General features: G+C 42.5%; 6 protein-coding genes and 1 pseudogene across 8 annotated transcripts in view; 1 reads left to right on the top strand and 6 right to left on the bottom strand.

Moving 5' to 3' along the window:
* Positions 1-9,021: 9,021 nt before the first annotated feature.
* On the bottom strand, positions 9,022-15,710 carry LOC110499816 (aurora kinase B). 2 transcript variants are annotated; one of them, XM_021576886.2, is made up of 9 exons: positions 15,403-15,710; positions 15,118-15,156; positions 12,107-12,158; positions 11,920-11,968; positions 11,575-11,763; positions 11,180-11,318; positions 10,772-10,920; positions 10,273-10,447; positions 9,022-10,074 (listed from the first exon to the last, which is right to left on the bottom strand). In XM_021576886.2, the coding sequence occupies exons 1-9, from the start codon at positions 15,409-15,411 to the stop codon at positions 9,901-9,903; spliced, it is 975 nt and encodes a 324-aa protein (XP_021432561.1). In that variant the 5' UTR covers positions 15,412-15,710; the 3' UTR covers positions 9,022-9,900. The 2 variants fall into 2 exon arrangements, with proteins under 2 accessions (XP_021432561.1, XP_021432555.1); XM_021576880.2 differs by having other exon boundaries at positions 12,107-12,191; positions 15,403-15,689.
* A 6,648-nt stretch (positions 15,711-22,358) lies between these two features.
* On the bottom strand, positions 22,359-52,456 carry LOC110499798 (alpha-1,3-mannosyl-glycoprotein 4-beta-N-acetylglucosaminyltransferase C). Of its 2 annotated transcripts, XM_021576866.2 has the most exons (5): positions 52,247-52,456; positions 42,515-42,587; positions 24,057-24,199; positions 23,826-23,973; positions 22,359-23,710 (listed from the first exon to the last, which is right to left on the bottom strand). In XM_021576866.2, coding segments are annotated over exons 2-5 (1,479 nt in total). In that variant the 5' UTR covers positions 42,516-42,587; positions 52,247-52,456; the 3' UTR covers positions 22,359-22,523. The 2 variants fall into 2 exon arrangements, with proteins under 2 accessions (XP_021432541.2, XP_021432548.2); XM_021576873.2 differs by lacking the exons at positions 42,515-42,587; positions 52,247-52,456 and adding an exon at positions 27,860-28,270.
* Positions 52,457-66,452: 13,996 nt separating this feature from the next.
* On the bottom strand, positions 66,453-73,172 carry borcs5 (BLOC-1 related complex subunit 5). The gene is made up of 5 exons (XM_021576854.2): positions 72,779-73,172; positions 72,557-72,657; positions 67,877-68,020; positions 67,537-67,694; positions 66,453-67,320 (listed from the first exon to the last, which is right to left on the bottom strand). The coding sequence occupies exons 2-5, from the start codon at positions 72,612-72,614 to the stop codon at positions 67,087-67,089; spliced, it is 594 nt and encodes a 197-aa protein (XP_021432529.1). The 5' UTR covers positions 72,615-72,657; positions 72,779-73,172; the 3' UTR covers positions 66,453-67,086.
* A 1,889-nt stretch (positions 73,173-75,061) lies between these two features.
* Positions 75,062-81,208, bottom strand: LOC110502379 (annotated as a pseudogene).
* Positions 81,209-89,539: 8,331 nt separating this feature from the next.
* Positions 89,540-110,336, bottom strand: smc1b (structural maintenance of chromosomes 1B). Its single transcript, XM_021576837.2, has 25 exons — positions 110,162-110,336; positions 109,764-109,952; positions 108,073-108,185; positions 107,726-107,929; positions 107,009-107,247; positions 106,668-106,926; positions 105,637-105,777; positions 105,477-105,559; positions 99,724-99,931; positions 99,228-99,413; positions 98,825-99,010; positions 98,477-98,623; positions 98,138-98,275; positions 97,746-97,862; positions 96,873-96,979; positions 95,332-95,473; positions 95,006-95,151; positions 94,634-94,787; positions 94,104-94,208; positions 93,784-93,937; positions 93,105-93,259; positions 90,843-90,994; positions 90,337-90,406; positions 90,139-90,249; positions 89,540-89,948 (listed from the first exon to the last, which is right to left on the bottom strand). Exons 1-25 carry the CDS (start codon positions 110,268-110,270, stop codon positions 89,853-89,855), a joined length of 3,711 nt encoding a protein of 1,236 aa, XP_021432512.2. The 5' UTR covers positions 110,271-110,336; the 3' UTR covers positions 89,540-89,852.
* A 660-nt stretch (positions 110,337-110,996) lies between these two features.
* On the top strand, positions 110,997-117,015 carry LOC110499762 (carboxypeptidase A2). Its single transcript, XM_021576828.2, has 11 exons — positions 110,997-111,133; positions 111,473-111,554; positions 111,683-111,817; positions 113,181-113,279; positions 113,666-113,767; positions 114,029-114,130; positions 114,269-114,379; positions 115,831-115,921; positions 116,203-116,402; positions 116,513-116,597; positions 116,749-117,015. Exons 1-11 carry the CDS (start codon positions 111,003-111,005, stop codon positions 116,934-116,936), a joined length of 1,326 nt encoding a protein of 441 aa, XP_021432503.2. The 5' UTR covers positions 110,997-111,002; the 3' UTR covers positions 116,937-117,015.
* A 13,687-nt stretch (positions 117,016-130,702) lies between these two features.
* Positions 130,703-132,883, bottom strand: part of LOC110502371 (copine-8-like) — a 70,916-nt gene continuing 68,735 nt past the window's right edge. Inside the window, exon 20 of the mRNA XM_036959047.1 lies at positions 130,703-132,242. Coding sequence (XP_036814942.1) covers positions 132,036-132,242 — 207 coding nt within the window. The 3' untranslated portion in view covers positions 130,703-132,035. The remainder of the gene's footprint in view (positions 132,243-132,883) is intronic.

Genomic DNA, 132,883 nt, shown 5'->3' with positions numbered 1-132,883 from the left:
CCTTTACACCATACTTTGTTTCTCAGACCAAGACCATTCTGAGAAGAAATACATTGTTGTAAAAAATAATTATCACATTTTTATTGAGTGGATTGGAAATATTTTCTATTGGATATGTGCTCATCATATTTGCTAAAAACAAACAGGAAAACATGTTCAGTGAAAAATAACTACTATTTATTGCATTTAATTAATCAATATAGGCCTATTTAAAACAAATCTGACTTAAGGAAAGATAAACAAATTATGGCTGAAATAAAATCAACACCATAATAACCTCATACTCATTACTAATAATTTATTATTTCACCAAATATATTTGAATGTGTATCTGGAGGTGAGAGTTTCTGTGTGTTATTTCCTAACAGCTTCTGTTGATTTATGTGTTGAGTGTGCTTGTAGGGGCCAATGATGCAGAACTAATAGCTTTTAGTCCTGAAACAGCTCCCTGCTTCCAACAGCAGAGAAAAACCCAAAGCTCTGGGTCCAGTTCGTTGTGTGTGTGTGTGTGTGTGTGTGTGCACGTGCGTGCGTGCGTGTGTCAGGGGATAGTCCTTTAATGAACACTGGCATCCCACTAAAGGACTCCTCAAGATGCCATCTCCTAAACAAACTGTTTGCAGCCAAGAGGCAGAAGAGCTCCCGAGTGGCGCAGTGGTCTAAGGCACTACATCTCAGTGCTAGAGGCGTAACTACTTCCGTAGGTATTCCTCTTGTCCAGATGGGTTAGGGCAGTGTGCAGTGTGGTTGAGATTGCATCGTCTGTGGACCTATTTGGGCGGTAAGCAAATTGGAGTGGGTCTAGGGTGTCAGGTAGGGTGGAGGTGATATGGTCCTTGACTAGTCTCTCAAAGCACTTCATGATGACGGATGTGAGTGCTACGGGGCGGTAGTCGTTTAGCTCAGTTACCTTAGCTTTCTTGGGAACAGGAACAATGGTGGCCCTCTTGAAGCATGTGGGAACAGCAGACTGGTATAGGGATTGATTGAATATGTCCGTAAACACACCGGCCAGCTGGTCTGCGCATGCTCTGAGGGCGCGGCTGGGGATGCCGTCTGGGCCTGCAGCCTTGCGAGGGTTAACATGTTTAAATGTCTTACTCACCTCGGCTGCAGTGAAGGAGAGACCGCATGTTTTCGTAGCAGGCCGTGTCAGTGGCACTGTATTGTCCTCAAAGCGGGCAAAAAAGTAATTTAGTCTGCCTGGGAGCAAGACATCCTGGTCCGTGACTGGGCTGGATTTCTTCCTGTAGTCCGTGATTGACTGTAGACCCTGCCACATGCCTCTTGTGTCTGAGCCGTTGAATTGAGATTCTACTTTGTCTCTGTACTGGCGCTTAGCTTGTTTGATAGCCTTGCGGAGGGAATAGCTGCACTGTTTGTATTCGGTCATGTTACCAGACACCTTGCCCTGATTAAAAGCAGTGGTTCGCGCTTTCAGTTTCACACGAATGCTGCCATCAATCCACGGTTTCTGGTTAGGGAATGTTTTAATCGTTGCTATGGGAACGACATCTTCAACGTACGTTCTAATGAACTCGCACACCGAATCAGCGTATTCGTCAATGTTATCTGACGCAATACGAAACATATCCCAGTCCACGTGATGGAAGCAGTCTTGGAGTGTGGAGTCAGCTTGGTCGGACCAGCGTTGGACAGACCTCAGCGTGGGAGCCTCTTGTTTTAGTTTCTGTCTGTAGGCAGGGATCAACAAAATGGAGTCGTGGTCAGCTTTTCCGAAAGGGGGGCGGGGCAGGGCCTTATATGCGTCGCGGAAGTTAGAGTAACAATGATCCAAGGTCTTTCCACCCCTGGTTGCGCAATCGATATGCTGATAAAATTTAGGGAGTCTTGTTTTCAGATTAGCCTTGTTAAAATCCCCAGCTATAATGAATGCAGCCTCCGGATAAATCGTTTCCAGTTTGCAGAGAGTTAAATAAAGTTCGTTCAGAGCCATCGATGTGTCTGCTTGGGTGGGAATATGTACGGCTCTGATTATAATCGAAGAGAATTCTCTTGGTAGATAATGCGGTCTACATTTGATTGTGAGGAATTCTAAATCAGGTGAACAGAAGGATTTGAGTTCCTGTATGTTTCTTTCATCACACCATGTCACGTTGGCCATGAGGCATACGCCCCCGCCCCTCTTCTTACCAGAAAGATGTTTGTTTCTGTCAGCGCGATGCGTGGAGAAACCCGTTGGCTGCACCGCTTCGGATAGAGTCTCTCCAGTGAGCCATGTTTCAGTGAAGCAAAGGACGTTACAGTCTCTGATGTCCCTCTGGAATGCTACCCTTGCTCGGATTTCATCAACCTTGTTGTCAAGAGACTGGACATTGGCAAGAAGAATGCTAGGGAGTGGTGCACGATGTGCCCGTCTCCGGAGTCTGACCAGAAGACCGCCTCGTTTCCCTCTCTTTCGGAGTCGTTTTTTTGGGTCGCTGCATAGGGTCCACTCCGTTGTCCTGTTTGTAAGGCAGAACACAGGATCCGCGTCGCGAAAAACATATTCTTGGTCGTACTGATGGTGAGTTGACGCTGATCTTATATTCAGTAGTTCTTCTCGACTGTATGTAATGAAACCTAAGGCCATCTCTGTCGGCGCCGGAAGTAACATATGCATACGTATATACTGTACTCTATATCATCGACTGTATCCTTATGTAATACATGTATCACTAGCCACTTTAAACTATGCCACTTTGTTTACATACTCATCTCATTTGTACATACTGTACTCGATACCATCTACTGTATCTTGCCTATGCTGCTCTGTACCATCACTCATTCATATATCCTTATGTACATATTCTTTATCCCCTTACACTGTGTACAAGACAGTAGTTTTGGAATTGTTAGTTAGATTACTTGTTATTACTGCATTGTCGGAACTAGAAGCACAAGCATTTCGCTACACTCGCATTAACATCTGCTAACCATGTGTATGTGTGACAAATAAAATTTGATTTGATTTGAACTACAGACCCTGGTTAGATGCCAGGCTGTATCACAACTGGTCGTGTTTGAGAGTCCCAATTGGCCCAGCGCCGTCTGGGTTTAGCCAGAGTAGGCTGTCATTGTAAATAAGAATTTGTTTCTTAACTGACTTGCCTGTTAAAATAAAGAAGAGGGGGAGGGAGAGAGACAGAACACTGTTATCTCTCCCTAGGCAGGGTGAAATAGATACTTATCAGGATCAACCTCAAAAGGTACAGAGAGTAATTCATCATTTTTCCTTTAGTGGTATCATGTGGGAACAGCGTGTGTCTGATGCACGTCAGTAGCATGTCTTAGGAATAGCCAGATAATGGGGTTGTATGGGGTTCAGTGAAGCGTGAGCTCCTCACACTCACCAGAATAAGGCACAGGGATGGTTGGCTTACTAAACTTCTCTAGAATGGCGGCGCATGCATAAGGCCCTAACCGTAACCCTAGCTTTATGTCCACACCCTGGCTCAACCATAACGCTAACCGTAACCCTAGCCATGTCCACACCCCGGCTCAACCATAACGCTAACCGTAACCCTAGCCATGTCCACACCCCGGCTCAACCATAACGCTAACCGTAACCCTAGCCATGTCCACAGCCCGGCTCAACCATAACGCTAACCGTAACCCTAGCCATGTCCACACCCCGGCGCAACCATAACGCTAACCGTAGCCCTAGCCATGTCCACACCCCGGCTCAATCATAACGCTAACCGTAACCCTAGATTTATGTCCACACCCCGGCTCAACCATAACGCTACCCGTAACCCTAGCCATGTCCACACCCCGGCTCAACCATAACGCTAACCGTAACCCTAGCCATGTCCACACCCCGGCTCAACCATAACGCTAACCGTAACCCTAGATTTATGTCCACACCCCGGCTCAACCATAACGCTAACCGTAACCCTAGACTTATGTCCACACCCCGGCTCAACCATAACGCTAACCATAACCCTAGATTTATGTCCACACCCCGGCTCAACCATAACCCTAACCGTAACCCTAGCTTTATGTCCACACCCCGGCTCAACCATAACCCTAACCGTAACCCTAGATTTATGTCCACACCCCGGCTCAACCATAACGCTAACCATAACGCTAACCGTAACCCTAGATTTATGTCCACACCCCGGCTCAACCATAACGCTACCCGTAACCCTAGCCATGTCCACACCCCGGCTCAACCATAACGCTAACCGTAACCCTAGCCATGTCCACATCCCGGCTCAACCATAACGCTAACCGTAACCCTAGATTTATGTCCACACCCCGGCTCAACCATAACGCTAACCGTAACCCTAGACTTATGTCCACACCCCGGCTCAACCATAACGCTAACCATAACCCTAGATTTATGTCCACACCCCGGCTCAACCATAACCCTAACCGTAACCCTAGCTTTATGTCCACACCCCGGCTCAACCATAACCCTAACCGTAACCCTAGATTTATGTCCACACCCCGGCTCAACCATAACGCTAACCATAACGCTAACCGTAACCCTAGATTTATGTCCACACCCCGGCTCAACCATAACCCTAGCCATAACGCTAACCGTAACCCTAGCTTTATGTCCACACCCCGGCGCAACCATAACGCTAACCGTAACCCTAGCCATGTCCACACCCCGGCTCAACCATAACGCTAACCGTAACCCTAGCCATGTCCACAGCCCGGCTCAACCATAACGCTAACCGTAACCCTAGCCATGTCCACACCCCGGCGCAACCATAACGCTAACCGTAGCCCTAGCCATGTCCACACCCCGGCTCAATCATAACGCTAACCGTAACCCTAGATTTATGTCCACACCCCGGCTCAACCATAACGCTACCCGTAACCCTAGCCATGTCCACACCCCGGCTCAACCATAACGCTAACCGTAACCCTAGCCATGTCCACACCCCGGCTCAACCATAACGCTAACCGTAACCCTAGATTTATGTCCACACCCCGGCTCAACCATAACGCTAACCGTAACCCTAGACTTATGTCCACACCCCGGCTCAACCATAACGCTAACCATAACCCTAGATTTATGTCCACACCCCGGCTCAACCATAACGCTAACCATAACCCTAGCCATAACGCTAACTGTAACCCTAGATTTATGTCCACACCCCGGCTCAACCATAGCCGTAGCCATAACGCTAACCGTGCAGAGGGAGCACCCCCCTATCCACATCGATGGGACAGTAGTGGAGAGGGTAGTACGTTTTAAGTTCCTCGGCGTACACATCACAGACAAACTGAATTGGTCCACCCACACAGACAGCATCGTGAAGAAGGGCTAGCAGCGCCTCTTCAACCTCAGGAGGCTGAAGAAATTCGGCTTGTCACCAAAAGCACTCACAAACTTCTACAGATGCACAATCGAGAGCATCCTGTTGGGCTGTATCACCGCCTGGTACGGCAACTGCTCTGCCCACAACCGTAAGGCTCTCCAGAGGGTAGTGAGGTCTGCACAACGCCTCACCGGGTGCAAACTACCTGCCCTCCAGGACACCTACACCACCCGATGTCACAGGAAGGCCATAAAGATAATCAAGGACAACACCCACCCGAGCCACTGCCTGTTCACAGGTGCATCAAAGCTGGGACCGAGAGACTGAAAAACAGCTTCTATCTCAATGCCATCAGACTGTTAAAGAGCCACCACTAACATAGAGTGGCTGCTGCCAACACACTGACTCAACTCCAGCCACTTTAATAATGGGAATTGATGGAAATTGATGGAAAATATATCACTAGCCACTTTAAACAATGCTACTTAATATAATGTTTACATACCCTACATTATTAATCTCATATGTATATATATATATATATATATATATATATATATATATATATATATATATACTGTACTCTATCATCTACTGCATCTTTATGTAATACATGTATCACTAGCCACTTTAAACTATGCCACTTTGTTTACATACTCATCTCATATGTATATACTGTACTCAATACCATCTACTGTATCTTGCCTATGCCGTTCTGTACCATCACTCATTCATATATCTTTATCTACATATTCTTTATCCCTTTACACTTGTGTGTATAAGGTAGTAGTTTTGGAATTGTTAGGTTAGATTACTCGTTGGTTATTACTGCATTGTCGGAACTAGAAGCACAAGCATTTCGCTACACTCGCATTAACATCTGCTAACCATGTGTATGTGACAAATACATTTGATTAGATTTTTTTTATTTGATTTGAACCCTAGCTTTATGTCCGCACCCTTTGTTTTTCATAAACATTTATGTTTTTCAAGGCAATTAAATACAACATATTTGACAAATAGGAACATGAATATTCCAGATCCCTTCATCTCTCTGAGCCATTTTCAAATGTTTGTCCCCCCACGATGTGGCTCAGTTGCTGTATTAGGCAGGACATCAAGTCCCCCATCACTTCCACTCATTCATCAACAGACTAAAAGGCCCATCTCAGCCTGTCTTCTATGCATCTGTCATCTATCTGTCTATGTCTAGGCACCTGTAATGAATTTTCTCCCCTGACAGTCCTGATTAGGTGAACCAGCTTGTTTAATGTCTGTGGACTGGGTGCTGACTGTCTATCAGTGCCATTTAATACGCATTCTGCCACACACTCAAACCCTGCAGATGCTAACCAGAAGAAGAAGTGAACACAAATACAGACAGGCCAATTGATATTCTGGGGTTTGTCAGTTATTAATGTGTGGCATCAACAAAGAACACGTAGCAATTCAGTCATCTGTAAGAAGTGAACCCAACTACAGAGCCAATGGATATTACAGGCTGTGTCAATTCACTTTTAATGTGTGGTATCAACAAAAAACAACATTATTTTCCTCTTTCAGTGATTAACACCTACTGGTCAGTATTCAGTAGAGATGACGCAACAAATAACTCTCTCATACACCTAGAGACATTTAAGACTGAAGGGAGGTTCATGATGTGAGAGGACACTGTCATGATTTCCACAGCAGTCAGGCATACGTTCGTAATGGACAGGAGGTGGTTGGTGTGGTGTTTCCAGTCTATAGGGCACCTCCACAACATCATGGAGTTCTCCTCAGAATGCTATTGACCCCTGTGTGACCACATGTTCTGCTTCAGTGGGCGCCATATTAATCCTGATAGCATTCCATCACTGCCAGTAGCAGATGTAAGGTTTTGTCAACCTTATAGGACAAGCTCTAGACAACACGCTTTATTACTGAGAGCTCAGATTGTGGTGTCCAATTCACAAAACTAGAATAAGATTATATTTCTATGGTCCAACCCCCCCCCCCCCCCCCCCCCCCTCACTCAGAAACACATTTAGTTGCAATCTTCTCCAAATCTCTCCTTTCCCTTCACCAATGGCTGACCTCCACTGTGGAATCTCCTGTATCCACTCAGCCACAGCGAATACACCCATAAACATACATGTTTATATACATCATTGGAATACACCCTGGAGGTCTATCTGCCCTTGGGCCAGGCAATGGTTTCCTTTATTACCCCCATCAGAGCAATATGGCCTCTGTGCATTGACTGCACGGCCCAGCAGAGTACAGCCCTCATCTGTAATTTAAAATGTAATTTCACAGTCCGCTGCTGCCTCACTTCACCTGTAGCAGAGACATCTGTAGGGAGAATTACATCTGACATCATCTCCCACCATGTAGTCTCCTCGCTACAATGCTGCAGCCACAGCTCAGCTCAAGGACCATTTCCTCCTGTTTTGTTACAGTTCTTTTTACTCGATGGTTGAACGACTGAAGGTGTAGCTGTGTGGCTGTGATAGTGATGGTGTAGCCGTGTGACTGTGAGAGTGACGGTGTATGTGACTGTGAAGGTCTAGCTGTGTGACTGTGATAGTGATGGTGTGTGACTGTGAGCTTCAGACCCACTGACAGGATGAGTGATTACTGTGTATGTCCTCAGAGTCTCTAAAGCTCCCAGAAGAGATAATGAGACTTCATTTATCTTCTATTTCCCCCTCTCCTCACACACAAACCAACCAAATGGTCTTGCTGAAAACTGGGAGACAGACACACACACACGACTAGACTTATTGAGGTCAGTAATCATTGGATAAAAGGCAGCAGATTTGACTTTGTCAAATTAATTTGGGCCACTCCCATTGTAGTAAAAGAGAGCAAATACATTAGGGTACTCCTAAAGCAAGAAGTATAAATAAATGGTCAATGTATACGTTAACTTCATATTCAAGCATGTAATACAAACGGGAGTTCTTATAACACGTTTTTTTTTAAAACAGATCTGCATACATTTCTATTGAGCTTATAAAACCGGTAATTTCCTCTCGATCAAATTCTGGCTTCGAGGTGCCGCCCATTTGTCATTTTTTTTAGTTTCACACTGTATCACGGCTCATTTACAGATGCCTGTATGATGCATTGCCACACTTTCAGCTAGTCAAAGACTGAGGCTGTGGTCATTCAACCAACGTGGTACTATTCATTTCATTGAAATTTAGGCAGAAATACTGTACCTGAGATGGAAATTGTAAAGTAATATCAAGTTTTATGAAAGCTTTGGATTTAAAGTCAAGTGCCTCGTTAGAGAGCTGCGAGTCCTCCAGACCAGCAGTATGGATGGGAAAAGACACCAGAAGAGCCTTACCTCCAGCTATAGAAAAATAACTTGCACACCTGTTAGATTACTAGGTTCATGGAGAGAACTGATATTTTCCTAGACATACAATAACAGAATGGGGTTATAGGTCAAGCTAAAAGAGGGCTTAAACATGGGTCCATTCACACGGTATAGAACGTGCCAGTGGCGCCCTGGGGTTGCTTTTAACTGAATCTCCCAAATGGCCTTTAACATATGACCTCTCACTGGATACTGGCTGGGGGATGAAGTGTGTGCTTTGGTTGGGCTCGGGGTCTGAATAAAATAAAATCTCTTTCAATGAGCATCGCATTCACTTCATAGCCTCCATTATTCTGTTATCGCGACAGCCAGACCGGTGTTACCAGACAGTAGAATTACTCAGTGTATTTATTACAGTCCCAGCCATGCTTTACAATGTATTAAGAGTTATCCTTATCTTCCTGTCGGTGTCCCGGTCTGTGTAACAAATCCATTCACTATAGACAGCACTCCTTTTGACCAGGGCTATGGCCATCTCAGATACACCCCCGGCAGTCATGCAGTTCCCAGACAAAAACAGTCACCCCATGACAGGAATCATTTGCAGGACTGAGGATAATGATAGTCCCAGTGGACCACAGAACAACACTGACATCAGCTGGAACAAGGGTGGTAAGACATGGAATTTCACCCACTACTTCATTCATAACCTTAATTGATACTTGCCACTCTTTTCCATAAATCAATTTGGCATCATCCTGTGAAGCACCCAATGCCATATTTATTTCAAAACAGTTGCAAAAGGAACACAAAGAATAAGCGTTGTAGAGGATGTTTCATGCAGGCTGTATAAAAAGGTATGTTGAAAAGAGAAAAAAAAGGAGAAAGGAAACCAAAGACAAAGTACATTTATAAAATCTATTTAAAGAAACGCAAGAAATAATCTCACACAGTAGAGGGCGCCCTTGAATTGTTCTGGGGCTGAATGTAAATTAAAATGAGAGTAGTCTATTGTCCTTTGGTTGTCCCAGCTTAACAGATCCATCTATATCTGCGAGTGAAACTAAAATTGTGGATGAAGGTTGTCCGGGTAAGTAAAAAAGAAAGAAAGTGAAACCCCTGAAAGTTGGAAACTCCCAATCAGCAGGGTAAGAGTCAGTCCTCCACCCAGGTAGAAGGCAGGCTGGAACGTACTGGGTGGTGTTCAATTATTTATAGACATGAATATTCAATTACCTATAAACATATGAATATGTAGGTCTATGGTGGTTTAGGGGTTTCGTGTCAGTGTAGACAGGCTGGAACATTGGACAGTTAGGGTTTCTTGGGAGCAAAGACGACAGGTAGGACCCGTCGGGAGTTGCTTTTCACCCAGGGGTGGTTGATGACGCTCTGCAGGGGGAGCCGCATAGAGGGACTGTGGCGGAGCAGCTTAGAGACCAGGTCCCGAGCACCATCAGACACCACCTTGGGGAACTGCAGGTCAACCTGAGAGATGGGAGGTCATTTATCACCGTTTAAAAGCTGTGCCTTGGGTGAATATCTAACTACTACATGTATGCCTATTCTATTTAAACAGATGTTAGTCAGAAATCACAATGGATCTACTCGAGCGATTACACTTGAATTAGGGATAATATTACTATTGGATATACAAGTAATTTACGATAAAAAAAAAATGCAAACCTTTGTGATGCGTTTGTACGTGTCGGAGTGGCTGGCAGTTTCAAATGGGGGGTTTCCAACAAGGCACTCGTAGCAGAGCACCCCGATGGACCAGAGGTCCACCTTCTCATCGTGGATCTTCCCCTCAATCATCTCTGGGGGCAGGTAGTCCAGCGTTCCACACATTGTGCGGCGCCTAGAGGGGGTAAGACAGCAGCTAGATAAGTGACAAGGTTTTCCTAATGGCAACATGTCTACAAATAGACAGTCAAGATGAAGAAAAACCCAGTGAATTCATGACATTCAGTGTATTTGAGGAGATCAGTTTGAGCTAGGCAGGGTACAGAATCTCCAAATAACTACATAAACAAGTAGTTATTTGGGATGCAGCAAGGTGATTTGTAGATCAGTGATTCTGTACAATCTGATGGTAATGTAGTCTCAAACATACAAATGGACAGTATTTAGTTGTGAAGCAAACATATGAGGCTATAGAGGGTTCAGTTCAGGGTTCGCTCACCTTAAGGATGGGGCATGGACAGACCAGCCGAAGTCTGCTATCTTCAGCTCCCCACGGAGACCCAGTAACAGGTTCTCAGGCTTGATGTCACGGTGTATCACCTTCCTCTCATGGCAGTACTGCAGCGCATCAGCCAACTCCTCCATGTACTAAAAAAGGACACAGATATTGGACATGACTTACTTCCACGTTGCAATTCAAATGCAAATAAAGTAATGCCAACTTAAATCAATGCCAAAACGTAGCTACCATTATCAGACCAAATGATTACTTTATTATTACAAATATACTATCTAACAACCAAATGCTATGATTGGAGGTCTTGGGTGAAAGAAGCAACAGATACTGATTATTCAGAATAGATTAATTAGCTTGTCTATGCAACAATAAAATGCCAACTTCTCTTACCGTAGCAGTGCGCTGGTCATCGAAGCGACCACATTTCTGCAGCTCTTTGTACATCTCACCCCGTGGGGCGTATTCCAGGATCAGAAAGACCCTTGAGTGGTCATGGAAGTAGTTGTAGAAGCGCAGGATGTTGGGGTGTCTAAAGGAACAGGAGGAAGGAATGATTTAAATCTACCTTCCCCAACCTGAGAAAATAATACACCCTGAATTATAAAGGGACTACTGGTCAGTTTCTAAACGCCAGCTGAAATCCGCTTACTGAAGTATATTTCATGAGGTTGGTGTTAACCAACAAGTCAAAACATTTCCCGCAGAGAAATCACTATATTAAACCTATACCCCCACTAGGCTAGATCCAAAAAGTTGAGAAATTACAAAATCAGGGTACTAGTGACCTAAGATGGGACTGAATCTCAATCTCTCTTCGGAGCTGGTGCTCCACGCCTTCCTTCTCCATCTGAGACTTGAAGAGCACTTTCAGTGCCACAATGAAATTCAGCTTCTTATCCCGCGCAACGTACACGTTCCCAAACTTGCCCTTGCCCAGGGGCCGCCCGATGTCAAAGTCATGGATGGTGAATTTCCTGATGAGGAGAGACGTAGCAGTTGTAAAACCACACCTTCATGACACATCTAGTTTATAAAACCTAAAAATGCTAAGGCGAATTGACCCTTCTAAAACAAATTCCAAATGCACAACATCAGGGTGAGGTGACGATATTACTGGACAGAATACTTACTTTGCCGGAGCGGCACCGGAGGAAGAGGTGACAGGTTCTCTCCTAGGACCTGTTGTGACATCATGGGGATTCAGAATAGAGCAAAAAACATATTTGGTACATTGTTAGCACCATTAAAAGTGGTGTGATGTGTTTCTATACAGTTTCAGATGGCACATCAGACAGAATGGTAGCTATAGAAATGTACCTGTAATTGCGTTTTTGTCTGTAGTCTCTGGGGCAGAGGGTATTTGAACTCTCTGTGGACCCACAGAAACCATTGAAGTTGCCATCTATCAGGTAGAAAAACATCCTGGATTAAACCTAATTTCCTCCAGCTCACCATTACTGGTTCAAAGTTATGAATTCAAAATGGTAGCCAGCCAAATGGGCAACTTTATTTTATGGCAACTAGCTAGCCAGGAATGGAGTAGATGGGGTTCCCAGCTCCACGATGTACATCACGGTGGAGTTGGGTTGCGACGACTGTTGGCAGAGTACCTCCGACTAGATCAAGTCGCTCACAGTCGATACGAGGAAACAGTTGGTGGTTGTATTTGATTAACGTTTTAATAAAAAGGATGGATTTAAAAAGAATTAAACAACAAAAAAAGCTACATAGGACAAACATTATGTACACAGTAAGGGTTTCCGAATGTACATTTTATAAGTATCGACCGACAGCGACACGATGTAGTCAGAGCTACAGGGTTGTCACTAGTTACCACAAAGTCATAATTATGGATAAACCTCAGCCTTCTTCTACAATGTTTCTTCTTAAAGGGAAATGGAAATGTTTGAACTCCATATTCATCATCTCCAGCACCACCCCAACACACACACAAACTAGGTGGACACCACTTCAAAATTAGCGGATTTGGCTATTTCAACCACACACGTGGCTGACCGGTGCATAAAAACGAACACACCGCCATGCAATCTCCATAGACAAACATTGAAAATAGGAGGGCCTGTACTGAAGAGCTCACTGGCGTTCAACGTGGCACCGTCATAGGATGCCACCTTTCCAACAAGTCAGTTCAAATTTTTTGCTAGAGCTGCCCTGGTCAACTGTAAGTGCTGTTATTGTAAGTCGAAACGTCTAGGAGCAACAACGGCTCAGCAGTGAAGTGGTAGGCCACACAAGCAAACGGAACAGGACCGCCGAGTACTGAAGCGTGTAAAACTCGTCAGTCCTTGGTTGCAACATTCAATATAGAGATCCAAATTGCCTCCAGGAAATAACGTCAGCACAAGAACTGTTCGTCGGGAAATGGGTTTCCATGGCCGAGATACGGCACACACGTCTAGGATCACCATGCGCAATGCCAAGCGCCGGCTGGAGTGGTGTAAAGCTTGGACTCTGGAGGAGTGGAAACTGATTCTCTAGAGTGATGAATGAAGTTTCGCAATCAGGCAGTCCATCAGACAAATTTCTGTTTAGCGTTCTCCTGAGATCCGCCACTTGCCACAATGCGTAGTGCAAACTTGTTAAGTTTGGTGGAGGAGGAAGAGTTGTCTGGGGCCGTTTTCATGGTTCGGACTAGGCCCTTTAGTTCCAGTGAAGGGAAATCTTAATGCTACAGAGCACAATGACATTCTAGACAATTCTATGCTTCCAACTTCATGGCAACAGTTTGGGGAAGGCCCTTTCCTGTTTCAGCATGTGCACAAAGCGAGGTCCATACAGAAATGGATGGTTGAGATCGGTGTGGAAGAACTTGACTCGCCTGCACAGAGCCCTGACCTCGACCCCATCTAACATCTTTGGGATGAATTGGAATGCCGACTGCGAGCCAGGCCCAATCGCCCAACCTCACTAATGCTCTTGTAGCTGAATGGGAGCAAGTCCCTGCAGCAATGTTCCAACATCTAGTGGTAACCCTTCCCAGAAGAGTAGAGGCAGTTAAAGCAGCAGGGGGGGCAACTCCAGATTACCCATGATTTTGTTCTACACGCTACATGACCAAAAGTATGTTGATGTTGGGGTGGTGTTAGAGATTATGAATATTACGCAAAAACATTTGGAATTTAAACCTAACCACACTGCTAGCCTTATGCCTAACCCTGCCCTAGCTTGTGGGTTAGAGATCTAACGCCAAGGAAGCTCCGATTCCAACATACAGCTCTGCAAGCGTATTAATGTCAAAATACATTTGTTACTCACAAAAATAATAAGTCTGTGGTAAGCAGAGGCTTAGGAAATCTTATACATTTTGTTCTATGAAAATCTTTAACAGAAGAATTTATATAAAACATTTTTTAAATAAGCACATAAATGCTTTAAAATTCAGAGGTTACCTGACTGAAATCTCAGAACAAAACATATATCTCATAAACCTGTGTTAATCTCAGACTTGATTCTCTGCATTTAGTCATCCGTCGCCATCATCTCATGTTTCAGCATGATAATACACAGCCATGTCGTAAGGATCTGTACACAATTCCTGGAAGCTAAAAATGTCCCAGTTCTTCCATGGCCTGCATACTCAGATATGTCACCCACTGAGCATGTTTGGGATGCACTGGATCAACATGTACAACATGGTGCTCCAGTTCCTGCCAAAATCCAGCAACTTCATACAGCCATTTGAAGAGTGGGATAACATTCTACTGGCCATAATCAGTGTGATCAACTGTTATGCTACATGAGGCAAATGGTCATCAGACCAGATACTGACTGGTTTTCTGAACTATGCCCCTACTTTAAAAAATTAAATAAAAATTATGGTATGTTAACAACAGAGGCATATCTGTATTCCCAGTCATGTGAAATCCATAGATTAGGTCTAATGAATGTATTTTTATATGAACACTAACTCGGTAAAATCTTTGAAATTCTTACATTTATATTTTTGTTCAGTATACATATCGGCCATAACGGGAGTAAATGAATATAGTTGCTCAGCAAAACTCCATATTTGGTGAGTAACGTAAGTATTTTGACATAACGATTGCTGCGCTGTCTAATGGGATTTTGGTTTGTTGCTTCCAGCGCGTTAGTTAGGAGAACCGTAATACCCATCATATCTAACACACAGATACTGGGGCAGTATATTAAGACCAACAAGTTAGTTCACACGATATTGCCATTTTAACTGATTGTGGTAACTAGTGACACTCAATTCCATTGATGTAGCTACATCGTGGAGTTGGGAAAACTCGGCTAGGAAAGGAGGAAATCATAAAGGTAAACAGGACCAGTGTGGCGAAACTTACCGGTCTTTGTAGGCCTTTAGGATCACAATTCTCCTTATTCTGCAAAGATATTGAATAGTTTAACAAGCTAAGTTGGCTAACGTCATCATTGACACTGCCCAGAAGTTGACGTTGGCCATAGATAAATGTTTTAGCTAACTAGCTAGTACCCTGGCAAATGTTAGCTAGCCAAAGCCATTTTTCAAACAAAGCTAACGCAAGCTATTAGCTACAGTGTTCGTTAGCTAGAGACAACAGTAATATAGGAAGAAACTTTAGTAATTTAATAAATAATTAAACTCTTACCTGCATCATACTGACGCATTTAGCTATATGTGAAGTACAATAACTTTAAAACCAAACGGCACCCTATTCTTTGCGCTTCGACCGCCAATCTTTCAAAGCCACTGCCGTTGTGTGTGATTGGTTAGATCAAATGTACAACTCCTCGTCGATTGGTCAGCCCAGCAGTGACGCGCTTCCGTTTTACTTCCTGTGTTTTTCTGTTGTTGATGTTTGTGGTGTCGTGGTAGCTAGCTAGTTGTGGTGAGTTCCACACAAAAAAAGGCGAGTATGATGACCGGCCAAATGGACCACAGATAATGCTGAAACTGACCTAGAAGAGAGGAAAGGGGAGAAAGGAGAAAAAATACAATCAATTGTGTGTATGAAAGTGTCTCCCCCTGCACAGTTGTGAACTATAATTTTAATGAAGTTTTTTATTTTAATTGTATTATTTTCTATTTTATTTTTTAAAGTAAACACCACAAACTCATGTTGGGAAAAGAAAAAGGCAAAACTAATCTACGCCCGTTCTGATAAAAACCTTAGAGCATCTAGCCTCGGGGGATGCCTTGCTTGACCACACCCTTCCTTGTTCCTGGCCTGCCCTGTCTCTTCCACCAATCCATTTGTTTCTTATGGACAGAAAAGAGCAGAAGCTCTGAGCTGTCCGATCAGGTCCATTGCTTACTGAGTGGTATTGAGGTGACTCCATGCAGACACACTGTTAGATTTTGGTTGTGGCCGTTTGTTTGCTTTGGCACCTTAACACCCCTCATTATCACATTTATGCATGCAACCACTCACTTACACTACTGATTACACACACCATTGTTAATTGTATTTAGTTTACTTCAGTTAATAAATATATTTAGTTATTCCTTATCTCCAAGTTGTCTGCCTTTTTGTTATGAACTTTGAGACGTTTTGTGAGAAGTTGCAAAACCCCCTACAGAGTTTCAAACTTCCTCTGGAAGCAATGTCAGCACAATAACTGTTTGTCGGGAGCGACATGAAATTGGTTTCCATGGCTGAGCTGCTGTACACAAGCCTAATATCACCATGTGCAATGCAAAGCACCGGCTGGAGTGGTGTAAAGCTCGCCGCCATTGGACTCTCACGTTCTCTGGCGTGATGAATCACGCTTCACCATCTGGCAGTCTGACGGATTAATCTGGGTTTGTTGGATTCCCGAGAACGCTACCTGCCCCAATGCATTGTGCCAACTATAAAGTTTGGTGGGGGAGGAATAATGGTCTGGAGCTGTTTTTCATGGCTCTGTCTAGGCCTCTTAGTTCCAGTGAAGGGACATCTTAAAGCTACAGCATACAATGACATTCTCTGGACGATTCTGTGCTTCCAACATTGTGGCAACAGTTTGGGGAAGGCCCGTTCCTGTTTCAGCATTTCAATGCTCCCGTGCACAAAGCGAGGTCCATACAGAAATGGTTTGTTGAGATCGGCCTGGAAGAACTTGACTGGCTTGCACAGAGCCCTGACCTCAACTCCATCGAACACCTTTGGGATGAATTGGAACACCGACTGAGAGCCAGGCGCAATCGCCCAACATCAGTGCCCGACCTCACTAATGCTCTTTTGGCTGAATGGAAGCAAGTACCCGCAGCAATGTTCCAACATCTACAAATTAGTGGAGTCAGCTATTTCAGCAACTCCATATTAATGCCCATGATTTTGGAAATGATGTTCGACGAGCAGGTGTCCACATACTTTTGGTGTGGCTGAAATAGCCGAATCCACTAATTTGTAGTATCCACATACTTTTGTGTATATATGGTGTAATTTAAAAGTATGCATCAAGGTGTCTGTAATATAATTAATTTGTCAAAAACAAATGTAGGCATAAAAAAATGAATCACTATTGCTTCCAAAATATTTTTTTTACAACTGAGGAGAAGTGCCAAGATGACTGTGAGGTGGTTTCAATACAGTGCCCCCTATCAGTCGTCCAGGGTTTATGCACATCATTGGTACAACTCCACTGTTCGTTTTCACACTTCCTGTGGATGAAGTCAGGAAAATATGTCTCGTAAAAATAAAAGTTAATTAAACACCATAAAGTATGCAGCACTCATTGTTGAGAGCAACTTTGCAGAGGTGACCGCAGTAGGAGGATGCAGACGCCTCAAGAAAGGCTTCCTACCTTGTTCCATTGGAATGATATCATCCCGGCCAAACAGAGACCTGTGTGAGAAAGGGTAGACCTACTTCCCCTCCCCTTGCAGTCGATGTGAAGCAGGAGGATACTCACATTCAGCACCACGACTAATGCGCAGTCACTGAGCCTGCAGCACTGGATATGGTCCCGATGAAGATCGAGGACCAATTTCTTAGAGATAGAGGAACTGCAGTAGAAGTTGAAGAATCTGGCAGCACAACACTGCTTTGGTCTGTAGAGATTTGCTGGGTCCGTTGAGAACATACGGTTGGGCTCCCAACTGGCGCAGCGGTCTAAGGCACTGCATCTCAGTGCAAGAGACATCACTACAGAGCCTGGTTTGAGTCCAGGCTGTATCACAACCGGCCGTGATTGGGAGTCCCTTACGGCGGTGCACAATTGGCCAGTGTTAGCCGGGTAAGAGTTTGGCCGGGGTAGGCCGTCATTGTATATAATAATTTGTTCTTAACTGACTTGCCTAGTTAAATTATTATTTTTTTGTTTAAAAAATTGCAAGGTATCGGAAAACCTCTCTCGTCATTGTGGTTGAATCGGTGTTTGAAATTAACTATTTGACTGAGGGACCCTAATTGTATGTGTTGCGTACAGAGGTGAGGTAGTCATTCAAAAATCATGTTTAACACTATTATTGAACACAGAGTGACCCCATGCAACTTATTATGTGACTTGTTAAGCACATTTTTACTCCTGAACTTATTTAGGCTTGCCATAACAAAGGGGTGGAATTCTTATTGACTCAAGACATTTCAGCTTTTCATTTTTTTATAACTTTGTAAACATTTATAAAAACATAATTATTATTCCACTTTGACAATTTAATCAATTTTAAATTCAGGCTGTAACACAACAAAATGTTTTTTTTTAATGTTTTTGTCTAGAAGACATGATTTTCATCCAAGGACCCTTGGGGCATTCCAAAGAGTTTTCAGTGTCCCTGAACATGCTGGGATAAAACTGACATTGAAAAGCACTTTTTAGTATATCTTAACTACCGTATCCAACTATGTTTAACTAGACAGACACAATTGTACATATCTGCCTTTATATCAGTCATAATCTGAAGATTTGCAAGCCACAAGCACCTGATTACCTTCTGGCATTTGACTGAACCGGCGGCAGCAACAACAAAGATGGTCCGAGTCAACAAAGCTAAAACAGCTACGGCTAGCCTTCTTGGAAGAAAATCTGTAAGTGACTACTTACTTAAGTATAGTACAGTATTGTAAGATGATCCAGTCTGGTTCCTGATCTGTTTGGGCTCTTGCCAACTCCATTGCTGTCATTGTCAAGCCAAACATTCTTTGTCACGATAATGAGTGACAAGGAGTTGGCATGATAGTACACACACACAATGGTACTACTAATGAGGCAAGTGCTTTCAGGCTTTTAATGATCCAGGAGATCATAGAGCCTAATCAGGAAGTCTTGAGGAAGTAATGCTGCCATTTAACCTATTTTCCCAACAATGAAGCAATATTTCTGCTTATGATAAACATAATGTTTATTACTATTGATTTCAAGAGTTATGTAAATGAAGGACAATCTATTTGACGACCAATATGTTTTGCTTTGTGTTCAATAGGCCCTGCCACAGATGGATGAGTGTTTCCTGTTCATGACTCGTCTTGCACTGGGCCTGAAGCAGAGGGACCTGGCCAATCGCTACAGCGTCTGCCAGTCCACCGTGAGCCGCATCATCACTTCTTGGGCCAACATCTTGTACTGCCTGCTTGGCTCCGCCTCCATCTGGATGTCACCAGGGAGCGTCAGGGCCCACCTGCCCCTGGAGTTCAAGGACTATGCAGACATAACGGTTCTGGTAGACTTTACAGAGCTCTGCTGCCACTCACCATCCTCCTATCAGCTGTCGTGTCTTTACTATCATTAAATTGAAGACTGATAGTTTTTATCAAAGATTCTCTGTAATTAGTATTACTGATTAATAATGTAAATGTAATTAACTAGGAAGTCGGGGCATCAAGTAAAAATATTCAGATTACATAGTTATCATTTCCTAAAATAACTTTTCAGATATTTTATCTGATCAATTAGTCTTCGAATTAATGAATTATTTACTTTACCTCACGTTAGTCTCATTCCAAACGTCGTAAATTGTTGGTTATCTGCACGAACCCAGTCTTCACTATGAGTCATCCATACATCAATTGTCTTAAATCATTTATTTATTACTAACTAAGTAATTCACAGAAATGCATAAACAAACAGTAAATATGGTTACAAGAAATGATAGGAGAATGTGCCCTAGTGGGCTAAACCGGCATGGCGGCTTGCTAGACAAAAGGGAAGTGGGGGTCGACTAAGAAGTCACTACAGAGTTAATAATTATAACAAATGAAATGCTAATCCTTTGCACATGAACGCTCACTCATTCGGGAACAATTGCAATCACTATATAGTTACGCTCAGTGTGTCGTCTTGATCGCTAGTGAAAAGTTTGTTTCTGTTGGAGAGTTTCATCCTCTCTCTCTCTCTCTCTCTCTCTCTCTCTGTCTTGGTTAGAGGGGATAGTTCAGAGACATTCACTCATTTGTTATAGAATGAATGTTTCGGCGGTTGTCGTTCTTCATGTTCAATGATACCGAATTCCTAGCTGCAGACTAGTAATTAATATCCAAGACTTGTTCTTATTCTGTCGGTATCGATAGTCTAAGAGTTTAACCACGTGGTATGGTTAAAAGATTCAGCAATGGTCTACAGCCTTTGTCCCCTCCTAATGGAGAAAAACATGGTCTGGTGCTAATTTCTCAAAGTTGGGTTTTATTCGGAATTATTCAGCAGAAAGGGGCTGTCCCAGGACACCTGACCCTAACTGGGCTCAGGGGCGGTCCTCTGATTTAGTTAACTCCAATTCCCTTTTTGAGTTTTCCTTCATTAAACAGTCCAAAATCACATTGTAAAATTGTGTAAACAGTATCATACTCACTCATTCATCTTATACAACAATTAGATGTAAACCTCATATCTGAGGCTATTATATAAACAGCGTTATGGTAATGTGGCCACACCGTCTCCCATGAGCTTCCCCAAGTTGTAACAACCGGACCAGTTTGTAGCTGGAATCTTCACCGATCTTTTATACTTTCTCCGGAACATGACATTTGTTCCTACATCAAGTTCTGTGAGGTGGAAGGAATTCCTTTGTTCTCTATGAAAATGTACTCTCTATACTGTGTGTCCATGAGGAGATCCTCAGGAATTTACAATGTCTCTCTGGCCACAGCAGCCTAGTTGAAGGAGGAAAGGGGGAGGTAGGGAGAGGGGAATGGGGCTCGCCACACCCAAAGAGGCAACGTCATGACACAGCTGTACAGTCTGTCTCCACCTTCAAGGTAATGGTGGGGATGGCACTACATGGCGCAGTCACGTCTGTATCTGCATTCTATCCTGGAGCTGTAAGTGTTTAGGAGATATTCCTGCAGCGTGGCATCGTTCCCCTACTCACTACAGACACAGCCATTATGGTGGATAAGGGCCCCAGTGTGGACGACCTTGTAAGGTCCACCGGCCAACTTCCTGGTCAAAGGGCACACAGATGCCAGCAGGGCGCAATGTGATGGATGATGAAAGGTTAAGGGGATACCTAGTCAGTTGTCCAACTGAATGTATTCAACTGAAATGTGTCTTCCGCATTTAACCCAACCCCTCTGAATCAGGGAGGCTGCCTTAATCGACATCCATGTCTTCGGAGCCCGGGAACTGCCTTGCTCAGGGGCAGAACTACAGATTTTTACCTTGTCAGCTCAGGGACTCGGTCTAGCAACCTTCCGGTTACTGGCTACCTGCCGGATGAGACACAGATCATTGCAAAACTGAGGGGACCGGTAGAGAGGACAATGCGTAGAGTCAAAGACCACAAGCTCTTTGAGACAGTGATGTACCTGTCAGATATAATCATTCAACTGTTCACAGTGGCATGCCTGCTGGTCAACTACCAACATGAACAACTACCAGCAATTAAAGTACCAAGGCACAGGCGGAAAGGAAGTGAGGGGGGAATTGGGCCTCTTGCTCCATCTACTCCTCTCTGGCCAAATACGGTACTGGTAGAAGGGGTTTTGAAGAACCAGTAGGGGGCACTACTCTCCTCTCTTGGTCTAAGTAGAACACAATACCCCACAAATGATGCAGTTCTTCAAAGAGATGTTCAACCAGTGGAGGCTGGTGGGAGGAGCTATAGGAGGACAGGCTCATTGTAATGGCTGGAATGGAATAAATTAAATGGTATCAAATACATCAAATATATGGAAACCACACATTTGACTCTGTTCCGTTTATTCCATTCCAGCCATTCCACTGTTGTCAACCAATGCTCAAGAGCTTCACTAAGTTGCTGTTGCTGGTTGTTGTTTTTTTAGAGAAAATGTTTATTGTAATTCCAGGAAAAGAGGGCCACACATCACCCAATTCACCGAAGTCAATACTGTATGTGTAGAAAGCTCTACCTCATTCCTCAGAGTGATTTGGACTGTATCACAGCTCCTCTGAAGATGGGAAAAAACAAGTGTTTTGTTCTCCACTTGACAATGAAATAACACAGGAATCTTAAAACACACTTGTGTCAGTATAATTGCTGCAACATTAAATACATGGCTGCTATACATCTGCTATTGAGAAAACATATGAAGAAAAGGCAATCACAGGTCATTTCTCTGCAAATTAGATATTGACTGGTTTATGAACGGTTTGTTATGATAGAGATGATATTTTCTGTAAAACTGTGAAAATCACTAACTTTGTTAAGTGCTCTTTTAGAAACGGAAACACATTTGTCTGCATTTTATTTTATAACAAAAATACAACGTTGAACCCAATTAATGTCCAAATCCTCAAATATTTACTGTATGTCAAATATAATGGATAAGAAAAGAAACCATAGAGCCTCCAACATATAATCAATATAAATGAATAGGCCCGTGAATATAAAACTTTAGTCTAAACGGTATGGTCCCTCCGTGTACCATTGACTGGGAGGTTGTGTCGTCCACAGACTTATAGTCCTAATGATCAGCCATTCTTTCTGACTGGCAGTCACCACAATACGAACACACTCAATGTCAAAGGCAATCTTGTGGTCCACGTCTTGAACCTCAATGTTACCATATTTAAACTCCCCTAACGTGATGTAGGAAGAACACTGCCTTCCTCTCTTTGTCCCCACCAGCTTCTCTCCTACTTCCAGAGCTCCATGGTGCAGGATATCGTTCTGACGATCGTCCGTTCCTGTCACGATTTTTATCTTGCTGATTTGAGTTGGTTCGTGTAAGATAATGACAAAGAAGTCTCCGGTAGAGGGGTGTTTCCCCCAAAAGTATTCGTCCACACTGCTATAAGCCTTGGTGGCGTCATAGTTTTCAAATACATGAATGTTTGTGTACAGGCTAGCAGGAGGGTTGTCAGGGATATCAATGGAGTCTTCTTCAAAGTCATCATCCTTCAACTTGTTCTCTGCCCCTTTATATGAGGAGTAGTAGCCCATGTGCTGGAACAAGGAGGGCTTGAAGCGGATCACGTCTTTCTGGGCAAGCAGGTCCCGGAAGTGAATGAGGAGCCAGTCACAGGGCATCTCCTGGTAGAACATGAGCAAGAAGTGGGCCAGGCGTGGCAGGTCTCTTGAGTGGTAGAGCTTCCCTATGTAGCCAAGCTTGGAGAACTCCAGCATCACCCAGTAGGAGCCTTCCCTGGAGGTGACCACCTTCTTCAGGGATGTCAGAAAGTTCCGTGAGCAGCGCACATCATCCTCCAGCATCATGTAGAAATCAGAGAGGTTGGTGCAGAAGTTGAGGAGAAAGGCATAATCCACGTTCTGCTTGGAGCGGAATCGTACCCTGTCCTCTGGGTCATTGTAGTTCCTTTTTAGCCCATCCAGTGATGGATAGTACTCCTCAGGGGCATGGATCACCAGGAGATGCCCAGCGATGATGTGGTGGGCAAACTTCCTGGAGATGTCCTGCACCAGGTTTTCACACCAGGCCAGGTCAAAGTCTGCCAGGTGGACCACCACCACAATCTCTTTCAGCTCCTCATAACTGGACTGGTCAAAAATAGATTTGATCGTCTCCATGAGGTAATTTCCTCTTTTTCTTTTCACGGATGACAATCCAATGGTTAGATATTCTGTAAACACAAACATTGATATGACTATATAAATAATAATAATAAAAAAGACAAATCAATGACTTTCAGGATGAAATACCTGTGTCTCTACAGGTATATTAATAGGTATACTTACTCTTTCGGGGCAGTGGGGTCCCAGCGAGGTAACGATATGTGACGTTTATGGTTCCAGAGAAATTAGTGAGGTCTCTGAAGGTGTGAACATATCTCTCAGTGTTTGAAGGATGCATTGATGTCTCTCTCAGAGGTCTTTTACCCGCCTCCTAAAAAACGACGACAGCATTGTTACTCAAAATGTAAAATACAAATATGACATCATAGGAAGGAAGATCCAGAGACAGACTACCATCATGTATCCATCCTCCATGTAGAGATTGAAGAAGAGGAGACAGGTGATCAGGACCCCCAGAAAGGGGATGGTGGAGCGTTTACGGAAACACCTCATCTTGTCCAGGGACTTCCACACCAGCCTCATGATGGTGACAGTCACTGGTGGAAGAGAAATAACAGCATTAAAACAGAGCCTAATCAGTTAAAGGATATCATTGATGCGCACAGATTTTCTGTAGAGCTCACTGGAAGATTTTTATTTAATCCCCTAAAGCAAGTTGTTTGAACAAATTGGTAGTTTTCATTCGCAAAAGATTGTCTATAGACTGTCTGGTAGGTGATATTGATCTACACCCCCCAAAGTCAATACAGTTTTGTTGAATGTACAGTATGTCTATGTGAGTGCGTACACAGAACTGCCTGTACAGTGTGTTTTTTGTGCTTGTTTGAATTCAGCAGTGCATGTATGCATATGTAAAGTATGTACAGCTCTGGAAAAAATTAAGAGACCACTGCAAAATGATCAGTTTCTCTGGTTTTACTGTTTATGTGTTTACTGTGTTTGGGTAAAATGAACAGATTTATTTGTTATCTTACCAGGTAAGTTGACTGAGAACACATTCTCATTTGCAGCAACGACCTGGGGAATAGTTACCGGGGAGAGGAGGGGGATGAATGAGCTAATTGTAAACTGGGGATTATTAGGTGACCGTGATGGTTTGAGGACCAGATTGGGAATTTAGCCAGGACACCAGGGTTAACACCCCTACTCTTACGATAAGTGCCATAGGATCTATAATGACCTCAGGCCCTCCAACACCACTTCCAGCAGCATCTGGTCTCCCATACAGGAACTGACCAGGACCAACTCTGCTTAGCTTCAGAAGCAAGCCAGCAGTGGTATGCAGGGTGGTATGCTGCTGGCATTGTTTTATTCTATAAACTACTGACAACATTTCTTCCAAATTCCAAATAAAAATATTGTCATTTAGAGCATTTATTTGCAGAAAATGACAACTGGTCAAAATAATAAAACAAATATGCAGTGATGTCAGAACTCGAATAATGCAAAGAAAATAAGTTCATATTTATTTTTAAACAACAAAATACTAATGTTTTAACTTAAGAAGAGTTCAGAAATCAACATTTGGTGGAATAACCCTGATTGTCAGTCACAGCTTTCATGCGTCTTGGCATGCTCTCCACCAGTCTTTCACATTGATGTTGGGGGACTTTATGCCACTCCTGGTGCAAAAATTCAAGCAGCTCGGCTTTGTTTGACGGCTTGTGACGATACATCTTCCTCTTGGTCACATTCCAGAGGTTTTCAATGGGGTTCAGGTCTGGAGAGATTGGGCTGGCCATGACAGGGTCTTGATCTGGTGGTCCTCCATCCACACCTTGATTGACCTGGTTATGTGGCATGGAGCATTGTCCTGCTGGAAAACCCAATCCTCAGAGTTGGGGAACATTGTCAGAGCAGAAGGAAGCAAGTTTTCTTCCAGGACAACCTTGTACGTGGCTTGATTCATGCGTCCTTCACAAAGACAAATCTGACCGATTCCAGCCTTTCTGAAGCACCCCCAGATCATCACCGATCCTCCACCAAATGTCACAGTGGTTACGAGACACTGTGGCTTGTAGGCCTCTCCAGGTCTCGCACGCTCTGTGAAACTTGGCAGAGGATCGGTGATATGCATATGTATACATGTAATGTACTGTGTGTGTGTGCGAGTGTGTGTATGTATGTGTGGTGTGCATGTGTGCATGTGTGTACGCGGAGACATACACACACTTGTACAGTATGTTGTACGGCCCTCCATCTCCAGCCATTCCCAGTGGGCTTCTGGCAGAGAGCTAATCTGGGTCAAAGTGCAAACTTCTGAGAAGGGCCTGGGAGAGGCTCGTTTACACATGAATCATTCCTCCCGTCCTCGTTACGCTCGCCACTGATGGAACCACAAAGCCTTTCATGTTTCCTTCTGATCTTAAAGGTAAATACTCAGAGAGCTTTCACTCTGGAAGCAGCTTGGATCAAAAGCCTTATTCAATAGGAGCATATTGTTCCCCAATATAGGACAGAAGTGGGAGAGAGTTTGGTGTACCTGGAAGTGTTGCTGACAGACCTGCAGTATATTGGTAGAAATATGAGCTGTGCTATTGCAGGGTTGTCTGATTTACAAATGAACATTTTCTGTAATGTACAGTATAAACAGCCTCTGAGATGAATGTATGCTGACAGGAACAAATTGATCGTACTCTTCCCATAAAGAAAAACATATTATTGAAGAGGTGAATATGGTCTTTACAGACAACTAACTGCCAGCACACCAGCCGAGGTCCACCTTTGGCTCATTTCCTAACAATTTCCAAACTTCCTGTAAAATTAATATGAATATACATCGCTGTTCGAGTCAATCCATTTGCAAGACAGAATGATAATGAAGAAAAAGTGCATTAAAAAAAGCCAATTAATCTTTTGTAAAACGGCTGCTCAACGCGGCTAATGAGATGCCATTTTAATAAGCGGGTGTGTTGTACAACAAAGCCATTTTGGTAAACACTATTGTTCATTTGTTTGCTGTCAACATTCAGGTAACATGCAGCCTAGGCGCCAGTCTATTTCTGCATCAGCCAACTTGTTGTTGCCTTGTCAAACATGGGGACCAGTGAGTCGAGTTTAAAGTTCTCCAAGCTTTGCACCGGCCTCTTCAAATATTCTTGCCCAACACTGTGTGTTCAGTCTTCAGCACAGTAATGTGATGTTACAGTGTGGGCTGAAGAACTGCAACCAGCCAGCCACAGAAGAGCTTCATTGGTCTTAAACCTACAATTTAATCAAATTCACCACTAAAAATACTAAATTATACTACAAATTACAGTCACATTTATCCTGTAAAAATGACAAGTGGCCACCATGTGACACCAATCTCTTCAACCAACCCAGTCAGCTACTTGATCTATGAGGCCCTTATTGAATGGATGATGACTGTTATTATCCATAGCCTTAAAATATGATATTCAACATATGATCATGGTGTACATAAAGCTATGCCATTTATTCACTCAGCTATAGCAGTCCATAAACAATGGCCGTCTCTCTCCTTCCAAATAGCAGTGACGCTGAATATGGTTATGGTGTCATTGAGTGTCCTCTCACCCCCCACCCCACCCTGCACAGTGCTGCTGGGCTGTGACGGACTGTGGAGTCCATTTTGTCACCTTGTTTCATTCTGTCTCAGATTGGAAATGCATGGAGGATTATTGCCTGGTGTTCAGGATGAGTGATGATGGGCACTGAGCCTGGCCTGGCCTGCTCTTTCTCTCCTCTTGTTTGTGTGGGGATGTCAGAGCTCAGCTGGAGGAAAGAGAAATCGATTATCTTGGTCATGGGTGTTAGTGGACATTTCAGTTTGTTTTATTGTGTCTCGGGGAAAACATTCATAACGTCACTAATAACAATAGCAATGACGATTGAAACAACAAGGAAGAGGAAATAGGAAGATGGGGTACTTCTTCCAAATGATATGGATATATCCATCAGACATGCACACAGCTATGAGGAGCTGGAAATGCAGCTGAGATTTGCTGGCCAATATGTATGTAGCCACAGGATTCCTTTAATTAAAACCTCTTAAATATAAGGTGTCCTTTCTGGTACCGGTTCCGACCATCATTTTTGCTTAACAATCGACATGTAGATCGAAATGGCTTGCATTGAGCAAAAGCCCTTGTTCCCACGGACAGTCATTTTTTCTGTATCTGTGTGAAATAGTGTAGGAAATCTGAAACCACTTGAAGCTGGGATGTCCCACCTACCATTTCATTCGCTCTTCCGACTGTCCATCAACTCTTGGCTCCTACAGCTCAGCCACTGACAAAGAATACCATCGTTACATTGTAGCACATTCAGAGATTTATAGCCATTCATCTAAAATAATTCATAGATTTTAAACAAAAAAACACTTTCTGTTTGTCATAGACTGATGTGGGAGGCGAGTTCCTAACGAGTTCAGGAAGCCAAGCTAGAGCTCTGTGAAACATTTTGACCTAAAGAGATTTAAATAATATCCACATTTTCTCTAACACTAAACATTCCAGTGGAGGCTCCTCTGAGGAGGAATGGGAGGACCATCCTCCTCAGTGAATTTCATAAAAATAAAAATTGTAAACAATAAAAAAGTTTTGGATAAAACTATAAAAATATATTGACATTTCGCCAAATAATTTACTAAAACACATTGTTTTGCAATGAAGGTCTACAGTAGCCTCAACAGCACTCTGTAGGGTAGAACCATGGTGTAGCCGGAAGACAGCTAGCTTCCATCCTCCTCTTGGTACATTGACTTCAATACAAAACCTAGGAGGCTCTTGGTTCTAACCCCCTTCCATAGACTTACACAGTAATTATGACAAATTACGGAGGACGTCCTTCAACCTATCGAAGCTGTTGCAGCTTGAACTGACATGTTGTCCACCCAATCAAAGGACCAGAGAATGAATCTAGTACTGAAAGCATAGACTACAGCTAGATAGCATTGCAGTGCAAAAAATGTGGTGAGTAGTTGACTCATAGAGAGAGAAAGACAATAGTTGAACAGTTTTAAGCAAATTGATTTAGTCAAGAATGAAGTAGAAGCAAGAGAAAGAGAGAGAGGGAGAGATTATTATGTTTTTTTCACTTTCAGTTTAACTTAACTTACAAACACCCGGCTCAAACCGAGGTAGGCCATGTTAGCTAGTTGGCTATGACTATCCAATACAACACTGGAACTCTTCCAAGTCAAGGTAAGCTTTTGGTTTTATTAACGTATTGCCACCGGGGCCCGCCAGTGTAACTGCTAAACTGCTTATTGACTTTACACTAACGTTACTGCACGATTGTAGCGGGTTTACTAACGCATCAGTTCTATTAGCTATGTTGACTAGGACATTACTTGAGCTAATATGGGGACAACGATGTACCCTGTGTGTAACGGTTAGGACATGGTTTGGCTTGGAAAGGTTATTTGCCTGGTTACGTACAGCTGATGTGTTGTGCATTGAAGTCCACAAAAGAAGGAAAAAGGTGAGAGGAGGAGAGTACATTGAGGCGAGAAGGAATACAACGTGGCTGCTATGAAAATGATCTGTGTTTACGTGTGATCAGGGGTGTATTCATTCCACCAATTCTGTTGAAAAACCCTTCTTAAACATGGGGCAAACAAAACAGGGATAAAAATACCTGACTTTGTCCAATAGAAACTCTTGTTTGCAACAGCTGTCTGTCACCTCCAATGTGTCCTCAGCAGTTTATATATTTTTTTATAATTTCTTTGAGTATGCAGCATTACTAGTTATTGTTTATGGCCACCTCATAATAAATGATGACTCTTTATTTATTTATTTTATCTTTATTTTAACTAGGGAAGTCAGTTAAGAACAAATTCTTATTTACAATGACGGTCTACCGGGGAACAATGGGTTAACTGCCTTGTTCAGGGGCAGAACGACATCTTTTTTTTTTTTTTACCTTGTCAGCTCGGGGATTTGATCCAGTAACCTTCTGGTTACTGGCCCATCGCTTTAACCACTAGGCGTAGATTACATTTTAGTTTATATTTAGTTACACTTAACTGGTTAATTACATCATCTCTGTTTTTATCTCATGCTGTTCCACCTGAATGTTTCCAGTGCAACTGTTGATATTTGATGTCAGATGAATTGTCAGTTCCCAGGACTGATCACTTGGTTACTCTACATTATTTTACAGATTGTAAAATCTAGAATCTACAACTAGTGGACCACTGGATCCATCCAGACCCCTGTGTTTCTACACAGGGAGAGAGTCAGTGAACAGTGCAAGTTATACTGGGCACAAACTGGTTGAATCAATGTTGTTTCAATGTAATTTGTCAAGTATTGTGATGTGGAATCTATGTAGAAAATACATTGGATTTGCAAAAAGTGAAATTTCAACCACTTAATTATGTCATCACGGGAACCAATTTTCAACATAGACAGACCCTGTATGAAATATGTTGAATTTGATCATACATACATCATAAATCGATTATTTCTGTCATTTGAAAGTTACACATCTTGAAAATGTCATTGCTGTCAAGCAAAACATGTTAGAACTATGGCAACAATGGACAAATGAAAAGAATCCCAAAAGATAGTTTTGGGAGGAATTTTCCTTTAACAATGAATATGTTGGATTCATGTCTCCATTTCAACCAAAATCTAAGTTAAATCAAGCTAAATCAAATAAAACTTTATTAAACGTGCATTTAAAGTTTGATTTGATGTCCTTTTCTTTAACTTAGATTTTTTGGTTGAGATGGAGACGTGAATGCAACATATCAATTAAACATTTGTAGACAAACTGGAATTAAAATCACACTAGATCACTGGCACAAAATATTCATCTCCTTCAAATGTTGATATTTTGTTGTGTTGACAACCAAACACAACTCAATGTCACTTTTGCAAATACAATAAATAACTTGTTGACAAGTTAATAGACTATCAAATGATATGTTGGATTCACATCTCCAACTAAACCAAAAATACAAGTAAAACAATAGGATTAAGCCAGTGGCTCAGATGAAACTATCCAAGCATTAGATACAGTGCATTCGGAAAGTATTCAGACCCCTTGACTTTTTCCACATTTTCTTACATTACAACCTTTTTCTAAAATTGATAAAAATGTTTTTTTTCTCCTCATCAATCTACACACAATACTCCATCATTACAAAGCAAAAACAAGTTCTTCACATTTTTTGAAAATGTATATAAAAAAAACCCTGGAAATATCACATTTAGATAAGTATTCAGACCCTTTACTCAGTACTTTGTTGAAGCAACTTTGGCATAGATTACAGCCTCGAGTCTTCTTGGATATGACACTACAAGCTTGGCACACCTGTATTTGTTGAGTTTCTCCCATTCTTATCTGCAGATCCTCTCAAGCTCTGTCAGGTTGCATGGGGAGTGTTGCTGCAGAGCTATTATTAGGTCTCTCCAGAGATGTTTGATCGGGTTCAAGTCCGGGCTCTGGCTGGGCCATTCGAGGACCTTCAGAGACTAGTCCCGAAGACACTCCTGCGTTATCTTGGCTGTGTGCTTAGGGTTGTTGTCCTGTTGGAAGGTGAAACTTTGTCCTAGTCTGAGGTCCTGAACGCTCTGGAGCGGGTTTTCATCAAGGATCTCTCTGTACTTTGCTCCGTTCAGCTTTCCCCCGATCCTAACTAGTCTCCCAATCCCTGCTGCTGAAAAACATCCCCACAGCATGACGCTGCCACCACCATGCTTCACCGTAGGGATGGTACCAGGTTTCCTCCAGGCGTTATGCTTGGCATTAAGGCTAAATAGTTCAATATTGGTTTCATCAGACCAGAGAATCTTGTTTCTCATGGTCTGAGTCCTTTAGTTGCCTTTTGGCAAACTCCAAGCGGGCTGTCATGTACCTTTTACTGAGGAGTGGCTCCCCTCTGGCCAGTCTACCATAAAGGCCCGATTGGTCGAGTGCTGCAGAGATGGTTGTCCTTTTGGAAGGTTCTCACATCTCCACAGAGAAACTCTGGAGCTCTGTCTTGGTCACCTTCTTAACCAAGGCCCTTCTCCCCCGATTGCTCAGTTTGGCTAGGTGGCCAAGCTCTAGGAAAAATCTAGGTGGTTCCAAACTTCTTCCATTTAAGAATGATGGAGGTCACTGTGTTCTTGGGGACCTTCATTGCTGCAGAAATGTTTTGGTACCCTTCCCCAGATCTGTGCCTCGACACAATCCTGTGTCGGAGCTCTATGGACAATTCTTTCGACCTCATGGCTTGGTTTTTGCTCTGACATGCACTGTAAACTGTGGATACTTATATAAACGGGTATGTGCCTTTCCAAATCATGTCCAATCAATTGAATTTACCACAGGTGGACACCAATCAAGTTTTTGAAACACCTCAAGGATGATCAATGGAAACAGGATGCACCTGAGCTCAATTTTGAGACTCATAGCAAAGGGTCTGAATAATTACGTAAATAAGGTATTTCTGGTTTTTATTTGTAATAAATTTGCAAACATTTAAAAAAACCTGTTCTCACTTTTTCATTATGGGGTGGAGTGAGTGGCGCAGAACTCTAAAGCACTGCATCTCAGTGCAAGAGGCGTCACTATAGTGCCTGGTTCAAATTCAGGCTGTATCACATCCGGCTGTGATTGGGAGTCCCATGTGATATGGGAGTCCCACATCCGGCTGTGATTGGGAGTCCCATGATTGGGAGTCCCCGGACGACGCTTGGCGCACAATTGGCCAAGCGTCGTCCGGATTTGGCCGGAGTAGGCCATCATTGTAAATAAGAATTTGTTCTTAACTGACTTGCCTAGTTACATTTTTTAAAATAAAGATGATGGGGGATGGAGAGAGAAAACACTGCTCTCTCTTCCCCCTCAGGGTGAAATAGATACTTATCAGGACCAACCTCAAAAGGTAAAGGGAGTAATTCATCAGCTTTCCTGTAGTGGTATCATGTCAGTAGCATGCCTTAGGAACAGCCAGACAATGGGGTTTAGTGAAGCGTAAGCTCCTCACACTTTGGAATAAAGCTGTAACGTAACAAAATGTGGAAAAAGTCAAGAGGTCTGAATACTTTCAGAATGACCTGTACATCTCCTTTAAATGTTGATATTTGGTTGCATAGTCAATGTATCACAATTCAATACGACTTTTGTAAGTACAGTAGATAGCCTTAACTTTAGACTATCTTACAAACTAATGTAACAACCTTAAAATGAGTGACTTATCCATGGCCATATCTTGAGGTTACTGTAACTGTAAAAGTCTTATTATGTAATCATAGAACGCATGCATGGTCAAGATAGCATGCAAAGGTCGCAGGTCTGTGGAGATCTTCACAATATAAATATGTCAGAATCTCCAACAGCATTGATCACTTGCACTATGTACTTGTAATGTAATCTCAACTGCCATCCAGGTCATTTGATTCTGCTGGATGAAGCACAGTGAAAACACATTAAGTTGCTGTATAAATACAAAACATCTGATATTGTATTCCCATGTGAATTTGGTTGTGCTTTTAGATGGTTGAAAAGATAGTGATAATACATAGGGAATTGAACAAACTTCTGGCGGTCTTTTTGACTGGGTGAATAACGGTAGACATCTGACTGTGTCAACCAAAAATGACCCACATTTCTACAGTACGTTCAAATGACGTTTAAAAAAAAAAAGTTTACTCAATCGTTAATCTCGGCACCCAGAACAAAATTGCTCAATTGTTGATGCATGTGTCTCATGAATCATCCATTGGCCCAATAAGCATCAATGGGAGGTGATTTGTATCTTGGCATGTGGGTGGGTACACTACTCACAACACATTTGACTGAGGTCATTGCTCAGTCTGGTCTCCAGCGTAGATATAATCAATTCCCTATTATTACATTATTCCAGTTGCTTGAGGCCCTGGGCCATCAGGCTGTGGAATATGATATTGTTGGAGACTTTCCCAGCGTGATGACTGTCTGTCAGCGTTGCACCAGGAGGAGGATTGGGAACTATCCAGCTAGTCTGAGTCCCATTTCCAATGACGAATAGCCCTCTTGTCAATAATGCCCTGAGGGACCATAATTGCCATGGATCATTCAGGAGACATGTCAGTGTGTGTTGTTGCACAAATGCCAAGAAGAGAATAGGGGTGATATGTGGGGAAAATCTGTTATTTAGATTTTTCATTTGATTTCAAATGATTTTACATGTGAGAGAATAGCTGTAGATACAATAGGGAATAACATTATTAGGTAAGATATTATTACAGATGAAAATGACAACTTTTGCTAAGTCCATCACATTTACATTGATGTGAACACTGAAACGTTGTGTAATGTGCCCTGCTCATGTCAAATAAAACCTGTATTCACAAGCCTATTGTCTTGTAAACACGTCACTTCCCTCCCTTATACTACCTTGTAGTAAAATTCACTGGGCATGTTTTGTTAGTGTTTACAACCCCAAAAATACCAATAAAAATCACTACAGTCTTGAAGTTAACATTTCAGGAGATAGTAGGAGAAGATTCAAGGGTGCTGTTTCCAGGTCTTGATTAGATGTTGGTCTCCATAGTGAACACCAGAGTAATTGTAAGGTAGCATAAATAAGTGGGTCCTGCAGGGTTGATCTCAGTGGTACAGGTAAAGGGGAAAAAACTATGTAATAACTGATGAACATCGTTATATACAATTGTTTCCAACAGGCAGTGTTGATTAATCACACAGGGGGTTGGTGACACCAGACCCAACCCCCTCTATTGGAGCTGGGTAGTGAGGCTGCAGGGAGGCGCTGCTCTAGAACACAGTGACATAGTGACTCAGCTGACAGGAGGGGGGAACATGTAGTATCAGAAGTATCTGAGTTGGGTTCAGGATCAGGGACAGGATCAGGTTCAGTTTCAGGATCAGGTTCAGGATCAGGTTCAGTTTCAGGATCAGGTTCAGGATCAGGGACAGGATCAGGATCAGGTTCAGAATCAGGGACAGGATCAGTGACAGGATCAGGTTCAGGGATAGGATCAGGACCAGGATCAGGGACAGGGATAGGATTGTGTTCAGGGACAGGATTAGGATCAGGGACAGGATCAGGTTCAGGGATAGGATCAGGACCAGGATCAGGGACAGGATCAGGTTCAGGATCAGGATCAGGTTCAGGATTAGAGACAGGATCAGGATCAGGGACAGGATCAGCATCAGGGACAGGATCAGGATCAGGTTCAGGGACAGGATCAGGATGTGTCAGGCAGCAGCAGTTATTGGTAGAATACTGATGAAGGGGTGTTATTCCTCATACTACCCGTCCTGTATCCACAGAACTCGCACTGTCTGCTTTGCCATCAAGTGTGGAAAACCCAATCACCTTTTATCCTACTAGGATTACTTGCAGGAAAGGCTGCCAAATAGTTCTGTAGAGAATGATAAGGCAACCTAACGGCCAACTCTGCCAAAACGATACCAACAACTAATTGGCACTGAACAGCCAGACTCAATTAACCTGAGGCATTCTATCATGCCTAGCCTGTCTGTCTAGTTACCAATCTGCTCCTCTGTAGGCCTGTCTGTTTAGTTCCCAATCTGCTCCTCTGTAGGCCTGTCTGTCTAGTTCCCAATCTGCTCCTCTGTCGGCCTGTCTGTCTAGTTCCCAATCTGCTCCTCTGTAGGCCTGTCTGTCTAGTTCCCAATCTGCTCCTCTGTCGGCCTGTCTGTCTAGTTACCAATCTGCTCCTCTGTAGGCCTGTCTGTCTAGTTCCCAATCTGCTCCTCTGTCGGCCTGTCTGTCTAGTTACCAATCTGCTCCTCTGTCAGCCTGTCTGTCTAGTTCCCAATCTGCTCCTCTGTAGGCCTGTCTGTCTAGTTCCCAATCTGCTCCTCTGTAGGCCTGTCTGTCTAGTTCTCAATCTGCTCCTCTGTCGGCCTGTCTGTCTAGTTCCCAATCTTCACCCACAAGTTCACCACCGGGTTCCACCACCGGTTCACCCACAGGTTCATCCATTGGTTCACCACTGGGTTCCACCACAGGTTCACCACCGGGTTTCACCACAGGTTCACCACCGGGTTTCACCACAGGTTCACCACCGGGTTCCACCCACTGGTTCATCCATTGGTTCACCTAAAGGTTCACCTAAAGGTTCACCCACAGGTTCACGCACAGGTTCACGCAAAGACTGTTAAACAGCCACCACTAACATGTATGTATATGTATGTATGTATATACTGTACTCGATACCATCTATTGCATCTTGCCTATGCCGTTCTGTACCATCACTCATTCATATATCTTTATGTACATATTCTTTATCCCTTTACACTTGTGTGTATAAGGTAGTAGTTTTGGAATTGTTAGGTTAGATTACTCGTTGGTTATTACTGCATTGTCGGAACTAGAAGCACAAGCATTTCGCTACATTCGCATTAACATCTGCTAACCATGTGTATGTGACAAATACATTTGATTTGATTTGAGGTTCACACACAGGTTCACCACCGGGTAAAAACAGCATCACTCAAATTAATAAGAGCAACACTGAAGATTCAGCTCTGGTACACCTGAGGCCAGATGGGAGTCCACAGAGAGACAACAGGTAGACTGTCTTGGACATATATTTTTTTCTCATTTAGACATCAATTCGGTACTGTGTGGTTCCCCAGACCTGGCATATACAGTACGTATGAGATGCAGCCTGTCTTGCACTCAAAAAGTTCAGTCAGTGATGATTTCAAAGAATGTGTGAATGAATGCTACGAGTCAGATGTATATACCTCCAGCTAATACAAAGGTGTGATGTAGGAGATTGTCCACATAAGCAGAAAAGAGAAAGGTGCCATGCATGTACTCGATCCCAGTGATGTTGTGACAAGGGAATGTGTCATTTATGTGATAACGACTGTTTATGAGAGTGCTAAGCCAAGGCATTGATGGGCTTTGCGATGCTGGAGAGAGGCCAGACAATAAAGAGCAGTCAGGATCAGTAGAGCTGGTCTCCACTGACTCTCTGCAGTCAGGATCAGTAGAGCTGGTCTCCACTGACTCTCTGCATTGTCGGATGCTTCGCTCCCTGGGAGTCTCGCTACATTATCAGTGATCATCAAAGGCACTGTCAAGAAAATTTGAAACTGGGGTTTCCAGAGGCTGAAACTGGGGCTTCCAGACGCTGCCTGCAACGCTAGACACATCTAAATGAGACAGGCTTATTAATTCTTCAAAAGCCACCAAGCTTCCTTTTCCCCAAGACTCATTTTGGTACACTTAAAAAGTGTAGAAACTCAGTTTGTGTACATTTTACTTGAGGTAAACCTGCGAGACTGTTTTATGCTTATGGGGTCAAAAAAAGAACCTTGCACAATGCACATTTATGTACAGTGTGAAATGTGAAATCTAAAGTGTGAAATCTACATCCCAACTGTCTGAAACATCAAAGCTTTAGTTATCTTTATGATTGCAAAGTAGATAGACTCTTTAAACAAGAGAGAAGAAGCCAGTACTTCAAAATGCACATAATTTAATACCACCCAATATATAATTGGTGAATTAATTTGAACACGAGAGGCTTTAATAATCGTCATGTTTGTACTTAGAGTAGTTCTCCCTCTCTATTCCTCTCGCTCTCTCTCTCTCTCTCTCGCTCTCTCTCTCTCTCTCACTCTCTCGCTCTCTCTCGCTCTCTCTCGCTCTCTCTCGCTCTCTCTCGCTCTCTCTCGCTCTCTCAGCAAAAATCAAATAATCTTGAGAAAATCTTGTTGACCATTTCATTAGTTCTGCGGTGTGCTTCTCTTCCCAGTAGTAGCATTTCAGCACAAGCTCAGGCCCAGTTTCAGCAGTGTCACTTTCAGAAATGAGTCCATCAAGACTGTAGGCATAAACTATTCTCTAATTCAGCTAGAAGAGCACTTTGGAAGGGATGATGAAGATGCAGATAAGCTCTGGACCTCCCTCTCCACAGGAAGATATAATGGTCTTCTCCTTACCTGGAGAGATGAGTGTATTTCTACCAGGGGCTGTCCCCTCTTACAAAGCCCATTAAGTCAGAGTGGTTTTTGAAAATGTCACAAAAAAAAAGGGAACTGTTAATCTCAATAACTTGAAAATAATAATAATTTAATTTGGTGGGTGGGTGCTGGTATTTGTCCAATTTCACACATGCACAAGTGTGTATTAATTAACACGTGTGAATTGGAGAATTGGAATGACTCAACCTGACAAAGGAACTGAAACAGAGCTCATTCCAAACCGACAGGTCATTTATTCTACACTCCAATTCCCGACGCATGCAGTAACTCAATTTTCCCATTTTTGGTAAGTTAGTCTAGTCAGCTATCTAAACTTGCTGACCAGACACACCAGGCACGTGCCCATTTGCCCTGACCTCCAGGGGGCCCCCATTGATTTAGTTAGTCTCACACAGATATCATATTAACATGGCAGAAGTCTTGGAAAAATGTGTAGAATTGCGGGAAATTATCTTAAAAACTGCAAAAATATTTCTCCACCTTATGGCAAAATGTGTAGAATTGCAGCAAACTTGCTGTGAAATTAGTTATAAAATTACAAACTCTCTAAAAATCTGCCTAGGGCCTCAAAAATGCTAGGACACACACTCCCTCCCTCCCTCCTGACCTTCTCACACCTCCTCTCTACTCCATGCCTGGAGCCAGACTCTTGTGTTGTTTACCTCAGAGAAGCTGGTACTTGGCATAAAGAAGAGGCTCCAGTGGATTCTGTGCTCCGCCTGCCAATGGACTCTTTTGATCAGCCGCCAGGTGATGACAGACAGGTGATAATCTCTCTGTCCCTTTCTATCTTATTCCCTTTCTATTTGTTTTTGTATTCTGTATTCTCTCTCTTTTATACTCTCTCTCCTATTCAATTAAATTCAAAGGGCTTTATTGGCATGGGAAACATATGTTTAAAGGAATAGACATCTCAAATGTCATTTTATGGCTATATACAGTGTTATAATGATGTGCAAACATCCCCCCACTTCCTCTCTCCTTCTCCCTGATCTGGAATGTGAGCACACAGGCTTTGGTTCCTGTTGTCTGTCCTGTAGGAAGAACAGCTGTTTGCATGAATCTTTAATGCACATTGTTCATTCGCCCACATCAGTGTATCTCCATTCTAGCAGATGTATATCTGTATCCCCTCATTCTCACTTTAAACAACTTCAAGAGCTGGTTATTCATAGTGCTGAAATCTGTATTCACTCATCGTTTTTCTATTCTATGGGGATTGCTCAAATTGAACTTGACTTGATCATTAAAATGTTTTAAAAGCTTTTCAACAACTTGCAAGTGGTAGTGAGACAAAGTAAGATTAAGAATAACAATTTCTTCAAAATATAACAATCACATCTGCATTTACCTAAAGTGTGAGAGTATTAGTTGCTTTTGTTTGTCCATAAATATAATAGGGAAAAGGGGATACCTAGTCAGTTGTATAGGGAAGGGGGATACCTAGTCAGTTGTATAGGGAAAGGGGGATACCTAGTCAGTTGTATAGGGAAATGGGATACCTAGTCAGTTGTATAGGGAAAGGGGATACCTAGTCAGTTGTATAGGGAAAGGGGATACCTAGTCAGTTGTATAGGGAAAGGGGATACCTAGTCAGTTGTATAGGGAAAGGGGGACACCTAGTCAGTTGTATAGGGAAAGGGGGGATACCTAGTCAGTTGTATAGGGAAAGGGGATACCTAGTCAGTTGTATAGGGAAAGGTGATACCTAGTCAGTTGTATAGGGAAAGGGGGACACCTAGTCAGTTGTATAGGGAAAGGGGGGATACCTAGTCAGTTGTATAGGGAAAGGGGATACCTAGTCAGTTGTATAGGGAAAGGTGATACCTAGTCAGTTGTATAGGGAAATGGGATACCTAGTCAGTTGTTCAACTGAATGCATTCAACTGAAATGTGTCTTCCACATTTAACCAAACGCCTCTGAATTAAAGAGTTGCGGTGGGCTGCCTTAATCCACATCCGCGTGGGTTAACTGCAGTGGGTTAACTGCCTTGCTCAGGGGCAGAACGACAGATTTTTCCCCTTGTCAGCTCGCCCAACGCTCTAACCACTAGGCTACCAGTCAAACATATTTATTTTGCCGCATGATGGGGCTGTGTGCTTAACCCTGTGTTGTTGCCCGCAGCAAGTCAACATACAAGCCTGATGGTATAGGGATGCCTCACTGCACTGAGATGCTCTCGTACAAAGAGCAAATTAGTTGACTTTCCTTTGGGATGTAGTTCAGTGGATTTTTCAAAGACTACTTGGTATAGTCTTATTACTACTGTATACGTGTGTGTCTGGTGTTGAAAGGACTTTTCTGCTAACCGGCCAGTTATCCTTCCAGGTAAAAGGACTTAAGCCGTCCCAGGCTCATCATGGCAAATATCCAAAAGCATAGATGGAAATAAAAATGTTCTTATTATTGTAGAAGAGGCTTATTACTGAAGAAATCAATCCAAAATGCATTCATGGCAGTTAGGCATATATCAGAAGACATACCTGCTTACTAAAGTCAATTTACTTTGTGGGTTGTAGGAGAGCCTAGGCTGGCGTCATAGATGGATACATTAATGGCTCTGTCATTAGTTGTGGCGGACTGTGAAAACAAGAGCAATGATCAACAACATAACCTCATTACCTTGGTGTTTTCAAAAATCACAAGTTTCGCATGCCTCTTTTCAGAGATTCTGGGATCTTCACAGGGAAGTGAAGGGGCTGAGGGTAAAGGAGAAAGAGGGTGGTCCACAAGGCCCATCTCATTATTCAGAGAGACACTCGAGGCCACCGGAAAAGCGCACTTCATTGTTTTTGTCGAACTCGGTCCGGCTTTATGGCGTGTTCAGTTCTTAGGGCCTCAGCTAGTGGAGAGATAATGGTAGTGGTGTGGCTGGGCCAGACGTAAAGAGAGAGAGACAATCTGATCACCTCACCCTGTTTCATACACAGTGCTGCCTGACCTCAACACAGTATTCTGATATTAACTCACAGCCATAGACATACCATTGATATATTGTCTTTCCTCACAGTATAAATGTTACTGCAGGACTTCATTAAAAAGCCATTACCAGGGACTTTATGTCATGGATTTTGGCCAAAACAAAAAGAGAAATGTAGACTAAAGTAGATATATACTGGTAATGACATTAGAAAGACACTCTTTAACCTGTTGAGTGTAGGGGGCAGTATTTTGATGTTTGAATGAAAAACATACCCAAATGAAACTGCCTATTTATCAGGCCCAGAATCTAGAATATGCATATAATTAAAAAACACTCTAAAATTTCCAAAACTGTCAAAATATTGTCTGTGAGTATAACAGAACTGATATTGCAGGCGAAAACCTGAGGAAAATCCAACCCGGGAGTGCTGTTTTTCCTGAAAGCTCTCTGTACCATTGCTTGCCTTCGCTCCATTTAAAGGGATATTAACCAGATTCCTTTTCCTATAGCTTCCACATGTTGTGAACAGTCTTTAGACATAGTTTCAGGCTTTTATTTTGAAAAAATGAGCGAGAAAGAGCACACAGCGTCATTGTATGGCTGGTTGCCAGCAGCGTTTTGCATGCGCAACAGTTTGGAGCAGACATTTTCTCTCTCTCTCCTATTGAAGAAGGTACAGTCCGGTTGAAATATTATTGATTATATATTGTATATTGTAAAAACAACCTGAGGATTGATTATAAAAAAACGTTTGACATGTTTCTACGAACTTTACGGATACTATTTGGAATTTTTGTCTGCCCGATCGTGACCGCTCGAGCCTGTGAACATAACGCGCCAAACAAATGGAGGTATTTTGGATATAAAAATAATCTTTATGGAACAAAAGGAACATTTATTGTGCAACTGGGAGTCTCGTGAGTGCAAACATCCGAAGATCATCAAAGGTAAGCGATTCATTTTATTGCTTTTCTGACTTTCATGACCAATCTGTTTGTAATGTTTTGTCTGCTGAGAGAGATGTCCTTACATAAACGCTTGGTATGCTTTCGCCAAAAGGCTTTTTTGAAATCTGACACGCCAGGTGGATTAACAACAAGCTAAACTGTGTTTTGCTATATTGTACTTGTGATTTCATGAAAATGTTATATTTTTAATAATTTAATTTTAATTTTGCGCTGTGCAATTCAGCGGATGTTGACGAAAATGATCCCGCTAACGGGATGGGTGTATCAAGAAGTTAACCACACGTCTGATACATACAGTAGAACATTTCAAACCCACACATATTACGGTAATATCACACACTTAAAAATGCAGTGATGCTCAGGCTAATCCTTAAGCTGTTGTTTGTTTCCACAAAGTGAAAGGCCACTACAGATTTCTTGAACACACTACTGTCTCTGCCACCCCTTAGTGAAATAGATTCGCTTGTAACTCTGGATGCTACTTCTCTCATCACACTTCTAGAGCTCACAAAGGATTTTTTTGTATTTTACCCCCAATTTCGTGATATCCAATTAGGATCTTGTCTCATCGCTGCAACTCCCCAACGGGCTCAGGAGAGGTGAAGGTCGAGTCATTCGTCCTCCGAAACATGACCTGCCAAACCGCACTTGTTAACACCTGCCCGCTTAACCCGGAAGCCAGCCGCCCCAATGTGTCGGAGGACCTGACGACCAAAATCAGCCGCAGGCGACAAGGAGACGCTAGAGCACCATGTGCCAAGTAAAGCCCCCACCCCCCCCCACCCCCCCGGCCAAATCCTCCCCTAACCCGGACAACACTGGGCCAATTGTGCGCCGCCCTGTAGAACTCCCGGTCACGGCCGGTTGTGACACAGCCTGGGATTGAACCGCGTCTGTAGTGACACCTCAAGCTGCGCCACTCGGAAGGCCCCCGTTAATAGGATCTGTGTCTTCAGAGCTTACAGAGTGAAGCACAAAGTCAGATCCTATTTAAATAGAATGAGTGAAGAATCCACCAAGAGGCTCTTACTTTGTCAGCTTCTCCTTTGTACCAATATGTGTGACCCGCTGGCCGTTTTTTCACAGATCAAACAGTCACGCATCTGAAAAAACAAAAAAAAACAAACTTAGACGTTAGCCTTAAAGCCATAGACACATACCAGACACATTTTCAGCTGGTATCTATCAAATCAGATTGGTTAGCAGATGTTAATGTGAAGGTAGCGAAATGCTTGTGCTTCTAAGTTCCAACAGTGCAGTAATATTTAACAAGTAATCTAACAATTCCTCAACAACTACCGAATACACACAAATCTTAAGGGATGGAATAAGAATATGTACATATATGTACATATAAATATATATATATATAAATATATATATATATAAATATATATATATATGAGCATTATCTATATACTGTATATTGGTGGGGAAGGAGGAATGTGTTATTTTTCCATTAGACTAACTGGGTGATACACAGATACTGGGCACCTGTTCAACTTGTTCAACCTGAGGCCTTCCAGCCCTTCTCCCCAGTTGAAGGTTTTTAGAATGTCATTTGTGCCTAATGGCCACACTCATTAGTGGCATCTCAAAAACATTGTGGTCATTACCGAAACACATTTACAGTGTGACTTCAACCATCAATCACCCTTCATTCCATGGCAGTTGGTTGGCAAAATCTAATTAATGCAATGCCGGAATGTTCTAATAAATCTGTAAAGCGCTATCCTTACACGATCCTTGCTATCATTACACAATCCTTGCTATCATTACACGATCCTTGCTATCCTTACACGATCCTTGCTATCCTTACACGATCCTTGCTATCCTTACACGATCCTTGCTATCCTTACACGATCCTTGCTATCCTTGTTCGGGAGTTGAACGTGCAGGAATAACCAAAATGGACCAAATAAGAAGGTAACAGGTGAGTGAGTCACATAAGGCACCTTTCATAACACCTTTCTGACACTATTTATGACATCTTTTTGAGTGTTGCAGTATCATTCACAACAACCTTCATAACAACTATCTCCATCAGTATTCCATTTTCCAGTGAGCTTGTTTTGACTAGGTATAATTGTAGTCAATGTAGCAAGAAACCTGGTTTGAAGGAAACATCCATCATTGACTCCTACACGCTGACCACAACACCCGCATCGCATGCGCGAGCATTGCAAAATACATTTACACATATGTTATTCAACCATTGCACCCACACTACTCGCACACAGCAATGAGCGTCTGCGTAGCCACACGCTAAAATAGAACTTAGTTTTATTTGTGATGCTTGACGTGCTGCAAGTCCCGCCTCTCCCATCTCCTCATTGGTTTTTAGTATCATATACCCATGTGGGTGATTGAAAGATGAACTGAGGTCCACACTCCAGTCCGGTCATTGGTGGGTAATGCACCTTAAAGTTGGTTGTCAACCACCATATAAAGTCCAAAGAAGAACAAGAATCCTGAAGGAGGAGAGATTACTAGAAACAAACTCGGTTTACCCTTTAATCTGTGGATTATTTTTATAAATGTATTTTATTTCACCGTTATTTAATCAGGTAGGCTAGTTGAGACAAGTTCTCATTTACAACTGCAACCTGGCCAAGATAAAGCAAAGCAGTGCGACACAAACAACAACACAGAGTTACACATGGAATAAAGAAACATAACAGTCAATAACACAATATACTTTTTTTTTGTTGGAGTAGAGGACCTTGTGCATTTCAGGTAAATATGTTGTTATACCAGGACAAATTAGATAGCAACAGCAAGCTAGCTAACTAAATTACCATAAATGTTTAATGCTTTTTTAGACTGCGTGTCCTGATCACGTCTGGTGTGGGTGGACAAAATCAACATGCGTGCGAGCGGTGTGGTCAGCATGTTAGAAAATAGGGATGCAAAGGGGTTCTTCGGCTGTCCCCATAGGAGAACCCTTTTGGTTCGAGGTACAACCCTTTTTGGTTCAAGGTAGACAGCCGAAGAACCCTTTAATTCATAAAGGCCTAAGCTGTTAGGGGGGGTGCTCTCAAACGGCTAGATGTTCTTTACCATTTGGCCATTAAGATTTGCCACCAATGCTCCTCATAGAACACGTCACTGCACTCTATACTCCTCTGTAAACTGGTCATCTCTGTATACCCGTCGCAAGACCCACTGGTTGATGCTTATTTATAAAACCCTCTATCTGAGATATCTACTGCAGTCCTCATCCCCCACATACAATGCCCGTTCAGCCAGTCACATTCTGTTAAAGGTCCCCAAAGCACACACATCCCTGGGTTGCTCCACTTATCAATTCACTTTAGCTAGCGACTGGAACGAGCTGCAAAAACACTCAAACTGGACAGTCTCTTCATTCAATGACTCATTCATGGACACTTACTGACAGTTGTGTATGCTTTGCGCAATGTATTGTTGTCTTTACTTTCTTGACCTTTGTGCTGTTGACTGTGCCCAATAATGTTTGTACCAGGTTTTGTGCTGCTACCATGTTGTGTTGCTACCATGTTGTTGTTATGTTGTGTTGCTGCCTTGCTATGTTGTTGTCTTTAGGTCTCTCTTTGTGTAGTGTTGTGTTGTCTCTCTTGTCATGATGTGTGTTTTTGTCCTAATATATTTATTTAATTTTTCTTATTTTTAATTCCTTTCGCCGTCGCCGCAGGAGGCCTTTTGCCTTTTGGTAGGCCGTCATTGTAAATAAGAATTTGTTCTTAACTGACTTGCCTAGTTAAATAAATGTTAAATATAAATAAATAAATAGACACACAATGAATAACACATTCATGAATGTCAAAAAAAGTGTCCAAAAAATAAATCATAAGGTTTGGAAGTGTCTGTCTTAAATCTAGGAGATATAAGAAAGCTAGGGAAATATATATCTTTACACATCTTTACCGCTACGGCACAAGTCGGCCATGGACCATAGCTGCTAAGAGATTGAACCCACCAGGCAAGAAGAGAAGAAAGGTGTTCATTGAGCCCATAGCTTATGAGGAGGACTGGTCTGTTTTCAAAGGGGACACAGTTGAGATTCTCTCTGGGAAAGACAAAGGAAAGCCCTTATTTTTGTTAGCACAAAACAACCTCCATACTTCCACTAATTTGCATGGTTTACCTTCAGATGAAGGTTTATATACTGTATATACAGTGCCTTGCGAAAGTATTCGGCCACCTTGAACTTTGCGACCTTTTGCCACATTTCAGGCTTCAAACATAAAGATATAAAACTGTATTTTTTTGTGAAGAATCAACAACAAGTGGGACACAATCATGAAGTGGAACGACATTTATTGGATATTTCAAACTTTTTTAACAAATCAAAAACTGAAAAATTGGGCGTGCAAAATTATTCAGCCCCTTTACTTTCAGTGCAGCAAACTCTCTCCAGAAGTTCAGTGAGGATCTCTGAATGATCCAATGTTGACCTAAATGACTAATGATGATAAATACAATCCACCTGTGTGTAATCAAGTCTCCGTATAAATGCACCTGCACTGTGATAGTCTCAGAGGTCCGTTAAAAGCGCAGAGAGCATCATGAAGAACAAGGAACACACCAGGCAGATCCGAGATACTGCTGTGAAGAAGTTTAAAGCCGGATTTGGATACAAACATTTCCCAAGCTTTAAACATCCCAAGGAGGACTGTGCAGGCGATAATATTGAAATGGAAGGAGTATCAGACCACTGCAAATCTACCAAGACCTGGCCGTCCCTCTAAACTTTCAGCTCATACAAGGAGAAGACTGATCAGAGATGCAGCCAAGAGGCCCATGATCACTCTGGATGAACTGCAGAGATCTACAGCTGAGGTGGGAGACTCTGTCCATAGGACAACAATCAGTCGTATATTGCACAAATCTGGCCTTTATGGAAGAGTGGCAAGAAGAAAGCCATTTCTTAAAGATATCCATAAAAAGTGTTGTTTAAAGTTTGCCACAAGCCACCTGGGAGACACACCAAACATGTGGAAGAAGGTGCTCTGGTCAGATGAAACCAAAATTGAACTTTTTGGCAACAATGCAAAACGTTATGTTTGGCGTAAAAGCAACACAGCTGAACACACCATCCCCACTCTCAAACATGGTGGTGGCAGCATCATGGTTTGGGCCTGCTTTTCTTCAGCAGGGACAGGGAAGATGGTTAAAATTGATGGGAAGATGGATGGAGCCAAATACAGGACCATTCTGGAAGAAAACCTGATGGAGTCTGCAAAAGACCTGAGACTGGGATGGAGATTTGTCTTCCAACAAGACAATAATCCAAAACATAAAGCAAAATCTACAATGGAATGGTTCAAAAATAAACATATCCAGGTGTTAGAATGGCCAAGTCAAAGTCCAGACCTGAATCCAATCGAGAATCTGTGGAAAGAACTGAAAACTGCTGTTCACAAATGCTCTCCATCCAACCTCACTGAGCTCGAGCTGTTTTGCAAGGAGGAATGGGAAAAAATGTCAGTCTCTCGATGTGCAAAACTGATAGAGACATACCCCAAGTGACTTACAGCTGTAATCGCAGCAAAAGGTGGCGCTACAAAGTATTAACTTAAGGGGGCTGAATAATTTTGCACGCCCAATTTTTCAGTTTTTGATTTGTTAAAAAAGTTTTAAATATCCAATAAATGTCGTTCCACTTCATGATTGTGTCCCACTTGTTGTTGATTCTTCACAAAAAAATACAGTTTTATATCTTTATGTTTGAAGCCTGAAATGTGGCAAAAGGTCGCAAAGTTCAAGGGGGCCGAATACTTTCGCAAGGCACTGTATATAAATATCTCCATACTTCCATTCATTTGTATGGGCTTTGGGTGATGAATTTGATGGGGATTTTTTCATTATGTTACTTCGATCGATGCACCGGTGCGTCAATAGACTCTAGGGGGTTCTGGATTTGGTTGGCACTTTTAAAACATCACGCAAAACCAAAATCGCTCAAGTATAGAATAAAGTTCTGTTATACTATATTCCATTTCACTCTATTCTACAGCTTTTCCACGTCACCTAGCATTAATTTGTCTCTGTACCGGTACGCCCTGTTTACAGCCTCCCTATTGTTATTTTACTGCTGCTCTTTAATTAATTTGTTACTTTTATTATTTATACTTTTAAAGGTATTTTCTTAAAACTGCATTGCTGGTTGAGGGCTTGTAAGTAAGCTTTTCACTGTAAGGTGAAACCTGTTGTATTCCGCGCATTTGACAAATAAACTTTGATTTGATGTCTTTAAGGAAGAAGCATGGAACACTATGGGGTCCACAGTTACCGCTGATAATGAATATATCTGTGAAAGATAACATCAGCAATGGCAGCTTTGATATAGATACAGTTTGACCATGGGAAGTCACACATCTTCTGGTGTGTTTGGGAGAGTTTAACGTGTGAACCAATTAGGACCCAATCCTAACTTGACATCTGCAATCACAGCAAATTTGCGGATTTAAAAAAATCTTGATGTTGAGGCACTTACACACTCACTTGGTGAAGGCTACAGGACGACAAGCCATCTGTCACTAGCAAAAACAGTCATGGGTGGTACTGCTTCCTCTAAAATTAACTCTATGTGGGGAGCTCTTCTAGCACTGAGGTGGACCTGTCAGATCCTCTGAGAAAGTGACGCTGAAAGGCACCCTCGCAAGGCAGCAAACTCGAAAGGCACCCTCGCAAGGCAGCAAACTCGAAAGGCACCCTCGCAAGGCAGCAAACTCGAAAGGCACCCTCGCAAGGCAGCAAACTCGAAAGGCACCCTCGGAAATAAATGTGCATATTAGGCTTTACACCCTACAGTGTTAAAACAACCACTAAAAATGAGTTACTGTAAAATCACAGGTGTTTATTCCTTAACACTGAGAAAGTACAACATCCTCAGCTCTAATAAAGTGTTCATTTAAGTTGGAATTTGCAACACCCATGGTGTAGGGACCCAACACACTTGAGGTGTTAGTTTATCAACACTGAATAGTGTTATTTTAACGTTATTCTGGTGATTCACAGACACACACTAAGAAAGTGTTAAATGTAACACTGTGGGTCTTAAAATTCTGATCTCAAATTTGTTGTGCACCCAACTATAACTTTTGCGAAATCTTCAATTGACATCAAAGCATGACAGAATCTTTTTCCATCTCCTCTACAGATAACTGCCTCTCAGGTATGATATTTGTCAGCGTCACTTTCTCAGATGATCTGACAGGTCCACCTCAGTGCTAGAAGAGCTCCCCACATAGCGCCCTTCCAGCCTGGTCACCGTCTCATTACACCCCACACAGATCAGCAAAGAAAAGGTGGCATAACTATTGATTTTTAAAGTCAATATTTCAGTCAATACACTCCTGTTACGATGCAACTCCAGCCCAGCTTTCGTGGTGAGACTGATAGAAGGGGAACAATAAACAATAAGTTACTTTTGCAATAAGAGCCACAGTTGATAAGTATCCAGTGGCCAGGCCAAACGACATGAAAATAGCCCCAGGTACATCCTTTACCCAAACAAGTTTGCGTCTCAAATGGCACCATATTTCCTACTTAGTGTGCTACTGTTTATTGTTTATTTAACCAGGCAAGTCAGTTAAGAACAAATTCTTATTTACAATGACGGCCAAACCTTAACACGGACGACACTGTGCCAATTGTGCACTGCCCTATGGGACTCCCATAGGCCGGATGTGATACAGCCTGGAATCGAACCAGGGTCTGTAGTGATGCCTCTAGCACTGAGATGCAGTGTCTTAGACCTCTGTGCCACTCAGGAGCCCCCAGGACTGATAGGCCTCTGTTCAAAAGTAATGCACTACAGTGCCTTGCGAAAGTATTCGGCCCCCTTGAACTTTGCGACCTTTTGCCACATTTCAGGCTTCAAACATAAAGACATAAAACTGTATTTTTTTGTGAAGAATCAACAACAAGTGGGACACAATCATGAAGTGGAACGACATTTATTGGATATTTTAAACTTTTTTAACAAATCAAAAACTGAAAAATTGGGCGTGCAAAATTATTCAGCCCCTTTACTTTCAGTGCAGCAAACTCTTTCCAGAAGTTCAGTGAGGATCTCTGAATGATCCAATGTTGACCTAAATGACTAATGATGATAAATACAATCCACCTGTGTGTAATCAAGTCTCCGTATAAATGCACCTGCACTGTGATAGTCTCAGAGGTCCGTTAAAAGCGCAGAGAGCATCATGAAGAACAAGGAACACACCAGGCAGGTCCGAGATACTGTTGTGAAGAAGTTTAAAGCCGGATTTGGATACAAAAAGATTTCCCAAGCTTTAAACATCCCAAGGAGCACTGCGCAAGCGATAATATTGAAATGGAAGGAGTAGCAGACCACTGCAAATCTACCAAGACCTGGCCGTCCCTCTAAACTTTCAGCTCATACAAGGAGAAGAGAGGCCCATGATCACTCTGGATGAACTGCAGAGATCTACAGCTGAGGTGGGAGACTCTGTCCATGGGACAACAATCAGTCGTATATTGCACAAATCTGGCCTTTATGGAAGAGTGGCAAGAAGAAAGCCATTTCTTAAAGATATCCATAAAAAGTGTCGTTTAAAGTTTGCCACAAGCCACCTGGGAGACACACCAAACATGTGGAAGAAGGTGATCTGGTCAGATGAAACCAAAATTGAACTTTTTGGCAACAATGCAAAACGTTATGTTTGGCGTAAAAGGAACACAGTTCATCACCCTGAACACACCATCCCCACTGTCAAACATGGTGGTGGCAGCATCATGGTTTGGGCCTGCTTTTCTTCAGCAGAGATAGGGAAGATGGTTAAAATTGATGGGAAGATGGATGGAGCCAAATACAGGACCATTCTGGAAGAAAACCTGATGGAGTCTGCAAAAGACCTGAGACTGGGACGGAGATTTGTCTTCCAACAAGACAATGATCCAAAACATAAAGCAAAATCTACAATGGAATGGTTCAAAAATAAACTTATCCAGGTGTTAGAATGGCCAAGTCAAAGTCCAGACCTGAATCCAATCGAGAATCTGTGGAAAGAACTGAAAACTGCTGTTCACAAATGCTCTCCATCCAACCTCACTGAGCTTGAGCTGTTTTGCAAGGAGGAATGGGAAAACATTTCAGTCTCTCGATGTGCAAAACTGATAGACATACCCCAAGCAACTTATAGCTGTAATCGCAGCAAATACAAAGTATTAATTTAAGGGGGCTGAATAATTTTGCACGCCCAATTTTTCAGTTTTTGATTTGTTAAAAAAGTTTGAAATATCCAATAAATGTCGTTCCACTTCATGATTGTGTCCCACTTGTTGTTGATTCTTCTCAAAAAAATACAGTTTTATATCTTTATGTTTGAAGCCTGAAATGTGGCAAAAGGTCGCAAAGTTCAAGGGGGCCGAATACTTTCGCAAGGCACTGTATATAGGGAATAGTTTGGCATTTGGGGACACACACCAAAAATTTATGGACAGCGGTCTGACTGACTGTATATCCAATCTGTGATTAAGGTACTTTTTAATTTAAAAAGTGATGCTACAGAACTTTTGTATAATTTCAGCCAGTAGTTTTGAAAGTAACGCTTACGAGACAAAATGTATCCCCAAAAATAGTGCACAATTGTGTACAACGTCATCCATTTCGTTTGATACATCCTGCCAAATGTTGTATTTATTTTGTATCCTGAAACGTGGATGTGGATGTTATGAATTTCAATTTGCACAATATGTTATGAATTTGTAAGTGCTTACGATCCTGTTCAATCTCTTAAGGGATCCCTAAATTATTGTCGAGCACCAGAAAGAGAATATATACTGTGTTCTACTCTACTGTATCTTAGTCTATGCCGCTTTGACGTTGCTCGTCCAAATATTTATATATTCTTAATTCCATTCCCTTACTTTAGATTTGTGTGTATTGTTGTGAAATTGTTAGATATTACTTCTTAGATATTACTGCACTGTTGGAGCTAGAAACACAAGCATTTCGCTACACCTGCAATAACATCTGCTAAACATGTGTATGTGACCAATACAATTTGATTTGATATAGATTTGGCTGTAAGTGAAGCCCAAATTCCCCCTATTTCCTACATAATGCACTACTTTAGACCAGAGCCAATTCTTCCCTTTTGGTCAAAAGTAGTGCACTACATAAAGAATAGGGTGCCATTTGTCTAACACCTCGGTTAGTCCCGGGAGGTGTAGGGGGTCACCAACATATAAGTATCTGGTTTGGCACGTTCTAACACGATATGCTTAGTGGAAGCCGCTCAAATCTGTGCAGTCTGACAGAGAGGAGAACACACCATCTAGGACACAACATAGGATACCATTAGATGATGCTATTATAGGTCGAGCCAGCCACAAACACCCTGGCTGACAGAGGTGAGAGCAGTAGTGCATCATCTCAGTGTAATCTGGCGGGGAGATGAGAGCAGGTTATTCCCACATCGCTGAGAGGAAGGGGATTTGTGTCACCAGCAAAGCCATGATAAAACCCGGGACACAGCATCATCACTCAGGATAAAGCTGTCTCAGTTAGAGGAAAGTGGGTTTTACAATGGAACAGTAGTTCAATGGGACCAACACATACCCATGTTAGCATTTTTACATTACAGCACAAAATGAAGAGGTAATAACATGGTAATAGTAGGGTAAAAGTTATAGTTACCCACAAAGAAAGAGCGAGAGAGCGAGAGCGAGAGAGAAAGAGCAGCATTACAGCACAGAATAGAAGAGCAGAATCTGCTTCAATAGCCCATGCAGCTACATGCATACTCACCTGCCTGCTGTACGTCTCCTGTTGTCAGTGTGAGGAGCGTGAGGGAGTTCTGCCGATGTTCTGTGCTGCACGCTGTCACCAGTTTAAATAATCTCCATGACTCACACAAGAGCAGATCATTGGCTCTCAGAACAGTGCAGTAAACACTCATCATAACGCCGGCTACTAGCCTCTCTCTCTGTCTCTCTGTGTCCATTCCTCTCTCTCTGATCTCCACCTCTCTTTTTCAGCCCTCTCCCTCTCTCTCCACCTCCCTGCCCCTCTCCCTGACTCCCCTCACCAAGGTGTCACTGACTGTGTCTGCACACCCTACTTCTCATTGGTTGTCCATTTTTCCTTCTCCTAACCCTCCTCCCCTTTCCAATTTTCTGTCTTAAAGTCGCAACATATTGAAATGCACCCCTCAGCCTCAACTCCCAGTGGCTTGAGATAAGCCTCTCACTCTCAGTCAGACAGAGATTTAAATCAATCAAAATTCAGCCAAAGAGCATATTTTAAGGTTGTTAAGGGACAGATTTCAGTGATTGTAAAGAGAGTACTGGTGCATGATTGAAAGTAAAGAGCCAAGAGTTACACAGTCCCCGTACTTATTTAGAATTAAAATGTGTCTTTCTACACCTTAAAATGTATATATATACACTACATATTCTACTGTGCCATCCATGGTGTGCTCTCTCTCATGCAATATTTATAATGCCTAGATATGAATCCTAGATTAATGTGTGAATATTGAATAATAACAATGGCAGTGGTGAGGCTTTGTGGTGTAAAGTGCTCCGCTCTGCGTACTCATGGTGTTACTAAGGCATTTCAAATGAGCTGCTGCAGTTTAAATGGAACAGTCTCGTCTAAATCATTCAACACACACCATGTAACAGGCACAGCTAGAACACAACGCCTAGGATATTACATTGCTCGTCTTGAACACAATGACACAAGTGAAGTTCACTGCTGTGCTTTATTTGAAGTGAGGAAACCATGTTATCCTACATACAACAGGAACATCCCCTAAGATGTTGTAATAATATAATATAATGCAATGTTCAAAAGAAGCATGAGGTAAAACGGTAACTCTGATTTTAACAGTCTAGGTTGAAACTTCAGGTTGAGCCCAGGGGTAAATCACCCTGGGGTGAAATTGCCAGCAGTGTGAAAACGCCTCAAGTATACTTTGTCTGCACTCTACGGCAATGTCACCCTCAGCGAGAATAGACAACAAGCTCCGAACAATTACCATGCCTGATTATGAGCGACAGACAGTCTGCTCCGTAGTCTGTTGGTTAAACTGGGGCTCTTTGTGTACTTAGGATATTCTTCATGTGTACTTTGGAAATGAGCTTGACTAAGTTAATGAATAGATGAATAAATACATAAAAAATTAATGTTGTGATATCATGTTCTCTCAAGGGCATCCGTGGATGACTAACTCACCTTGCAACTTAAATCCAGCACTCGGTAAAAACTGGTTGAATCAACTTAGTTTCCACATAATTTCTACCCACCAAAGATCTATTGTGATGATGTAGAATCAATGTGGAAAACTGATTGGATTTGGATAAGTCTTCAACTTAAGGGCATTTTTTTTTTTACCTAAATCCAATGACATGGTGACATTTGTTGTTGATTTCACGTTGAATGCACTTTAGTTGAAAACTCAACCAAATGTAAATCGAAACTAGACGTTGAACTGACGTCTGTGCCCAGTGGGAGGGAGTTTAAAGCAATGGCTGCCTCCCCCTCAAATTTCACCAATAAAATCAAATGGTAAAATGAGGACAGAGGATGGGAGGAAAGCTTTGACAAAAAATGATGGCTTGGTCAACAAACATACGACTATTAACAAACCTGTACTTTACTGACATGCAAAGTGCCATATTATAAAGGAGGTCATGTATGATTTTGACCGTTCTTACAACGCATTTATAGCTGCATCACAATGCATTACACCTGCAGGCTAATCAAAGCCTAACCGACACATTGTATTGATTGCTTTACAACACTCAGTGAGCCATAGCCTTCTTGACAGACAGGTATGTGATTACTAGTCTAGAGGGTCAGGCATTAAAATGTTGGAGGTAAAAGGAGAGGTTAGGAACATCTCTTCTTCTCCAATACACCTTCCTCTGTTGTTCCTGCAATGCATTAGTAATTCCATAGTCAGACTCAAGCCGTCTGACAACCTACAGTCCGTCCAATCACTCTCACAGTAACCTCCAGTCAGTCCAATTACTCTCACAGTTATCTCCAGTCAGTCCAATCACTCTCACAGTAACCTGCAGTCAGTCTAATCACTCTCACAGTATCCTACAGTCAGTCTAATCACTCTCACAGTTATCTCCAGTCAGTCTAATCACTCTCACAGTAACCTCCAGTCCGTCCAATCACTCTCACAGTAACCTCCAGTCCGTCCAATCACTCTCACAGTAACCTCCAGTCCGTCCAATCACTCTCACAGTGTGGAACTAATTTACATGCCATTCTGTCTGCCTGAAAGTCTTCTATATCAGCCTGTCAAGTGATAAAATAGACACTTGTTGGTTAAGAGTCACTCCAAAAATAAATTGTAAATGTAGAGAATCAGAGAAAAGCTTAATTCAGGTTGACAGGACATGTATGTCAATTTTATATTGGCACAACCATGCAGCATTGTAGGGCCATTCAGATTTTCAGAAAAGCCATTTTTGACAGAACATTTTCAAAATGTTGAAAAAATGTTTTTATCCTTTATCCACAGAACAAGTGAATTGTCACTACTGCCATTGTTGGCCGTGGTTATGCCAATGAGCCACCATGACGACCACGTGTATTGGCAGGAATAATAGTGGTCAGATCTGTGTCTGGGTCCCTCTACAAAATGAACAAAACTACTACTTCATTTACTATTCTGATCATGAAAGAGGAATGTTTCCATTGGGTCTTTGAGGCCAAGATGAGAGCAATACATTTTTTTTTCAATCACTTTGGTTACATTTTCAGATGTAAGTGGTATATTTTCAAAACTCTAAGTGCGTGGGTGTGTTGTGAGTGTGGGAAATGTGAGTGTTATTGAGGGTTCATTCAGGTGAAAGATTGTTCGCTATCACATCCATCACAACCCCATGCTAGGCATGCAGGACAATTCAATTTTACAGCCCGCCCATTTCCTCAGGCTTTCAGAGGCCTGGGAATATTCAGGGTTGATAGGATGTTCCCATGGCTTCTTCACATACTAATGCGAGACAACCAGGGTGAAAGTGAATATGTCCTTTCCACAGACCTTGGAGCAAGTGAATATGATATCTTATGATGCTTACCTATCCATTGAATAGCATAATGGAGGAGTGCCCTCAAATTGTGTCAAACTCTACTGTCATGGTTTTAACAGAATTGATTATATACTTTATCTATAGGAATGTAGGACAGGGTGCTGTGCATAATAGGTCCTTGTGTTTTATAAACATGTTATGCAACAAGGAATCGTTGTAACACAGACTGGAGATGGCAGGGGGTAAAGCGCAGAGGTGCGCTTTTTGGTACCTATGCCATCACACAATCCTGAGTCAGACGATGAAGGACATTATGAGTGAACAAAAAGAAATAGCTCGTTAATGTGGGGGGCCTTTATGAATCTATGTCAAGCAGAGCGTGCGCTGAAATGGGTTGTACTAGGCCCCTGGAGTTCACACCTCAATTGAGCCAATCACAACTATCCTGAAAACCACTCATTAATTTCAAAATGTTTTATCCAGTGATATTTTCTTAAAGTGTAAGGGGGATTGGGTTTGGGCGTGGTCATAAAGAAATGGACTGGTAGGCCTCCCGGGTGGCGCAGTGGTTAAGGGCGCTGTACTGCAGCGCCAGCTGTGCCATCAGAGCCCTGGGTTCGCGCCCAGGCTCTGTCGTAACCGGCCGCGACCGGGAGGTCCGTGGGGCGATGCACAATTGGCCTAGCGTCACCCGGGTTAAGGGAGGGTTATGCAGCAGGTGGCTTTCACTTATGATAATGTATCATTAAATCAGCTATAGGTGTTTGATTATTACACAGTGTCTTTGGTTTTATAATAATAAATGTAATAATCCTAATGTTGTTTGTATTTATTTATTCAGTAGTTGACTGTGTCGAAGCAGAATGTGTAGTGTTCATGCCGGGGTTAAGCTCAACACATAGATCCAGATCCATAGATCCATAGATCCACATAGATCCCCTAGGAAGGTTGGGAAAAGGAGACATTTCACTGAGTATGTAGACCTGTTGAACTACAGGTATTATAATAATATACTGATGATAGGTGTTTTAAAATCTATTCTGGTAAAACATGTATAAGATCTTGTTTTGGACATCTCAACCATTTTTACATTTCTTACATTTTAGTAATTTAGCAGACGCTCGATCCAGAGCGACTTACAGTAGTGAGTGCATACATTTTCATAGTTGTTCGTACTGGTCCCCCATGGCGTTGCAAATGCCATGCTCTAGCAGCTGAGCCAGACAGGACCAGTGCAACCTATAAGACCGGTCGCGGTAGTGTGGCCAGTGAGTGCAGGACCATTCAGTGCATCAGATGGATTCCTTGGAAGAGGCTTCAGTGAACTGTATCGTCGGCGAACAGGACATTGGCAAGGCTCACATTCCCCTAGTACCACAACACAACAGCAAACCAACAGGTTCTCATTGACTCGTAAGCAGAGATCTAAAATACCTGTTAAGCCTAGTGAGAACTCTGACAAACTTGGAGGAATTCAACACCAACCTCAACCATAACACCAACTCCGTCACGGCTAATCTGATCACAACAAACCCCTTGCCATTCATTACAGCCACACCTGTTGGCACACACAGTCACTCTACGGACCCTCTGTCTTCAGGTTTAATACTACCCCATTATGAGGCATCGCTTTCTCAAACTAGACACTCTAATGCACTTGACCTCTTGCTCAGTGCATCAGGGCCTACCACTCCTCTTTCTATTCTGGTTAGAGACAGTTTGCTCTGTTCTGTGAAGGGAGTACTACCAAGCGTTTTACGAGATCTTCAGTTTCTTGGAAATTTCTTGCATGGAATAGCCTTCATTTTTCAGAAAAAGAATAGACTGACGGGTTTCAGAAGAAAGTGCTTTGTTTCTGGCCATTTTGAGCCTGTAATTGAACCCACAAATGTTGATGCTCCAGATACTCAACTACTCTAAAGAAGGCCAGTTTTATTGCTTCTTTAATCAGGACAACAGTTTTCAGCTGTGCTAACATATTTGCAAAAAGGTTTTCCAATGATAAATTAGCCTTTTAAAATGATAAACTTGGATTAGCTAACACAACGTGTCATTGGTACACAGGAGTGATGGTTGCTGATAATGGGCCTCTGTATACCTATGAAGATATTTCATTAAAAAAATTAAGAAATCTGCCGTTTCCTGCTACAACAGTCATTTACAACATTAACAATGTCTACGCTGTATTTCTGATCAATTTGATGTTATTTTAAATGGACCAAAAAATTGCTTTTCTTTCAAAAACAAGGACATTTCTATGTGACCCCAAACCTTTGAACGGTAGTGTGTGTGTTTATATATATACACATATATATATATATATATATATATATATATATATATGGGGGATTGGAAGTGATTACATTCATAGAAGCTACAATCAATATTAAAGCTGATCTGCCCCTAAAAATAAATAAATAAATAAAATACAAATTGTCATCATATTAGCACATTCGAGTAAACCATATTTCATACTTTCTGTTTCTACAGAAATACATTTTCATTATATAGTTCTCAAAATCTGCAGTAGACAGACCAGTTGACATGTAAAGTATATAGGTTTACCAAAGTGATCATCAATAAAGAGTAGTTGGGTTAAGAAATAGTCAAATGTATTTTAACAAAAAAAGAAGAGTAATGTGAGCATTGCATTGTGGAAGGCAATTACTATATATGAACATGCATTGTGGAAGGCAATTACTATATATGAACATGCATTGCAATGTCAAACATGTATTTCTAGATGAAACACTGATTAAAGTTTGTTGTACTCAGTCAATTGAAAATGTGCTTAGAGTCGTTTTGAAACATTTTGATGATCTGTTTTGTTTTTTGGGCTTAGAGTTGTGAAAATTGCACACAAGTGATTGAAAAAAAAACTGTAAATAGATAACTTATGTATTTTATAAACATAACTGCATTTGGGTTTCCCTTAAATTGTTTTTATTTTGAAACATTAAAATAGGGAAATCACTACATAAAAACTGGATTGACATTATGCTGCTCTTATTGTAGGAAGTTTTAACCAGGGCAAAGTCAATGTTACGCTTCCCTGATGCTAATTACTGTCTCTTTACATACTCTGATTACACGCTTGGATTGACAAGCATCAAGGTTATCCTTTAGTGTCAGGTTAGTGTTACTCAAAGGTGAATGCATAGTTGAATGCGTGTGCAATGCTTTGAGAGCAAAGGACTTCTTACAAAGGTCGTCACTCTAATCAGCCTGCCAACCTGCCATGTAGGTTCGGGCTGGCTATCCCTGTGGAGTTGGAAGAGTCAGAATTTTTCATATCCTCTATTTTGAGGTGTTGTGGGAAATCCTAATTTCACTGAATATGTAATGAAGTAGAGTGGCACCCAGATTCAGATTCCACGTAAGTGGAACAGGAAAATAACCTCTTTCTACTGTACTAATATTTTCCTTCTGTTTTTTTTTCTTTCAGCAGTGGTGGCAGAGACTTCCAGTATTATAAGATAGCTAGCTAGTTACCCTGGAGGCTTCTCAGAGGATCTGATGAGAAGAGAGAGATACAGAGGCTGTTCTGGGGGCAAAAGGGGGTGCAACTCAATATTAGGAAGATGTTCTTAATGTTTTGTACACTCAGTGTATATATTTTCTGTTTTTTGGGAGTAGAGGCAACAATTTAACAGCGGTGGTACGCCACTAATAAATGAATATAGGAGAAACACTGACTGCACAGATCAGATGCCGCCAGTGTGTATCTCTGGTTGTGAGATTCACAGAAATATTTAATACAATTATTTATATGTGTTATAAGTACATTAGCACTGATGACCTGAAAAACAGGGGGAGTGAATGGGGCACCATCAGCATGCTCAAAATTACCTACTGCCAAAATCACCTTAAAGTAACTGGCAGCAAACCACATCATTAAGAGACAGACACAAAGCACCCTGGGAACTGATTTGTAATTGAAGAGAATAAAGTTTGCTTTGCTTCAGGTTGAAATGATTTGGGTAGAGAGTCGGAGGGTGAACTATCTTGTCGAAGACAGCTCAAGTTCAGCTCACAAAGGTTATTTAGGGTCTATTCAATCAAACCCACAAATTCGGTTTTCTGACATTTTGATTCAAAGAAGTGTATTTCTTCAATTATGCAAATATACAGTACCAGTCAAAAGTTTGGACACAACTACTGATTCAAGGGTTTTTCATTATTTTTTACTATTTTCTACAATGTAGAATAATAGTGAAGACATCAAATCTATGAAATAACACATATGGAACCACCAAAAAACTGGTTAAAAAAAATACAAATATATTTAAAATTCTTCAAAGTAGCCAACCTTTGCCTTGACAGCTTTGCACTCTTGGCATTCTCTCAACTAGTTTGACCTGGAACGCTTTTCCAACAGTCTTGAAGGAGTTCCCACATATGCTGAGGACTTCTTGGTGGCTTTTCCTTCACTCTGCGGTCCAACTCATCCCAAACCATCTCAATTTGGTTGAGGTCAGGTGGTTTTAAAGGCCAGGTCATCTGATGCAGCACTCCATCACTCTCCGTCTTGGTCAAATAGCCCTTACACAGCCTGGAGGTGTGTTGGGTCATTGTCCTGTTGACAAATTAAATGATAGTCCCACTAAGCCTAAACCATATGGGATGGCGTATCGCTGCAGAATGCTGTGGTAGCCATGCTGGTTAGCTGTGCCTTGAATTCTAAATAAATCACAGACAGTGTTACCAGCAAAGCAACCCCACACAATCACACCTCCTCCTCCATGTTTCACAGTGGGAACCACACATGCAGAGATCATCCGTTCACCTACTCTGCGTCTCACAAAGACACGTCGGTTGGAAACAAAAATCTCAAATTTGGACTCATCAGACCAAAGGACAGATATCCACTGGTCTAATGTTCATTGCTCGTGTTTCTTTGCCCAAGCAAGTCTTCTTATTGGTGTCCTTTATTTGTGGTTTCTTTGCAGCAATTCGACCATGAAGGCCTGATTCACGCAGTCTCTTAACAGTTGATGTTGAGATGTGTCTGTTACTTTTACAGTTAACTCTAATGAACTTATCCTCTGCAGCAGAGGTAACTCTTAGTCTTCCTTTCCTGTGGCGGTCCTCATGAGAGCCAGTTTCATCATAGCGCTTTATGGTTTTTGCGGCTGCACTTGAAGATTCTTAAAAAATTATTTTTATGTTCCGCATTTACTGACCTTCAGGTCTTAAAGTAATGATGGACTGTGGTTTCTCTTTGCTTATTTGAGCTGTTCTTGCCATAATATGGACTTGGTCTTTTACCAAATAGGCCTATCTTCTGTATACCACCCCTACCTTGTCACAACACAACTGATTGGCTCAAATGCATTCCACAGATTGTTTTACAAGGCACACCTGTTAATTGAAATGCATTCCATTCCTCATGAAGCTGGTTGAGAGAATGCAGAGTGTGCAAAGCTTAACACTTTAGTTACTACTTGATTCTATATGTGCTATTTCATAGTTTTGATGTCTTAACTATTATTCTACAATGTAAAAAAATAGTAAAAATAAAGAAAAACCCTTGAATGAGTAGGTGTGTCCAAACTTGACTGGTACTGCATGTCTATTGATCTCTCATTTCCACCCAATTATAGCAATTTAGTAATTTGATTTGAACACTTAATAAAAATAATTATCACGGATATACTCTGCATAATTAATGATATGCATTGTGATGGGAAAAACCCTGCCTTTTGTTTTCCTTTCAATGTGAACTTCAAAAGGAAAAAGCATCAACCACAAGTGCCTGTTTAAGAGAAGAGATCTCCTAAAACAAAGTAATAATCTGCATTTGAAGGGAATAAATAATGGTTTTCCAATCAGGCATTGTTCAATAGAGCACGCTCCAACAGTAAGTGCTCCAACGTAATTATGATTGCATTACATTAGGTGGTTCCTCCTACCCAATATTGGGGGGTTGTTGTCACTGATGTATTCAAGTCCATCTAAATCCAAATATTGTGTTAACGATGAATATTAAAGGCAGAGCCCAGTGACAGGTTAATGTGGAAGCGGGGGTCAATGACTGTTTAAGGTTAGAATACATAACAGGGAGACCACAATTCATACGTTTATGACAGGATAGCACATTATTAACAACAATGGATTTATAGAACATGTCTTGATAGTAAGTAACAGCTCCTAACAAAGTCATTAACAAGAAGTAGATTCAAGTGCCATTTTATCAAGAGCAAATGGAACAACTGATCTGTCTCATTGTATTTTCAATCTGATTAAATATTGCACTGCATAAGAACATAGATAAACTTTCATCAGGAATGTACATTTTAAATGTGGTTTCTGATCACAGGGAGTGACATGGACTCCTTCACTGCAGGCTACCAGACTAGGGCCTTGACTGGTTCAGTTGTCTCTGTGAATAACACACAGAGACTTTGACAGACATGAGTCCTGTCATGTGGGTTTTCATCAACTCTCCTCCAACAGCATAATCATGGGTGACGTGGGCAACAAAATACTGTTTCCTTTAACAGAAGAAGCAAAGAAAAGAAAAAAACGGACTAACTACAAAACCAGACTGCAGTGCAGTAATATATTCCAGGATGAATCATCTAATGTAGGCCTGCTACGTGGAGGGTTGTCTTGACCTGCTGTCCACTTGAAATGTATTTCAAGGAATTTTAGCTGAATTCTGGTGAGCGGTAATAAATGAAACGTAAGATGACAAAGTAATTATTTTCCATGCGTTTCATTAATGTGACCCAATGTCACCTTGTTCTCGGACAGAAAAAAAAAACACACAGAAAGCAGAGCAGAGCCATAATGAGATGTTTGGCCACAGGCCTTTTAAAAGGAGAAATGATGCTGTCACTCTGCCGTCATGACAACTGCCCCTGTGGCACTGAATCACTGACACCCTCAATGTCCTGTATGTTTCGTAGAGGGCAAGGAGGAACTAGTTGATCTGAGCATTTACCTTACCAAGTCTATTCTCTACACCAGTGGATTGAGTTCTGATGGATTTTTGGAATAGCCAGTACTTTATGTAGTATATCATATTGTCGTCTCTACCTTCTGGCCCTTTGTGCTGTTGTCTGTGCCCAATAACATTTGTACCATTTTTTGCGCTGCTACCATGTTGTGTTGCTACCATGTTGTGTTGCTACCATGCTGTGTTGTCATGTGTTGCTGCCTTGCTATGTTGTTGTCTTAGGTCTACCTTTATGTAATGTTGTCTCTCGTCGTGATGTGTTTTGTCCTATATTTATATATTTTTAATCCCAGCCCCGCAGGAGGCCTTTTGGTAGGTCGTCATTGTACATAATAATTTGTTCTTAACTGACTTGCCTAGTTAAATAAAGGTAAAAAACGACAAATAAACAAACCAACTTATAAATGTGGTGGCATTTCAATAAAAAGGGAAATGTAATGTGTTGTCTGGCTGTGAATTTTGTTGTTGATATCTATGAGCAGAACGTTCCCTGCTGTGTGTGATTGTAACGTAGGAGCCAGGAAGCAGGTGCAGAAGGTGTTTAATAATAAGAAATATAAGTTAATACAAACCAGGAGAAGCGTACTGGGGGCCCCTCAGGGGTAGTGTGCTCAGTCCCCTCCTGTACTCCCTGTTCACTCATGACTGCACAGCCAGGCACGACTCCAACACCATCATTAAGTTTGCTGATGACACAAGTAGTAGGCCTGATCACCGACAACGACGAGATGGCCAGGTCTTTGACCTCCCCATATAGGCTGTGTGGTGCCAGGACAACAACCTCCCCCTCAACGTGATCAAGACAATGGAGATGATTGTGGACTACAGGAAAAGGAGGACCGAGCACGCACCCATTTGCTGGGGCTGTAGTGGGGCAGGTTGAGAGCTTCAAGTTCCTTAGTGTCCACTTCACCAACAAACTAACATGGTCCAAGTACACCAAGACAGTCATGAAGAGGGCGCGACAAAACCTATTCCCCCTCAGGAGACTGAAAAGATTTGGCATGGGTCCTCAGATCCTCAATAGGTTCTACAGCTGCACCATCGAGATCATCCTGACTGGTTGCATCACTGCCTGGTATGGAAAATTCTCAGCCTCCGACCACAAGGCACTACAGAGGGTAGTGCGTACATCTCAGTACATCACTGGGGCCAAGCTTCCTGCTATACAGGAACTCTATATCAGGCAGTGTCAGAGGAAGGCCCTAAAAACTCTTAAAGACTCCAGCCAGCCAAGTCATAGACGGTTCTCTCTGCTACCGTATGGCAAGTGGTACCGGCGCGCCATGTCTAGGTCCAAAAGGCTTTGCATTGCCCCCTCTTTTATGCCGCTGCTACTGTTTGCAGTCACTTTAATAACTCTTACCTACATGTACATATTACCTCGACTAACCGGTGCCCCCGCACATTGACTCTGTACCGGTACCCGCTTTATATAGTCTTTTTTTTTTTTTACCCCTTTTTCTCCCCAATTTCGTAGTATCCAATTGTTTAGTAGCTACTATCTTGTCTCATCGCTACAACTCCCGTATGGGCTCGGGAGAGACGAAGGTTGAAAGTCATGCGTCCTCCGATACACAACCCAACCAAGCCGCACTGCTTCTTAACACAGCGCGCATCCAACCCGGAAGCCAGCCGCACCAATGTGTCAGAGGAAACACCGTGCACGTGGCAACCTTGGTTAGCGCGCACTGCGCCCGGCCCGCCACAGGAGTCGCTGGTGCGCGATGAGACAAGGATATCCCTAACCCAGACGACGCTAGACCAATTGTGCGTCACTCCACGGACCTCCCGGTCGTGGCCGGTTACGACAGAGCCTGGGCGCGAACCCAGAGTCTCTGGTGGCCACTGCGCCACCCAGGAGGCCCTCCTTTTATTTCTTACTCGCATCTTTTAAACTGCATTGTTGGTTAAGTAAGCATTTAACTGTTGTATTCTGCGCATGTGACTAATACAATTTGAAGACTCAATCAAGGTCAATTATGAACTCCAGGAGTGCATAATGATGGGGAGCAGGTGTGCGAAATGATGGTTGCCTGGTGTGTGTAATGTGGGTTGCCAGGACCGGTGGTTAGTAGGCCGGCGAAGTTGAGCGCCTGAGAGAGGGAACGGGAGTAGGCGTGACAGTGATGATGTCATATTCCTGAGTCTCTTGGCTGCTTCCTAGTGGGTTGTGTCGCAGCTGTATCAAACACTCCAGGATGAAGTTTCCCCTCGGTACAGAGCTAGAATCAGCTTCCTCTCCCCCAATCCTAACTCTAACCATTTGTCCCAAAATATACTAAACTGACGCAAGATCAGCATGTAGGGGCAACTTTACCTTATAACATATCAAACAATTGAGGTGACTATGTCAAATAGCAGAAAGTGCTGAATCATATTCCAACTGAAACCCTGACCGTCAATACATGCAATTCGGCTGATCTCCATTCCTCTTCTGGCAATATATTAAAAGTTACAACCCAATAAATAATTCAAACAAAGGTATAATAGCCTGTTCAGAGAAACATTGAATATTTATCCAATTTGAAATTATAATCATATAACTACAAGGTACTTGACGTAAAAGGGTTCTCTACAACAGCAGAGTATTCAGGCAGCTAATAGCGCTGCTCATTAGTATGCACCCAGTCCAGCCTCAGACAAAGAGAGAACCATGGTTCTGTACACTTTACAGAAGGCCATTTCAATCTTCTCTCACTCATATTCCTAGCTGTGGATCGATTCGGAATACAGAAACAAAAAAGTAGAAAAACTGTCCCTTTTATATTCAAATGAGAAGTAAGCCTATATGGGGAAATTGGATTTCTCAGAAATGAAGTTCCTGATGGCAAATTGTTTTGGATTATCTTGGTGTATTAATATTCAGGCTATGAAGATCAGTTGGCTAGGCCCATTCTTCACTTCACAGCACAAAGGCAGGTAGAGTAGAACACTCAGTCCACAAAGGAACTGCACTAAAATGATGTTCTCTGTTCAGACTGACTCGCATTTCCATTCCAGTTTCAATGTTCAAACAATTCCCCTTTAAGCACGTTAAGGGATATCCTCCTTGTTAATTTACATATGAAAAGGCGCTGACGGATCACTAGAATTAGATGGTGATTTTGGACATTAGAAAAGGTCCCAAGAACATTGATATGCCTTCCTCTGCCAGACAGACAGAGGCAATCATAATTCAAATGAGGATACATTGAACATTACAGAGAAGAGAGAGAGAACTTTGCTTGACAATTTTAAGTATTTCAGCTCCTACCAAAATTCAATGGCCACATTCTCACAGAACAAGGGGAACACAGAACAAGGGGAACCTACACAAAGTGTACAAAACGTTAGGAACACCTTAATATTGATCTGCACCCACTTTGCCCCCAGAACAGCCACACTTTTTTGGGCATGGTATCTATAAAGGTGTCAAAAGCGTTCCACAGGGATGCTGGCCCATGTTGACTCCAATGCTTCCCATAGTTGTGTCAAGTTGGCTGGATGTCCATTGGGTGGTTGACCATTACTGATACATACTGGAAACTATTGAGTGAAAAACCCAGCAGCGTTGCAGTTATTGACTCAAACCGGTGCGCCTGGCACCTATTACAATACCCCATCAAAGGCACTTTTTGTCTTGCCCATTCACCCTCTGAATGACAAATACACAATCCATGTCTCAATTGTCTCAACGCTTAAAAATCCTTCTTTAACCTGTCTCCTCTCCTTCATCTATACTGATTGAAGTGGATTTAACAAGTGACATCAATAAGGGATCATAGCTTTAACCTCGATTCACCTGGTCAGTCTAGGTCACGGAAAAAGCAGGTGTTCATTATGTTTTGTGCACTAAATGTATATACTATGTTATAACACCAAATGGCAATATCCTATAACCAATCATCATATCCAAGGTGAGAGGGTCAGTATCTGATTATTTAACTGATTCTTTAAACGGAACATTATAAAGAACCTTTATACAGTTCGCAAGAAATTGAAATGATTCAAACATTTCTCAAGTATTAATTTATTTCCCAAATAAACATTTGCATTTGTTGTTATGTAAGCCATTTAAAATACTCAGAGAATCCAACATATTCAGTCACTTAACACTCAAAATAATTTAGCGTAATAAAAATGTCGTCCCCCCCCCCCCCCCCCCCAAAACAAAAAAATAGTGCCAGTTGAAGCTCCAGGGGTTTATCTTCAGAGCTCATCTTTGACTAATATTACTTCTGGAGATTCAGTCATTTTGTCACCACACTCCTTGTGGTGTCTACAAAGTACCAGTAATCAAAGATCCAAGCAGGTTCCCTTCAGTGACTCATCAGGTAAACTTCCTGTTTTACAGTCTTCCAATTCACTCAGCGACATGCAAACCCCTGATGTAGCTGTCCCAGAAACCCACTACATCTGGTGCATGGGGACGGGACTACTTATGTGGCTGAGCTAAATGTCCAGGGCCGGTAAGTTGTGGATGTGGGTTTAGGATGGATTGGGGAGCAAGCTGGGCAGAGTCTTCCCCCCCCCCCCCTCTTCTGTTCAACATGAATGGTTCAATAAAGAGCTTTTAAAATGGCGGAGGCAGTGAAGGCTAAACTAGAGGGCCATGACAGTGAGTGAAGCAGCATACCCAGGCAGAGATATTTCTACTTGGCTGCAACGTCCCCGTCCGGCCTCATGCTGAAGGGCTCCAGGCGTTCGCACTCCGGCAGCAGGTTGTTGAGCCTCTCCATCAGGGGGACGGTCTGGTCAATGCCCATCTGGATACGTCTCAGGATCATGGACATCTCGTTCACCTTCTGGATCTGCTCAGCGTACTTAGCATAGCGCTTCTGACGCTGCTGCATGATGCTGAACAACGTCTCCACAGACAGGTCCATCTGGGAGGGAGGGAGAGAAAGTGTGAGATCATTCTAACAACTTCACATTGTCTTTATTTCAATAGATGTAGCGTGGCTTCTTCCCCTCCCTTATCTATGCGCATATGAAACCCAAAGACAAATGAAAGAAGATGGAGGCCTATTGGGGAAGCTGTTTTCACCAGACTCCGGTCTGTCAGACTAGTGCAGATGAAGGAAAGGAGAGGTGACTTTAACCTCTTTGATCCTCTTGACCAGGGCGTTCTGGTCGAAGGCCACGGCCTCGGCACACTGGTGCAGGTGGTCCTGGTAGCGGATGCAGAGCTGCAGCACCTGGGCAGAGTCCAGCCTCTCTAGACACAAACTGCTGGGGGACATCTGTCCGCTCAGCACACCTAGAGACATGGACAGACTGACCCTCAAAGCATAATCTATGATCACTCTTTCTGTCAACTTCATGGTCATAAAGGAATGTCTAGGCCTATCCATAATTGTACACATTCTCATATGGAACATTATTACAATACGGTAGAGACAGAGGACAGGTCTAGATCTTGATTAGAGGCCCTTAGCTTACCTTTCAACAAGGGCTGAAAAGTGGGGATTTCCTGAAGCTTGATGACATCAGGGTCATTTTGGATGTTGCGCAATGACTGTGTCCCCTGAGCCACCACCACAATGTCATCCATTTTAGCCTTCTGCTTCGCTGGAGAGGGCACCACTGCGACGACAAAGCATTTCAATAAATTTTTCCATCAATTAGTAATTGTTTTTGTGTTGAAAGATAGCTAACCGCTAGAGAGGCTCCTAAAAAAATGACATGAGACTATGGGCCCTGGTCAGCAATAATGAACTAAATAGGGAATAGGGTATCATTTGAAACATCCTGCAAATATGAAACAATGCACTTTTAACCAATGTTCCCTCAAAAAATGTTCAGCACTGAGCACATTTCAGGTCTGCTGAGCGCAAATTGAACGTTGTGAAAATTCTGTGCAACTTTCAACGCATGTTTACTGTGAACACTGAGGCTGTAAACTTTTTCAATTATAAAAAGTGGCCAAGAAGGCTACTGTGCCTATTTGATCATAATGTAGGCTTACCAGAGAGGACTACCATCAAAAATAATTGTGAAAACATTTTAACATGGAAATAGTTGTTCTATCATTCAAATCAAATGTTATTAGTCACATGTACCGAATACAACAGGTGAGACCTTACAGTGAAATGCTTACTTACGGGCCCCTAACCAACAATGCAGTTTAAAAAGTATGGATAAGAATTAGAAATAAAAGTAACAAGTAATTAAAGAACAGCAGTAAAATAACATTAGCGAGACTATACACAGGGGGGTACCGGTACAGAGTCAATGTGCGGGGGTACCGGTTAGTTGAGGTAATATGTACATGTAGGTAGAATTATTAAAGTGACTATGCATAGATGATAACAACAGAGAGTAGCAGCGGTGTAAAAGAGAGGGGCCAATGCAAATAGTCTGGGTAGCCATTTGATTAGATGTTCAGGAGTCTTATGGCTTTGGGGTAGAAGCTGTTTAGAAGACTCTTGGACCTAGACTTGGCGCTCTGGTACCGCTTGCCGTGCGGTAGCAGAGAAAACAGTCTATGACCAGGGTGGCTGGAGTCTTTGACAATTTTTAGGGCCTTCCTCTGACACTGCCTGGTATAGAGTTCCTGGATGGCAGGAAGCTTGGTCCCAGTGATATATTGCCAAGCAGTTGCCATACCAGGCAGTGATGCAACCAGTCAGGATGCTCTCGATGGTGCAGCTATAGAACCTTTTGAGGATCTGAGAACCCATTCAGCCTACAGTGGCAACCAATGTGTGGTGTTTAATGTAGGCCTACATTCTATAGCACTTTTGGAGAAGAACAAAACATGCAGGGCTTGACATTAACCTGTTTATCCACTTGTCCTTCAGACAAGGAGGTGACTGAAAATGTTGTTTGACGCAAGAAACCACCTTACAAAATAAAATGCATTATTATCCCGATACCATTATTACTGGTAATCTGACAAATTATGCTACCCTCTGTCTATCTGCTACTTAGCTTATTATAGCCGGGCTCAAAATACAACACTGCCCCTTTAAGACAAAGAGATGTAGCTCTAGCTTTAATCTCAAAACAAGCGCATCTACTAACAACAAGGGCTGTTGTGGTGCCCGTATTACCGCCACACTGGCGGTCACGAGACATGAAGGCAGTCAAATTCCACATGACCGTTTAGTACGGTAACGGTAACTAGGCTTCTCCAAGCGCTGATGCTGCTGATCATTAGTAGCCTACTAAACCTTGCTAACTGCCTGGTACTCAGCACTAGCACTTAGTAGCCTAGGGGTTAGAGCATTGGGCCAGTAACCGAAAGGTTGCTGGATCAAGTCCCCAAGTTGACAAGGTAAAAATATGTTGCCTGCCCCTGAGCAAGGCAGTTAACCCACTCTTCCCCGGGCGCCAAAGACGTGGATGTCGATTAAGGCAGTCCTCCGCAACTCTCTGATTCAGAGGGGTTGGGTTAAATGTGGAAGACACATTTCAGTTGAATGCATTCAGTTGTACAACTGACTAGGTATCCCCCCTTCCCTATACAACTGACTAGGTATCCCAGTTTCCCTATACAACTGACTGGGTATCCCCCTTTCCCGATACAACTGACTAGGTTTCCCCTTTCCCACTCTTGTCCCTTTAAATCACTCTGACATAAAATGATAAAAAGACGATTTATTATCACTTGTGAATGATGCCCAGCATAAGAAACAATGCCTTTTTGTTCGCAACTTTTTAGAATCATAGTCGCACACCTCATGTGGCCTAGCCCATAGGCCTATATTTGTTAATCAAGTTTGTATCACAACTAAAAGTGGCCAAATAACTTCTTAAAATTAAGCACATTAATCCGCTTTACAAGGGGTGTAGAGCCTAACTGGCATATAAGGAGCACGTGAGTTTCACGTTTGGAGAAGAATTTTCACCCTAAAAATGCACCTTTTATAATAAAAGCATTACATGCACAATTGCATTTGTGGACACTTTTGATAATGGTGTTTTCCACTAATGGAACATTCGGGCTTATAGCCTACTACCACGAGTGCATTGCTGCGCTTATAATGTGAATAAATAGCCTAACAGTTTAAGTTAAATGTTCTGATCTGTTGCGTCAGCCACATTGGGAAAAAACGTTTTTTTGATGCTAGTGCTTGTATTCATTTAGGATCTATCGCATCCCACAACTATCCCAGACTATGTCTGGAATATTTATTTCTCACACAGAATAGAATAGGTGAACTTTTGTACTATGGGAGATAGTAGATTGACATAGTCTAGTGCTTTTGCTGTTCGTTAGGCCTACTCATCTTGTAGGCTGACGAAAAGTAAATGTGGACAGTTCTTCCAATATCTTCAAGATGCGCCTCGGAATTGGATAAGGACGAGTGCAGTTGCGTCCCTGATGTGCCCGTCTTCACTTATAGCCTGTGAGAAAGACCTGATCAGGTAACGGAGAGTCATGTGAGTGAGAGCAGCTTTGGATTGCGCAGTACACTCAGGGAGAAGGGCACAACGCAGCACTCAGGGCCGCAAAAAGCAAGTATTTTTTAGGGTGCATTAAGGCCCCAAAGGGGATGCTGCTGTGAAATTCGAGCCATTATCAAGTACTTGTCAAATTGTGAATGAGCGACTATTGAAGTGTGTACAGCCTGCGCAAAAAACAAAGCAAAGCTCATGCCTTTCAAGCAACTTTTTTCAAATCATCATTAGTCACATCATGCAACCTTACAATGTATTAAATTAAAGCATATAGCCCAACATTTGTAGAACAACTAAAGTTAAATTAATAACTCTAAAATGAATAACTATTTTCTGCTAAATGAACTAGTGTAGCCCACATCCACTTGGGCATCAGGAAAACTCAGAATATGCTATTGTAACGGATGTGAAACGGCTAGCTTAGTTAGCGGTGGTGCGCGCTAAATAGCGTTTCAATCGGTGACGTCACTTGCTCTGAGACCTTGAAGTAGTGGTTCCCCTTGCTCTGCAAGGGCCGTGGCTTTTGTGGAGCGATGGACAACGATGCTTCGTGGGTGACTGTTGTTGATGTGTGCAGAGGGTCCCTGGTTCCCGCCCGGGTATGGGCGAGGGGACGGTCTAAAGTTATTCTGTTACACTATTATTTTCTTCCGAAATAGACTACATTTTCTTCATACCGTGCTTCTTTAGACCTGTCTAAAATAAATAATGGAATTATTGTGATGGTATAGACTATATTACATGGATTTATTCAACTTTTTAAATGGCTTGTAGGCTGTGTGTGGAAGCCTGGAGATACTAAATGTGTTTATGTTAATTAACGGTCAATTACCGTGAGAATGACAGTTATTTTCTTGACAATCACCAGCTGACAAAATTGTGACCGCCACAGCCCTACTCACAACCACAGCTGTAAACACAATCCAGTTCAAAGTGAATGGCACAGATCCATATATTGTAATTGTCTATTTGCATATAGGCCTACTGCAGCTCTGATTGGTTATGCCACACCGGTCTGTGTAGAGTACAGGCTGAGTTGTGGGCACAATAGAATCCTTCTCTGATGTGTTCTGCCTACAACAAAATATCTTTCATAGTTCGTTTTGATTCAGTATGTTGCATTGAAAGTGGCTAATATTGGGTTGATTCGATCACAATTCCGACAATAAAAGGAAACATTGACAGTGTTAACAGGGAAAACTCTAGAAAATTGAGTGAAGTTCAATCTTGTGCTTCTCTCAGTGGGCTGATAGAAAAAAAAGAATGTCAAGTACACATTTGAGTATCCTATGTGCAAGAGTTGAGGGAATAATATAGCGTTCGGAACTTTGTGTGTCAACATCTCCTTCCTCCCAAAGTATGCACTTGTTCACCTCCTTTCACTGACTTGAAAGGAAATGGCTGGTATAAGGAATATGGTTTTGAGTTGTGGAAAGTAGGGAACGTGTACACTTCAGGAGAAATAACATTACTGGGACGCACACACAGACAACCAGTGGTGTAAAGTACTCAAGTAAAAATACTTCAAAGTAACGTTACTACTTAAGTCGTTTTTTTAGCGATTACATATACTTTTGATTCTTAAGTATATTTCAAGTCAAATACTTTAAAACTTTTACTCAGGTAGTATTTTACTGGGTGACTTCCACTCGAGTCATTTTCTATTAAGGTATCTTTCCCAACACTGCAGACAACCTGCCGGTCCTCCCTTCTTACCCGAGGAACTGTAGTCGGTGTGTTTGTGCTCAGAATCACCGCTCTGCTCGGCCCCCATGGTGTCAGTTATGTTATGGCTTCAATTCACCACCTCAGGAGACCTACATCCAAACATAGAGAAGTTAATTTTCAAGCGAACGTTAGCTGTACCACGCAGACATTGGACTGATAAACAAGCCACGTTAGCTAAGTTGCTGTTAGCTAGCTTAGCACATCCCTTACCTTCGTTGTGTTTATCTTGTTCTGTTAGACCACGCCTGTTTTGATTTTTATTATATTTTTACCATCATGATAGTTTCATGATGTAGCAAACTAGAATTAATTTAAGTAAATATGTTAACAAGCTGAAAGATAACAAACTAGCTAGCTACTTCCGTAAACACACAACCACCCCTCTTCTTCTTCTATGCTATCATTGCGGTCAGCAAACAATCGTTTAAGTGCATGCTGCCATCTACTGTGCTGGAATGTACGATCAATCATGATCAATTTTGTACTACCATGACAATAAAATTAATATAAATCCCCACTACTACTAATGTAGTGATCACAATATAGTAGCCATATCTAGGAAAACCAAAGTTCCAAAGGCTGGGCATAATATAGTGTATTCTGACTGAAATTATTGCCACACTTAACAAAGAGCTGCAGTTAGTTTCATCAATTTACACACAATACCCCATAACGACAAAGTGAAAACAGGTTTTTCGAATTTTTGGCGAAATATATATATATATATATTATTCAGACCCTTTGCTATGAGACTCGAAATTGAGCTCAGGTGCATCCGGTTTCCATTGATCATCCTTGAGATGTTTCTTCAACTTGATTGGATTCCACCTGTGATAAATTCAATTGATTAGACATGATTTGGAAAGGCACACACCTATCTATATAAAGGTCCCACAGTTGACAGTGCATGTCAGAATAAAAACCAAGCCATGAAGTTGATGGAATTGTCCATAGAGACCCGAGACAGGATTGTGTTGAGGCACAGATCTGGGGAAGGGTACCAACAAATGTCTGCAGTATTGAAGGTCCCCAAGAACAGTGGCCTCCATAATTCTTAAATGGAAGAAGCTTGGAACCATCAAGACTCTTCCTAGAGCTGGATGCCCAGCCAAACTGAGCAATCGGGGGAGGAGGGCCTTGGTCAGGGAGGCGATGCTACCCATCCAACCTGACAAAGCTTGAGAGGATCTGCAGAGAAGAATGGGAGGGAGAAACTTCCCAAATACAGGTGTGCCAAGCTTTTAGTGTTATACCCAAGAAGACTCAAGACTGTAATTGCTACCGAAGGTGCTTCAACAAAGTACTGAGTAAAGGGTCTGACTACTTATGTTAATGTGATATTTCAGTTTGACATTTTTAATACATTTGAAAAAAAATTAAGATGGAAAAAAATGATTTAATAAAGTTAGAATAAGGCTGTAATGTAACAAAATGTGGGGGAAAAATCAAGGGGTCTAAATACTTGCCGAATGCACTGTTATGCACTGTATGTAAATGTATGTGGGTTTTTAGTGGGAGTGTCAATGTAGTGTGAGTGTGTATATCACAGGAGGCTGCTGAGGGGTGGACAGCTAATAATAATGTCTGGAATGGAGTGCCATTACTATGAGCCTGTCCTCCCAAATGAAGTGCCACCAGCCGCCGTCTAGTGAGTGTGCGTAGGGTCAGTGCAAGATAGTCTGGGTACCATTAATTTACTATTTAGCAGTGTAATGGCTTGGGGGCTGGAAGCTGACTTGGATCCTGGTGGTCCGAGAGCCAATGCTCCGGTACTGTTTGCCGGACAGTAGCAGAGTGGACAGTCTATGGCTTGGGTGGCTAGAGTCTGGCATTTTTCTGGCCCTTCCTCTGACACCACCTGATATAGAGGTCCTGGATGGCAGGGAGATTGGCCCCAGTGATGTACTGAGCTGTCCGCAAGGGCGGTCAAGGGCGATGCATTTTCCATACCAAGCTGTGATGCAGCCAGTCAAGATACTCGTTGGTGCAGCTGTATAACGTTTTGAAGATCCGAGGGCCCATACCAAATCTTTTCAGCCTCCTGAAGGGGAAGAGGCGCTATATTAGTGCATTGGAACACTGGGACGTGTTCAACGTGATCATCTTGTCTTATGGCTCAGCAACGGTTTCAGATGGAAGACCGACCACAATAAGCAACTCAGTAGATTTACTGAGTGAGAATGTTTTATTCTCACAAATACTAATCTGTGTTCATTAAATATTCAGTGTTAAATTAGCTATGAGAAAATGAAATGAGAACAACAGTGACAATAACAGTCTTTGAGAATCTTAAATTATAGGCCAGGCTATTTAAATGTTTTCTGCAACATGTTATGCATACAATTTATGTACTAGATATTGTTCTTGTGATTATAATGAATATAAATAATTCAATATGATTGACAGCACAGGGGAGGGCCCTCCATCCATATTAAGATGAGGTAGAATGTGATCTGTAATGGAGTGAAGCTGGAGACTTCAATAACGGGTATACCTGCCTCTTCAAATTCATCACTGAAGGGGTAGTCTTTGTGCTTCAGCCCCCTATGGGAAACAAACAGGGGAGGACAGTCACACAGAGATACCAAAGATCAGTTGAGGCTTTAAAAACAGATGTATGATCACGTTTGACAGAGGTGATTGGCACTATAATTACGTATGAGAGCAGAGGAAAGACTGTAGTTCCTGTTCAGTGATAACATGGTCCTTATGTCCTCTTTGCTCAGTTCAAAGTCAAACACCTGGAATGAAAACCAACATCTACAATCTTTGAAAACAGAGGGAAAACTGCATCAACATTGAAAAAAAGTTCCAGAACATTACTGTAAACATCATCTTTCATGTCTTTGCATTCTCTCACAATGGGCGAGTTCCTTTTGCATCATCCTGTGCCGTGGGTACGTGGAGATTTCACTTCAGGACCAATGGAATGGTCTTAAATGCACAAACTCCACCCAACCGGGCACCAGGCGACGCAAAACGAACTCACCCAATAATTCTAATGTACCTGGAGGTTGGGTCTTGAAATAAACAGGGGTTGTCTAGTTTAACCCTAATACAAGAACATCAGATCAGACAGTTACCGTAGAAACTTACGAATATTGTGTGTGTGTGTGTGTGTGCGCAACATTTCCCTCCATGTGTCTGTACTGTGTCTATCCGTGTGTTGTTTACCATGGCCTGGTAGGTAACCCCAGGGGGCTGTATGCTGTGACGCCTTGGGAGTGACAATAGTTGATCAGCTTTTGCTGGGACAGATATGGGTGGCACTCAATCTGGTCAGAGCAGACAGGGTGTAACGATGTGCACTGAGAGTCGGGAAGCAAGTTCAGGGAGTGAGTGATGTAATCAAAAAACGAAACAACAACTCACAACCATGAAACTGAAACAGAAACGATGACACCTCAGGAAGGAACCAAAGTGGGTGACATATATAGGGCAGGTAATCAAGAAGGTGATGGAGTCCAGGTGAGTGTCTTAATGCGCTGATGCGCGTAACGATGGTGACAGGTGTAACTCCCATATTAACCTGGGAGAGGCGAAGGTCGAGAGCCATGCGTCCTTACGAAACACGACCCTGCCAAACCGCACTGCTTCTTGAAACACTGCTCGCTTAAGCCGGAAGCCAGCTGCACCAATGTGTCGGAGGAAACACTGTACAACTGGCCACCTAAGTCAGCGTGCATGCATCCGCCACAAGGAGTCGCTAGAGCGCGATGGCCAAACCCTCCCCTAACCTGGACGACGCTGGGCCAATTGTGCGCTGCCTCATGGGGTTCTCGAATTCCAGGCGACAGAGCCAGGGATCGAACCCGGGTCTGTAGTGACGCTGCGCCACTCGGGAGGCAGCCTACAACATAAGTTAGAGTATGGTTACATGCACACACTAATGCGATTATTGTGGATAATCAGATTAATATAATAGATGGATTGAAAAGTTTACATTCTTTGCAAGGAGACATATTTCCCTAATAATCCTGAAACATCTGAAAATTAGGCTACTCTGATAAATGCAGAAAATCGCCAATCAAAATATAATTGTTCTACCACAGCAACCCTGTTATTTTTGGGAAGAATATTGGATTCTAAGTTTGTATGTGAAAACTAATTCTAAGGTGCATACATTCAGTTGTTCCGAACCCTCACTTCACTCCTGCTAAAGAGGGAGGCTTGCTTGGGTTGTTGCTAGCACATGCGTAGATCAAATACACAGCTGAAACGCTGATGGTGTTTACATGTCCTAGTAATTCGAAAGATTGCTCAGAAAACCAGGTGTTTTAATCGGTGTATGCTTACTTCGGTTTTGACCTTTCTGACAATTAAGATAAGCAGCAGTGTTTACATGACTTTTGATTAATCTGCATACTGTCATAATCAGTTTAATATTGAATTATTGCTGTGCATGTAAACATACTCAATGACACTGATTAACTCTGAATACCTGTTATGCTCTAAAGATCACAAATGCAAAGTGATATTTTGGGCTGGGAGAGAGGGCAAAGAGCACCTGGTTGTCGGCAGGTTTGTTCTTGAGGCCTGGCGTGTTCAGACTGGATTCAGTTCGATGGCTGTTGAAATTGGAGATTCCAATGGCTTTTACCAACCCTGCATCCACAAGCTCTTCCATGCCCCGAGAGGCACTGAACAGACCGAACACCCAAATGGAAAAGGGTGTGAGTGATGATGTAAAAAATTACCCAGAAAATGTCTTAATTTAACTTCCTGTCATTCTCACCTCCCAGGTATCCAGGAATCTGGTTTCCACGGCAACAGTGAATCCCTCGCTGTCCACGAGCTCATCCCTAATCTACAACAAAACAAGTAATGATTGAGTGATGATCCGTGCATATCACGCCCCCAACATTTCATCAAAGTGTGACATTTTTTTTCTAAATTATGCATGACAAAAAGGGCTGAAGAAATTAAATAAAAATGAAAAAAGTGTGAGCAAAATGCATTTGTAAAGGCAAGCCATGCACTATAAGCTTTAAATACAAGCATTTCATCAGAACAAAAATAATAAATAATTTATTCAGTTCAAGTGTTTATTACAATATTTTACAAGAGACAAGTGGTGAGGATATTTCAAATACATGTTGAAACAGTATGCATGTTAAGAAAATAGGGAGAGTTTACCTTCATTCCCATTGGTTTTCGTGGGTGAGGTCGAGGTCTAGATAGTCCACTTTAAGCTTACTCAAGGTATTCTGACAGGCTGCTCTAGCCAGAGACTTCTTATGGAAGGTACACCACAGCTGGTGGAGAGAGAAGCACAGGAATGGCAATCTGGATTGATTGGGGCTGCATCCACAACGGCCCAGGCCCCCCATATAAGCCACTACTTGTGGCCAGATCAGACAGTAGTGCACTATGGGTTATAGGGAATAGAGTGCCATTCGGTGACATAGCCTGGGAAACACTCTCGTAGGCTACATCACCTGAAAGATTCTATGGAATAACAGTATTCACAATTTGACAATCACTTCTATCAATTCTCACACACACAGTATGCTATGAATGAGTGTGACATTTGAGGCAGCACCTTGCTGACGACAAACAGCTCCTCTCTCTTTACAGTACCCTCCTGGATCATAGCCTGGATGCCCTTTCCCACCTCATTCTGGTAGAGGAAAGCCCCGTCAATGAGTCTGTAGCCAGCAGATGGAAGCCTTTACTGCCTCTCCTACTTTAGCTGGAGGAGACTAAGACACAGAAGGACTGGTAAAAAGCTCAGTTTGGGTGAAGTACATTTTTGATTCAATGCATAATTAAGGAGATTATCATCCATTACTTCCTATGATGACTGAGTTTACTGATGGAATTTGACCCCTATTTAACCTGCCAGTAAATATGTAAGCAAGTAAGTCCAAGGGGGTTTACACTGAAAAAGGAATGTATTCAAGCACAATGATTCATGATATTTAATTGCATGGTACACATACATCATTTTCATTGTATTAAAGTACATTAATAAGATCTCAATGTTGTTGAGAGATTCTGCATGTCATTGCATTTCCCATGTGGAAAGGTGAGTGGGCAAGGAAGCGCACAAGGCTTTTTAGAGCGTTTAAAACATTGTATCAAGTATTTACATACTTGCAAACCTGTACATATCATTGTCATTGACATTACCGAGGTAAAGACAGATTCAGGTTGGATATTCGATGGATATTCATTCACCTGTAGTTTTCCTTACATCCACCAACAGCAGTTAGGGACCGTCAACATAGTGACAATCAAATGTTTCACATTTCAATAGCTCTTTAACCATTACTCCTAACACTTTCAAAATTGCGTCTATGTCACACCCTGACCATAGTTTGCTTTGTATGTTCTATGTTTTGTTTGGTCAGGGTGTGATCTGAGTGGGCATTCTATGTTGGATGTCTAGTTTGTCTGTTTCTATGTTTTGTTTGGTCAGGGTGTGATCTGAGTGGGCATTCTATGTTGGATGTCTTGTTTGTCTGTTTCTGTGTTTGGTCCTGATATGGTTCTCAATCAGAGGCAAGTGTTAGTCATTGTCTCTGATTGGGAGCCATATTTAGGTAGCCTGTTTTGTGTTGGGTTTTGTGGGTGATTGTTCCTGTTGGTTACACAAGAAAGGGCTGTTTTCGTTTTTTCACGTTTCTTGTTTTTGTATATTGTTCATTTTATCATCTTCATTAAAGATGTATCTAAATAACCACGCTGCGTTTTGGTCCGCCTCTCCTTCAACAGAAGAAAGCCGTGACAGTCTAGCTAAGCCGATGGCATAGACACACTTCACACTTTTCTTTTGTCGGTTTACATCTCACACTATTTTAAATGACTTATTTACATTTCTGAAATTCAAAAGCACCTTGGTCATGTGACCCACACACCTCAAAAACATTTAATAATGTACACTCAGTGGGCCTACACATTGTACACCCTTTTGTTTGTCCATTTGCATCTTATGAGATTTTACGATCATCATAAAAATAAAAAATAAATAAAAATCTCCTTAGTCTTACGACCTACAACCCTCAAACTGTTGTCAGAATATCCACTGAGTAGCCTTATATGTAGCACAACCTTTTGTTTGGCCATTTTAATCTCACACGATTTTACATTCATTTTCAATGTTTCTAATTTCAATAGCTCCTTGGACATGTGACCTACTGGACTCAAACAAGGTTCAGAATGTACACTCAGCGGGCCTACACATTGCACACCCTTTAGTTTATCAATTTTCATCTCACACATTTTTACATACATTTTTCTAACTTTCTAATTTCAATAGTTCCTTGGCCATGTGACCTAATGACATTTGAAAGGTTCAGAATGTCCACGAGTACCCTTCTATATTGCACATCCTTTAGTTTGTCTATTTTCATCTCACACGGTTTTCATTTCAATAGTTCCCTGGTCATGTGACCTACAACCCTCAAACTACTTTCAGAATATCCACTGACTAGCCTTATACATGGCACACCCTTTTGTTTGTCCATTTTCATCTCACACGATTTTACATTAATTGCCTGCTCTGCTCCCCTGAAGGACAGTGTCACTCACACACCTATTCACTTGGGCCTTCTCCCTGGGGCCTTCCTGACCTCCAGACAGCCCCCCATTGACCTGGAGACCCACTCCCCGCCCGCCTGCTTGCCCTCTCCCTGGGCTTGAGAGTGTATAGCTTACTCCCTGGAACTACAAACCTCCAGGCCTCCACACCTACTCTCCCTACCTGGTCAACACCCCTCTCACTGGGCATCATTGCGTCTCGGCAGGGGCTCAGCCATCTCCATAACTTTGCCCACCAGGCAAACCTGGGGTACCCACACTTAAGCAATCCTCCCCGGACACGAAGACGTCTATATTCAAGCTGTCAGGGACCACGTGCATCTGGTAACCCAAAACAGGCTCTGTGCACCTGGTGACCCGCCCGCTTTTTTTCCACTCAGAGACTAAGTCCCCACTCAAACCTCCATGGCCCCGTGTCCGGACCCCCTGCTTGGACTCCGAGTTTCCCCCGCCTTGATAGAGGCCTCCTCGTGCACCTCGTGACCCTTTGACTTCCACAGCGAATCCCAACCTGACTCGTAGTCCCACCAGAGGACGAGCCCCGGCAGATGGCGACCACCACCTAGCCTCCTACCTGGTGGAGGAAGAGGAAGACACCTTCCGTCCCCAACAAAAGCTTGGATCGAGGGCTGACTTTCAACCCCGTCCCAAACGGCTCTACTCATCTGCCAAAAGAGGCAGGTCATCTCAGGCCAACCGAAGATCCGTGGTGATACGGTATTGTTACGTTTAGGGGGGATTCTGCCAGAGGCATTCAGTCATAATCCCACAGATGGTAGCTTCGCACCATTGGCTCCTCAGCCATGCACATACACCAAATGTGCTTGGGTGATTTGACTGCGACCACGACAGGTGGGTACGCTCCTTTGAATTTCATCAAGTTGATATTCAGTGATCCGTGCCCAGAACCTAGGCCTCTTCCGTCCGTTTTATGGGTCCGCAGCAAGCCTGAGGCCTGGTAGTGTCAGCTAATGGTAAGTCATATGCCATCTCCACTACATGTTCCAAGGAGCGTGGAGGAGAGCTCCCACATAAAATGGGTAGAGTCCCGCAACCAGGCGGACCTGAGACCTGGCAGTGTCCATAACCGCTAAGCATATTCCATCTCCATTTAGTGCTCCACTGTTAGCGGGTCCAGTCGAAGCCAGCGTTCGATTCAAACCTTTGCGGTTTAGAGTTAGCTAAATATACGGGAGACGCGTCTTTAAACGTTTCACACAGCCACTCTGTAGTACACTTTCATCAGCCATCTCCCAGGACTAAACTCCCCACTCCCAGCCAAAGCTGGGATGCGTTCGAGCCATCATTCTTTGATTGGCTTCTTGTCAAGGTCAGGATTCGTTTACAAGAGCCCCGCAGCAAATCATTGAGTCTGGTGGAACCGGCCTCACATTTTCATGCAGGCCCTTGCGAGACCACGCAAGAGAGACCGCGAGATGGGCCGCACAGCGAACTTCCAATGGTGGCGAGAGGAGGGCGACGGAGCGACTGCTCCCCCAGACGCGGCTTGAGCCCCACTTCACACCCCAGCCCTTAGAGCCAATCCTTTTCCCGAAGTTACGGATCTGACTTTCCGACTTCCTTTACATACCTCTTACATACATAAGTTTACCTACATTGTTATAACATGCCAGAGGCCGTTTACCACGGAGACCTGCTGCGCGAGATTTACACCCTATCCCAGGATTTTTACCCCGTTTTCTCCCCAATTTCGTGGTATCCAATTGTTTTAGTAGCTACTATCTTATCGCTACAACTCCCGTTCGGCCCCGGGAGAGACGAAGGTTGAAAGTCATGCGTCCTCCGATACACAACCCAACCAAGCCACACTGCTTCTTAACACAGCGCGCATCCAACCCGGAAGCCAGCCACACCAATGTGTCGGAGGAAACACCATGCACCTGGCAACCTTGGTTAGAGCGCATTGCGCCCGGCCCGCCACAGGAGTCGCTGGTGCGCGATGAGACAAGGATATCCCTACCGGCCAACCCCTCCCTAACCCGGACGACGCTAGGCCAATTGTGCGTCTCCCCACGGACCTCCCGGTCGCGGCCGGTTACGACAGAGCCTGTGCGCGAACCCAGAGTCTTGTGTGGCACAGCTGGCGCTGCAGTACAGCGCCCTTAACCACTGCGCCACCCGGGAGGCTATCCCAGGATTTTCAAGGGCCAGCGAGAGCTCACAGGAAGCCGCTGGAACGAAGACGCTTTCCAGGGCTTGTGCGCCCTGCCCTTCACAAAGAAAAGAGAACTCTCCCCGGAAGCTTCCCTCAAGTCCTTAGGAAACTGTGCAGTACTTCGTTTTTTATGTATTATTTCTTACATTGTTAATAATTCAGAAAACCTTAAGTGTTATTACATACAGCCGAGAAGAAAAATTGGATATCAGAGAGACATCAACTTACCAGGATAACCAGCACTACGACCAAGAATACGACTTTCCCAAAGTCAATCCTTCGGAGAGGGTGCCGGAGCGGTCTTCTAGTGGGGCTAGTCCCTAGTTAACAGAGTCGACAAAATTAGGGCAAGAGTTTCCAAAGAGATATTCGGGATTGTAACATACTCTGTTTCACAGAGACATGGCTAGCTGGGGACATGCTGTCGGAATCCGTAAAGCCAACGGGATTTTCAGTGCATCGCGCCAACAGTAACAAACATCTCTCTAGTAAGAAGAACATACAAGAACTCAAGTCCTTTTGTTCACCTGACCTAGAATTCCACACAATCAAATGTATTATCTCCCAAGAGAACTCTCCTCGGCTTTTGTCACAGCCATGTATACCCGCAAGCGGATACCAAGACAGCCGTCGAGGAACTTCACTGCAATCTGGAAACCATATATCCTGAGACTGAATTTATTGTAGCTGGGGATTTTAACAAAGCTAATCTGAGGACAAGGCTACCTTCTATCAGTATATTGATTGCAGGGTCGTCAAAGACGGTACAGTATGAAACTCTCTGGGATGACTTCACTAGTTTACCACCACCACAAAGTGATAAACACGCCTATTTATACAATTTATCTTCTCAGCGATATGACGTAGATGCAGAAAGTAAACAGCATAGTGGGTACAATTTTCACAACAACTAAGAGCGTTGAAGTGTGAGCCTCACACTTCATCTGCTGTTTTGGTGCTCTGGCTACCACGTTGTGAACAGTTTGAAGCGAACCCATGCACATGCGCAGATATTGTGTGTGATTGTGTGAGAGCAAAAGTCTTGCATCTTGCTCATCTCAATATCTCCAGTGCTGCTTGGGGCAACCTGATTTTGCTAAGTCTATGGCAGCAGCCCAAACGCAAAGTAGACAGCCCTCGGCCCTAAACCCTCAGCACTCAAATTATGTTAGACATCATCTCATCCAAGTGTACCTTAAATGTCCTTTGCCCAAGCGAGGGAGAGTGATGATCGGATGCAACGTCCTTGATGGAAATCTTGAAGTTGAGCTTAAAAAACACCAAACTAAAGCTATTAATGTAGCAAGCTAACGTAGCTAGCTAGCATTTTGTCAGGTAGATAGCTAGAGTTACAATACTTAGCTGGCTAGCTAATTTTATAGCTATTTTATTCCAATACATTCCAGAATTCCCCAAAATATGTTTATGAAGCTAGCTACGTTTTATAGGCTCCTCACTACGAGACTAAGCCATTTTGAGCGGCACTCCCATTTGCCAACGCTAAAATAAATGTCATCTATATATTTGTTTTGCAAGCCTACACTTAAGATGGCAATCAAACTGCATCCTGTTTCAAGAGAGAGGTATTGAGCTCATGGGTTCCGGAGTTCTTCTGCAAAAAGATAGAATTAGAGTTGGATAAATGTAGATCAACTTGAATATTTTTGCAAGGACTTATAGAGGATACTAACCTCAACATCAACCTTCAATCCAAATCAAAATTCCATAGCTAAAAGCGTGATTTTGGACAAAACTACCTAAATGTACTAATACTAGTAAGGACTATCAAGAAAAAACTTTAACAAACCTGCAGAAGAAACACAGTGGAACCTGTAAATACTATCCAACACGCAGACGAGGATAGTCTGATCACACCTCTTCAAAATGTCCTGCAGACGAGGATAGTCTGATCACACCTCTTCAAAATGTCCTGCAGACGAGGATAGTCTGATCACACCTCTTCAAACTGTCCTGCAGACGAGGATAGTCTGATCACACCTCTTCAAACTGTCCTGCAGACGAGGATAGTCTGATCACACCTCTTCAAACTGTCCTGCAGACGAGGATAGTCTGATCACACCTCTTCAAACTGTCCTGCAGACGAGGATAGTCTGATCACACCTCTTCAAACTGTCCTGCAGACGAGGATAGTCTGATCACACCTCTTCAAACTGTCCTGCAGACGAGGATAGTCTGATCACACCTCTTCAAAATGTCCTGCAGACGAGGATAGTCTGATCACACCTCTTCAAACTGTCCTGCAGACGAGGATAGTCTGATCACACCTCTTCAAACTGTTCTGCAGACGAGGATAGTCTGATCACACCTCTTCAAACTGTCCTGCAGACGAGGATAGTCTGATCACACCTCTTCAAACTGTCCTGCAGACGAGGATAGTCTGATCACACCTCTTCAAACTGTTCTGCAGACGAGGATAGTCCCCCCCCCCCAGCACTGAACACATCCAGCTCCCACAACTGCACTGCTCCTCCATCATTGAGAGGGATAAATTCACAGAGCTGGAGAGAGACATGGTGGAGCTCAGAGAACAAGTCCACACAATCCAGACAGGACAAACCCATAAACCCCCCCCCCCCCCCCCCCCCCCCCCCAACAAGACCCGGGGGGGCTGGAGGTGGACGGCTGTCTGAGAGAACTCAAATCAAATCAGTATATTTGTCACGTGAGCCGTATACAACAGGTGTACAGCTTACAGTGAAATGTTTACTTACAAGCCCTAACCAACAAATATATATATATATTTTTTAAGGGTATTAGGTAAACAATAGATAAGTAAAGAAAAAAAAAAAAACTGAAAATAACAGTAGCGAGGCTATGTACAGGTGGTACCAGTATAGAGTCAATGTGCGGGGGCACCGGTTAGTCTGGCTAATTGAGGTAATGCTATGTACATGAATGTATAGTTGAAGTGACTATGCATAAATTATAAACAGAGTAGCAGCAGCATAAAAGGGGGGGTTGTTGGGTGGTGGGACACAATGCAAATAGTTCGGGTAGCCATTTGATTACCTGTTCAGGAGTCTTATGGCTTCGGGGTAAAAGCTGTTGAGAAGCGTTTTGGTCCTAGACTTGGCGCTCTGGTACCGCTTGCCATGCGGTAGCAGAGAGAACAGCCTATGACTGGGGTGGCTGGGGTCTTTGACAATTTTAGGGCCTTTCTCTGACACCACCTGGTGTAGAGGTCCTGGATGGCAGGAAGCTTAGCCCCAGTGATGTACTGGGCCGTACGCACTACCCTCTGTAGTGCCTTGGGGTCAGAGGCCGAGTAGTTGCCGGCAGTGATGCACAATTCAGAAAAGAGACGTTAAATTCTACAACCACATAACAGGAAATGATTCTCAAACCTTCCATAACAAAATCCTTACCTACAGAGAAATGACCTTGGAGAAGAGTCCCCTAAGCAAGCTGGTCCTGGGGCTCTGTTCACAAACACAAACAGACCCCACAGAGCCCCAGGACAGCAACACAATTAGACCCAACCAAATGATAAGAAAAGTTACAATATACAAAAAAACAGAGCTAACTACAATGCTATTTGGCATTGTCTCCCTCAATAAGTGTAATGGCTACTGCTATAGATTTCAGGAGTTTCAGGCTGCTTACCATTCTCTCCCAACATATATCATCCAGGAGGATCCTCTTGATGGGGCTGTCCATAACGGCAGACTGTGATATGGCCATTTCTTGGAGAGACTCCTTCCCCTCCAGGAGACTGTCAAACATGATGACACCACCCCAATGGGTGTTGCTGGGCAGCTTCAATGTGGTGCTCTTATTCTTCTCACTTTGCTTGGTGAGGTAGTTTGCTGCAATAACTTGATGGCCCTTCACATACCTAACCATTTATTTGACTCTCTTGTAGAGTGTATCCATTGTTTTCAGTGCCATGATGTCCTTGAGGAGCAAATGATTCAATGCATGAGCAGCACAGTCAATGGGCGTGAGGGTAGGACTCCTGTACTTTAGACCAAGCAGCCTTCATGTTCGCAGCATTGTCTGTCACCAGTGCAAATACCTTCTGTGTTCCAAGGTCATTCATGACTGCCTTCAGCTCATCTGCAATGTAGAGACCGATGTGTCTGTTGTCCCTTGTGTCTTTGCTCTTGTAGAATACTGGTTGAGGGGTGGAGATGATGTAGTTAATTATTACTTGCCCACAAATATTCGACCAGCCATCAGAGATGATTGCAATACAGTCCGCATTCCATTCAGAAATCTCTTCCAATACACATTGCCTGTGAGAATCAGAGGTGAACCAGTTGGATACACAGCTCGAGCAAGACATTAATCAGCATCTCTGACTACGTTCCTCCATTGAGTAAAAAAAACTTAAGATTCCAGGAGGACCATGAGCTGTTGCTATCGATAAGGTGCCTGATTCATAATTTCCCCCTTGAACAGAAGTAGAGGGACTTTTGTCAGAGGTTGCTTGTTGTGAGCGCTGAGGGAACTTTCTGCACTTGGCAGATGATTCTGCATCTTTGTTGCATTCTTCACATATGATTTTGCCCAGTATTTGAAAATGTACACAGCTTTTCCTTCTACATTAGCTGCAGTGAGATGTCTCCACACATCAGATAGTGCCCATTTTCCTGTAAAGATTAGGAAAAAGTAGTTTTTAAAAAACAAATACAATTCCATGTACAGATAAATAATAAAGCAGTTAGATTAATTAAACAACTCCTTTGTAACAAATGTTTTAAAATGAAACATGTATGGAAACAGATTAATTAACACTTCAGTTAGCAGGCTCAAGCAAGCTAAAACCCACATGGTAGCAAAAACGAATTAGCAGAAATTGTTAAGTCATAACTGATTTAAAACACACTTGGCTGTAAGCTACTATTTACTTGCTAACAAAAAAACATGTACGGCATATAAAATATATTCACCCCACCCAGTATTGTAATCAAAACTTACCAGAAAGCATGTAGTCCTTGGCTCAGACAGTGTAGTAGTATGGGCTCAATAGCGTCTCATTAGTGTGCAAGATCTTGAGAATCAGCTGTACATGTGATGGAAGAATGCACTGTGCATGCAGAGGGTTGCAATTCCATTGTATTGGGGATTAGTTATATCAAAATAGGCCACAAGACCTAGAATTGCCTTATGCGTACCCCACAAAAAAAGGTTCACTGTTATAAGCTAACATTTGATGAATTTAAGCAAAATTCCCAAAATACCCAGGCTTAACTTCCCATGGAAAAATTCTGGAAATTTACTGGAAAGTTTCCAACCCTATTAGAGACACATATTTCCCTCAGATTACACACCCACAAAGAATTCGAAAACAGATGAATATTTACTGTACATTTTATTAACATTTCACTTTTGTTTATCATCTATTTCACTTGCTTTGGCAACGTAAACATATGTTTCCCATGCCAATTGTAATGGTCGTCGGTGGAAGGTGAGGACCAAAGCGCAGCGTGATACTTGTTCCAAGTTATTTATTTTAATTGAACAACATCAAACAAAGACACAAAAACCACAACTGAACAAATCATAGAAATCATAGAAAAAAGAACATAGACTGCCCACCCAACTCACGCCTTGACCATACTAAAACAAAGACATCACAAAGGAACTAAGGTCAGAACGTGACACCAATAAAGCACCTTAAATTGAAATTGATTCCCAAGAGAAAGGCTGCATTGCAAACACTTAAAAGTCACACCCTCTCCCCTCAAATTAAGTGAACACTTCTGATGATGTATCATGGTGTCTGACAAGTTGACACTTGCAGGGCAAGGGAAGAAAAAAATTAATTTTAAATGGACCGCTTTTGCGTTTTTAGTCATCGTGGAACCACAGGTAGCTGTTGTGTGTGTTTATATGCGCTAATCAATTATGATTGCATTTCATATCTTGGCTAGAAGACAACGCCTCTGCAGACATCGAATGTTAGCCAATCCGAATATATCAGGTAAATCGAAAATTGCAATGCATTAGTGTGATGTCAGGGTATATGTGCAAGATAACGTTTCCAAAAGCTAACCAAACAAAAACATAATTACTTTTACAATTTCTAACTTATTTACATTTGTTTTTACTTACACTTGTATGTTGACTTCCCCATATTAATGTTGGTTTTGAGTTTTGTCTGACTTTTCTTAGCGGATGTACAATCATCGCAAATTGAATTATGGGGCATTTCAGGACCCGGATTGAACATAATTGTACACTCACTGCTTGTTAGCAAGATGGCTGCGCGGTGGCTTAATTAGTTAGTCATCCTGGGTTTATACACATCACTGGTTTAAAATCACATTTTAAAGGGAGGCTGCATTCCAAATACGTTTTAAACTCCTAAAAGACACACCCTCCTCCATTTACCCTCGCCTTATGCCCATGGGGAATCTCTGCGGCCATCTTTGTCGTCGGTCCAAATTATGAGCCAAGGGAAGTTAGCAACCATGCTCCTCCATTGTAAAAAATATGTTGGAAGGTATAGAAATGCATACATTCATGTCTAGATTATATTTTGACATGTTTGACTTATTACAGACACCTTAATGCATACTTTTAAATTATGTGAGCTAAACATACAAATACATGAAAAAATATATAAATATATTCACATTCAAGTATTTTTTTAAAAGAGTACTGTTACTTTCACCACTACAAAAAAAAAATACTTTTAAATACAAGTAATTTTGTCCACATTCCTATGGAGGACTGCTTCTACTGGGGATTGCCAGTATGGGTGAACGTTGGCTTCAGATTCTCAGTGGCCTATACATTGCATCAGCAATCCAGGGTTAGTATACATAACTGTTTTAAAAGTATACATAATTGTTTTAAACCTAACCTTAGCCACACTGCTAACCTTATGCCTAACCCTAAATTAAGACCAAAAAGCACATTTTTGTTTTCATGAATTATTTATTACCATCTAGCCAATTTCGACTGTGGATGTGGTATATAGTGGAAACCCAATTGCAGCTGAAAACAGCAGTCAGTCGGGGCATGGGAAGGTTCAGCCAAACCACTTCTGCATATTTAAAGTAGGCTGGTTTTTACATTTAAAAAATGGTTGTAATCAGAAGTCCTCATTGACCTGTTGACATGGTATATTTGAAAAGCCTTGTTACAGCTCATAAACTGGCACACTGCTGCCACCTGTTATCCACTATTCACATTGCACAATGCCATTTGATCTGCGTGATTACAGGGATTTTGGGTTGTAATGATGAATAGATAATTCAGTCCAAAAGAACACAAAGACAATATAAAGAGGAAACGATTTATATTAAATATAAAGTAAAACAGTGAAATCGAACCCTGGTATATTAAAATGCTTCAAGCTAAACAATGATAGAAAAGTATTGAGAGGGAGTACAACATCCTCAAACCTCCGGAATAAAAATCAACGTAACAATAAGCAATATATTAACATTAATAAACAAACATTTTAGGTGAATGCTTTTGGCAATCAATTGAAGATTGGTTTAATACTATCCCAAGAGAAACAGGAAATCAGCTGTCAGGGTCTATCACATCAGGCCAATAAAGTATATATTTGATTGTTCGTTCTTTCTTTCTTTACATCTCCTTCTCTCTCTCTGTTCCGTTCTCTTCGTTCAGGGGATAGGGACTTAGGTCCAGCGTCAGCATGCGGCTGAACATGCACTCGTTAAACTGAGAGAAAAAGAAAGACAGTTAAGTCACAGGGACTGATATCCTCGCCTCCTTCTCAAGACACTTTGGAGGAAAGCAACCTAGGTTCTTCTTTGGTGTTTTGGGAAGAAGGCAAGGAGAGACGAGAGAGGCAGCAGAACCAGGCCGCGAGAGAAAGATGGTCTGGAATAAAGGTGTTTTGGTACTGTACCTCAGGGTAGACCCCCAGCAGAGCGTCAGCTCTAGAGTAGAACTCCTCCTTCAGAGAGATGACGATGATCTGGAGGCTCTCTCTCGACTGCTCCCTGATAAAGCTGGTCACCTGCATCCACAGAGACAGACAGGTCAGCTATATTGCCATATTCGTAGCTACAGCCCATATTTAATCACAATTAAAATGTCAACTTGCTTTGCCAATATTGGTGTTGTCCAGGGCTGCATCAACCTCATCCAGGACAAAGAACGGAGCTGGACGGAAGCTGATTGAGAAAACACAAACATCAGACAGTGGTTCAGTGCTGTAGGGTACCCTAGTGGTTAGAGCGTTGGACTGGTAACCGAAAGCTTGCAAGTTCATATCCACGAGCTGACAAATTACAAATTTGTCGTTCTGCCCCTGAACAGGCAGTTAACCCACTGTTCCTAGGCCGTCATTGAAAATAAGAATTTGTTCTTAACTGACTTAAAGTTAAAATAAAAAATAAATAAAAATAATGATGGGCATATCTCATGTCTGCTGTGTGTGTTAGCTGTGTAAAGCCAACACGAGAGCAGCGATTGCCTTCTCTCCTCCAGACAGGTTGTCCACGGCCATGAACTTCTCTCTCTCTCTCACCTGTGTATGGCAAAGCCAAGGCAGCGATGACCTTCTCCCCTCCACAGGCTGTCCATGGCCATGAACCTTTTCTCTCTCACCTGTGTATTGCGAACACCAGAGCCAGGGCAGCGATGGCCTTCTCTCCTCCAGACAGGTTGTCCATGGCCATGAAGCGTTTCCCAGGAGCAATACAGTTGTAATTGATGCCATCCAGGTAGGGCTCATCTGGGTTCTCAGCACTCAGAATGGCCTGGAGGGAGCAGCACACATTCAGGCATATACACACCCGTACATTACACCAGGGTTCGTACAGACAAAGTAAGTCAAATTCAAGGACTTTTTCAAGCACTAATATTTATTTTCAAGGACCATCAATTTGTAATACTTCCTATTATGCAATTGTTTCTAGTCACCACCAGATGGCTGTATATCGCCACAACCTCATGAAAAAAACAAACTAACTTACTAGTCATCACTACCTTAGAAGTTCCACTCAATAATACGTGTTTCGCTCATTTTTATTACATACAGGAGTCAGTAATGATGGTGTTGTAATTTGAGTAGTGATGAGCAGGACACGCCTACTGGTGAACACATGTCCTATTCACATTACTACACAATTCCAACTTAATGACTGTATTTATTGGCCATTTGGGAATCTACTACTTAATAGCTACAAAAAAGCATCTTGCTTTCAACTGGCAGCTTTAGTGTCGCCAGTCGGGAGAAGGGCGAGTGGGCAGTGAGGAAAACGGCATGTGATCAGCCACCAGAATGGCAGGAGCATGGCTGCCGCTTGAATATCGCAGGCACACTGAATGAGGCAATTGCCAAAAAAACTCCATAATGTAGAAGTGGCGCCAGCACAGGAAGCAGTGTTGTCTTTCCCCCTTCATGTGGCGCTTCAGGGCCGATTCACCCATGCTCACAACGTCAAACTTGGACGCATTGTTTGCACATTACACGGTGCGGATTGGTTGGTTTCAGTGATGTAGTGGTAAATAAAGGTGGGTAAGCTACAGGACCTGTCAACATTTTGGACACACTTACTCAGGTTTTTCTGTATTTGTATTATTTTCTACATTGTAGAATAATAGGGACGACGTCAAAACTATGAAATAACACATATGGAATCATGTAGTAACCAAAAAAGTGTTAAACAAATACAAATATATTTAAAATTCTTCAAAGTAGCCACCCTTTGGCATGACGACAGCTTTGCACACGATTGGCATTCTCTCAACCAGCTTCACCTGGAATGTTTTTTCAACCGTCTTTAAGGAGTTCCCACATATGCTGAGTTGGCTGCTTTTCCTTCACTCTGCGGTCCAACTCATCCCAAACCATCTCAGTTGGGTTGAGGTCAGGTGATTGTGGAGGCCAGGTCATCTGATGCAGCACTCCATCACTCTCCTTCTTGGTCAAATAGCCCTTACACAGCCTGGAGGTGTGTTGGGTCATTGTCCTCTAGAAAAACAAATGATAGTCCCACTCAGCGCAAACCGGATGGGATGGCGTATCGCTGCAGAATGCTGTAGTAGCCATGCTGGTTAGCTGTGCCTTGAATTCTAAATAAATAATTGACAGTGTCACCAGCAAAGCACCGCCACACCATCACACCTCCTTCTCCATGCTTCACAGTGGGAACCATACATGCAGAGATCATCCGTTCACCTACTCTGCGTCTTACAAAGACACAGCGGTTGGAAACAAAATGTTCAAATTTGGACTCATCAGACCAAAGGACAGATTTCCACTGGTCTAATGTCCATTGCTTGTGTTTCTTGGCCAAAGCAAGTCTCTTCTTATTGTTGGTGTGATAAATAAAATATCCCAGAAATGTTCCATTAGCACAAAGGGCAGGATTGTATCTACAACTGCCTGGCATTTTAGCTATCAATGTGACGTTTGGCTGTGCCTAATCAGTCAGTTCTGTCACTGCCTGGCTCAGTGGCATTGTGGGTTGAATTAGTGAGCTCACCTGGCAACCACAGAGCGAAACACGTGAAGAAATAAAACTTCTTAGTCTACCTGGAAATTAATTTGCAAGACCAATACATTTTTCTGATATTTTTCAGAAATGTATTTGCTCATGTTCTCCTCTCATTTGAATTGAAGTACTTTTGAAGTACCTACTTGAGAAAATATCAGATTTTCAAGGTACTCCAAATAGAAGTACTTTAAGCACCTCAAGCACCTTTTGCAGACCCTGTTACACACACACATTACAAACACGACACATACTACACACCACAAACCTGATAAGTGCGTCTATTACACAGTAGTATGAAGATTGCTTTCAGGTGTGTGTGTGTGTGTGTGTGTGTACAAGTGTTTCTGTATGAGTAAAGCCTTCACACCTGAGCACTGGTGTTCCTGCACAGTTGTTTGTAGATCTGGTCGATGACGACAGAGACGTGTTCAAAGCACTGACTGAAGAGTCTGAAGCGTTTGGCTTTAACCTGCTCAAACTCCTGGTTACTCCTTCTGGCTGCCTTGCTGCTGGCATCAAACGCTGGAGCACACAGAGGGAGACAGAGGCAATCAGATGAACATCATTGAGCCATACACACACACAGATATGTATTGCACCATGAACTTTAAGGGACCACAACAAAAAAAAGTTATTAACTTTATTGTGTTATCCCTGTCAAGTTTTTTAAATGTATGTATGGCTTTTTTTAACTGGCTATTTAAAATGTAAGTCGATCAAAGATCTGTAGGCACTAAAAAGTTAGGTCCTGCCGTGGTATTGGGAGAACACATGCTGCAATGCATTTGAAATATGCCACTCTAGCATCTTAAAAGTTTGTCACTAAAACCAGTTTCCTCCGGGTTTTAACTTTTTAGGGCCCTCAATGGGTTCCCACAATACACTCGCCAAGACAAGTAAAGCGATAGCGTTTGTGTATTGAGGTGTGTGTCGCCACTATACAGTTGGTGTATTGAGGTGTGTGTCGCCACTATACAGTTGGTGTATTGAGGTGTGTGTCGCCACTATACAGTTGGTGTATTGAGGTGTGTTTCTGCACTTTGTACCGTCCACCACCCCCTGGAATTTGTCCTTGACCACCCTCATTTTCTCCAGGGCTTTAAGGTTGGGGGCTGTGGAGCGCTGTAGGACCCCCTCTAGAGAGGACACTGTCTCCTTAAGACGCTCTACCTGGGGGTCCACCTCCTCCCCTGCAAGATCCTGTTGGACATAAAGACACACACACGTTTGGACAGCATAACGTTAGATGCATAACTGTCCTCTGGGGTGAATATAGTACATTAACTGTATGATATTGATCAGTTCTTAAAGCTAAGAGACTGAGAAGGGATACTGTATTGATTGATGATTGATTAATGAGGTCTACCTTCAGCTCAGCTCCCAGGCCAGAGTAGTCGATGACCATCAGCGCCTCTCTCTCGTAGATGTCCATAGTGGTGCAGGTGCTCTCTGTGAGTGACTCTGAGTCCAGCTGACAAGGCCAGATCAGTCAATCAGACATAAGAGAGAGAGAACTTTATTCTCCCCCGATAGTGAATTTGAATTACACATATGAGAGGTAAACAACTGTACATCCAAGTACACAATACACATTCAGTACAAGGAGAACGTGAACACAGCCTGTCATCTGGGTAGGTCCTGGATTTTACAGCTCTACTGTATACTACCCTGGTCTATGCCCCCCCCCCCCCCCCCCCCCCCCCCCCCCCCCCCCTCACTCTGTCTCTGATAGTGGAGGCTACTGAGGGGAGGAAAGCTCATAATAATGGCTGGAACGGAGCAAATGGAACTGCATCAAACATATAAAAAACATTTATTTCGCTCCAGCCATTACAACGAGCCCGTATTCCCCAATTAACATGCTACCAACCTCCTGTGGTCTCTAGTCTGTCCTACCTGCACCTCACTGATCTCGTCCAAGCTGCCAGACAGCAGCGTGATGGGCAGGCCCTGGATCTTACAACCTAGCAGCAGATTGTGTTTCCAGATCCTCAACTGCTCCAGGGCTGTCTCAGCTGAGATTACCTCCCTTTGCAGCTTCACCTGCTCTCTGGTGGAGAGAAGGGTTAGACACGGAGAGGGGACAGAGAAAGGAAGAAGAGAAGGGGGAGGGAGATAAAGAGAAAACAGAAAAGGAAGAGGGATAGGGCGGAGAGAGGAGAAGATCAGCTTTTAGAGAGGGCGATGAGACCAGTGAAGTGACCTGCAATCGATTTGATACACTGGACAAAAATAACTTGACAGCAGAACAGCCACAGTCAGTAGTACCTGGAGCTCTCCTGAAGGCTCTTCATCGTTTGGTCCACCTGGGCCTTAGAGTCAGAAGCCTGGGTCCTCTTCTCCAGCAGATGATTCTTCAGATCCAACACTTTAGATTGACTCTCTTCCATCACCACCAGCAGCTTCTCCTCCTCCTAGCGGAGACACAAGAGAACAACACAACACTGGGATTACATTCTGTGTGATTTTAGAGGAGGATTTGAGAAGCTGATGGGAAAAGGGAAGGAAGGGAGGTATGGAGGGACAAGAAAGGAGGATGAAAGGAGATAACATGAGAGGGAAGTTGAGAACGGAGGAGAGGAGGTATGTTTTGCCTGCTTCTGTTCTTCCACTCTGCACTGCTCCAAGGCGATGGTCTCCTCTATTTTCTTCATCTTCTTCCTCTGCTGCTCCAGCTGACCCTGTTCATACTCCAACTGGGCCTTCAGACAGGTCCGCTGAGACTCAAACTCCAACCTGGGAGAGGGGTGGGAAAAGAGAGGGGGGTTGATTACACTTAGGCAGTGACAGAAAAGAGATGTGGGAGAGGAGATGGCCAGAAAAAAATATAATAATATTTGCGAACAATACACAGTGCATTCGGAAAGTATTCAGACCCCTTGACTTTTGCCACATTTAGTTACGAGGCACAGAACTGGAGAAGGGTACCAACACATTTAAGAACGAAGTGTCCTCCGTTCTTAAATGGAAGAAGTTTGGAACCACCAAGACTCTTCCTAGAGCTGGCCGCCTGGCCAAACTGAGCAATTGGGGCAAAAGTGCCTTGGTCAGGGAGGTGACCAAGAAGCCGATGGTCACTCTGACAGAGCTCCAGAGTTCCTCTGTGGAGATGGAAGAACCTTCCAGAAGAACAACCATCTCTGCAGCACTCCACCATCAGGCCATTATGGCCAGACAGAAGTCACTCCTCAGTAAAAGGCACAGGACAGCCCGCTTAGAGTTTGTCAAAAGGCATCTGAAGGACTCTCAGACCATGAGAAACAAGATTCTCTGATCTGATAAAACCAAGATTGAACTCTTTGGCCTGAATGCCAAGTGTCACATATGGAAGAAACCTGGCTACATCCATACTGTGAAGCATGGTGGTGGTACTATCATGCCCTGGAGCTGTTTTTCAGCGACAGGGACTGGGCGACTAGTCAAGACTGAGGGAAAGATGAACGGGGTACAGTACAGAGATATCCTTGATGAAAACCTGCTCCAGAGTGCCAGGGACCTCAAACTGGGTTGAAGGTTCACCTTCCAACAGGACAATGACCCTAAGCACACAGCTAACACGGAACCCAAACCGGCTGCGCGCCTGCTCCATCGTACATTTATTTTGTCCCCCTACAGAGACCCTGAAAATAGCTGTGCAGCGACACTCCCCGTGCAACCTGACAGAGCTTGAGAGGATCTGCAGATAAGAATGGGAGAAACTCCCCAAATATAGGTGTGCCAAGCTTGTAGCGTCATACCCAAGAAGACTCGAGGCTGTAATTGCTGCTAAAGGTGCTTTAACAAAGTACTGAGTAAAGGGTCTGAATACTTATGTAAATGTGATTTTTTCCATTTTTTAAATCTTTAATACATTTGCTAAAATTTCTAAAAACCTGTTTTTGTTTTGTCATTATGAGGTATTGTGTGTAGATTGATGAGGGGAATTGTTTTTTTATTTTATTTTAAAATACATTTTAGAATAAGGTTGTAATGTAACAAAATGTGGAAAAAGTCAAGGGGTCTGAACACTTTCCGAATGCACCGTACACCGTATAAGAACAAGCATACTGTACAATCAGTCCATATAAACTTGTTAGCATCATCGTTCCATAGACCATATATACTGTATGTAATGTGGCGAGGTCCAGTCCAATACCGTTTCCTGTCTACATCCTGCTGCTGTTTGAGATGCTCCTGTTCATACTCCCTGATGTTGGCCACTCCTATCTCAGCACAGAAGTCTGAGAACACCACGTCCTCCATCTGAACACAGAACAATAACAACAACATGACCACGAACCTGGTCCCCATAGACATAGCAGGCAGAACGTTCCTACTCTATGGCAGTGACATACTACAAATATTTGGTAGTGCGGCAGGTAGCCTAGCGGTTAGAGCGTTTGGCCGGGAATCAAAAGGTCACTGGTTTGAATCCCCAAGCCGACAACGTTTAAAATCTGTTAATGTGATCTTGATCCAGGGCACGTTGTTCATGTAAATCTCTCTGGATAAGAGTGTCTGCTAAATTATGTGAAAGTATAGTCCCATGTGGCTGAGTTGGTAGAGCATGGCATTTCCCACTTTGAAGTGTTGGGTTCAATTCCCACTTGACTTCAACATGTGTCTACTTTCTTATTTTCCAATGAGAGCATAGTAGGCCATCAACAGTTTTTCAGCTTATTATGTATTGGGCGATGTTTTCGAGTTTTGAAAATGTATGCACTCACGACTGTAAGTCTCTCTGGATAAGAGCGTCTGCTAATTGATGTAAAACCTTTGGTGTTGTTTGTGTTAGCTATGACACGCCACTAATAACAGGTGTCTGCTATTTAGCGGATGCTCTTATCCAAAGCGACTTACGATAGAAATTGTGCCTTGCTCAAGGGCATATCGACAGTTTTTTCTCCCTTAGCCGTCTCAGGGATTCAAACCAACAACCTTTTGGTTACCAGCCCAATGCTTTTAACCGCTAGGCTACCTGCCAATTTAGACATTATTCTAAATAGTCTTGGTAGCAGTGCGTCCTGACCTGGTTGATCCTGTCTTGGAGCTTCTTCATCTCCAGCTCCTTGATCTCCCTGTTCTCTTTCTGCATCTCCAGCTGAGACTCCACGTTGGCCAGCTCAGCCTCCAGGCGAGACATCTCCTGAAGGGAGAGACATGCAAGTTGTCAAGACATGAGATGTGCGCGACATGGGCCACAGATTGAGAAAACTCTTACAGTATTGAGAGACTTACAGTAGAGTGCATGCATACATTTTCAAAACTCAAAAACATCACCCAAGCTGAAAAACTGTTGATGGCTTACTATGCTCTTTTTGGAGTAAAAATAAGTAAACACATGTTGAATTCAAGTAGAAGTGGTGGTTTGCAGATGGTGTAGTCAGAGTAAGTTACAGTAACAGTGTTAGTGTAGTTTACCGCGTGGCAGTTGGGAATGCTCTTCTTGCGGAGGGTGTCCAGTTCAGTGTGGGAGTACTTCAGACGGGTCTGAACCCCCTGAGCCTGAGACTGGATCTGTTTCAGCTCAGGCTCCTTACGCTTCAGCTTCACCAGACCCTGTCACATGACACAGGAAGTTGAAATAAAGAACTGTCTCAGATAATTGGTCGGAAAAACTATACTCCTTGAGCCAGAGAGAATAAGTTAGCGGTTTTGCAGTGCATATTATAGAATCAAGACTTACAATAATAAAAAATGTATTAGATTCCCAGACTTTCAAAATCTAGATTCTGAAAGTGTGCAAAGACCCAGACTCACACGTAGCTCTGCAGTCAGCTGTTCTTTGAGCTCCTTCAGCTTGGTCATGTCCTTCTCGTCCCAGCGCCGGGCCTTGCTCCGCAGGTAGCTGGAGCCCCCAGAGATCACCCCTGACTTGGAGAACATGGTACCGTCCAGAGCCACCGTCTGGGGGAAAATATTGAGGTGGGTGCTACCACAGTAAAGTGGATGGGGGGGGAACTCAGACTGGCTGGCTGGTTGACTGACTAATTGTGCATGTTTGAGATTGTCTACTGTACATTGCAGTCGGACTGCGCAGAATTACTGATCTATATATCTCCTTGAATCCCATAGCCCTCAAACAAGCTGAATGACTGACTAACTCACCTTGAGTCGCTCAGGCCCGTCGAAGGCGATGGCTCTGGCCTCTTTGAGCGTCTCACAGACAAGAGCGTTGCCACACACAAACTGGATGACTTTCTTCAGCTGAGGAGCGGTAGGAGAACACTGCACCACGTCCACCATCATCTTAGCTCCACGCACCCCACGCAGCCGCTCATTCAGAGGGCTCACCTGGGAAGGGACAGGGAGGTGGGACAGCCTCAGTGAGGTTTGTGTGTTGGGTGTGTTAATCAAAGCCTCTGTTGTTAGTTTTAGGTAGTTCTGGTTGTGTTTCTCCATCCCCCATCCCTCAGCTTTATAGCAAATGTAGCGGAGCTGCCGTTTTGTTGTTTTTTAAATTAAGGAGTAGGCCTACAAACAATCTCAACTTCTTTGTCCACTGACTCACGTCCAGGTAATCTATGGGTAAGAAGGTTTCTGGTTCGGCCCTCTCCTCTTTGACAAAGCGGATGCAGTCCCGAGCCACCTTCTCTGACGACACTACTATGGCGTTCATGTAGCGTCCAAACACCTTGGTGACGGCCAGCTGGTACTTCTTATGGATGGGGCTGCACAGGTCCACCAGACGACCAAACTGGGAAATAGAGGAACAAATACACCCTGGCAGAAATCTTCCTCTGGATGCTGACAAAGATCTTGGAAGATCCTACAAGACCTTTAGATAGATCTTACTGGATACTAGTAACAGGATCTTAAAATATCTCAAGATTCTACGAGATCCGAAGCAAGATTGCTACCAAGGCAATCCCTACAAGCTCACATTCAAATGACTGCAATAAGGGACGAGGGGGAGGAGGGGGTGCACTATGGAAGATTATATTTTCCCAGTTTGATCTAATGAGGTGTTGGTGGCAGTGAGACAGGGATGTCTAGGGATGTCTCACCAGTGTGTCAGGGTAGAGTCTGAGGAGGTTTTCCAGGACCTCGTTGCGTTGCTGCTGCCTCTTACTCTCCTGGCTGTCCAGCCTGGCGTTCTGCAGCTCTCCCAGTACCTCCCCTAACTCCTGGTTCACCTCCTCCCCCCTCACCCTCCCTCTCTGCAGTTCCGCAGACAGCACCTCCTCCTGCTGACGAGACTCCTCCAGAGAGCTCCTGAACAGAAGAAAAACAAATAGTTTGTCACTCTTTTCCCTTCTTTCTCCCTCTTTCCTTTTCTCTCTCTCCTTCACTCTCTCTCTCCTTCACACTCTCCTTCTATCTTTCTCCCTCTTTCCTTTTCTCTCTCTCCTTCACACTCTCCTTCTCTCTCTAATTTTCTATCTTTCTCCCTCTTTCCTTTTCTCTCTCTCCTTCACACTCTCCTTCTCTCTCTAATTTTCTATCTTTCTCCCTCTTTCCTTTTCTCTCTCTCCTTCACACTCTCCTTCTCTCTCTAATTTTCTATCTTTCTCCCTCTTTCCTTTTCTCTCTCTCCTTCACACTCTCCTTCTCTCTCTAATTTTCTATCTTTCTCCCTCTTTCCTTTTCTCTCTCTCCTTCACACTCTCCTTCTCTCTCTAATTTTCTATCTTTCTCCCTCTTTCATTTTCTCTCTCTCCTTCACACTATCCTTCTCTCTCTAATTTTCTATCTCTCTCTCCTTCACACTCTCCTTCTCTCTCTAATTTTCTATCTTTCTCCCTCTTTCCTTTTCTCTCTCTCCTTCACACTCTCCTTCTCTCTCTAATTTTCTATCTTTCTCCCTCTTTCCTTTTCTCTCTCTCCTTCACACTCTCCTTCTCTCTCTAATTTTCTATCTTTCTCCCTCTTTCCTTTTCTCTCTCTCCTTCACACTCTCCTTCTCTCTCTAATTTTCTATCTCTCTCTCCTTCACACTCTCCTTCTCTCTCTAATTTTCTATCTTTCTCCCTCTTTCCTTTTCTCTCTCTCCTTCACACTCTCCTTCTCTCTCTAATTGTCTATCTTTCTCCCTCTTTCCTTTTCTCTCTCTCCTTCACACTCTCCTTCTCTCTCTAATTTTCTATCTTTCTCCCTCTTTCCTTTTCTCTCTCTCCTTCACACTCTCCTTCTCTCTCTAATTTTCTATCTTTCTCCCTCTTTCCTTTTCTCTCTCTCCTTCACACTCTCCTTCTCTCTCTAATGTTCTCTCTCTCTCCTTCACACTCTCCTTCTCTCTCTAATTTTCTATCTTTCTCCCTCTTTCCTTTTCTCTCTCTCCTTCACACTCTCCTTCTCTCTCTAATTTTCTATCTTTCTCCCTCTTTCCTTTTCTCTCTCTCCTTCTCTCTCTAATTTTCTATCTTTCTCCCTCTTTCCTTTTCTCTCTCTCCTTCACACTCTCCTTCTCTCTCTAATTTTCTATCTTTCTCCCTCTTTCCTTTTCTCTCTCTCCTTCACACTCTCCTTCTCTCTCTAATTTTCTATCTTTCTCCCTCTTTCCTTTTCTCTCTCCTTCACACTCTCCTTCTCTCTCTAATTTTCTATCTCTCTCTCCTTCACACTCTCCTTCTCTCTCTAATTGTCTATCTTTCTCCCTCTTTCCTTTTCTCTCTCTCCTTCACACTCTCCTTCTCTCTCTAATTTTCTATCTTTCTCTCCTTCACTCTCTCTCTCCTTCACACTCTCCTTCTCTCTCTAATTTTCTATCTCTCTCTCCTTCACTCTCTCTCTCCTTCACACTCTCCTTCTCTCTCTAATTTTCTATCTTTCTCTCCTTCACACTCTCCTTCTCTCTCTAATTTTCTATCTTTCTCCCTCTTTCCTTTTCTCTCTCTCCTTCACACTCTCCTTCTCTCTCTAATTTTCTATCTTTCTCCCTCTTTCCTTTTCTCTCTCTCCTTCACACTCTCCTTCTCTCTCTAATTTTCTATCTCTCTCTCCTTCACACTCTCCTTCTCTCTCTAATTTTCTATCTTTCTCCCTCTTTCCTTTTCTCTCTCTCCTTCACACTCTCCTTCTCTCTCTAATTGTCTATCTTTCTCCCTCTTTCCTTTTCTCTCTCTCCTTCACACTCTCCTTCTCTCTCTAATTTTCTATCTTTCTCCCTCTTTCCTTTTCTCTCTCTCCTTCACACTCTCCTTCTCTCTCTAATTTTCTATCTTTCTCCCTCTTTCCTTTTCTCTCTCTCCTTCACACTCTCCTTCTCTCTCTAATGTTCTCTCTCTCTCCTTCACACTCTCCTTCTCTCTCTAATTTTCTATCTTTCTCCCTCTTTCCTTTTCTCTCTCTCCTTCACACTCTCCTTCTCTCTCTAATTTTCTATCTTTCTCCCTCTTTCCTTTTCTCTCTCTCCTTCTCTCTCTAATTTTCTATCTTTCTCCCTCTTTCCTTTTCTCTCTCTCCTTCACACTCTCCTTCTCTCTCTAATTTTCTATCTTTCTCCCTCTTTCCTTTTCTCTCTCTCCTTCACACTCTCCTTCTCTCTCTAATTTTCTATCTTTCTCCCTCTTTCCTTTTCTCTCTCCTTCACACTCTCCTTCTCTCTCTAATTTTCTATCTCTCTCTCCTTCACACTCTCCTTCTCTCTCTAATTGTCTATCTTTCTCCCTCTTTCCTTTTCTCTCTCTCCTTCACACTCTCCTTCTCTCTCTAATTTTCTATCTTTCTCTCCTTCACTCTCTCTCTCCTTCACACTCTCCTTCTCTCTCTAATTTTCTATCTCTCTCTCCTTCACTCTCTCTCTCCTTCACACTCTCCTTCTCTCTCTAATTTTCTATCTTTCTCTCCTTCACACTCTCCTTCTCTCTCTAATTTTCTATCTCTCTCTCCTTCACTCTCTCTCTCCTTCACTCTCCTTCTCTCTCTAATTTTCTATCTTTCTCTCCTTCACACTCTCCTTCTCTCTCTAATTTTCTATCTTTCTCTCCTTCACACTCTCCTTCTCTCTCTAATTTTCTATCTTTCTCTCCTTCACTCTCTCTCCTTCACACTCTCCTTCTCTCTCTAATTTTCTATCTCTCTCCCTCTTTCCCTTTCTCTCTCTCCTTCACACTCTCCTTCTCTCTCTAATTTTCTATCTCTCTCTCCTTCACTCTCTCTCTCCTTCACACTCTCCTTCTCTCTCTAATTTTCTATCTTTCTCTCCTTCACACTCTCCTTCTCTCTCTAATTTTCTATCTCTCTCTCCTTCACTCTCTCTCTCCTTCACACTCTCCTCTCTCTAATTTTCTATCTTTCTCTCCTTCACTCTCTCTCTCCTTCACACTCTCATTCTCTCTCTAATTTTCTATCTCTCTCTCCTTCACTCTCTCTCTCCTTCACACTCTCCTTCTCTCTCTAATTTTCTATCTCTCTCTCCTTCACTCTCTCTCTCCTTCACACTCTCCTTCTCTCTCTAATTTTCTATCTTTCTCTCCTTCACACTCTCCTTCTCTCTCTAATTTTCTATCTTTCTCTCCTTCACTCTCTCTCTCCTTCACACTCTCCTTCTCTCTCTAATTTTCTATCTCTCTCTCCTTCACTCTCTCTCTCCTTCACTCGCTCTCTCATTCTCTCTCTTTCTCTCCTTCTCTCTCTCAGTAGTTTAGTATGTCAGCACAGCCAAGAGAAGCTTTATAAAGAATGGGGTGCTTAACACTGACAAATGTATTTAAGTAGTGTTCTCCTTCAAAAAATAACTGCAACACATACATACAATAGGGGCCGGAATTGCCAGGGGCCTCGACATTATCACGATACTTAGATGCCGATACGATATGTATCGTGGTTCTCATGATTCTATGTATTGCGATTCGTTACTGAGTTTTTATTGCAATTTGATGTTCCAATCATATTGCTCACTATATGTCTGCTGCAGATAGACTTATAAAATGAGTTTGGTCATGGAAAGAAGTGCTGAAAACATGTTGATTCAATATTTAAAAAGAAGATGGAGAACACACTATAGGATACAAAATAGCTGAGTTTTGGCAGCCGACTAGCGCTACCTAGCAAAAATCTATAAAAAAATTGTCCAAAAGACTTTGAAGTCAAAGTATCTATATATCGTCCAAAATAATATTGTGATATGTAACTACAGTTGAAGTCGGAAGTTTACATACACATAGGTTGGAATCGTTAAAACTCGTTTTTCAACCACTACACAAATTTCTTGTTAACAAACTATAATTTTGGCAAGTCGGTTAGGACATCTACTTGGTGTATGACACAAGTAATTTTTCCAACAATTGTTTACAGACATAATATTTCACTTATAATTCACTGTATCACAACTCCAGTGGGTCAGAAGTTTACATGCACTAAGTTGACTGGGCCTTTTAAACAGCTTGGAAAATTCCAGAAAATTATGTCATGACTAGAAGCTTCTGATAGGCTAATTGACATAATTTGAGTCAATCAGAGGTGTACCTGTGGATGTATTTCAAGGCCTACCTTTAAACTCAGTGCCTCTTTGCTTGACATCATGGGAAAATCAAAAGAAATCAGCCAAGACCTCAGAAAATAAATTGCAGACCTCCACAAGTCTGGTTCATCCTTGGGAGCAATTTCCAAACGCCTGAAGGTACCACGTTCATCTGTACAAACAATAGTACGCAAGTTAAACACCATGGGACCACGCAGCCGTCATACCGCTCAGGAAGGAGACACGTTCTGTCTCCTAGAGATGAACGTACTTTGGTGCGAAAAGTGCAAATCAATCCCAGAGCAACAGCAAAGGACCTTGTGAAGATGCTGGAGGAAACAGGTACAAAAGTATATATATCCACAGTAAAACGAGTCCTATATCGACATAACCTGAAAGGCCGCTCACCAAGGAAGAAGCCACTGCTCCAAAACCGCCATAAAAAAGCCAGACTACGGTTTTCAACTGCACATGGGTACAAAGATCGTACTTTTGGGAGAAATGTTCTCTGGTCTGATTAAACAAAAATAGAACTGTTTGGCCATAATGACTATTGTTATGTTTGGAGGAAAAAGGGGGAGGCTTGCAAGCAGAAGAACACCATCCCAACTGTGAAACACGGGGGTGATAGCATCATGTTGTGAGGTTGCTTTGCTGCAGGAGGGACTGGTGCACTTCACAAAATAGATGGCAGTATGAGGAAGAACAATTATGTGGATATATTGAAGCAACCTCTCAAGACATCCGTCAGGAAGTTAAAACTTGGTCGCAAATGGGTCTTCCAAATGGACAATGACTCCAAGCATACTTCCAAAGTTGTGGCAAAATGACTTAAGGACAACAAAGTCAAGGTATTGGAGTGGCCATCACAAAACCCTGACCTCAATCCTATAGAAAATGTGTGGGCAGAACTGAAAAAGCATGTGCGAGCAAGGAGGCCTACAAACCTGACTCAGTTACATCAGCTCTGTCAGGAGGAATGGGCCAAAATTCACCAAACTTATTGTGGGAAGATTGTGGAAGGCTACCTGAAATGTTTGACCCAAGTTAAACAATTTAAAGGCAATCCTACCAAATACTAATTGAGTGTATGTAAACTTCTGACCCACTGGGAATGTGATGAATGTGAATCTGAAATAAATCATTCTCTCTACTATTATTCTGACATTTCACATTCTTAAAATAAAGTGGTGACCCTAACTGAGAAGATAATTTTTACGAGGATTAATTGTCAGGAATTGTGAAAAACTGAGTTTAAATGTATTTGGCTAAGGTGTATGTAAACTACCGACTTCAACTGTATCTATTTTTTCACTCATCAGTAACCAATAACATACACCACAACACATGACTTACTTGCAGGTGTTGGTGTACTCTTCCAGTTTATCTGCTCTCCTGGTGAAGTCCCCCAGCTGAGTCTGGCTGTGCTTAATGCTTACCTATATACACAGAGAAAGTCAACACCAATTTCTGTTTTCACACAAACACGCACACACACACACTCTCTAGTACCTACCTCCACTTCTTTCTTCCTCCGCTGGTCAAACTCGATTTTCTGGTGGTCAGCCTTGACCTCCCAGTGCATCTTCTTAGCCTGCTGGGACAGGAGGGCCCCCTGCTTCCTGGCCAGCTCCTTCAGCTCCTTATAGCGCTCCAACTAGACACACAGAATATACACACACACCAACTTTAAACATCTGCTATCTGAACAGCTAACCGATCGCTGCAGCTGTACATATTCCATCGGTAAATAGCCCACCCAATTTACCTACCTCATCCCCATACTGTTTTTATTAATTTACTTTTCTGCTCTTTTGCACACCAGTATCTCTACCTGCACATGACCATCTGATCATTTATCACTCCAGTGTTAATCTGCTAAAATTGTAATTATTCGCCTACCTCCTCATGCCTTTCGCACACAATGTCTATAGACTCCTTTTTTTTTTTTTTTACTGTGTTATTGACTTGTTTATTGTTTACTCCATGTGTAACTCTGTGTTGTCTGTTCACACTGCTATGCTTTATCTTGGCCAGGTCGCAGTTGTAAATGAGAACTTGTTCTCAACTAGCCTAACTGGTTAAATAAAGGTGAAAAAAAAAAAAATATCACACACACACACATAGCACATGGACCTAAACTACACTGAACAAAAATATAAATGTAACATGTAAAGTGTTGGTCCCATATTTCATAAGCTGAAATCCCTGGGTCGCTCCTCTTTTCAGTTCGCTGCAGCTAGCGACTGGAATGAGCTGCAAAAAGCACTCAAACTGGACAGTTTCTTCATTCAAAGACTCAATCATTGACACTCTTACTGACAGTTGTGGCTGCTTTACGTGATGTATTGTTGTCTCTACCTTCTTGCCTTTGCGCTGTTGTCTGTGCCCAATAATGTTTGTACCCTGTTTTGTTGCTACCATGTTGTTGTCATGTTGTGTTGCTACCATGCTGTGTTGTCATGTGTTGCTGCCATGTGTTGCTGCCATGCTATGTTGTTGTCTTAGGTCTCTCTTTATGTTGTGTTGTGGTGTCTCTCTTATTACCTGTTCCTCCTCCAGCTGTATGTCAGCCTTCCGGTTGGTCAACTCCTCCTGGGCATGTCTCTCATAGTCCCTCCAGGCCCTCTCCAGCTCCTGGAGCTCCTGATGGAACTCAGCCAGCTCCTCCTCTTTCTTGGCACCCATCCTCTGGCTCTTCTCCAGGGCCCCACGGGTATCATCTACCTTCTTTAGGTGGTGGGATGTATTCACCTTGGCCTTGATGTACTGGGACCGACGCAGGGACAGGGTCTGCTCCTGCCCACTGGGGGAGAGGGAGAGTTTAGTTAGTAATAAACACACACACCTCTCTCTACATACACTTCTCCCTCCTGACTCCTACCCACCGGATCTCCTTCTCAATCTGCTGCAGCTCTCTGGTAAAGCGTCCATGTTCTTTCTTCTGGGCCTTGACGCTCTGCTCCCACCCATTCAGTCCTGTCTTCTGACCGGCCACAGCCTCCTGTCTCTTCCTCAGGGTCTTTGACAGGGCACTCAGGCCCTGCTGGTTGTGGTACAGCTGGAACAGGTTTAGCTGCAGCCTCCCCTGGTTCAGGTCGTCCACCAACTCCTGGTACTTCTGGGCCTGAGGATGAAGAGAGGGACAGGGTTCATTTTTAAAATTGATTTAACCTTTATTTAACTAGGCAAGTCAGTTAATAAGAACAAATTCTTATTTACAATGGCGGCCTACACCGACCACACCCGGACGACGCTGGGCCAATTGTGCGCCGCCTTACGGGACTCCCAATCACGGCCGGTTGTGATACAGCCTGGATTTGAACTAGGGTGTTTGTAGTGACACCTCTAGCACTGCGATGCAGTGCCTTAGACCGCTGCACCACTCGGGAGCCTAAGAGCATATACATGAATTGAACAATAAACATTGTGAATTGAAATTCCAAAACTTTTCCATGACTTTTAACCACATTTCCAGATTGTCGTAATGATTTAATGTGACTGGGTAAAAAGCAAGTTGTCATTTACTAACTGTTACGACAGTGTTATGTTAAGTCTTATGACAGATAAATGGAGAATATCCCCTCTCTGTGTTCTTATCCTACCTCCACTTTCTCTGAGGAGACCTGCTTCTTCTCTGCGGCGGCTGTCCTCTTCTTGTTGAAGTGGAACTGCGTGTCTTCTTTAGCCTTCTGCAAAGCCTCCTTCTTCCTGTCATAGTCATCAGACAGCTCCAGAGACTGGCTGATGCGCTCAAACATCTTGGTCCGCTCCTTGGGGTTCTTCATGGCGATGGACTCCACCGCCCCCTGTATGGAGTCACAGGAAATATAAAACAGAGGTCACTATTAAACTGTATCAGAATTTATTATGTACTTTAATGAATGGCACTGTAATTAGCTACATTATGAATTATGATAAAATACTAGCAGTTGTGTGTGTGTTTGCTTACCTGGAATACCAGACAGTTTCTAGCTTTAGTCACAATGCCTATCTTCTCCAGTTCCTCTGTGTACTTGGCAAGGGTAATTTGTCTGCCATTGATGCGATACTCAGAGGAGTCCCCTGGAAGATACGCAACATTAGTGCATACAGTACAGTAAAGTAGCACAATCATTAGTTGAGCTACTATAGTTACATACACTACTGGATAAACATTTTGCTAAATATTTGCTGAATAAGACAGACCAGGACAGAATATTTGCTGAATAAGACAGACCAGGTCAGAAGGTAAAACAACGTTGAAAAGACATTCCAGACGTTGAAGTTAGGTTCTATTTAGGTTCTAAATTAAAGGTGAACATTTGTATTTTCGGGATGTTTAAAATACATATTTTATAGGAAGTTGCAAAGGTGTCTTTTCCGGACATTGAAATCAGGCTAATTTTTGCTTCTGACTGAAAGTTGAAAAGATGTAATTTATAGATGTCTATGTTTGGGCCAAATCAAGGCGGGTTAAAATCAATGTCCGTGAACATTGAAGTCAAGGCCCGTCTGGACCGCCCAAAATCTGAACCAAACATAGATTTATATGATTGGTTCTGATTTGGTTTGGACCAGACCAAAGACCAATCTCCGTGGATGTTGAAATCAAGGAGGGTCCGGACTGCACCAAAAATAATCCGGTCCGGACCAAAAACAGACACCCGAAACTGGGGTGTAGCCTACCATGTCAGCCTGCAATGGAATTGTATGAATGCCTATCCATGTAGTAGGCCCACAGTTTTTAAAACAGGCTGTTACATTGGCTTTGTTAGTCCTTATTCCTGTGACTAATCAATTTGGCTATTTAAGCTCTGAATATCAGCTACCCAACTTTATCAGGAGTTATTGTGAGCTTATTTGCAATGTGTTTACTCAACAGGAAATGCAGAAGTATTTTATTTTAGGCTATGATCAGCTTGTCAAAAAATGGACGGAGACAAACTTGAAATCACTGATCATGACAATGGGGTGAAATCACTGATCATGACAATGGGGTGAAACCACTGATCATGACAATGGGATGAAATCACTGATCATGACAATGGGGTGAAATCACTGATCACGACAATGGGGTGAAATCACTGATCATGACAATGGGGTGAAACTCTTGGACAACATTTGTGATTGTCCATTCCATATGGTCCATTTTACTTTGACCTGTCCTGTTTTTAGGATATGTTGTTTGTTAACATGACAGCACATTTTTTATTTGATTGGGTGCCATTTAGGTTAAGCTATTTGATCGGGGAGAAACCGGTATGATGTAGAAAGTGTCCATCTCATTACACTGTCATACATTTGATCTCCAGCCTGTAGGCTACAGAAAAGTCCAAATACTACTTATGTTATATCCTATTTATGCTATATGACTTATGTTATTAAGATACATTTTTTTGACGGAATGTTGGTGGAGTGCTGCAGCAAAGGGCGGCATCAGCGATCACAATAAAACCCATATGCCACTGGTTGAGAGAAATTGTCATTGTTTTTGGGCAAAATTAGGTGAGGTGTTTTATGTGTTGTTTTTGGGAGATGCGTCATCAACCCTGCCTAATGGGTAGGGTCTAGGCCGGCCGTGGCATGAGTCCACTAGATAACATTGTTTTCTCATATGAAATAAGTCTATAGTTACTAGCCCTTGGATGCAATCCAACTCACCCGATATGCTCCTACAGAAGTTGAGCTCCTCTCCGTTGTCGTCGCAGTAGCGCATGGTGACGCTGGCCGTGGTGGACACCGGCTTGCCAATGTGGGCTCCGTGGATGAGGTCCCTGGTGTGCTTCACGCGGAGAGTCGCTGCCCGTTCCCCCATCACGAAGCTCAGGGCATCCATCACGTTCGACTTACCTATGGAAAGATGTTGCAAAGTGAAATGCCAGCAAGGTATGTATGAAACGTATTATCAGAACTATCCACTACCTGTCTGTTAATGCCAGTGAGTACACACCATGCTAAAACGCAGACAGTTTAGCAAGCCCATATTGGGTTCATTGCAAAGCTAACGTTAGCTAGCAAGCACGTTGATCAAGATAAAACAAAAGTTCAAGATAACTTACCGGATCCATTTGTGCCAATAATACAGTTAAACCTTTTAAAAGGTCCAATTACTTGCTTCCCTCGCCAAGACTTAAAATTATCCACATCCAACTGCTTTAGAAAACCCATTTTGGGCAGCTAGATCTTCAAAAACAGTTTTTGTCAAGTTTTTCCTCAGAAGAGCGCCACGGAGTGGAAGCCTTCTCCTTTGGCGGGAAACACTCAAATAAGACCATTGGTAAAGGTTGCTAAATCTACATTAGAATATATCTAGGTTATAATATGTAAAAACATTTTTTTTTTTTTTTTTTTACATTATATTAATTTAAATTTTCTATATTTAATTTACTTTAATTTCTTGGCTATGCTGTAACTGTTGCCCCTTTGCCTTGGGGCAACACTGTTGCAAGCAGTGACTAAGGCAAATCAGAAAATCTTGGTTGCAAGACAATGGCCGTTGGCCACTTGGTAATTTGAAATGGCCAGGTTGAGTTGCAGATTTCCCTTCCCTGCTTTGAACATTTGTATATTTTATTTTATTCTGTTGTATTACTTTCCTCTTGACCATAAGGCCTATATATTCTGGAGGCCTTTCAATTGAGCTGAGTAGACCCACTTATCCTGCCCTGGCATGTCTGGGAGAAGGACTGTTACTATCTACAGCTGATACTGAGTGAGTGGGGCAATGGCACCACCAACCATGCTTATGGAAAAACAAATAGAGCTAAGACATCATGTCCATTCCCCAAAATAACTCTTGGGCCTAGACCTATTGAATTGCACCACATTCATTGGAAAAGGGCAGTGCCCCATAGATTGTGAAGCAAAAGTAGATTGTGAAGCAATACTGTCATGGGAACAATGCACCTGTTGTTGAGTATAAAGGCAGGTGCTTTGAGAGCTGGCAGTAGTGGACAGGACACAGGAAGGATGAAGGTGCTGGTACTCTTTGCGCTGCTTGCAGCCGCCAATTGTGAGAAGGTCTTCATTGGGTAAATTCATCTGTTTTAAACTTTGTAAATAAATATACCTACATAAATTATGTTTCAGTTTGCAGATTAGTAGATTAAATCCGAGAGATTCTACAGTTAGTTGTACACTACAGAACACAATGCATCAATGGGCCATCACATTTTTGTATCAGGATTTTTTGTTTAAAGATGACTTGCAATGACATGGAATTATTTAGTCACTCTAGCCTCTAACCTCTGAGAAACTTGAGTGTTTACTAGCAATTCACCATAACCACCATGTGACTTCAAATATATTGTTTCCCTGATGAACTGAAAGATTGATATTGTTTTGTCATGCCTTCCTTCCTTCCTACACAGAGACCAGGTCATCAGGGTCAATGTGGAGTCTGAGGAGCAGATTCTGCTTCTGCGTGCTCTGGAGCAGGACACATACTGGGATGTAAGTATATTAAAAACAAGAGTATAATATACTTGGTTTAGACCCATTCACAGTCATGTTTCCTGCTGCTAACCATGGTGTCCCTCCCTATTCACTACGTCATTTAACACTCCCTTCTCCTCTTCCAGCTGGACTTTTGGCTCCACCCTGTGAACACTGAGGTCCCTGTGGACATCCGCGTGCCCTCCTCCAGCCTGTACGCTGTCAAGGACTACCTCCGTGCCCATAACATCCAGTTCTCTGTCATGATTAGCAACCTGCAGGTCAGTCACTGCAAAGCACAGGAGACTGCTGAGGGGAGAATGGCTCATAATAATGACTGGAACGGAGCAAATGGAATGGCATCAAACACCTGGAAACCATGCGTTTGATGTATTTGATACCATTCCACTAATTCCGATCCAATCATTACCACAAGCCCTTTCAACCCAATTTAGGTGCCACCAACCTCCTGTGCTGCAAAGTCTCTTTCCAAAGCCATTGGTGGCCATGAGTCTGGCAAGTGAGACTCCTCACTCCTCAGCTCACTTCCGCCATCTACTGGGAGTTCTGAGAAATGACATTTTATTTGAATAAGGTAATATTGTAATATTAGTTCTATAAGTTCTTCGGTGTCCACCTCATTAAGGCCCTATCATGGCCCACAAACACCAACATAATCATGAAGAGGACACAACAATGCCTCTTTTCCCTCGGCCCCCTGGCTGAAAAGATGTGTTATGGACCCTCAGATCCTCAATAAGTTCTACAACTGAGCCATTGAGAGCATCTTGACTGGCTGCATCACCACTTGGTATGGCAACTGCTTGGCATCCGACCACAAGGACACTACAGAGGGTAGTGCGTACGGCCCAGTACGTCACTGGGGCCAAGCTTCCTGCCATCCAGGAACTCTATACCAGGCAGTGTCAGAGGAAGGTCCTAAAACTGTCAAAGACTCCAGCCACCCAAGTCATAGACTGTTCTCTCTGTTACCACACAGCAAGCGGTACCGATGCACCAAGTCTGAAACCAACAGGACCCTGAACAGCTTCCACCCCCAAGCCAGAAGACTGCTAAATAGTTAGTTAAATAGTTAACCAAATAGTTACCCGGACTATCTGCATTGACCCTTTTTGCACAAACTTCACTCATCACATTCGTTGCTGTTACTGTTTATTATCTGTCACTTTATTCCTAGTTATATGTACATATCTACCTCGATGACCTCGTACCCCTGCACATCGACATACTGGAACTACACACTACTTTTTGTAGCAAAAATAAAAATGTGTGAAGTGGACAAGAATTTCCTGTCTTTTTCAGAATCAGACCTGCCAAATTCTCTCTTGAAACTTAGTTTTTGGTGTTTAATAAATGACATATTGTTAACATCTGACTCCACAGGGATCTTTTCTTGCAATTTGTAGTCTATGATATTTCAGATTTAGATATGCTACTTTTTCACAAAGTAGTTTGGATGTAGTGAAGTACTTTTTCAAAGTAACTTTAGTTAAGTAAACTATATTTTTCTTAAGGGTCGCTTAACTTCTTCCAGTGTGAAGTGTTTGGTAGCTTGGTAAACTTAGTAATAACTGTTAGTAATAACTGTTAGTAATAACTTGATTGGTATTGTCATTGTTTCAGGAACTCCTGGATGAGGAGAAGGCAGAGATGGAGGAGAACAATATGAGCGAGCGCAGCTCCAAGAGCTTCAACTTTGGAGCCTATCACTCTCTGGAGACGGTGTGTTACACACACACAAACACGCACACACACACACACACACAAACACACACGGACGCACACACAAATGCACACACAAACACACACGCATGCACACACATGGACACGCACACACACAAACACGCACACACACACACACACAAAAACTCACTCTTGTGAACATGCAAACGTGAACACCCTCTCACTCACATATTGTAGCTTCAAACTTGCATGGATTTCAAATGGCACCCTCATCAATTTGGCATATGCATTATTCTCATTGCAGAGTTGATATTGTACTGAGGATATAAAATACAGTAATAATGTGTTGCGTAACATATAATCTATACTTTAAACATCAACATACATTATGTTGACACTATCCTGATGTGCTTTTCTCTTTCCAGATCTACAGCTGGATGGATGGCCTGGTGGCTGCTCACCCTAACCTAGTTACCAAGGAACAGATCGGAACCTCCTATGAAGGCAGGCCCATGTATGTCCTGAAGGTATGTAGAGGGTTACTGCTGTTTGTGTACAGTTAATGGAAATACAGTCTTCTTTTTTTAGAGAGAGATCTGTAACGTAATATACTTGTGTGTGTATGTGTGCATGTGCGTGCTCATGTGTGTGTGCGTGTGTGTATGCGAATGCGTGTATGTGTGCATGCATGTGTGTGCATATGTGTGTGTGTGTGTGTACCATCACGTGTCAGTGCTCCCTAAGAGCTGAATGAAACAAGACCATAACATATCTGTCCTCTGTTGTAGTTCAGCACGGGTGGTGACAAGCGTCCTGCCATCTGGGTTGACTCTGGTATCCACTCCAGAGAGTGGGTGTCTCAGGCCACTGGAGTGTGGACCGCCAACCAGGTGAGAGAACACCTGCTCTCATTCCAAGAGAAAAACCAGACTGCTGTTGTATTCAGAATTAACACCAACACATTATACAGAAAAACAACATTACAACACTGTGTGTGTGTCTCACAAATACATGTTATTGTTCTTCAGATTGCCAGTGACTATGGTACTGATGCTTCCCTGACCTCCCTCCTGAAAACCATGGACATCTACCTGCTGATTCTAGCCAACCCTGATGGATACGTCCACAGCCACACCAGTGTAGGTGTCATACCATATGCAGTGCTATAATGCATCTATACTGTGGGCTACGTCAAGTCCCACACTAGTGTAGGTACCTCCTATAGATGTAACATATAGGCCTATACATACCTAAATGCTGTACTACATTACAGCTATACAGCTAAGTGTAAAGTGTGACCTTTCATCTGTTCACCTCAGTTTGGCTCAATGTAGAGTAATATGAGGACAATCCTGGTTGTGCTTCATGGTATACCAGTATAGTGTTTACTGAGTTAGAGTCTTCATGGTATACCAGTATAATATTTACTGAGTTAGTCTTCATGGTATACCAGTATAGTGTTTACTGAGTTAGAGTCTTCATGGTATACCAGTATAGTGTTTACTGAGTTAGAGTCTTCATGGTATACCAGTATAGTGTTTACTGAGTTAGAGTATTGTGTCCTCATGGTATACCAGTATATTATTTACTGAGTTAGAGTCTTCATGGTATACCAGTATAGTGTTTACTGAGTTAGAGTCTTCATGGTACACCAGTATATTATTTACTGAGTTAGAGTCTTCATGGTATACCAGTATAGTGTTTACTGAGTTAGAGTCTTCATGGTATACCAGTATAATGTTTACTGAGTTAGAGTCTTCATGGTATACCAGTATAGTGTTTACTGAGTTAGAGTCTTCATGGTATACCAGTATAATGTTTACTGAGTTAGAGTCTTCATGGTATACCAGTATAATGTTTACTGAGTTAGTCTTCATGGTATACCAGTATAGTATTTACTGAGTTAGAGTCTTCATGGTATACCAGTATAGTGTTTACTGAGTTAGAGTCTTCATGGTATACCAGTATAGTGTTTACTGAGTTAGAGTCTTCATGGTATACCAGTATAGTATTTACTGAGTTAGAGTCTTCATGGTATACCAGTATAGTGTTTACTGAGTTAGAGTCTTCATGGTATACCAGTATAGTATTTACTGAGTTAGAGTCTTCATGGTATACCAGTATAGTGTTTACTGAGTTAGTCTTCATGGTATACCAGTATAGTGTTTACTGAGTTAGTCTTCATGGTATACCAGTATAGTGTTTACTGAGTTAGAGTATTGTGTCCTCATGGTATACCAGTATAGTGTTTACTGAGTTAGAGTATTGTGTCTTCATGGTATACCAGTATAGTGTTTACTGAGTTAGTCTTCATGGTATACCAGTATAGTGTTTACTGAGTTAGAGTATTGTGTCCTCATGGTATACCAGTATAGTGTTTACTGAGTTAGAGTATTGTGTCCTCATGGTATACCAGTATAGTGTTTACTGAGTTAGAGTATTGTGTCTTCATGGTATACCAGTATAGTGTTTACTGAGTTAGAGTATTGTGTCTTCATGGTATACCAGTATAGTGTTTACTGAGTTAGTCTTCATGGTATACCAGTATAGTGTTTACTGAGTTAGAGTATTGTGTCCTCATGGTTCACAGGACCGTATGTGGCGCAAGACTCGCTCCAAGAACCCTGGCTCCATGTGCCGTGGTGTCGACCCCAACAGGAACTGGGATGCCGGTTTTGGAGGTGGGGTATCACGCCTCATTTAGAAAATCTGTAAATCATGTAATGTTACATTCCCGTACCAGCTTTGGTGGTGGGTGTCACAGGTTGACTATGGCATACATTTCCACAGCTGATAGTTTCCTTTCCCAGAGATGAAGTTAGTGAAGAGTATAATGTTATGAGAAACACTTTTGGTGTGAAGACAAAGCTTTCCCTCCCATACTTGTTTGTTGTATGCAGAATAACCTGTGTCCATCCAGGTGTCTTTATGTGTGTGTGCGTGCTTGTGTGTGTTTCTCCAGGCCCCGGTGCTAGTACCAACCCCTGCTCTGACTCGTACCATGGCCCATCTCCCCACTCTGAGATAGAGGTGAAGAACGTTGTGAACCTGGTGAAGAACCACGGCAACTTCAAGTCCTTCATCTCCATCCACGCCTACTCCCAGCTGCTCATGTACCCCTACGGATACACCTGCACAGATGCGCTCCACGCGGCTGAACTGGTAACATAACACACCACACACTCACACGTACATACGCACACACACTCATGCAAACACATGTACACACACATTAATCCACTGACTCTCCTGTCTCTGCTGCTTTTTGGTAGGACTCTGTGGGCAGGTCTGCAGTCCAGAAGCTCAGCTCTCTCCATGGAACCACATATAAGGTTGGCAGCATCTGCAAGATCATCTGTAAGTATTCAATACTCATACTATGAGTGGCTCCAAGTGTTTCAATGAAGTTGGTTTGTCATTAGATGCGACCCACCAGCCAGAACTGGAAAGCACAGCATGGTAGTTCAATCCAATACTTTCATTAATATGTGATTTATCCCCCCTCCAGATCAGGCCAGCGGAGGCAGCATCGATTGGACCTATAACCTGGGCATCAAGTACTCCTTTGCCTTCGAGCTGAGGGACACCGGTCGCTATGGTTTCATCCTGCCAGCCAATCAGATCATCCCCACTGCCTCTGAGACCTGGCTGGCCCTGAAGGACATCATGGAGTATGTCCGTGACCACTCCTATTAAGTCTCAAACCTACCCAACACACAACCTTTCCTTCCAAGGCCTGAACTCAGTTAAATAAAGAATTCTAGGTCGGGAAAAAGTGTCTGTGTTCATTTAACTTTTTGTTAAATTGATAGAATAGACTATTGATAGACTATTGATAGAATAGACTATTGATAGAATAGACTATTGATAGAATAGCCTATTGATAGAATAGTCTATTGATAGAAAATAGACTATTGATATAAAATAGACTACTGATAGAATAGACTATTGATATTATATAGACTTAATAGAATAGACTACTGATATAATAGACTATTGATAGAATAGACTTGATAGAATAGACTACTGATATAATAGACTATTGATAGAATAGACTATTGATAGAATAGACTATTGATAGAATAGACTACTGATAGAATAGACTATTGATATAGAATAGACTACTGATAGAATAGACTATTGATAGAATATAGAATTTATATAATTAGACTATTGATAGAATAGACTACTGATAGAATAGACTATTGATAGAATAGACTTGATAGAATATAGAATTGATATAATATAGACTATTGTTAGAATAGACAAGTAGCTTAATCATCGTTCACAGGCGCTGGGCCCCGTCCATGGCGCTGGGTGGCGTCCATGGCGCTGGGCCCCGTCCATGGTGCTGGGCCCCGTCCATGGCGCTGGGCCCCGTCCATGGCGCTGGGCCCCGTCCATGGCGCTGGGTGGCGTGCATGGCGCTGGTCAGTACAGAGGAGCAGTAGGAGCTGTACAAGGCAGTGGATCAATAGGCAACACTAGATGGCACTGTAATACAATATGGCAAATACATTATTATTACAGTACCTCCATACTCTCCATATTAAGACTTTACTCCTTGATTACTACATCCACTTTTGGACTTATAAATGAATGAAATATACCCATTGATTCTTGAAGAATATAACTTATAAATGCCACATGATCTTAGTTCATCAGTTGTACCCAATCAAAACCCATAATACAAGCTTTTTCTTTACGCCAATCTTTGTAAACAACGAAAATATAAACAAACACTGTATCGCCTCAAAACATGGTTAAAGCCAAGATTCAATCGGATCGAGCGTTAAAGGACGATAGCCGACACCCGCATAGCTGATGTTTGATGGCGTCGGAGGTGGAACTGTGATCATTGTCATGAGGCCACACCCTTCCCATTCACGTTAGAAGTTCATAATGAGAAAGTGTAGGCTATATAGAAATAATTACACTCAAATTGTAAATCATGAATCAAAATATTGAAGCCTAATCGACGTGTAGATTGTCTTGCATTCCAGTGAGATTTCTCTTAATGCGACTCGGTGTAGCCAATGGTAATGTCCGCTTTAGGTATAATGCCAGGAGCCACTTGTGGATTTTGCAGCTCTAAAGCAGTTTTATCTCCTACACCACCAAAACAACCGCTATGAGGATGTCGGCTAAAGTGGATCTGATTGAACAGAGCCCTAGGTCTTGGGTAGAGACCCGAGAAAGGAAATGTGAGAAGTTAGGACTAGTCTTGTAATGCTTTTTTGTGTGCTCAATAGAATATTAACATCCATAGAACAGGGAATTGGAACATATTCAAGCCACATAGTAGATTGCTGGATTATTTCTCAAAAACCTTCCAGGAAAAGAGGCAGATGGCGGATCTGTCATCTCCCTTCAGGTGTTCATCTGACCAACAGAGTGGACAGAGGTTAGGAGCACTGGAGCGAAACGCTCAAACACACACTCACTTGGGTGACCCACATGTGAGACTGTGTTAGCAACACACAGGATATATGTCCCAAATGGTACCCTATTTCCTATTTAGTGCACCAGTTTTGACTAGGGCCCATTGGGATCTGATCAAAAGTAGTGCACTATATAGGGAAAAGGCTGACATTTGGAACCAAAGCACAGGCAAGCTCGTGTTTATTAAGGCACACATTTTTGCATAGACATTTCACATTGGACAAGTCCTGTTTCAGTTAGTTTCCTTCCAGTTGGTGCCAATGAACACCTTTATCACATACCTCACTGAAGTCCAATCATTTGTATAAGGTTTTTCATATAACGAAACCTGTCCCATCTGATCTACCGGTACACAAGGTGAAGCATACAGTATGAATCATTTGTCCGACTTTAAAGATCGAAGAGAAAAACATTGAGTCCATATATGGAGTCCCAGTATAGAATGTGTATGCTCTGTATCCTTGTGCAAAATGAAATGAACAAGTCAAGTTTATAAATGATTAATAGTCAATTTACTAGTGGGTCCCTGAAATATTGAGAGAGAGCTCAGCCATGAAATGCAATGTAAATGGATCTATTTATAGGCTAGCAGGGCAGAGTTAAGCCATGTGGAACAAGCTACTCCAGGGCGCCTAGTTTGTATAGCTTTTAGAGGAAAATGACAGGGGAGAAGAAGAAGAAAAAGAGGAAGAAGAGGAAGCACCAAACCCACATTTGCATGTAAAGCCACTTTGGTGGGTGACATTAAACTTTTAGAGAATGCAGTAGGACTGCAATAAATAATTTCCGCATTGAAAAGTGAAAAGCCCCATGCTTGACACGAAAACTCCCACCACTATTTTAAAATAATGCTTTGTCTGATGGAATTGTTTTGGAGAGCAATGAAGAATAACTGACATCTGAAGCTTACAGTAAAACCCTTTATTATGAATTCTTAAAACCAGAAGGGGGGGGGCTGTTGGGGTTGCAGTTGGTATGAGTGTCTCGTGCTGTATATTCCTATGGGGTTACACTTCAGTCAGGTATTGGAATGATCAGGTAATTATTCTTAACACCTATTCTGGGCGTTAACAAAGTCTAGTTGTACCTCATATGTTCTTCTGATGAAAGGTTTTGCAAGACCTGCATGTAATATTATTATTATTTTTATTTTTATTTTATTTCACCTTTATTTAACCAGGTAGGCTAGTTGAGAACAAGTTCTCATTTACAACTGTGACCTGGCCAAAATAAAGCATAGCAATTTGACACATACAACAACACAGAGTTACACATAAACAAAACATAGTCAATAATACAGTAGAACAAAAGAAAACAAAAAGTCTATATACAGTGAGTGCAAATGAGGTAAGATAAGGGAGTTAAAGGCAATAAATAGGCCATGGTGGCGAAGTAATTACAATATAGCAATTAAACACTGGAATGGTAGATGTGCAGAAGATGAATGTGCAAGTAGATATACTGGGGTGCAAAGGAGCAAGACAAATAAATAAATACAGTATGGGGATGAGGTAGTTGGATAGGCTATTTACAGATGGGCTATGTACAGGTGCAGTGATCTGTGAGCTGCTCTGATGGCTGGTGCTTAAAGCTAGTGAGGGAGATATGAGTCTCCAGCTTCAGAGATTTTTGCAGTTTGTTCCAGTCATTGGCAGCAGAGAACTGGAAGGAAAGACGACCGAAGGAGGAATTGGCTTTGGGGGTGACAAGTGAGATATACTTGCTGGAGCGTGTGCTACGAGTGGGTGCTGCTATGGTGACCAGTGAGCTGAGATAAGGCGGGGCTTTACCTAGCAGAGACTTGTAGATAAAGTTATTATACAAATTATTATTAATACCTTCGGATATCTGCATACCATGAAACAGTAGCATACCATGAAACAGTAGCATACCTTGAAACAGTAGCATACCTTGAAACAGTAGCATACCATGAAACAGTAGCATACCTTGAAACAGTAGCATACCTTGAAACAGTAGCATACCTTGACACAGTGGCATACCTTGAAACAATAACTTACCTTATAACAGTAGCATACCATGAAACAGTAGCATACCATGAAACAGTAGCATACCATGAAACAGTAGCATACCTTGAAACAGTAGCATACCTTGAAACAGTAGCATACCTTGAAACAGTAGCATACCTTGAAACAGTAGCATACCATGAAACAGTAGCATACCATGAAACAGTAGCATACCTTGAAACAGTAGCATACCTTGAAACAGTAGCATACCTTGACACAGTGGCATACCTTGACACAGTGGCATACCTTGAAACAGTAGCATACCTTGACACAGTGGCATACCTTGAAACAATAACTTACCTTATAACAGTAGCATACCATGAAACAATAGCATACCATGAAACAGTAGCATACCTTGAAACAATAACTTACCTTATACCAGTAGCATACCATGAAACAATAGCACACCATGAAACAATGGCATACCTTGAAACAGTAGCATACCTTGAAACAATAACTTACCTTGAAACAGTAGCATACCATGAAATAATAACTTACCTTGAAACAGTAGCATACCTTGAAACAATAACTTTCCTTTAACAGTAGCATACCATGAAACAATAGCACACCATGAAACAATGGCATATCATGAAACAATAGCATACCTTGAAACAATACCATACCTTGAAACAGTAGCATACCATGAAACAATAACTTACCTTAAAACAGTAGCATACCATGAAACAATACCATACCTTGAGTCAGTAACCTTGAAACAGTAGCATACCTTGAAACAATAGCATACCTTAGAACACTGCCTAAAAAGTTGAGGGATGGGCCTGGAGAAATGCAACCACTCTCAAATAATACAGCTATGGATGCAAGGACTGACCATCCATGATATTAAATTAGTTTTAGGGCCCGATTCAATCAGATCCACTTGAACCAAAACCCGCATTACATTACATTTTAGCAGACGTTCTTATCCAGAGCGACTTACATAGAGCAATTAGTGTTAAGTGCCTTGCTCAATGGCACCTCAACAGATCTTTCACCTAGTTGGCTCAGGGTTTCGAACCAGCATCCTTTAGGTTACAGGCCCAACGCTCTTAACAGTTGAGCTAGTGCTCAATTCAATCTGTGATTTCGCGATAGAAACTTAAAGGTAATTTCCGAATGAGCCGACATAAGCAGCATTTATCATGAATGCAGTCTTCACTAAAGCATGAACATTGCCTTTACATTTCAATCACGCTGTAAACCTGAATTTCTGCGATATGGATTGAATAGAGCCCCTAAACCTGAACATATGTTGTTGATTGTCCAGTGAACAATGTGTGTCTGACTACATCTGGAGTTGGACAGGATGATCTGATCACGATCGGATCACAATGTGTCTTTTGATTGTCTACAACAGTCTAAAAATGTGGCCATAATCAGAATGTGGACAAGAACAAGACAAAGGACGCAAGTTAGAACCAGGTATAAATGGGGCTAGAGAGACCATGCTAAATTTAGCACCATCACATTGTTCCCTTTCTAATAGCAACAGGAATGTTTCGTTCTCAATCAAAGATGGCCACTGTGCTTTGCTGAATGTGAATATGCTTCTTCCTGACTGTTCTGAGTAACGGGGACAGCGACGGGCATACATGGACTTACCGTTGGTTTAGCCAGTGGGGATGGGCATAGAATTAAGGCCCGAGGGGGTGTGGTATATGGTCAATATACCACGGCTAAGAGCTGTTCTTATGCGCGACGAAACGGGGAGTGCCTGGATACAGCTCTTACCCGTAGTATATTGGCCATATATCACAAACCACCTCGGTGCCTTATTGCAATTATAAACTGTTTACCAATGTAATTGGAGCAGTAAAAATAACTGTTTTGTCACACCCGTGGTATACGGTCTGATATACCACGGCTGTCAGCCAATCAGCATTCAGGGCTCGAACCACCCAGTTTATAATTACATATATAACACATATATGGATGGGGTCTATTCTTCAGAGCATTCCCTACTTAACTAAGATATGACCTATTTTGAGACCTTCCTTATTGAATTTCTAGCTTATTTGTTCCCCCTCCAAACAGACACTCAGCAAGTTGAGGTAAAATGAATAAGAACAGGGTGAGTCTGTGAATACAGTACATAATACTGTATATATTGTACATATGTGTGTGTGTGTGTGTGTGTGTTTGGTTTTGCTATCTTTGTGGGGACCAGAAGTCCTCACAAGGATAGTAAAACAAGGACAATTTGGACAACTGGAGACATTTCACCGGTCTCCACGAGGAAAAATACTAATTTAGGTCTAGGGTTAGGGTTACAATTAGGTTTAATGGTTAGGTCTAGGGTTAGGGTTACAATTAGGTTTAATGGTTAGGTCTAGGGTTAGGGTTACAATTATGTTTAATGGTTAGGTTTAGGGTTAGGGGTTTATGGTTAAGGTTAGGGTTAAGTGTTAGGTTTAAGGTTTAGGGAAAATTTGATTTTGAATGAGGATCAATTGATTGGTCGCCACAAGGGTAGTACAACAAACGTGTGTGTGTGAAGGTAACAACACCTCCGCCACGCTGACTCTCAACATGGGGGGTCGTCAGGGGTGCGTACTTAGTCCCCTCTTGTACTCTCTGTTCACCCATGACTGTGTGGCTGCACACGACTCCAACACCATCATTAAGTTTGCTGATGACACAACGGTGGTAGGCCTGATCACCGACTGTTGGTAAAATTATGATTAAATGACTGAACAAATCATTTTAAATGGAACTGTAACTAAGTAAACTTATACTCTGTTCTATTATATCTGATATACAATATGAGTTCATAAGATGTGATTGTGTGACACAGACAAGGAGTAATTCAAGTTAATGAACACCATTCCAACTAGGAAGAAAGAAGTGGACTGTGTAAACAGATAAGGTCGTTAACCTATGGTTGAACCGACGAAACTGACCTCTGGGGTTTTTAGATAAGACAGTGAGTGCATTCCTAGGTTTTCTGTTAATTAGAACTGTCAGCTAAGTGGTGATTGATAATGTTGAGGGGTCAAAAGTTACCTGGGAGTGTGTTAGTAAGTTAGAATGAACTTTTCACCTCACTTTGTCCCTGTCGAGAGGAGGGGTTTCTGTTAATTTAAGCAATGAAATGACGTCATGTTTTGTATATAAACTGTTGCTCGTGGTGAAGTGGCAGCGCGCTCCGAGAATAAATTCTGTTACCTATTATTGAAATGGCTGGTCTCCATCTATTTTATGCAAACAAGAATCTTACAAATTCTCATAAAATAGATTAAGGGTTTTCAATTAATGAAAACACATTGACATAATTAAATTACAGTAACACCGACGATGATGAGACAGTCTACAGGGAGGAGGTCAGAGACCTGGCAGTGTGGTGCCAGGACAACAACCTCTCTATATCATAAAGACAAAGGAGCTGATCGTGGACTACAGGAAACGGAGGGCCGAGCACACTCTGATTCACATTGACGGTGCTGTAGTAGAGACGGTCAAGAGCTTCAAGTTCCTCAATGTCCAAGCCCTCAGATCCTCAAAATGTTCTACAGCTGCACCATTGAGAGCATCTTGACTGGCTGCATCACCACTTGGTATGGCAACTGCTCGGCATCCAACCGCAAGGCGCTACAGAGCGTAGTCCATACGGCCCAGTACATCACTGGGGCCAAGCTTCCTGCCATCCAGGACATCAATACCAGGCGGTGTCAGAGGAAGCCCTAAAAATGTTCAAAGACTCCAGCCACCCAAGCAAAGTCTGTTTTCTCTTGTACCCAAAGTCATAACACTGCTGAAGAGTTAATTAAACGGCTACCCAGACGTTCTGCTTTTCACCCCCTACCTAGTAGTACTGAAATTAATCAATCATCTAACCAAACCTACATGTTCATGTTCATGTTACCTCAATCAATCACCACCCCAACTACCTCAACCAACTACCTCGTACACTCACTCGGTACCAGCACTCCTTGTATATAGCCTATGCAGTATATAGCCTCGTTATTGTTATTTTATTGTGTTACTATTTTATTTTTATCTTTTTGTAAATGTTCTTACTTTTTAACAGCTTGTTTTAAATGCTTAACTTTTTAAAGAGCTTGTAAGTAAGCATTTCACTATAAAGTCTACACTTGTATTCGGTGAATCTAACAAATACAATTTTATTTGATTTTGATTTGTGTGTGTGCGCGTGTGTGATTGCTCATATGTCATCATTAAACTTGGGCCTCAAACGAGAGCACTTTCAGGATGTAGGCTGAATGTCTAAAATACTCTGTGTCAGCTCTATACCTTGCATTGTAAGCATAAACAACAGTGATCTGAATCTGAAACCCCACTAAAAAGGCCAATGTTCAGAGCTGAATGATTGCTAAAAAAATGAAAACTGTTTGATATGAATATTTATTTAAATATTGAAAATTCATACAGAAATAGTCATTTGTATTATTTCCAGTGGTATTCTTCTCTACTCCGAACAGTCAGAGCTATAAGATGCCTGCTATCCTCAGGGCTTCATCCTGAACATAGATGATAATGCATTTTTCAGACCAACTGAAATGGTTTCAAATATGGATTACATTTCTACTATATCTTATGGACGCCTTGAAGCGAGTCATTATCAACACAAGCATTTATAAGATGGATTTTGAGAGGTATTGGATAATTAGTATTGCAACATGGAAAAAATTGCAGGCCTGGGGCCACTCAATTTTCCTAATGTAATGATTAAGCAACATTGATACAACAATCAGATTGAATTAATTGATATAAGATTGACTTTAAACGTTCTGGGCTGCTGGATAACACTTATGCCGGTTGGTTGATTGCTATAATGCCCCTTAACTGGGAGCTAGACAACAGAGCATCCCAAATGGCATCCTATGCCCTACATAGTGCTCTACTTTTGTTCAAAAGTACTGCAATACATAGGGAATAGGGTGCCATTCGGAACGTTTTCATAGATTTGACTGTTCAGCTCATAACCCCTCTTATTAAGATCATTCCAACCTTAGAACTAGAATGTCATTCTAGTTCTATGATTCCAACCACTGCTTCTGAAAGAACAATAGAAGACTGACATAGGAGGGGCTGTGCATTAATATATAAAAACAACTGAGCACTGACACATAATGAGAATCTGTCGTTATATACGGTATCTGAAGGCATTGCACAATTCCAAGAGTTCAGTGACATTTTAAGGCAAAGTTTACATAGTATTTCTGAAAACACATAATAATGTCATAATAATATACAATATACCGGTGCATCTCCGTTATAGAAAATGATCCATGCAAAACATGATGCATGCTATTATATAAAAACACTAGGGCATTAGTGTTATCACAGGCATTCAATAATAAATCACTTGATTATCACAGGTAAACAATGATCATGTCACGTGTAGAAGAATACATGGGCTTTCTGAGGCATTCAGATACTGTCAGTCAGCTCACAAATTTAGGTTCCCAGAACATTGTGGAATAATCAGAGGAGAACGTTTACGTTCTGTTTTAGCTGTGCAGTCACTGGATCGGCCCCATCAAGCTCACGTTATCATCTTGGCAAAGTGACACAGACACACATCACATCATTGTCTGTGGGAAGAGGCAATGACATGTATTATTCATTAAAGCTGTTTTTTATCAACCAGAAGTGTGGGGCTTGTTTGCCATATGAACACCTTCAGGGTTCTGTTCCAATAAATGCTCTATATTGTGTTTTATACATTTTCATAGACTCGAAGAGACCGTCTGTTTGGTTTCACACATATAGCAGTGTGCAAGTGCATGTGACAAACCAGACTGGTCTCACAGACTAGACATAACATATTAAACGTGGGGCACTCAAATGAATATGATATGTTACGTTTGGTATGGCTACATAAGATAGAAGGTTACTTAACCCTTTTAGCTAACTCTTCCCCTAAACCTAATACTTTAGCATAACTCTTAACCTTAACCCTAACCCTAACCCCTAGTGCTGGCTAACGTTAGTGTTAGCCACCTATAAAACAGATGAAAATGAGCCTGAAATGAGTTTATTTCCCTAATTTAGTAGCTGCAGCATGAATATAGATCTATAGTTGACTGAAATGGATGGTAAACCAAGTGGGAGTGAAGTGATATTTCAATATAAAGCAGAGAACTGGCTGATAGTGTTGTTTATCTTCAAATGTTCCATAGAATGTTCCATAACATTTTCTGTAGAATGTTCCATAGACTGTTCTATAGAATGTTTCATTATGTGAGAATATAAGACATGTTTGCTGTTTGTGTACCCTCTTCTCTAGATGTTATGCACGTTTTTAATGCATGTTTCATACAGAAATACATGTACAGTATATACTGTACGTATACGTGAGTGTGTGAGATGAAGTTGACATCTTGTCGTGATAAATAATAAAATGCCCTAGCCTTCTGTTTGGGAGCAAGAGAGAGCCAGAGTCCCAGTCCTAGGCAGATGCTGTTCAACTCTCCAGTGTGAAGCTTTAAAATGGAAGGTGCTTTTCTTGTCTGGGCATACTGTATCTAGTCTAGGCTGGTTTGGTCCGATTCCATAGCAATATAATTATAATTATATGGTTACAGTCCGGTTTGGGACCTGGTCTAAAGTAGTGCACCATATAGGGAATACGGGGCCATTTGAGATGCAATGTTTTGGTGCTTTGACTTCTTGCCGCTACACTGTCATATAGAGCTGGGTGAAAAGTGACAGAGCATTTACCTGATTGAGTTTGAGTAATTCAACCCAACGAGAGAGAAATACGAACGCAAATAACAAACAAAAAATGTATTCACTAAGGTGTAACTAAGGCAGGGGCGTCAAGTTGGGTATGGCGGTCACCATACCCTAGCTCAAGACCAAATAAGTAAAGTAGGCAAAAAAAAGTAGACTATTCCCATTCCAATCCCGACTAAAATGAACCCGCTGTTTAGTGTACTGGATGGCTAGCTTTAGGACCATGCAGAATATCACTCAGAGTGCAGCTGCCAGCCTGTGTGCCCTTGTCTCACTTTTAGAAAGCAGAGAGCAGAGATCGTGGTCGTGTTCAATCGGATCACTTTTGTCAAGTCCCTTTCAAAGTGTGTTGCATTACGGGGATAAAAATTCTCAGACTACATGTCGACTGCATGAACATTACAACAACCATGTGTTCAAAGGTCATGAAGTTTCGATTGCAGTCGACTTACATTTTCTGCAGTTGCTCCTCACCAGCTGCAACTTTCAGCCATTGCCTGCATTGTGGGAGGCACTATTTGTCAGTCAATCATTAGAGTGTTTTTGTTTGACCCACATGAATGGGACCAAAGAAGTGACTGAAATAGGAAGCAACTTTGCCGCAATTCATATATAGTGTGGATGCCTGGATGTTTATTTTATTTTAAACAATGAGCACCGAGATAGTGCAACTACATCAGACAGAGACAAGCTGGCCTGTATAAAAAGGTGCGCGAGCTGCCCTCTCGTTGGCTACTATGTTACAATCAATATTCTCGGAACTGCCTTGTTTATAAAAAGTGTTTCAATATTCTCTAAACTGCCTCGTTCGTTGATACGTTTCAATATTCTCAGAGCCACCTGGTCAACATTTTCTCATCCCTGGCGTCGTTCTACAAGGGTGACTTCATATAGCCTATAGCATTGGGACGGCAACCTTTTACATGTGGAGTGCCAATTTACAATAGTTATTTCACACAGATCTCGACAAACCATTTCTGTATGTACCTCACTTTGTGCACAGAGCCATTGTCATGCTGAAACAGGAAAGGGCCTTCCCCAAACTGTTGCCACAAAGTAGGAAGCACAGAATCATCTACAATGGCATTGTATGCTGTAGCTTTAAGACCATTACTCCTCCTCCACCAAACTTCACAGTTGACACTATGCATTGGGGCAGGTAGTGTTCTCCTGGCATCCGCCAAACCCAGATTTGTCCGTCGGACTGCCTGATGGTGAAGTGTGATTCATCACTCCAGAGAATGTGATGCCACTGCTCCAGAGTCCAATGGCGGCGAACTTTACACCACACCACTATAGCTGGCTACTAGACATAGGCGCTGTCCATTCAGCACCACGCCACAGAGCTCCACTATGCCTACCTGTACCGAGGCGCTGTCCATGTGGCAGTGCTGAATCACAGGTGGGGCTTTAGCTCCCTTTAAAAAGGCATGTGTAGATTTTCCTTTCGTATTTCGTGATTCTCGTCATTCGTCGGTCGACTTTGTTTGTCTTCATGCATCCCTGTCGATTGTAGGTCTAAGTGCTTTGATGTATGCCTTTTATTTCAATGCCTGTGTAGGATTTATCTGGCATAGTTTGCATTCATGGTCAACTCTTTTATAGTCCGGTTAATTTCACACTGATTGTTGGTGTTTGAAGTCGGCCTTGTTGTGAACACTTGTTTATAGTGTGTATTATGCATCTATTTCATGGTGCACTGTCTGCGGTGTTCCACCAGTAAACTAGTCAATGTATGATGAGGTTGAGCAGTCTGTACACACCCTTCCACAGACCTTTAAACCTAATATTGCGGTGATAATTAATTATGGCTGGGGACATTTTGCTTTGGCTTTGAAATCACCTCCACCTCACCCCACTTTGCCATACACTAGGTTAAGCTGAACTGAAGCCACGGATCTAAGGGTTGTTGCTATGAGGAATGGCGATCTTAAATCATGTTGAAATAGAAGGAAATAACCAGAGGATCTCATTTCTTGGTCAACTGCCAGGTTTTCTGAGCAAATTGAGAGTGGAAACTGGAATGAATCTACAAACTGACTGCAACTATATAAGTGCTGTAATTATGTTCTGATATACACTACTGGTCAAAAGTTTTAGAACACCTACTTATTCAAGGGGTTTTCTTTATTTGTTACTATTTTCTACATTGTAGAATAATACTGAAGACATCAAAACTATGAAATAACACACATGGAATCATGTAGTAACCAGACCAAGGTAAAATACCAAGTCCATATGGCAAGAACAGTTCAAATAAGCAAAGAGTCCATCATTACTTTAAGACATGATGGTCAGTCAATACAGAACATTTCAAGAACTTTGAAAGTTTCTTCAAGTGCAGTCGCAAAAACCATCAAGTGCTATGATGAAACTGGCTCTCATGAGGACCGCCACAGGAATGGAAGGCCCAGAGTTGCCTCTACCACAGAGGATAAGTTCATTAGAATGACCAGCCTCAGAAATTGCAGCCCAAATAAATGCTTCACAGAGTTCAAGTAACAGACACATCTCAACATCAACTGTTCAGAGCATACCGTGTGAATCAGGCCTTCATGGTCGAATTGCTGCAAAGAAACCACCACTAAAGGACATCAATAAGAAGAAGAGACTTGTTTGGGTCAAGAAACACGATCAATGGACATTCTTTGTCTTTGTGAGATGCAGTGTGGGTGAACGGATGATCTCCGCATGTTTGGTTCTCACAGTGAAGCATGGAGGAGGTGTGATGGTGTGGTTGTGCTTTGCTGGTGACACTGTCTGGGATTTATTTGGAATTCAAGGCACACTTAACCAGCATGGCTACCACAGTGTTCTGCAGCGGAACGCCATCCCATATGGTTTGGGCTTAGTGGGACTGTAATTTGTTTTTCAAGAGAACAATGACCCAACACACCTTCAGGCTGTGTAAGGGCTATTTTACTAAGAAGGAGAGTGATGGAGTACTGCATCAGATGACCTGGCCTCAACAATCCCCCGACCCCAACCAAACTGAGATGGTTTGGATTGAGTTGGACCGCAGAGTGAAGAAAAAGCAGCCAACAAGTGCTCAGAATATGTGCGAAGACTGTTGGAAAAGCATTCCAGATGAAGCTGGTTGAGAGAAAGCCAAGAGTGTGCAAAGCTGTCTTCAAGGCAAAGGGTGGCTATTTGAAGAGTCTTAAATATAAAATATATTTTGATTTGTTTAACACTTTTTTGGTTACTACATGATTCCAAATGTGTTATTTCATAATTTTGATGTCTTCAGTATTATTCTACAATGTAGAAAATAGAAAAAATGAAGAAAAACCCTTGAATGAGTAGATGTTCTAAAACTTTTGACCGGTAGTGTAGGCTAGTAAAATGTTCAACGTAACTGTAAAATGTTTTCACTCAGTGAGAGACAAAGGCGGCGTTGTGAACCAAAAGGTAAACTGAAATATTACTGCTTAACATCCTGCCTTTCCAAAACACACATCCATCCATCCACAAGGTTTAGTGACATGATGTGAAGCAAGAGGTAGAAACTAAAGAGAGAATGCTCCTGAAAATACAAAACAACATTTTCTCACTGAACTCCAGAGTCAGAGGACACACATGGAAGTGGTGGTGTAACTAACTGGTAAGTATGTTTTTAACTCCCATGCATGGATGGAGATTCCACTATTCCAGAATTATTGTGAGCATGGCGACTGTGAATGTACCCAATGGATAGATTCTGCATCCCAAGAGGCACCCTACTCTTTATATAGTGCACTACGCTTGACCGGGGCTCTCAAAAGTAGTGCACTATGTAGGGAATAGGGTGCCATTTGGGACACAAAGAGAATAAGGCTGGTTTAGTCCCTGCTGTATTTGATAGGACCAGACTCTGAAGGAAGTCCCCTTTGAGTCAAGGTAGGCGGACAACAGAGCGTAATATAGTGGGAAGATTATAGGTGGTGAAGGTACTGTCTTCAAAGGTGGTAGTTGGAAAATAAATGATCAGCTAGGAGGCCCTGAGTGCAGGACTTTAACTGCATGCTTCTCTACTAGGACTACAACATGCTCCGTAAAAAAAGAAATAAACACCACACATGGGATGTGGCTCCTGGGCTTGTCATCATCAGCATCATCAGCATCATCATCATCTTCGTCCTCTTCATCATCGCTACCACCAGTCTCTGTGGCTAAAAAAAGGAGAGCCAGAGAGCATCTGGAGTACAAATCAGAGAGAAATAAAAATGTGTCCACGAGTATGAATCCTCCTCGTCATCCTCAACTTTTGTAAACATTTAGAAAGAGACTGTTGGTGAAAGAGAAGTGAAGTTGAGAGGAAGAGCAGGACGTAGAAATAACAGATCAGAAATGCGCTTCTGAAAGGTTCTCCACAGATTGGATGCTGCTCCTGGCTCGTCAATTACAGTGACTCACCCACCTCCTGGGTCAGACCAGTAAACTGCGTCCTCTGACCTCTAACTTCTGACCTCTCAGAAGAAGTCCTTCATGAGGGATGATGGCGGTCTGTCCTCTCCACAGAAAGGGCTGACCAATGCCATGGATGATGGAATCCCAGAGTCCACAAAGGTGCAACATGAGCGTGGAAACGACTCCAGTGAGGAAGAAGAAGAAGCAAAAGAGGACGAGGTCGGGGGGGGCGTCTTACCCTTCAGATTCGGCTGACCCGTCGGGTGAAGAGGGGGTGCAAGGCAGGGGTGGGGGTGTAGGCAGGGGGACAGGGGCCTGGTTTGATGCCCCTGGTCCTCATGTAGGAGAGGAACTGGTCAGGGATCTCAGCCAGGACCTCTTTGGCCAAACGGGCCATACTGAGAATGTGGTTCCCCCTGCGGTCGATGTAGTCACGGAACGGAACAAACTGGATGGAGAGAAGGGGGGAGGAAGAGAGAAGGAACGGAGAAGAGGGGAGGAAGAGAAGGAGTGAGGAGACAGTAAGAGAAAGAGTACAGTGGTTCCATTAGAAAATAATAATGGTAGAGAAGTGGTGTAGAGGAGGAGAAAGACAGAATACATGTGAAGATATGGGGAGAAAGACAGAATACATGTGAAGATATGGGGAGAAAGACAGAATACATAGGAAGATATGGGGAGAAAGACAGAATTCATAGGAAGATATGGGGAGAAAGACAGAATACATGTGAAGATATGGGGAGAAAGACAGAATACATGTGAAGATATGGGGAGAAAGACAGAATACATGTGAAGATATGGGGAGAAAGACAGAATACATGTGAAGATATGGGGAGAAAGACAGAATACATGTGAAGATATGGGGAGAAAGACAGAATACATAGGAAGATATGGGGAGAAAGACAGAATACATGTGAAGATATGGGGAGAAAGACAGAATACATGTGAAAATATGGGGAGAAAAACAGAATACATGTGAAGATATGGGGAGAAAGACAGAATACATGTGAAGATATGGGGAGAAAAACAGAATACATGTGAAGATATGGGGAGAAAGACAGAATACATGTGAAGATATGGGGAGAAAGA

This window comes from Oncorhynchus mykiss, chromosome 2 (assembly GCF_013265735.2).
Source record: "Oncorhynchus mykiss isolate Arlee chromosome 2, USDA_OmykA_1.1, whole genome shotgun sequence".
Lineage (NCBI taxonomy): Eukaryota > Metazoa > Chordata > Actinopteri > Salmoniformes > Salmonidae > Oncorhynchus > Oncorhynchus mykiss.
This window is presented reverse-complemented; position numbering and strand designations above follow the sequence as displayed.

Excerpts from the sequence above, each read along its gene's own strand:
- LOC110499762 (XM_021576828.2), top strand. The coding sequence starts at position 111,003 with ATGCACCTGTTGTTGAGTATAAAGGCAGGTGCTTTGAGAGCTGGCAGT. Across the intron at positions 113,768-114,028 it reads GGCCCATGTATGTCCTGAAG|TTCAGCACGGGTGGTGACAA; the intron begins GTATGTAGAGGG and ends CCTCTGTTGTAG. Across the intron at positions 115,922-116,202 it reads CTGGGATGCCGGTTTTGGAG|GCCCCGGTGCTAGTACCAAC; the intron begins GTGGGGTATCAC and ends GTGTTTCTCCAG.
- smc1b (XM_021576837.2), bottom strand. The coding sequence starts at position 110,270 with ATGGGTTTTCTAAAGCAGTTGGATGTGGATAATTTTAAGTCTTGGCGA. Across the intron at positions 99,932-105,476 it reads GAGTACACCAACACCTGCAA|GAGCTCTCTGGAGGAGTCTC; the intron begins GTAAGTCATGTG and ends TCTTCTGTTCAG. Across the intron at positions 97,863-98,137 it reads GCATTCCCAACTGCCACGCG|GAGATGTCTCGCCTGGAGGC; the intron begins GTAAACTACACT and ends CTCTCCCTTCAG.
- borcs5 (XM_021576854.2), bottom strand. The coding sequence starts at position 72,614 with ATGGGGGCCGAGCAGAGCGGTGATTCTGAGCACAAACACACCGACTAC. Across the intron at positions 68,021-72,556 it reads CACCGACTACAGTTCCTCGG|TGGTGCCCTCTCCAGCGAAG; the intron begins GTAAGAAGGGAG and ends TTGTCGTCGCAG. Across the intron at positions 67,695-67,876 it reads TTTTCAGCCCTTGTTGAAAG|GTGTGCTGAGCGGACAGATG; the intron begins GTAAGCTAAGGG and ends CCATGTCTCTAG.
- LOC110499798 (XM_021576866.2), bottom strand. Across the intron at positions 23,974-24,056 it reads TGGAGGATGGATACATGATG|GAGGCGGGTAAAAGACCTCT; the intron begins GTAGTCTGTCTC and ends GTCGTTTTTTAG. Across the intron at positions 23,711-23,825 it reads GACCCCACTGCCCCGAAAGA|AATATCTAACCATTGGATTG; the intron begins GTAAGTATACCT and ends TTGTGTTTACAG.
- LOC110499816 (XM_021576880.2), bottom strand. Across the intron at positions 11,764-11,919 it reads TCCGGTGCCGCTCCGGCAAA|GAAATTCACCATCCATGACT; the intron begins GTAAGTATTCTG and ends TCTCCTCATCAG. Across the intron at positions 10,921-11,179 it reads ATGACCAGCGCACTGCTACG|TACATGGAGGAGTTGGCTGA; the intron begins GTAAGAGAAGTT and ends GTCCTTTTTTAG.